This window comes from Rhododendron vialii, chromosome 4a, assembly GCF_030253575.1.
Source record: "Rhododendron vialii isolate Sample 1 chromosome 4a, ASM3025357v1".
Taxonomy (NCBI): Eukaryota; Viridiplantae; Streptophyta; class Magnoliopsida; order Ericales; family Ericaceae; genus Rhododendron; species Rhododendron vialii.
Genome location: NC_080560.1, coordinates 39,131,940 through 39,274,429, shown reverse-complemented (window position 1 = coordinate 39,274,429; position 142,490 = coordinate 39,131,940). Strand labels below are relative to the sequence as shown.

The 142,490-nt window shown below is 37.9% G+C and overlaps 12 protein-coding genes and 2 long non-coding RNA genes across 18 annotated transcripts in view; 3 read left to right on the top strand and 11 right to left on the bottom strand.

Moving 5' to 3' along the window:
• Window positions 1–4,490, top strand: part of LOC131321631 (probable ATP-dependent DNA helicase CHR12) — a 9,540-nt gene extending 5,050 nt beyond the window's left edge. Inside the window, exons 8-11 of one of the 2 annotated variants that reach the window (XM_058352514.1) lie at window positions 733–940; window positions 1,017–1,170; window positions 1,948–2,550; window positions 3,387–4,490. In XM_058352514.1, the coding sequence (XP_058208497.1) occupies window positions 733–940; window positions 1,017–1,170; window positions 1,948–2,550; window positions 3,387–4,036 (1,615 nt within the window). In that variant the 3' untranslated portion in view covers window positions 4,037–4,490. Of the gene's footprint in view, window positions 1–732; window positions 941–1,016; window positions 1,171–1,947; window positions 2,551–3,072 lie in introns of both variants that reach the window. The other variant, XM_058352515.1, reaches the window with a different exon arrangement.
• A 14,556-nt stretch (window positions 4,491–19,046) lies between these two features.
• On the top strand, window positions 19,047–20,269 carry LOC131321629 (protein FANTASTIC FOUR 3-like). The gene has a single exon (XM_058352513.1). The coding sequence runs from the start codon at window positions 19,339–19,341 to the stop codon at window positions 20,092–20,094; it is 756 nt and encodes a 251-aa protein (XP_058208496.1). The 5' UTR covers window positions 19,047–19,338; the 3' UTR covers window positions 20,095–20,269.
• An 18,696-nt stretch (window positions 20,270–38,965) lies between these two features.
• On the bottom strand, window positions 38,966–47,861 carry LOC131321628 (mitogen-activated protein kinase kinase kinase NPK1-like). Of its 4 annotated transcripts, XR_009198594.1 has the most exons (19): window positions 47,313–47,859; window positions 46,618–46,659; window positions 46,280–46,345; window positions 46,060–46,170; window positions 45,740–45,820; window positions 45,496–45,573; window positions 45,292–45,374; window positions 44,175–44,256; window positions 43,942–44,042; window positions 43,716–43,755; window positions 42,664–42,735; window positions 42,536–42,585; window positions 42,241–42,436; window positions 41,910–42,146; window positions 41,467–41,810; window positions 41,303–41,370; window positions 39,561–39,663; window positions 39,251–39,473; window positions 39,110–39,219 (listed from the first exon to the last, which is right to left on the bottom strand). XR_009198594.1 is itself a non-coding variant. In XM_058352512.1 (18 exons), the coding sequence occupies exons 1-17, from the start codon at window positions 47,646–47,648 to the stop codon at window positions 39,563–39,565; spliced, it is 2,070 nt and encodes a 689-aa protein (XP_058208495.1). In that variant the 5' UTR covers window positions 47,649–47,861; the 3' UTR covers window positions 38,966–39,473; window positions 39,561–39,562. The 4 variants fall into 4 exon arrangements, 3 of the variants coding, with proteins under 3 accessions (XP_058208495.1, XP_058208494.1, XP_058208493.1); XM_058352512.1 differs by having other exon boundaries at window positions 38,966–39,473; window positions 42,682–42,735; window positions 47,313–47,861; XM_058352511.1 differs by having other exon boundaries at window positions 38,966–39,481; window positions 47,313–47,860.
• A 1,504-nt stretch (window positions 47,862–49,365) lies between these two features.
• LOC131321627 (DEAD-box ATP-dependent RNA helicase 58, chloroplastic) lies at window positions 49,366–56,048 on the bottom strand. Its single transcript, XM_058352509.1, has 10 exons — window positions 55,734–56,048; window positions 54,550–54,643; window positions 53,778–53,891; window positions 53,533–53,649; window positions 52,660–52,764; window positions 52,119–52,277; window positions 51,950–52,018; window positions 51,735–51,824; window positions 51,335–51,475; window positions 49,366–50,065 (listed from the first exon to the last, which is right to left on the bottom strand). The coding sequence occupies exons 1-10, from the start codon at window positions 55,997–55,999 to the stop codon at window positions 49,802–49,804; spliced, it is 1,419 nt and encodes a 472-aa protein (XP_058208492.1). The 5' UTR covers window positions 56,000–56,048; the 3' UTR covers window positions 49,366–49,801.
• Window positions 56,049–57,379: 1,331 nt separating this feature from the next.
• LOC131321622 (E3 ubiquitin-protein ligase RHF1A-like) lies at window positions 57,380–63,269 on the top strand. Its single transcript, XM_058352507.1, has 8 exons — window positions 57,380–57,756; window positions 58,950–58,996; window positions 59,168–59,230; window positions 59,414–59,504; window positions 59,592–59,944; window positions 60,567–60,662; window positions 60,752–61,118; window positions 62,974–63,269. The coding sequence occupies exons 1-8, from the start codon at window positions 57,616–57,618 to the stop codon at window positions 62,983–62,985; spliced, it is 1,170 nt and encodes a 389-aa protein (XP_058208490.1). The 5' UTR covers window positions 57,380–57,615; the 3' UTR covers window positions 62,986–63,269.
• An 851-nt stretch (window positions 63,270–64,120) lies between these two features.
• Window positions 64,121–68,885, bottom strand: LOC131321625 (peroxiredoxin-2F, mitochondrial). Its single transcript, XM_058352508.1, has 5 exons — window positions 68,537–68,885; window positions 68,381–68,410; window positions 67,447–67,605; window positions 64,585–64,679; window positions 64,121–64,444 (listed from the first exon to the last, which is right to left on the bottom strand). The coding sequence occupies exons 1-5, from the start codon at window positions 68,738–68,740 to the stop codon at window positions 64,339–64,341; spliced, it is 594 nt and encodes a 197-aa protein (XP_058208491.1). The 5' UTR covers window positions 68,741–68,885; the 3' UTR covers window positions 64,121–64,338.
• LOC131321626 (uncharacterized) lies at window positions 65,704–67,438 on the bottom strand. Its single transcript, XR_009198592.1, has 2 exons — window positions 66,528–67,438; window positions 65,704–66,496 (listed from the first exon to the last, which is right to left on the bottom strand). It is a non-coding gene; the product is annotated as an uncharacterized LOC131321626 (long non-coding RNA).
• A 2,032-nt stretch (window positions 68,886–70,917) lies between the features above and the next one.
• LOC131321621 (3-dehydrosphinganine reductase TSC10A) lies at window positions 70,918–76,057 on the bottom strand. The gene is made up of 4 exons (XM_058352506.1): window positions 75,465–76,057; window positions 73,913–74,060; window positions 73,049–73,340; window positions 70,918–71,356 (listed from the first exon to the last, which is right to left on the bottom strand). Coding segments are annotated over exons 1-4 (981 nt in total). The 5' UTR covers window positions 76,005–76,057; the 3' UTR covers window positions 70,918–71,355.
• A 4,208-nt stretch (window positions 76,058–80,265) lies between these two features.
• On the bottom strand, window positions 80,266–81,832 carry LOC131321620 (uncharacterized). The gene is made up of 2 exons (XM_058352505.1): window positions 81,578–81,832; window positions 80,266–80,901 (listed from the first exon to the last, which is right to left on the bottom strand). Exons 1-2 carry the CDS (start codon window positions 81,698–81,700, stop codon window positions 80,638–80,640), a joined length of 387 nt encoding a protein of 128 aa, XP_058208488.1. The 5' UTR covers window positions 81,701–81,832; the 3' UTR covers window positions 80,266–80,637.
• A 3,648-nt stretch (window positions 81,833–85,480) lies between these two features.
• On the bottom strand, window positions 85,481–93,391 carry LOC131321619 (NEDD8-activating enzyme E1 catalytic subunit). The gene is made up of 9 exons (XM_058352504.1): window positions 93,178–93,391; window positions 92,870–93,033; window positions 90,277–90,479; window positions 89,019–89,251; window positions 88,865–88,927; window positions 88,728–88,784; window positions 88,007–88,128; window positions 87,672–87,789; window positions 85,481–85,983 (listed from the first exon to the last, which is right to left on the bottom strand). The coding sequence occupies exons 1-9, from the start codon at window positions 93,277–93,279 to the stop codon at window positions 85,696–85,698; spliced, it is 1,350 nt and encodes a 449-aa protein (XP_058208487.1). The 5' UTR covers window positions 93,280–93,391; the 3' UTR covers window positions 85,481–85,695.
• A 4,209-nt stretch (window positions 93,392–97,600) lies between these two features.
• Window positions 97,601–104,891, bottom strand: LOC131321617 (stem-specific protein TSJT1). Its single transcript, XM_058352503.1, has 5 exons — window positions 104,510–104,891; window positions 99,816–100,056; window positions 99,364–99,484; window positions 98,717–98,838; window positions 97,601–98,020 (listed from the first exon to the last, which is right to left on the bottom strand). The coding sequence occupies exons 1-5, from the start codon at window positions 104,710–104,712 to the stop codon at window positions 97,985–97,987; spliced, it is 723 nt and encodes a 240-aa protein (XP_058208486.1). The 5' UTR covers window positions 104,713–104,891; the 3' UTR covers window positions 97,601–97,984.
• Window positions 102,254–103,724, bottom strand: LOC131321618 (uncharacterized). Its single transcript, XR_009198591.1, has 2 exons — window positions 103,657–103,724; window positions 102,254–103,009 (listed from the first exon to the last, which is right to left on the bottom strand). It is a non-coding gene; the product is annotated as an uncharacterized LOC131321618 (long non-coding RNA).
• A 14,382-nt stretch (window positions 104,892–119,273) lies between the features above and the next one.
• LOC131321616 (uncharacterized) lies at window positions 119,274–121,589 on the bottom strand. Its single transcript, XM_058352502.1, has 2 exons — window positions 120,009–121,589; window positions 119,274–119,634 (listed from the first exon to the last, which is right to left on the bottom strand). The coding sequence occupies exon 1, from the start codon at window positions 120,941–120,943 to the stop codon at window positions 120,041–120,043; it is 903 nt and encodes a 300-aa protein (XP_058208485.1). The 5' UTR covers window positions 120,944–121,589; the 3' UTR covers window positions 119,274–119,634; window positions 120,009–120,040.
• An 11,072-nt stretch (window positions 121,590–132,661) lies between these two features.
• Window positions 132,662–138,435, bottom strand: LOC131321615 (uncharacterized). Its single transcript, XM_058352500.1, has 7 exons — window positions 138,167–138,435; window positions 137,699–137,816; window positions 137,070–137,158; window positions 136,923–136,969; window positions 136,432–136,520; window positions 135,022–135,155; window positions 132,662–133,820 (listed from the first exon to the last, which is right to left on the bottom strand). Exons 1-7 carry the CDS (start codon window positions 138,263–138,265, stop codon window positions 133,137–133,139), a joined length of 1,260 nt encoding a protein of 419 aa, XP_058208483.1. The 5' UTR covers window positions 138,266–138,435; the 3' UTR covers window positions 132,662–133,136.
• Between the last annotated feature and the right edge of the window lie 4,055 nt (window positions 138,436–142,490).

Sequence of the window (142,490 nt, the reverse complement as noted above, 5' to 3'; positions counted from 1 at the left end):
ACCTCTATGAACCAACAAGAGCCTCCTAGGTGTCCCCCAAATTAGGGACTCATTGAGATCGTGTAAACATGAGCTTGTAATATACCTACAACTACGCTTGGAACAGTTAGTGCAAGAACTAGAAATTATGGATCAATATCCCACATAAATGTAAAAGATCCTTCATAGCACCTCAAGCTCCGTTAGGTCAATAACATGACATTGAGACCCTCAGCTCCACTGTAGAATTTCCCTCTGTAATAATTGGCTGAATGATGTCGTAAGGGAACAAGGGACATGACCCAATTTTTTCAAATTCTGTTAAAAGCTGGTTCATTTTTATGGAATAAGCTGGTTATTTTTTTGTTCTTCTGGCCTCTTGTATTAGCTTTAGAAGAGTTGAATGGCAAGTTCTCTCTCTTGCACTCTGACCAAAACTAGAAAAAGTCTATATAAAAGATAAACAACTCCCTTGGGTTTTACTTACCTAGCAAGAAGTACTTGGAATAGAAGCCCCTTCCGGATGTACTTTTGTAATCCGTTTCCACTCCATGTCTACTTTAGCCAATATTTAGGTCAATAAGTGGAGCATTCTCTGAGTAAATCGTTGTTTCCAATCCTCATATATTATCAATTGTTCCTTTGTCCTGTTTATTCTTTCAAGTTAGTTTACTTTATCGTTTCTTTCTGTGTTTGATATGTTTCTAATGGATTTGTTTATGGTTGTCTAATAGTGTACTCATATGTATCCAGTTACCGGATTCGACGCCGACTCCTACTTACTGGTACCCCTATCCAGAATACTTTACAGGAGTTATGGTCCCTGCTCAACTTTCTCCTTCCAAACATATTTAACTCAGTTGAGAATTTCGAGGAGTGGTTTAATGCACCTTTTGCGGATCGAGGTGATGTTTCTCTGACAGATGAGGAAGAACTATTGATCATTCGCCGCCTGCACCATGTGGGTGATGGCTTCTAGTTTCTTTTCTGGTTATTTTTTCTGAATTTCTATTTTTTTATGCATTTTCTTTTCGTAGGTTATAAGGCCATTCATATTGAGGAGGAAAAAAAATGAGGTGGAGAAGTTTCTTCCTGGGAAAACACAGGTGATACTGAAATGTGACATGTCAGCATGGCAGAAAGTGTATTATCAGCAAGTGACAGATGTGGGGAGAGTTGGTCTTGGTACTGGTAAGTTGTTGCCTATTCAGGCATGTCTTTTCCGTCCTCACTTACTGCAAAACTTTCTCATTTGTAGTTGATCATATAAACTTGCACTATACTCCTTTAGTCCAACTTTGAGCTTAATTTGAAATTTCTCTGTGGGGTCTCTCTCTCTCTCGGGCGCATGCATGCACGCACACGCGCACGCACGCGCGCGCACACACAGAGAAACCTACAACTTACCCATATTATTTGGAGAATGTTACATATTACGTTTCCTTTTGGCATACTAGAATAAACCATGCACTGGTGACTTTCATTTGTTGTAAACTCGTTTGGTTTTGCATTGGTAAATTGCTTTAAGATAACTTCATAAAGTTCGTACTGTGAACTCATCGAATTTGTATCCATTTACCAAGTCAGTATCTACAAATGGTTTATTGGCGTCGTCGTTTTCCTTTTATGGTCAATGATAATTGGCTGTTGGAAGTTGCCTAAATCTCAAAGTTATGCAAAAGTACAGCAACGCTACGCTTTATCCTTTGAGCAGTTCTTTCAGAGAACAACAATTAGGACTTGTATCCAGTAGCCTGGATTTCTCCTATTTATGTAATAATCTATTGGCTCACTGCAATGCTCTTTCACCTTCTGTATACAATTTCCATTGCATACTTGCTTTTATGTCTATGAAATAACACTCTTTTTGTTGCATGCTGTGAATACTCACGTTTCTAATCAATTAATCGACAATTTTCTGAAACAGATAAACTTTCCTTTTCTTAACAAATATAAACTTATTGGCAGGATCTGGAAAATCGAAGAGTTTACAAAACCTAACAATGCAGCTCAGGAAGTGCTGCAACCACCCATACCTGTTTGTTGGCGAATATAATATCTGGCGAAGGGAAGAAATTTTTAGAGCATCTGGGAAATTTGAGCTACTTGACCGTTTACTCCCCAAGCTTCGCAGAGCAGGACATAGAGTCCTCCTTTTCTCACAAATGACTCGACTCATGGACATTCTTGAAGTTTATTTGCAACTTCATGATTTTAAATATCTCAGGCTTGACGGGTCAACAAAAACCGAGGAAAGAGGAACTTTGCTAAAGCAATTTAATGCTCCCGATTCTCCTTTCTTCATGTTTCTTCTGAGCACTCGCGCTGGGGGTCTTGGACTGAACTTACAAACAGCAGATACTGTGATAATGTTCGACAGTGACTGGAACCCGCAAATGGACCAACAGGCGGAGGATCGAGCGCATCGGATTGGGCAGAAGAAGGAAGTGAAGGTTTTTGTGTTGGTTAGTGTTGGGTCAATTGAGGAGGTGATTTTGGACCGTGCGAAACAGAAGATGGGTATAGATGCTAAGGTCATACAGGCAGGGCTGTTCAATACAACCTCAACAGGTTTGTCCTCGTTGATGTAATTCTTCGTATGACTTTGGAATTTTTGTTTTATGGGTGATTTCTATTCATCCCCGAGTAGTTGGGACGAATTCCTTTTAAGTTGAGTTATATTCTATGTTATCTGCAATGCAGATTGTTTTGCTATGAGGGCGGAGGCACACACATAGTTTTGGTATGAGGATTGGGAACACAATATGCTGGGCTTCTATAACTTAAATTAGTAAATTTTATTTCTTTCCAAGTGATATCTATGCAATAAAATAGCGTACTATTCTTCAAATTACCAGTGCAAAACACATTTCCAAGTTCTTACAGAAACGGAAAGGAAAAGTTTTGGGATTGCTCAATTTATCTTTTCTGGAATGGACGTATATGATGTTTCTAAACATGTTTTCCAATTTTTTTCGTTATATAAAAAACAATCATAATTCAGTAGGGTATTGGTATATTTCGGTCACATAGGTTGTATTTCGTGGTTGATTTCTGTCAAGTTTCTCTTGAGCAATGGAATTCATATTGTAGATGAAGCTGAAAGAATGCTGTCTCAAATATCTGTCATGATCCCACGCCTGTTTGGGACTTGTTGATGGATTGGCATCATCATATTGCATATGATTATATTTCTGTTTTCTTTGTTCCTTTCGCCAAAGATATTTCTTAGAGATGACAATATGGATGAGATTGCCCCAAAAGACACAGACATACAAACAAACGCAGTGCAACATAAAATGGGCGCAATGCAACCACACTCCTTTCCCTTCCTCTTCTTTTTCCTATTTGTACGGGATTTTGGACTAAATGAAGAGAACTGATGTAGTTCAACTTTTGTTATGCAGCTCAGGACAGAAGACAGATGTTGGAGGAGATTATGCGAAGAGGCACAAGGTCACTTGGGACAGACGTCCCAAGCGAGAGAGAAATCAACCGGCTTGCTGCGCGTTCGGACGAGGAGTTCTGGATGTTTGAGAAAATGGATGACGAGAGAAAGCTAAAGGAGAAATACAGATCTCGTCTCATGGAGGATCATGAGGTGCCAGATTGGGCATATAATGCACCAGAAAATAAGGATGGAAAGGGGAAAGGATTTGACTACGAAAGTCGCCACATCACCGGAAAGCGAAGAAGAAAAGATGTGGTATATGTGGATACACTCAGTGACTTACAATGGATGAAGGCAGTAGAAAATGGAGGAGATGTAGTAAAGCATTCTGCTCGAGGAAAGAGGATAGAGAATCTTCCTCCCGTTGGTAATGAGGTTATGACTAATGGTGTAGGGGAAGAAAAGAAACTAGTTGAAACAAAGAGCGAAACATTGTCACTGGCGAGTGAGGCGACAAGTGAAGACACAGCTAGTTTGGGCTTGAAAAGGTCCATGTCAGAGACCGAGTATATGCAGAAAACGGAAACTCAGGAGGGTGGAGAAAATGGTTGGGACGCTTTGAGTTGGAAGCCTCATAAAAAGAGGAGGTCAAGGTTAGTGTCCTGAGTTGTAATAGTTCTGCAGTTTCAATTCTAACAGTAGAGGAAACGGATAGATGTGATTGAAATGGTTCGGCGAAAACACTGGCAGAATTGCAAGGGTTTATGATTGACCCCTGTCGAGCCTTCTTGTTGTGACTTTAGTAGCTCATAGTTTAAGCATTGCACTTCTTCCTCATTTTGCGACCTTTTTTACTGGTGCGGTTGTGACCCATGTGTTCCCTGCATCGTTCCGCTTATTCTTGTAGTCTACAATTCTTTCTATCTATCTATAAGTGAACCAACACCATGTAATTCCATTCAATTTATATCAGGTGGAACTGTACATTTTTTCCCAATTTACGAGCTTGTGAGAGCTATTTGGGGGATTTGTGACGATTGTAATGTTGCAATTAGATAAAGAAATGATGTGACATTGTGAGAGGGTTTTATGAGAAGGGAAACGGAATTATTGTTAGCAATAACCCTTGGAGCTCAACTCCATCCTTTTTGATTGGTATTTTCATGTGATTGATGACCGTAAAGATGAAATGACAGTAATGACAAAATGATAGTTGTTTTCAAAGCTTTTCCGTCTTTAGTGAACTTTCTTTTGTTTTCGAGAGGAAGCGGGAGGCTTGGCGACGAATTGTTGGTGGCGGTACGGTTGTCGCTGGTGGTCGTTAATGGAAGGGGATGGATGTCGTTGTAGTTTGATTTACTGTTGGGCTGGTACAAGGCTTTGTAGGTAGACTTAAGTGGGCTTGTATGGAATGGGCTGGGTAGTAATGGGCCTGTAGAAATATAAATATGGGAAAATGACGGTCTCTAGGACGTGTTTTGATAATTAATACCTGCCAAGGACATTTTCAGTATTAACAAATGTTCTTAGTATATCCTTGACGGATATTAATTATCAAAACACGTCATTGGCCGTCATTTTCCCTTACTTTTAACTATTATGAGCATAGGGTAGATTCTTTGTATTCTAAACACTTGGGGCTTGTTCATTTGGATTGGTCTCAAAACTCTTGCGCATAGTTCCCAATAAATTTTCTCTATCTTTTCTTCTCCACTCATCACTCTTAAAAAACCTCTCTCAAAATATAAATTGAATAGGGTCTTGGTGATTAAGGCTTGAATCTTAAAAGTTGTCCTTTTTAAAATTTAATTTTAAAAAATTTCTCAGGTGCTATAAATTTTTATGGGGCAAGTCCATAAGAGGCTTTCTTTGGCTTCAATCGGACCCATTGCTAGTGGACGGTGGATTGTGTTGGGATAAAAATCTCCGATCCCACCTGCAAAGGAAGTGTAATGAAAAAATAAACACATACACATAACACACAATATTTACGTGGTTCAACTCCAACCTTCTTCCCATGAGAGAGATAGAGAGTTTCCATTATATGAAAAATAGTACTCCCCCTCCAGCTCCTAATTAACACATGGCTCCATACAATGTCTCTTTTTCCTCACATTTACTAATCTCCTCTCATCTCACGACCGGTGTATCCGGCAGCTGGAGCTATCCTCTCACTCAATGGCAGAGGGACATAGAGACAACGGGTAGCCGATGTCCCTACTGGCTGCCAAATTTTTATAGAGATATGTATAATTTTTACTCATTTGATCCCATTTTAAAATTTATTTTTGCCTCGGTCCATATAAGGGTTTTGTACTTAATTAAGGAAAAAATGAGTCAAAATATCTCTACCCACAAAATTTCCAAATGTAGCACTAATTTGTTCGTTCCTCAAAACAAATCAAGGGTTTTATTCCTGAATTACACATAGTTCAAATTTCGACTCCACTTATCGAAGATCCTGACTCCGCTGCTGCTATCACCCAACCCGTAAGCCACTTTTTCTTATGCTCTCTGCCACGCTAAACCCACATATATACAGGTATAGATGCCACTGCATGCTCGGAAAAATGGGAAGGGACTCTTGAAATGCCTGCAAAGAAGCTTCTGGATAGCAATAGAAAAGCCCATCCGGACTTTGTGAATACACAACTCCAATTCATTTATGGCTTCAAACTTCCCATGCATGCAAAATAATGCCATTAAATTTTTTCTCTTTTTCTTCTTCAAGAGCGTTATCACATTAGCAAAAAACCCAACAGATTGATCAGCCGAGATTAGTCAATGTGCGCAAAACTTGACCCAAATAGTTGAATTAAAAAAACACCATAATTTATAACGTTTGTTTTAGGTGCGCGACATGTGGCATGGGAGACTTTTTCTTGCGGGCGTTTGGAAAGTAAGAAAATGAGTATTAACAAAATGGAAAATTTGGACAGGAAAGGGGTATACCACTAACATTGTCAGCGAAAAGGTGCTTATGTAAGCCATGCATGAATTAGATTCTTTTGGCTTTAATGTGTTATAAAGTTGAAATAATTAAAAATTAAAAAAAAAAAAACTGAAAGTATATGAAATACCGAAAAGGCCAACTCAAAAAAAGGAGTTCACTCGAGGCCAAAGGGGACCTCCTGACGTATTCTCAGTTAAATATTCTCCATTTAATTACTAATTGTTTCTACTTCAACAAAATCATAAAAAATATTTCATTTGATTTGTCCACTAAACAATTAATTAAGAAAAACTCACATAGAGTCCGATGCAACATCGATTTGCTCTCTTTTTGCTAACTGAAATATGGCTATGTTTACTTGCAGCTATCAAAATCTATTTTTTTACGCTAATTTGATTGACGTACCGTCTTCAAAAACTTGCTATTTGATTCTTATTTGTTAAAAAGACTCGGAGAAAGCACTAAAAAATATCGTTTAACTTACATTTGCCAAAACAATTATTTCAAAAAATGGTGGATACGCAAGCAATGGACGCTTTTGTTTTTCAAGAATATTTTTCTGATCATTTTATTCAAAACTGATTTCAAAAGTACTTGATCTAATTGATAGGTTTGTGGAAGGTTGGAAAGGGTTGTGCATTTTTTTTTTGGGGGGTGCTTTGAATGATAAGTCTTCTTGTGTCCAACCTAACATTGGTTCTACAAATTAATACCAAAAAAGTATATCGAAAAATCTATTTTAGAATCACAAATGGTGCATGTAGGTTAATTAATTTGCTCCACTTTTTCGATACCCACAACATTTTTTCTTAAACTAAATTTGCATGATAGTAATTGATATGACTGCTAGGAAATTATATTCTAAAATTTGTTTCCATATAAAGATGAAACAACTAACGGATATAGTAACAAAAATTATTCTCTCTCTCTCTCTCTCTCTCTCTCTCTCTCTCTCTCTCTCTCTCTCTCTCTCTCTCTCTCTCTCTCTCTCTCTCTCTCTCTCTCTCTCTCAAAAAGTGGGATGACATAACAAAAAGTTTTTGTGCTTAATAAAAGGAATCAAAGATTGAAAAGCTTGTGCTCTTACAGAACCACCAAGGGTTAAGCATACTAATTTTATAGAGTTTACATATATGGTATGGGGGTTGTGTACTTTGGGAAATAGGACAACATGCATGCACTATGTGAGCTTTAACATAAAAAATAAAAAAAACATATAATCACCATAAATTACGAGGATGGTTGTGTTTAGGACTACAGTATATTAATAGCTCAGGTTGCCCAGTTTGTTTTCATCTAGCTAGCTAGTTTCGTCCAATAGACCCGGAGATCATGTAGTGAGCATTTTAGCCGTTTATCTTAGCAGTCAATGCTGCGGATTTAAATCAAACTCGATCTTTCAGGGAACAGTTATTCTCTTCTGTGGAAGAGTTTTTTCATACTCCAGACCGTTGACTGGGTCCCCGGACCCTCGTCCAGGGTGACTTTGCTCACTACAGGGTCGACCCCGGACCCTCGTCTAGTTGTGTAGACACACCATTGGCTCAACAATTAATAATCGGAACCATTTACTTTATAATCCTTGCTGAGAAGATCATCCTTGCCAAATATCTTTGGGGCCAAATTTGGTTTGAAACTAAAACCATCGATTGATATTGCATGAAAGCTGAGTTTTCATATACTAGCAAGCAAGTTCTTATTGAAGCATGAATTTTGTTATTAGTGATCTTCTTAGTGAGAGATAAAACTTGCACATGGTATCTGCAGAGCGGGGTTCATTCCTTCTTATATTTTCAAAAAATTCAATCCGAGTACGTACCCCACCCTACGATGACAGATCCAAGCAAAAAGGTTACACGACAATAGACCCAAAAAGAGGCTAGCTTCACTTGACATGCAGATCTCAAAAACTTGAGTCGCAACTGCACGCGAGAGGGATGTTAACGAATAGAATCCCACGATCCTTAAGAATAGAATGAGTGATCACTTAATATAATATCGGAATCTCTCCGCCTAACCTTACAGCTCAACCTTTTGGTTGGAAGTAAAGTTTCCACAAAGTCTACAAAAATGAAAAAATGACCATTTTCTTAAGACCTTCTAAAGTGCAGTCACAAGAAACTTGAACTAGACTGGATAATAAAATACTGTAGTACTGGACTAGAGCCCAAACCTAAGAATCAGATCATGGCATCTTTGCGTACGCCTAGACCTTTCACAATCGCTTTCTATTACGAGCATTTCTCTCTCATATTGCCTTTTCATATACTCCACTATGCAGCGGTCTGTTTGGATGCTCAAAGTAGACTTTTATTTGAATGTTCTTGGATTTTTTATTTCTATTTTTAGTTATCACCTTTAGCTTTTTGCTATTTTTTTTTACTAAAGGAATGAAAAGGGTTTGTTCTTGGATTTTTTATTTCTATTTTTAGTTATCGCCTTTAGCTTTTTGCTATTTTTTTTTACTAAAGGAATGAAAAGGGTTTTGAATAAAAAGGCTTAAATTGCAGAAAGGATCTTCTTTCCGGATTTAGAGGGGTTTTTTTTTTTTTTTTGTGAATGATAGTCCAAGCTTTTTCCATTTGTGATATTTGATCTGTTCAAAGACGAACTGGAAGAATAAAAATAGTTTACATGGTTCACTAATGAGGAAATGGTTATAGAAAAGATTGTGAAAAGGTGTCCTCAGGGAGGATAGGGTCTGCGCAGTGAGCAATTATCAGGTCGATTCGGTGATTTTCTTTGGTCGCATAGGTTGATTCGGTGATTTTCTTTGGTCGCATAGGTTACTTAAGTGATAATCCAGGATGATCGGACATCAGTAGCTAGCTGCGTGATCGTAGCACATTCTTGTATTTTGAAAAGAGCAGCTAGTTAAATGAGTGGTATGTCCAGCAACCGAAACTTGACGAAACAACTTTCAAGGACTCATTGCGTTTTGTGAATCAATTGAATCCTGATGTGTTTCCAGGCCAGCGAGTTAGACCGGTGAGCTATTACACTTTCTTCATTTACCTTACCATTTATTTTCAAAATCCTTTGAACTCTAACTTTTTTTCAGGACATACATGTTTTTTTTTTGGGTAGAAAAAAACGAAAAATATTATACTTAAACCCTAAATGTGTTCTGATCACATAGCTACTGATGTTTGATAAACCTTTTTTTTTTAATAAGAAACACCTCCTCGTCGAGACAAAAAAAAAAAAAAAATTGCGGGGGTACGGTGGAAGGCGGTGGCGTTGGTCTCCCGCCGTGATCTTCTGTTGAGCTTTCACGGTTTTCACTTAATAGCAATGGTTGCTTCAGCGGCAGAGGGTGGTTGGTGCCGGTCTTTCTTCTCTAGTGGTTGCCTGTGGTGGTGTTTGGAGGAGACTTTTCGACAGGTACGATGGTGGTTTTGTCTAGTTTCGGTGGTGAGGAGGTGGCCGACGGCAGATGGTGTGCAAGGAAGACTAGGGTTTGGCTTTGGGCTTCTCAAATTGGGCTTTATTGTATATCTGGGCTTTTGGCCATTTGGTCGGACTTTAATATTTTCTTTTAGGCCATAGGGCTTTTTGGGCTTTTTGCCCTTAGGTGTTTTGTCCAATTTTGTTTCGACTCTCCTCCCCTTTCCCCTTATCTTGTTGTACCCTTTAACAAGATTCTTCAATAATATTATTTTGCCGATTAAAAAAAAAAAAAACCCTTCAGATCAAATAAAATAACCACGACATACTCGATAATGGGTTCACAACATGCGTGCCGTGCCTATGGCCCTAGGGCACCTAGCCCTCCCCAAAAACAAGTATTTGTGCTTTAATTCTTCTATATTAAAGTGTATGACGATTGATCGTCGGTCATTATATATGCGCTTGTCATAATCAAGCTTGGATAAAAACTCTTTTTGTTGTGGGTTATTTGAGTAGAGTTTAATCCATTGAAGATTAACAGTTAATTAGTAACTCCAAATCACTTTCATGATCAATTAGTTGTTTTCTACTTAAGATTTTTTTTATTAGCTATAAGCTTGTCCATTAGTGCCTAATGACATACTGGAAGCCTCATTGATCTTGAAGATAACATCACTGGAAAAGATAATTAGGTCATAGAATCAACTCAAGCAGTCATAGGTCTGTATATACAATTTTATATGTGCTATGCATATATTACAGCAGACCTATTTTTCTAATGTTTTTCTTTTCTGATTTTCATTTTCATTACTCTCGTTGAAAAGAATAAAAAAGTCAAATGTTTAGATAAAATATTAAGCGAAAGCTCACTGATGAGAAAAACAATTCACTTACAAACATAAAATAAGTTCATTTAGGTCCCGTTTGATAACAGTAATAGATGGATGAGATTATGATTGGGATTGGTAACGAGAATGGATTGTTAATGAGAAGAGATTGATAATGAGTATGTTTGTTTGGGATGAGATTATATGATGAGATTATTAATATCATGTTTGTTTGAGATAAGATTATATTATGGGATTAGATTGATAAAAGAAATTGGTAATGAGAAGGGGTTGAGATTGGATTACGAATACCAAGTCCCAAGGGGTATTGCTAATATCCCCTATGGATTGGATTGTTCATCCCATGGAACTACCAATCCGGACCAATTTTGGAAACCAAACAAAGTATAACTAATACCATCACCTTAGTAATCAAATCCCAACCTCCAATCCGTTTATCAAACGGAGCCTTAGTTCAAACTCAAGCTTGTGATAATTAATTAATTTTTGGCTCAATCATAATACTTTGATATATGTGAATTGAGCAATTCTTCAATGGTGTTGCAATACTGCCATTTGGTGCCTTAACGTCCTCCACGCTCACACATTCGTGTGAGACATGTACATTTGGTTCTGAGCTCTATATATATACATGCATCTCTACTTGTGGAAATAGTTGGGTACTGTCACATGATGCCACATGAACATCAAACAAATTTTTTTTTTTGGACGGCAAATTTTTTTTATAATCTTTGAAATTTTTACAAAATTAAAGGAACATGGATAATGGCATCATATCCTATGCCCACCCGATACTCAAATCCAAAATTGGCAAGAAACCAATTAAGGAAGCACCCATTGGGACAAGCTCACTCCTAAAAGGCCTAAAATGCCGGATATAGACATACAACATCTAACAAATTTCTTATGTTAGTTTGGGGGTGTTGATTTTGTCTCTAGTCTGGGTTGATTCCTTGTCAATCTTTGGACTTGAATAGCATACGATTGTCACGGGGCAGGGGTGCCAACTTAGTTAGAATGTTACTCATGCGTTGTGATGCTATACTTTCTTGCCCTTATATGCTGTACTTCAATTTGATTATTAATAAAATTTCTTCTTTGCTGTTCAAAAAAAAAAAAAAAAAAAATTTCCTATGCGAAGTCGAATAACTTATATGTACGATATCATTGCTTTTACAAACATCTTTGGAAAATTTAAGGCGAGGGACAATTTAATCTTTGTGATCCTTAATGATAGTGATACATGGTACAACCTGTACCAAAAAGAATAAGGATATATGGTACAATCTAATAGTAAAGTAGTTATATAAAAAATATAGGGAGAAGAACATATGACAGATATATTACTAAAGCTATCAAATTAATCTTCCAGTGTTTGGCATCATGAGAATAGTACAAGAATATATTGTGATGTTCACTTGTGCCGGCCGCTTTGTTTCCATTTCTTTCCTCCTCTCGTACTACTCCATTTCTAGACTTGGAAATCAGTACTATGAGAAAGCATAAGAAAATCAAGAAAGGGTTAGAAGAATAATATGAGAAAGAGAGAGAGAGAGAGAGAGCCCACTAGATGGTAGGTACGAGAAACTATGATTGAGGGGAGTACTAATAATGCCATGTGCTTTCCTTTAGAGTCTTTTATAGGTACAAGACTTACGACATGAATGATTCGGATTACCGAAATATCTCACTCTGTTAGGTTGTGTGTTCGAAAGGCGTGTAAGTAGAATTACCCTTTTCTGTATCCCCTGACAGTGCTATACCTCATCTACTTTCTTACACAAGTATGCTGATAGGCTGCTCCATATGTACGTTAGGCAATATTGCCATCAACGCGATATAGTCATCTGCAAGAGGATCTCGCCGCACCTACGTCGAGTGCTTAAAATTATATTTAACTCTACCAAATGGCTACGAAGACTTGGACCCAGGCAACCGAGAAACTCTAGTATTTGCTCATTTGACCAAGTGGCCAATGTTGTTCAAAGCTGCAAATGAATCGAGCAGCTCGCGGGTTCAACTCGGTTCGTTTAGTAAACAAGCCAAGTTCAAGTTTAAGTTATTGGTTCGTTTGCAGCCCAGCTGTCCCTCCTTAAGTGGCATTAATGCTTGTCAAAATCATGCATGACTCAAAATGAACTGTATTGGTTATTTTGCACGTACAACGTCTGCTGATGCCAGTTAATTTATAGTATTAGTTTAATTCATAGATTGAACGAGGTTTTAAGTGACTCCAAGTCGTGTCGTTTTCACCACTTAGTTGTTGTCTGAGTTGATCATCATTAATCACTTATCTGTCCCCTAGTTGTATCCACTTCCTTCATTTGCTGGAAGCCTCAAAATACATGACGAAAACACAGGGAAAAGACATTATATATGACTTAAGAAATCATGCATACATGTGAAACCCAAGGGGATTGGTATGGTTGTCAAGGTTTGGAGTTTAGGGGCTTGCTCTCTTCTAAAATTTTATGGTCAAAATCTCGTAGGTTTTATGATCAACTCTTTTGTGGTTGGTCTATACTGGGTTTTGCTTCGGCTTTAATTGGAATCCTTGCTAGTGGACATAGAGATTGGTTATCTAGAATTAATCGAGGCGCGAGAAAGCTAGTTCGGACACTTGAGTTATCAAAATAGCTAGCGATCTCATGTGTGTCTGGGCGCGCACACATATATGCGATAGCTAATGAAATTATTCTGAATTTAGCATAACTTGATTCAAAATTAATGGTATCTTATCATTGCTTTCGCAACATCTTGAAAAATCTAAAGCAAGGGTCTATTCGACCCATGTGATCGATCCATGTCTTACTCATGAGAATGATAGCTAGCTAGTTTGAGAGGATAAAAGTCTTAAAACCCCTAGCTAGCCAGCTGACGTATACTATAGTATAATGCAAACAAATTAAACCAAAACAAAAAGTACCAAAAAGCAGAAGAATAAATTAATCCCAGATTATTAGCATTAAATAAAATTAATCTTTCATATGTATGCATCCTGTGAAATAGGTCTGTCAATGGACCGGATCCGATCCGGATTCGATCCGAAAAATCCGATCCGATCCGGATCCGAATCCGATAACATCGATCCGATAATCCGGATCCGGTAATTCAATACGGATCCGGATCCGATTCGGATCGGATCGGATTAAATCCGTTATCAATCCGAATCCGAATTTCATTTTTTTTAAAAATTTTAATTTTTTTTAAAAAAATAGTAAAATTTTTATTTTGAAAAAAAAAATGTTTAAGAAGTTGTATTTTTATTTTTATTTTATTTTTTAAATTTTTTAAATTTTTTTTTGGAAAATAATTTTTTTTTGAAAAAAAAAATTGTATTTTTTTGAAAAAAATATTTTTTTTTGCTAAAATTTTTGAAGTAAAAAAGGTTTCCGGATCGGATTCGGATTTTCGGATCGGATCCGGATTTTTCGGATTCGGATCCGGATTACCACTATCGGATTTGAGTCTTATCGGATCCGGATCGGATTGTGTCTTATCGGATCCGGATCCGGATCTGTCGGATCCGGATCGGATCCGGCCCATTGACAGGCCTACTGTGAAAGCTACTGTATAGTACAAGAACATATTGCACGATGTTCACTCATGTCATGCCCCCAACTTTTTTTTTTTTTTTTCATTGATCAAGTTTCAATGAATGTACCAAAAACAATACTACTATAATACATAAAGAATTAGTACTATGTGTGACCCTCAGAAAGTTATTTTACAGTTCTACTACTAAGCAAGAAAAGTACAAGTTTTTTTTTTAATTTAAGTACAAGTTTTTTTAAAAAAAATTTAAGTACAAGTTAGTAATTTAACAGTACAAGAATATGCTATGATGCAACCATTGCCATTGGAAATCACTACCACAACTCCTCAAGTGGCAACGGAATGTCTTGAATATGATTTTTCGCTTGACAAAAAAAAAGAAAAAGAAATGTCCTGAATACATAGCAACTTTGTTACACTTTATTAAACAAGACTCACAACCTTAGCATCTAAGCTTGTTGCGCACCGTGGACTTGGGTTCTTGCACTATAGGGGTTTAGTGCACGATACGAGCTATCCGTCTCAATAATCAATGATTCATATTTCATCTCGGTTTCTGCAAATCTGAGCCGTGCATTGCAAAGATGGAATCTAAATGATCCATTGCCGGAGTGGACGACTCAAAACTTTTGATTCTACAATATTTTGTTCATTAATCACTCCAATTTCTTTCATTTCCATGCACTACAGTACACCCCATACCCACTATTAAAGTTTAATCCTAATAATGAAGTGTTAAGTTCATTAATTCCAAGTGTATTAAGAGTCAAATCCCTTCTATTTTTATTCGATGTAGGACTATCACTCACACATGTCCCAACGATCTACCCTTTATATATATGTGTGTGTGTGTGAGTCATATTTTGAGCCTACCTCTCTCTGAGTTTCATCAGCACCTGTTATGGAATCGTGATCTAGCGTGTCCGTAGACACCACAACCCACTTTATCGAGAGCTGCCACCTCCACTTGACTTGGGTGAATCGTGTTGCATAAACGAGAGATTTCTACTTGCTCCATTCGAGAGTACAATAGTGTTTTTTTTTTGTTTACACACTTGAACCAATTCTTTGTAGTGTGGCCGGTAACATCGATCAATGCTCTTGAGAGTCCGTACATAGGCCGTCAGCCATCAAGTCAGAGTCTGAATTAAACCAATTGTTAGGAAGAGAAATCACTCCAAAGTGCTTCTCTGCAGCCATGTGAATTAACCAATTCTCTACCATCAGGGTGATAAGCCTAGTTGGTCATGGCTTACTCCCTTTGGGTTTGGGTGAGGTAGGAGGTATCAAGTTCGAGTTGTGCCAACAGCGGCCATCTCGAATTTGGTTCTTCTTTTTTGTTCGCCTTTGGCCTGCTAGCTTTTAGTGGGGCGGTAGTTTTTATAGCTCTTTGGTCCCTCTTAGGATTCGCCGTGGGTCTAGCTAGAGTCCCTATGATCACGCCCAAGGAAAAGTTGCTATGCCCGGTCACCCCTCCTCCACCCTTTTAGCTTAGCAAAAAAAATTAACCAATTCTCTGTTGGAGAGAAATTAACAGCAAAACCAATACCCATATCTTTGGAAGTACTTCACAATGTTCACATCCACTTTAAACTTTCAAACCTTATAAGTGGTGTCGGTGAGGATAAGTTTTTCAGTGCTGGGTGGGCACGGCCACGTGATGCCGAGCACAATCTCGGCCGTCCAAACGTGTTTTGGACGGTCAAGATCTGTTTGGGTAAATTTTTAGTGTAAAATAACCAAAACACTTCTTCAAGTTGAAACAGATCTGGACCGTTCAAAACACTTTTGGACTGCCGAGATGCATGCTTGGCACCATGTGGCCATGTCCGACCGGCACTGAAAAATTTCTCGTCGGTGAGACCGTTAGTTATTCGGATATACCGGGGAAAAAAGAAGGTGAGATCATCTAGTATATTTTCGGTGGAGAAAATTTTTATTACAGAGCTTTCTGCGAATAAACGTTTACGGAGCCAATTCAAGTGCGTCCAAAGTGTATTGGACGGTCCGGATTTTAAAAAAATTATTCACGCGAATTAAGAGTTAAACTCTTCCAGTGAATAGTTTTTTTCAAATCCAAACCGTCCAATACCGAAACGGTCGGCTGAGATCGTGTCGTTTTGCAAACGACTTATTCACGGCTCCTCTGTGAATAAGCCAACCTCTCTTTTTGGTGTCATCTCTCTCTTTTTCTTTTTTTCTATTTTTTTTATACGATACGAGATTATAATTCACGCATGTTCCTTTTCTTTTTCTTTTTTTCTTTAGGCTTCAATTAGTCCTTCCGGTTATTCCTATTGTACCCTTTCATGGTTTTGATTGAAATCTGTAGATGCCGTATGGCGTTTTTATGAATGACTTTCGAGCGGATCAAAAAAAAAAAAAAATGATGTCCATAGATTCAAGACGTACCTAGCCGACGAGAACTTTTTGGGTGCAAATCGGGTAATACATGGCAGTATTCAGCACCCATCCGAGCTGTCCAAACATGTTTTGGACGACTGAGATCTGAGCACCCTCTCTCCTACTCAGCCAACCTCTCTTTCTCTCTCCTTTTTCCTCCGTTCAGATCTGAACCGTCCAAAACATATTCGAAAGGCTCGGATGCTCTGCCGTGTACCACGTGTACAATAACCCTATTTGCATCCAAAAATTTCTCCTAGCCGACAAAAACCAAAGGGGCGGCTGGTGGAGAGTGATTTCATTTCCTTCCTTTTTAAAGTGGTTTCCGAAAGTGTTTTCTTTTGCAATCTGTGCAAGCTTTTTCCGTACAATCGTGCTTGGATTTCTGGATTAAGACTTGGGTAAATGGAAACCCACGCCAAGAACAGAATCACATCGTTTTGTTTATAACAACGTCCAGGGCTCATGCATCTCGGTAGAAGGTCAGTTGGCCACGACTCTTGCCTAGAATATTGAAAGCTCGAATCCCCTCACCGGTGTAATTTTCCTTTACTCTTGTTAAGATTATTTCTCGCTTAACGGAGGTATCAATTGAGTTGGGTTTTTTCTAGTAAATGCTTGTTTTCAGGTTGATGTAATTCAGATATTTATTTTTTTCCACCGCTTGTAGTATAAACAATAACTACCAAACAAGACCACTTTAAAAATAGATTAATTTCCAAAATATTCATGTATTGAATGAGTTTATAATATCTAGGAAGAGGGAAACAGAGAGGAAAGGCATGTTTAATTCTTAATTAATTCTTTTAATTTAGCCAGTCATTATTAGGTAAAGAAAGTCATTTGATGTAATGTTCCACGATACTTGCTCTATCAAATAAAAAATTCATAAACTTTTTTTGTGTCCTAATTTGCCCTTCTGCTTATTATTTGGATAACATCAGCCCTCTTACGTGTTGAAAAGTTACAGGTTCGAACCTCAGGGAATTAACAAATTGATAAGTGTTGGACCATTTATGATTATCGACTTATCGTAACAAAAGTTTAGGCAGAGCAGACAGTAAATCAAACAAAGCAAGTCCGGTCGATTCGTGCCTATCAAAGCTCTTTCGCAGTTCTGCTGCTGCCAATTTGATGCCTCCTACTATATCTTCCACTTTTTGCACTCATCAACTTTCACTATATATATTACTTTTTTTCAAAAAGTATTTTTATTGTATCTCTGTTTTAACTATGAAAAGGAGATGGTTAGTTTGGTCAATTCACAAGTGAGGATTGCATGAGTAGTATGCATTTAACCTCACTTCCTAGAAATTTCAAATTGTGTGGGCTGTGATGTGCCTTATCCTATTCCCTTCAAATGCAATCAACACAAGGTTTGACTCTCAAGGCATATGAATAAGACATGCAGAAGTTATGCATGGAAATTTTTTTCATAAAAAGTCAAAAAAAAAGAAAAAAAGAAGAAGAAAAAGAGGAGAGAATAGCAATCACTGTCAAGAAATATTTGAGAGAATCCCTTTGAATTCTGGCCTTTTGTTTGTTGGCTTTCTTTTTTTGAATTAAAAGAAGAAAGGAATACCAAAGGTTGGAATTTTGGAGGAATATTGAAAACACTTCTGTCCCCTTTTCTACTACATTTTACCACATCCCCTCACTCCCATTTTTCACCGCACTTAGGAATTTGAGAAAGTAATTTACTGATAATTGAAATCCTGGACCTGGATATTAACCGATATCATATAAAATTCCTCCGGCCTTTGGTCCGACGCCATCAGGAATACACTTAGGTGCCAGGACAAAGTAGGTTAGGAGTTCAACTCCTCTTCTAATCTGCGCGCTAATATAACTATTTTAACGATATTGACTTTCGCCGATAAAAAAAATTGTGAAATTCCTATGATATGGATTAGACATAGAGTTACTGAACACATGAAATGGTGTTTGTGATATAAAACAATTTTATTTTATGTTGTTGGAATTGTGATGTACACTTTTTATTTTATCCTTACGCAAACTTCATAAGGAAAAAATAAAAAGGTCAAAATAGTCACATCAATAAGTATTAGGTATAAGAAATATGTAATCTCTCTGAAATTTCAACATTTCAACATCAATAAGTATTAGGTGTAAGGAATATGTGATCTCTCTGAAATTTCAAAGCCTGTACCACAATGGAATATAGACTATGTCGGGACATGTAATCCCCTTTGAAACAACTACATCAAACGCAGCTCTATTGAGGCCACAATATTATATCTCCAATACCATTCTTGAATCCCCAAACAAACAAGCCTATGAGATTAACCCAACGTGCAGAATTTTTCTTCATAAACTTGAATCTAATTTTTACATCATCCCCTCTTCTTTATTCTCCTTTTGTAGTGTGTGGTAGATTGGTAATTGTATAATTCTAGTGGGTGTAAAAAGCGCTCTCTCTCTCTCTCTCTTTCTCTCTCTCTCTCTCTCACTCACTCACTTTTTGTGTCTATAAAGTTCACACCCTCATCCCTCACTTACCCCCATGCTTCAATCTCTTCTAACCTCTCTCTCTCTCTCTCTCTCACTTTTTGTGTCTATAAAGTTCACACCCTCATCCCTCACTGACCCCCATGCTTCAATCTCTTCTAACCTTCTCTCTCCCTCTCTCTCTCTAACCACAACCTTTTCATTTACAGTCCATAATCCCAAATCCTCTGTTTTCCCCTGTTTTCCTCTGTTTACAACATTGCCAGGGGATTGATTCCAAACTAGCTTTCTTGAATCGTCGATCCTCTTTCTTGAATCTTTGATCCTCTCTCTCTCTCTCTCTCTCCAATATGTCAACGGTTGTTTTTCAAGGTCATCAGTCTTGCTTTGAGCCACAGCTCCTAGAAACAAGGACTCTGAGGCTCAAACTGTCCACACCAAAACTATCTTTTTTCGAATCTATCGAATTGGCATTGGACAAAGAAGCCTCATATGTCCATCCGATGACCAAGAAACTCTCCCCCTCTCTTAGCTACAAAAGCCTCGAATTGTGCACCGAAAATCTAGGCTGCGAAACGGGTACTAACATGACCGAGACTCCCGATTTTTCTCTCTCCTCCCCGGCTCTCGAGGAGGGAGAAAACCCGGTAAAGTCCCGCTTAGTGGAACCCAGGAGGGCAAAAAATTCACAGAGTTCGAATTTTCCACCTCCGTTAACCACGATAAGCGGGTCGAGTTCGATGCAAGTCAGGGCCCACCGGGAAGGCGGCCGGCTTGTGATCAGAGCCGTTGAGGCCACGCCGGCACACAATTATTTTCAGGCCGAAAGAAGCAATGGGCGGCTCAGATTGAGCGTGTGGAAGGACTGTTCTGACCCTAGTGAAGCGAGTGAAGCAGAGGGAATTGAGAATGAAGCAAATGGTGAGGAAAACGAAGAAGAGTGTGAAGTAGAGGGAAATGAGGAAGGGGATATGAATGGAATTTGTTCGGAAGGTGGGGTTGAAATGGGAATGGGAAAGTTTCATCAGAGGCCAAGCAGGTGCAAAGAAGGCGGGCATGGGAATGAGGGTTTCTGTAATTGGGAGGCCTTTTGGGTGGCTACTTGAAATTCTTCAACTTTTTATTTTTCCTAATTATTTTCCCAGTTTTTATTTTTAGCTCTCTGGTTATTCAGGGTTTCCAGAGTTTGTCTTGGTTCTCCTTTTCACCTCTTTTTGTCCCCCATTTTCTCATTTTAAATGTGTTCATGGTTGGTAGTTATTATCGTTATATTTGGAACAAGGTCTCTCTCTCTCTCTCTCTCTCTCTCTCTCTCTCTCTCTCTCTCTCTCTCTCTCTCTCTCTCTCTCTCATACTTTCTCTCTCAAGACCAAAAGTGAGACAAATTAAAGATTGCAGAAACCATATTGTTACATATGGAAATCTCGAACAGCGATATTCCTACCCCGATTAGTCCATTTAGACGATAGGAAAACCAGCCTAAGTCGACTAATATATGAATTGCGGGTTATCAACTCGACTAATGTATAATAGTGCTAAGACAGGTCATTCTCTTCACATAAATCAAATAAAAATGCAATAGGCAAAAACTTGTCCAAACTCTAAAGTTTTGACGCTATAGGCAATTTTTTTAGAAAAAAAACTCACCCTTAGTGACCCTAAAATGGTTGGCCCAACCATCAAAGACATGAGATTTAAGGATTCGTTCCCTTAAAAATTTGAAGACGGAAACTTTCCAAGTGTTACCAATACTTGTGAGCTGTGACGTCAGTTGATCATACGGTGAGAATGACTATCTAAGAGTTAATCGAGTTATGATCCGAACACTCAGAGTTACCGCTATTAAAAGTCATGATCGAGTATGCTATTTATTTATGGAACGCGATGGATGTAAAATTATCTATCTTGAAAAGCCCAATGATAAAAACAGTGCATGTGATATGCCCCCAACGGTGTGGTCGGTACTAAAGATCATGTCATTGTCGGACGATAATTGGTCCCGGAATCTAGTCCAAACCTTTACAAATGTTGATTCCAAAGCATATTCATTTCCATGCATGTAAAAAATAAATAAATAAATAATAATAAATAAATAAAGAAAAAAGAGGAGAGAAGAAGAAAGAAATCCTGACTATGAATTGCAGATATGTCAATCACGAGTTCAGTTTAGTTCATTCTCACTGATCAGTATAATCAACGATCGATATAATTCTCATGCTTTAGAGGTATTTATTCCTTTATACTTTTTTGACTACAACTGCCTTTAGCGAACTTATTTCCAAATTAAAGGACCTATTGCGCCATATGTCCCCAAAATGCTAGCTTATTAGGCAGACACTTAGGTGTCTGCTTTGGTGGGGATGGAAGAACCTAAGGGGCCTTTTAAGGCTTGGTGGTTGTATAGGTAAAAGCCGAGCTTGGCCTTGACTTTGCTATACGGGACTGAAAGAGAGGATCTAGTGGCTTGTTGTCTTAAGAAGACAAGGGAACCCCGTAGCGGTCGGAGTTGGGCTTGCGAGACCATAACAATATTCGAGTATAGACCGCAGCCATCTCTACTCTTGCAAGCGCTCAAAGATTTTACTGAACCACTTGGTACCCGAGCAGTGACAGATCCAGAAATCTCATGTAGATGGATCACGTTTGAAGCACAACCTTAGTAAAAATACCTAAACAAAGGATAGTGAATAAAATTAATGGAATATTAGTGTTTGTGTATTTGTAGTTCATTATATATTACATTTTGTATAATGCATACGAAGGTACTTTTGATTTTCTCGTTCTACTACTAAGTATTTTTATTGGGCCTAGTTCAACTCCCATTATCTAAAATTTGGAAGATTTTTTTGTTTTAAAATCATTTAAACATCTCAACCAAAAGAGAGAGTAAAACGACACTGCAAGGACTCGAGAACACATCCCTCCTGCATGAAGGAGGACCAAGTACTTACCACTGCTACAAGCTGCAACCTTTGCTATATTTTGTGTAGTTTAAGTATATATTACTTACACTAGTTTTTCAAAAAGAAATGCTTTGTTTGGAGGATGGGGGGGGGGCTGCTGCCCATGAGGGATAGCAGCTTGCTGCTGTGTGGTAAAAACTACACCGTTTCATGTGTTAGTGGGTAGCAAATGGATATAGAGCATTCCATCAGTGAGCTGTCACAAAACCCCTCAATTCTGCACCTTTCTCTTTTTTTTTGGTAAGTCAATTTCGGGGACCTCAATTCTGCACCTTTTGAGTCCAAATAAATGATTTTTACGCTAAAAAGATGAAAAAAAAAATACCAAGCTACAAAAAGTAAGTTCAACAACCATCCACAAAATTACTCCAAATCCTTAAGAAAGAGAAAGATAAATCCCGTAAACTCCAAAAAAAATTGTACGAGTTTAGCGATAACAAAAAAAACTACACCGTACATTACATTAAGCCGAATAGGATGGTTGCGAATTGCAGAACAAATCAAGAAATTAAATTATCATCAAGGAACTCGGTCTCGCTTCCATTGTGACTCGCTTCATTCATGAAAGTGTGTCCCACTTGCTCAAATGCAATACCCTATAAAAAGTTGAAAATCGTATTAGAATAAAAAACGTTGGTTAACTTCATTCTAAAACTTTATGTACATCAAACACTTGAAAAAACAGGGGACTATAAGAAGCTTGGGAGGATGACGGCGCCATTTTTTTGTGGAATATTGCTTCGTCATGACAAAAGCTATTCAAAGAGGTTAAAAAATTACGATCGAAACTTTATTTTTTTGAATAAAGACAAAAATAAGCCAATTAATAAGCTGCTTATTTTCTTCTTTATTCAAAAAAATTTGGGTTTCGATACTAATTTTTTATTTTTAAGATTCCTCTATCATAATGAAGTAATAATCTACAAAAAAAATTGCCAAAAAAACAAACAAATTCCAAAAAAAAAAAATTGAATAAGGATAAAAAAAAAATAATCCAAATAGATTCTTTAGCCAAAAAAACCCTAAACCCATTCTCCTTAAATTTTTAGCATTTTGTAGTTTGGTATTTTTGTTCATCTTTTTCGTGTAAAAATCATTTATTTGGACTCAAAAGGTGCAGAATTAAGGGGTATTGACAGCTCACTGTTGAAATGCACTATATCTACTTGCTACCCACAAACACATGAAACGGTGTAGTTTTTAATCACAGCAGCCCCCCTGCATCCTTGTTTGGATTGGAGTTTGAAATTTTTTTTGAAAAATAGTAGGGATAATAAGTTGAGAGAGATAAAAAGAGAAATGTTGAAAGTAGGAAGAATCTAAAGAGAATTTTTTGACAAATTCTTTTTAAATTATGAAAAGAACAATACAAAAATATTTCGAAAATTGCAGGTGGGTCACGTGACCCAATCCATATGTTGATAGATTCGCCCATGTGCCCGAGTACTTGCGAGGTGGGTAGCATATAAGTTAAAGACAATATATTCCTTGCAAATTTCAAAGAAAGCACTAACATCTGTGGAGAGGGAGAGAGAGTAGTCTTTTGGAGAGAGGCAAACTACTCAAAACCCTACTCTAAGATTTGTGAGACCCAACAAAAAAAAAAAAACCCTACTCTAAGATTTGTGAGAGACATCACTCTATTGTCCGTTGTCTCCATCAATAATCTTAGGAATATTCTGTCGAAATGACCTTTCGTACGTACCCAGGCCAGAATAAACATGCACAGTACTTTATTAACTAGCTGGAGAAAGGAATAAGAATGAAAGGTTGTCGACTCCTCTACGCAAGCCCCAAGTCTACGAATATACATAACTCTCGATCATAACTGCGTCCGGACCTGTTTCACGTGTGTTAGTTGTGTCCGGACCCGTTCAATGCATGTGAATCAACGTGCATCGAACGACTTAGGATGCAGTTGTGTCCGGAATTGTGGGTCGAGAATTGTGTACGCAGCATTCCTCACAAGTGGACTGAAAAATAATGTCGACAGAATATCGATTAATTCGTTATCGCAACACATTTATCTTGAAATCTACCATATAATCCATTATCTTGACAAAACTTAAAAAAAAAAAAAATGGTTCTTATCACCTATCGATCAAAATGAGTTTGGAAAGAACCACAAAAATCTGAGTGCGAAATGTACGACAATGTAATTACTACTTTATTGAGCACGGTTTTGCTAATCTTCATCCACTAAGCGGAGGATAATATGCGCATAATTTCTAAATAAATTCGGATATCAATGTATATCACACAGATATTAATACATTTTTACAAACATCAATAAATTTTTTTCGAACATCAATACATTTTTTATCTATTATTTGACGTCCTTTGGATGGAAGTTAGAATAATCCTATTGCGCATCACACGGGACAGTACGCTTGTGAATACCGCGTGAACCTAAAGAAATACTCTGTCCTAGCTTAGCAAAAACCAAATACTACCCGGTAGGAAAAGTCCTTTTTTCAACGTACCTAAGAAATCTTTCTTTCATTTTAGTAGCATCACTTTTAAGAGATATGGGGAACAGTACATGTGATCGTGCCAACCATATCTAACAGCTAAGGATTTGTACCAGTGCCGTACACTAGTATGGGACCCGACTATTCATGACCCCTTTTCCGACTGTCGGTCGGATGTCCCGATCAGTTTATCCGCACCTCGGATGTCCCGATCAGTTTACGCGCACCTCAAAGTAATATCATTTTTCCAATTTGCTGGTCGAAAACATGCTATTCGTGTCGGGACGGGGGATTTACGAGAAATTTCTTTCTTGCAGCTTGACCCGAAGAATCGAACCCTGCCCAATTATATGAGTGAAGAGCAAACCTACCAACCGACCGGACCAACCTTCGGTCTCATTCTAGTACTCCCTTTTATCTTCACGTGTAGCAGTACCCCATTAAAACACAGAGGAGGAGATCACATATACATGGTATAGGATTGTGGTGCAGAGCAAGTTGGGGTTGGTGGCACATCATATAGCACATGAAGAATTTCCCAACCCACTGCTTTGTGAAGTTACTGTTCCACCCCCACTGCTTCTTCTAATGTCCATTGTTGTGTAATTCCACTTGAAATTAGACAATAAAGGTTTAGCAGTTTGCTAGTGCTACATCCCGTCAACCGACCCACATCGAAAAATTCGCCAAAAAAGTGATATTCTTGATTACATGGTGTGTTACTTTGGAGATAACCTACTTGATCGACTTACATTGGTAGTTATGTACGCAATTGCACCCATATGCATGTGTATGGATCGATATGAGACGAGGTGTAAGAGCTGAGGTCAGAAAAGCAGGTGATTGACTCGGAGAAATAGACATATGTGTGTCGAATGTTACACTCTGGCCTTAAACTTTCACTCGCTACTGAGATCGTTACGATGAGGGAGTGATTCGGGAATAATGAGCATTCTCGGGACAGGGGTGTGTGCTGTGCAGCTTCGTGCTGCACAGCGTGCTGCACGTCCTCCGGCGAGGTTTTTCCGGCATCGGTTCGACAATCGGAAACATTCACCGCGTAGAGCTCGTCGAGTTCTACATGAGTACCAAAAATCAGGTCAATAAAATATATTTAAGGGCCTCATCCGAACATATATAACTTGAAAAAAATGGATTTAGTGATTTTGATCCAGTGTTTTGTATCCATTAGGATTCATTTTTTTTCAAGTTATATATGTTCCGATGAGGCCCTTAACGATATTTGATTGAGTTGATTTTTGGTGCTTATGTAGAACTCGACGAGCTCTACGCGGTGAACGTCTTCGATCGTCGGACCAATATCGGAAAAGCCTTGCCGGAGGCCGTGCAGCACGCTGTGCAGCACGAAGCTGCACAGCACACTCCCTGTCCGCATTCTCGAGGGTGTTTTCGGAAATGAATGTCCAAAAATGGGTCACTATCCTCTTCCGTATAAGAGAGGAAGCCAAGGTCTGATCGTGGAATTGGGGCATCCATTCGTTACTGATTATGAGAATGAGGATTATTGGTGTGGGGCCCCACTACATCTCAACATCCATTTGATTCTGTCTCATGATATTTTTAAAAATCTATGAGGTTATTTTGTCAGACCATTTTCCAACTCAATTCTTCAATTTTTGAAAGATTCGAAATAATACATTTTAAAAAAAAATAAAAATATTTTAGAGCATATCATTAATTAAGCATAATTCAACAACAATTCTTTGTTTTTATCTGTACTTTTAAAAATTCACTCTCTTTTCTCATTTAAATTTTGTAATTTAGTTTTAGAAAGAATGTCTATTGGGCATTGATTGTTCTAAAGCACTGTGAAAACCTTCTCTTAACAGTAAAACTTGTGCTATTAATTATAAGTTACACATGTTAATTAAAGAGTAAAAAAAAAAAATGACTCCGCCGGATAAAGTTATCACATAAAGACACACTCCTGAAAAACAGTTGATCATAACTGACCGTTATATTTCAAGGAAATAATCGAATCGAAGGGACCACGGTCAATCAGATAATGATAGACCCTGAGTCCCCCGTTCTGGCAAATGCTCTTCATAGAGTCTCCAAATTTAGAGACTCAACCGATTCTTCATTTTGAAGAATTAAAGAATCGTTGGATTTGCACTTAAATTAAAGTTCAAATGTTGAGGAAAACCCTCCAACAAAAAAAAAAAAAAATCTATTGTTCAAAGTTAATTTGGCATTTTTTTCCCAGACTCCAGAACTTTATGTGATAAAGTTATCATATAAAGACATGCTCCTGAAAGACAATGATCAAAACTGACCGTTGTATTTCAAGGGAATAATCAAAGGAACTGCGGTCAATCAGATAATGAGAGGCCCTAGGTCTGCCGTTCTGGCGAATGCTCTTTGTAGAGTCTCCAAATTTAGAGACTCAAACCCGATTCTCCATTTTGAAGATTTAAAGGATCGTTGGATAAATTAAAGTTCAAATGCAATTGGTTTGATGATAGGGTTTTTACTGGAAGTCTGGAATTATTGTGAGGTTGGTTTCATACAATCAGTCCTCCATACGTACCTCATGTTGAACACATGCTTGAAATGAAGTTTGGCATAGTCTCAGAGTACACCAGAAAAAATTGTTTGGTGCCCAACCGTCCAACGCCCTTAAGAATCACACAATTTCGTCTGCTGCGTTTGGACCAGTGGCGGCTCCAAGAATTTTAAGTAGGGTGTTCAGGATTTATCTTAACTCTACCAGTTGATCTATTAACCAATGATACATGTATAAATAGTGCGGTAGAAAAACATAACCTCTATTCTAAAAAAATTAACTACCAAGCGAAATGAGAACTTAAAAATAGATAATATTTTTTTAACAAATATATTTTTTGAAAGTAGTTGTATTGCGTAGTAGACAGTGTTTTGAGAATAGATGGGGTAAAATTTTACAGTTGTTCTATATGAGTTAATATTTTGTGCCAACATTGAACCATTTTAATCTACTAAAAACCTTTTGAAAGAAATTATAGCGAGTATGTTGGGACTGACCTTCTCGAAATTGTCGTTCTTTATGATGACATGATGAGATTTTCTATCGCAGTCTTAAATTCGAAGAAGGGAAAGACTACAATGCACACCACTTATTTTGGTGTGTATCATATGCACCCCCCAAAATGTTACTCCGTATGAATTATAGAGAAAAAGTTACGAATCGTATTATTCAAGTTAACGGGGTTTGCAATGTAGTTGAATTTTTTTAAAAGCTTTGTTTGTAATTCTAAAAGCTAACTAGACAAAAAAAAAAAAAAACATAATACTTACACCTATAAATTCTTCATTTTCTCTTTCTTTTTTCAATGTTTTAATAATGATTAGAAGCTTTATTTGAGGTAATGTGTTATGTGTTCAAATTATCTAGATTAATGGGCTATAATTGAGTTGTGATTGAGTGTTCAATTAGTTTTGAGTTGGGTGTTCAATTTTTTTGGGTTAGATGTTCAAGACTATTAGAATTGGGTGTTCAATGATATTTAAGTTGGGTGTTCAAAAAAAAGTTAACATATAATTTTTACATATATTCTAAGCAAAAAAAATTGTTTGGGTGTCAATTGACCATGCAAGGCCCTACATAGAGCCGCCTCTGGTTTGGACCAGGTAGACTCCGTCTGATGATCGTACTGTTACGATAAACTCTTTCCAAAGAGCCACACACGAGTTATGTGGAGCATTAATTGTATGTAAGGATAGACCTCACATGACTGTGTGGTTGATCTATAAGACTGTTGGACAACGGAGAATACTAAAAAACGCCGCAAATAAACCACAACAATTGTTGGGAGGAATATGAATTTTCAATTTGGTAAAGTGCAACCTCATATGATTTGGTATGAAAATCGTTTTCCCATTCTTATTTTGCAAATTCTTAGTCTAATCTAATACATAAGTGATTGCGATCACGATCAAATGTTCATGATCACAAATAATTAAACTACAAAGATTGAAGTAGCGCGACCTAGTGTTCGGCCACGATTTGACTCAATTTGGTGAACCTCGCGTGTGGAGGTAAATCATGGTCGGTCGCGTAGTTCGACTTCGGTAAATATTCAGAATTCTTATATCGGTTTAAAACTATCATTAAAATCAATTCCTAATCTGTATATCATAACCCCACAAACAGTGAGCTCCTAACTATAATAGGGGTTCCTCTAAATCCAAATTGCTTGAGTTAATGAGGTCATCAAATTAACTAGATACATTCAACAGATAATAAGACTAAATGAAGATTTTACTAATCCATACTCCACAAATGATCAGTACTACCCCAAAAGGAATGCATTCTCATAATATTGATTCCATTGAATCCTTTTGGAAGAAGACATATTCTTGGCAATGAAGCAAAGGGTGATTTAAAAAGCCTTTTGTGAGTTCCATTTGTTTTTATTAATTTCTTATAGTGCAGGGTGTTCTCGGCTAGCTTGTGCGCATCTTGGATTAATTCCTACCGCCTTTTCACATGCTCACACGTGAGGGTGAGGCGCCCAAAGAATTGCTAGTAAGGATAATCGAATCTGAGACCTTAGATCGGAGAAAACCCCTAAACCTCAGGCCAAGAAAAGTTTAGGTGGGAGTTTATTTTTGTAGGTCCTCAAAATCTAATTCCACTTTCTTTGCCAAAAGAGAAGTTTAATACTTAACCCAATTACAATACAACACTTGCTATAGCACAAACATCTTCCCTTTTGCCTTTCTTGTCTTGTTTCTTGGAATAGTTAGTGGTCTGCTGTTACTGGATTTACTTTCCTTTAATGCCTATAATTTTTTGGTAAACACACATCCAGTAGCTTACCATAAGGAGAAAAAAGAAGAAGAAAAGAATCAAGTTGAATGCTTTGAAAAGCAGCTCAATATGTCAAATCCTGTTGAAGTTTGTCACATTCCTAGCTCAAACGTACTGCTAAATCCAAATTGCTAACAATAAATTAAACAATTGAGAATCATGCTTCATTTCATTCTTAGGCGCGAAGCAAACCTTGATTTTTTTTATTTTTTTGTTTTACCTAAAGCGGCTTCATTGTTTGACCATCCAATGTAGTTTGATCGTTTTATTTTTAGTTTAGCAGTAAGGGGTATCCGAACTCACTTACCACACTTAATTAAAGCCCTTCTTGATACGGTCATAGACAGACCATATACGACAGGACAAGAGAATTCACGAGAGAAACTCTTGCGGCCTGGTCGAAAAGAGTGTTTCGTGTGATCATTACTGAAACTTGTTCTGGCTTCTGTGATAGCTTAAAGAGAGAAAATGAAAATCTATGTTGCCATGCATATTTGAATGGATAAGTATGTGTTGTGCTTTTTAGTTTGGCATTGTTAGGCCATCCACAGTGGTATAATCAAAAATTGATAACCAAAAGTTAACACATCAGCTTTTGATTATTCACTTAAGAGATTGCTAAGCTTAACAATGTTGAGGTTCACAATGGTCACTTCTAGTCCATAACCAAAATAAGGAGTCCACTACAATTTCACACAATCTCTCTCTCCCCTTTTGTTTCCCACCATTCACTTCCCTTCATTACGTTTTTTTTTTTGGCAAAAATATATCGAATATATGGTGTTCTTCCTAGTGTTATCTATCAAAACAACACCGATTTTTTTTACTTCCTATTCCTATAGCCTATATCACAAATCCACTACTCTTTTAATCTTTCAAAAAAAAAAATCAGATGTGTTCTTAAATTTGGAAAAGAATGCAGGGTTCTTCCTTTTTTTTTTTTTTTTTTTTGCAAGGTTCTTTGTTTACTCAACCATGGGGGGAGGAACAAAAAAAATGAATAACCACTTTTTAGTCGAAAAAATCAATTTTTTTTTGCTAAAAAGTGATTATTTATCAAAATACTTGAATAAAAGTAAAAAAAAAAAAACTTTTCCCGATTCCTCTCGTTGAGACGAATCAATAACCTATAAAAGTTTGGCGCAAAACTAAAAAATGCGAAAAAAATTCAAATAAAGATAGTTTTCAGATTTAAGTTAAGTTTAAGTTAAATTCATAAGAATGCAGCCTAAAATAGAAACGTAAAAGAAGAGTAAAATACCTTAATCCAGCAACGATGAGTTAAATTATAGATGATCGAGAAATATGAGCTTCACTTTTGAAGGAAAAAAAAGAGAAACAGTTTGTGATTAAAGTGAAGAAGATATAGAGCAAGTGAAGAAGAGAAGAATAAAATAGTAGTTGAAATACATGTGTACATAAATTTTGGAATTAGTTAACTCATGTAGTGTGGGGTTCACAAATTTTGATTATTGAAAAAGGTTGCTAGTTTTGGTTATCCAAAGCCCAAAATTTGATTATTTCTAAGGATGTTGCTAAGTTTGATTATACTATTGTGAGCCATTTTTTGCACAAATATTGTTAACTTTAACAACAATTGTCTTTTGGTTATACCACTGTGGATGGCCTTAGTGCCAACTTCGTGAGGGAAGCAATTGACCTTTTTTCCTTTTACCTTTAATAATATAGGTAGTTTACTTTAGCCCTAACCATTGGTTTCTTTCAGGTGTTGTTATTATTAAAAAAATATATAAAATAAGCTCACGTAATCCTAATGTAACAAAAGGAAAATAGTTTATGCTAACAACAATTTTGTCATGCTTCTAGCATTTAATTGGGTATAAATGAAAACTTAGCATAACAAAAAAATCAGTGTTTTAAAAGCATTATGCGCTAGTCGGGAGGCGACCCACCGCCTAGCATCTAGGCGCCGCCTTGCAATTAAGTTTTTTTTTTTTTTTTGAGAGTCCAGACCCTAGGTGGCCGCCTAGGCCGCTAGCCACCTAGCCTTCCCGAGTACCTAAACAAACCGCTTAGGAGAAATCATGGCGACCGCCTTTAAGAACACTGATAAAACATCATACATAAAGGAAAACTTTTAAACCATTCTGATATTGACATCAATACGTCATAATGGCAATTGAACTAGGAATTAAAGGAAATAGAGGAAGGAAGACTATTTCTCGAGCCAAGTCATCCATCCTTTGATCACCCAAAAATAATTTTGCTATTTCTTGAGCCAAGTCATTTTCTTGAGCCAGGTCACGTCCGGAGGGCGCGCGTCTGGCACCAATGGATCTCACCCCACATAATTAAAAGCTAGAATTTTCAAAACAAAAGTGTGGCGTTAACAGTACTGCTGCCGACACATACATATTCAATGCCAACACTAAAATGTGGATGGGCCTAGCTAGCTAGCTTAGGTATGGCATTAATTCACTGCTGGACCAGTTTCACCAAAAAAAGAAGAAGAAAGTGACGTTAGTGAGTCAAAAAAAGAAAAATGCAAAAATGATACGCGCACAATTGTTGTTCAAAAACTCTTTACACAATCAATCTCTGACCGTCCATTGTTATAATTAATGGTCAGAATTCATTTAATTTATGACCAGTCATAGATTATCTATGACTGTTAATCGATTATTAAAAGCTAGATTATCTATGACTGTTGTGGATAACACCTCTCTCTCTCTCACACGTTCAAATATGTTCGGCCATGTCATTCGTTGATGATTATCCACAAAATTACAGTTTAATTCGTCTAAATTAATGTGGACCTTTCAAGTCTTGTGGTACTAAAATAGTGGCAATTATAGGGAAAAAAAATCATAAAGGGAAAGAAGAAAAACGTGATTACATAGAAGTCACTGAATTCTCCAAAAATCATAAAATTAAAAATTAGGAAAGGAAAAGGCACACATGAACCACAGTATAGTAATGGGCAGCTCAATATTGTTCACATCCTGATCAATCTCAATAGTGGTTGTTATCACCCTATTTGCTCCCTCTATGATGTGGGTGAAAATGTGCTAGCTAGCTAGCTTGCACTCCACATATGACCAATTGAACATCTCTCAACCTTCCATTAATGCTTTCATTAATTGATGCCAATCCTTGTCATATCCATTAGCATGGTAATGCCTTTTGCATTCCATATGTAACCCATCGTTGCAGCGGCGGAGTTAGGATTTGGACAGACGACTTTGTCTTGAGTTTTATTGTAACGATCTGTCCCAGCTGATCTGCTAACCCTTAGTCTATCTACCTGACTCAAAAGGTTAACCTCAGGTTAATAGAAGTTGGTGGGCATTGCCATATATATTGTAACGTCCCGATTTTTCGAAAGCAAAATAAAATGATTCTTTAGAAAATTTTTGCTAAATAAATAAAAATTTTCAAAATAAAGGTTTAGCTATTACAATCTCAAGATAAATTTACTGAATCAAAATACATTAACTTCAGAGCTGACTCTAGGCTTGACACGAATCCCAAGCATACTCGATCTCCGTTCCTGATATTCTTTCCGTGTCGAACTGCACCATCATTGGATCCCCTTCATTGAATCCTGCGTCCTCTGGCAAATTGATCGCCAAAGCAAACGATTTGCCAGGATACAGACGTATCCGTGAGTGATAAATCACCTAATAGAATAATCCAACCCAACCACCCCCCTTACTTTACAGATAGCAAACAACAGAATAATAGTAATGCGAAAAAGTAAAACAGAGATTTTTCCATATAAACCAGTTATTACTATCCATTAACCTAATTTGAAATCTAAGATCTCTCAACGAGATCTTTCCTCCCCCAATCGCTAGCCATGCTCGGTCTCATGAGATCACTTCCCTTTGCTGTCGCAGATACACCTCAGTTATGTACCGAGTGTGTACCCCAATAACTACAACAATGGGAAAGCTTATCATGTCTGAATCACAACTAGGGTTCGCCTATCTTATACACCACTTCACAAATCACTTCACAATCATCACTGGACACACGTCAGTCTATTAATTCATCACTAGACACTCGCCAGGTTTTATCATCAGAAAATATCACTGGATCACCGCCAGGTTTTATCATCAAAATCATCGTTGGACAACCGCCAGGTTTTATCATCAGAAAATATCACTAGATCACCGCCAAGTTTTATCATCACAAATATCGCTGGACCACTGTCAGGTTTTATCATCACAATCATCGCTGGACAACCGCCAGGTTTTATCATCAGAAAATATCACTGGATCACCGCCAGGTTTTATCATCACAAACATCGCTGGACCACCGCCAGGTTTTATCATCACAATCAGCGAGTTTTATCATCACAATCATCGCTGGACAACCGCCAGGTTTTATCATCAGAAAATATCACTGGACCACCGCCAGGTTTTATCATCACAAACATCGCTGGACCACCGCCAGGTTTTATCATCACTGGACTTACTTTGCCAGTTCTAAATCAAATTCATCACTGGGCTTACTTTGCCAGTTTCAAATTTCCACATCCAACTCATCACTTCTCAACATCACGCCTGCAGGCAATTTAAAAATAAAACTTTCCCATTCATCCCTTACCTAGTATCGTCTAGGTAAATTCTATTTCACATACCCCCCATGTCTCTAGGGTCCAATCTAGCATTCAAATCAAGTATCGGTGCAATATACAATTAAAACGAATAATAATTAAAACAAATAACAAGTAATTCAATCACACAACCTCTTATGAATGGGCCGTTGCCCTTAGTCTTGCATGATCAAGATGTCATTAATAAAGTAAGAACTGAAAAGAAAATTTTTAAAAATATTTATTTTAGGCTCTTATTAATTATTTCTAAGAAATTAGATTGATTAAGAACTAATTAAATACATTAATTATGTAAAAATATTAGAAAAATTATCTTGACCTTAGTAAGAGTCCTAACGGTCCTACGCAATATGCTCGAGTGTCAAAAGTTTGGTTCGGAGGTTCCCGGAATTAATTTAAATGAAGACGTTAAATAAAGTGGCCGAAAGTGAAGTAAATAGATAATAAATAATTTATAAATTAAAATATGTTAAGGTTAACAAAGTTTCATCTTTGGAATGTAAGGAGTCTAAATAAAATTACTCGGGCATTAATAATATAGTTTATAAGGTCGTAAAATAATTTTGATTGGAAACACTATAGAAATAACAATAAATATTAAATTAAATAAAAAAATATTTAATTTAACAAGATATCATCTTTGAGATGCAAGGAGTCCAAAAAAAATTAGTTTGGGTGTTAAAACATTGTTTGGAAGATCGCAAAGATTTTTCGTTTGTAAAACTTTGATAGATAACTAATAAATAATTTAATAAATAGGTAATTAAATAAAAAAATATGATCTTAACAAGTTATGATCTTTGAGGTGTGAAAACTCTAGAAAAAATAGTTCGAGTGACAGAAATGTGGTTTGGAAGGTCGCAAAAATATTTCGAAACATCTAAAATTAATAAATAGGAGTATTATTAATTTAAAAACTTTTATTAATCAACTCAATTTACCAGATAAATTAAAATAATATAATTAATACGTTTTATACTGAGATGATATTACATTGAAATAAAATAATATCATGTCAGTAGTTTTTCATAATTTTAATATCAGAAAGATATTAAAATAAATATCATAGAGGTCATCTTCTTCGTAAATAATTATAAATAAAATGTCAGACTCAAAAATAATATCAAATTGGTAAATACAACAGAAAATGCACAGTGAACTATATTTTTTTCGTTCGGGACATAGAGTTAAACATATAAACACTTAATATACTTGGAGAAGAGGTTCTAATGTATTATAATATCTTGAATTGGATCGGATTAATTTAAAAACGAATCTTGAATTTTGGAAAAGAAGGCTTTCGGGTTCTTTGATCGGGAGACCTTGGGATCGAATTGGATGATGTTTACGGATGTTTGGAGTTGTAGGAAGTGATTGGAATGGGGGAATTGGGTTTCGGTTGAACGTAGCTATGAAACCCACTTTTCTCGCTCTAACTTTCTCTCTTTAAAACTCCATTGATTGGAGCTTGGTTTTCTTTTGTTTTTCTCTTCTTTTCTGATCGGTGGAGTATGAGAAATATCGTGGTATTTTCGTGGGTCAATGGGGTGGGGTATTTATAAGTGAATTTTGGTGGAAGAGAATAATAGTGAATTTAATGGAGTTTGGTTCATGGGATTTGGAATGGATGAATTGGGCTTGGTTTTAGGGTCAGGGAGGAAGTAAAGACTATGTAGAAGAGGAAGAGATGGAAGGAGTTTGAGGTGAGGGAGGGGAAGGAGTGTGCATGCATAATTATATTTAAAAAAAAAAGAATTGCGTTAAGAAAAATAATTATAATAATATTATATTTAAAAAAAAAATTGGATCAAAAATTCGGGTCGTTACATTTATATATATTACACAATATTCCTACATCTTAGTGATGTGGAACTCCTTTCTTTTTGGGTTCTCACAATCTCTCCCAACTAGATTTGAGAGGTGGCCGACCCCCACCATATAAATCAAGATTGTGTTCTGATACCAACTATGATGACCCACCCCAACTAACTTCTAACCCTTAACCTAATCACGTGACTCAAAAAGTTAACTTGAAATTAATAGTAGCTGGTGGAAGTGGCCATATATACTATATAATATTCCCACCTCTAATTACCAATGTGGGACTCCTTTTGGGGGTTCTCACATTTATTTTTCTGTTACTCCACAAAAGTTTGATTCAACTATCTCATGGTATTTATATGAAAGTCATTGATGGAGATAATGAATTTTCATTTCTCTCTTTGTAGTTTCATTCAACCTTTTGTTGGATGTAATTTTTTTTTTCTTTCTTTTCTTTTATCCGGCCTTCCCTATGGTTCAAGTCCTTCCTTGTATCTAGAGTTGGCCTCCTCAATATACCCTTTGTTGAGTTTTGAATACATTTTGTTGCCGATAAAAAAAAGAAATTGACTTCTACACTCCATTTTTTATCACATACACTCCTTTTTTGTTTTATTCATGTGAATTTACCTTTTTACCCTTTCATAAGTTCACTTTTTTCACACATTAAAGGGCAATAGACTAAATTCATACCAAATAAAGACAAAAAAAAGAGTGTATGTGGTAAAAATGAGAGTGTAGAAGTCAATTTCCTAAAAAAAAACAGAATATGTTTTCATTTAGAGCAGTGGATTTTGTGACTCAAACTTGCATCATAGCCCACAAGATTGTGAATGAATGGCACGAGCCATCACGATTCACGGACGGTCACATTACCAATATTCCTTCTTTTTTTTGGTTGATGTTTTGAATTTTTTTAATTGAGATGCGTGTAAATTGATCAAAACACCTGAGGTATAAATTAAGAAAAAATTCAATTATGCCCTAGTTCATGTCTAAGGCAAATTAAGATATAGGTAGTGGAGGCTAGTTTTCCTTAATTGGTAATTAAAGAAATATCAAAAAAGGAAACAAAAGAAATAATTGAACGACTATGAGGCTTCGTATTGTTATTCAAATAAGGTCCACCTTATCGTTTTGGTGAGGCATTGCATGGTGGTGGTGGAGAGCGTGAAAGACATGGAACACTGGCTATTTAAGGCCACGTTTTCTTAATAACTCAAGCAACCGGACCAGTTTACACGCATCTTGACTAATATTGAGATGACTCGGCTCTCCTTCAGTTTCTTTCTCTCCAGTCTCCCGTCCAGTTTGCGTTTTGTGGGCTCATGAAAGGCCCACATCGATGATCGGAACTGTTGATCATGTAGATCTCGTCAAGACGAGTGACCATACCAAAAATCACGCTCATTGGATCTGTATTGATACTTGATCGAAACATCTATATTTGTTAAAAATGGTGTTGGGCACACTGGATAGGAACCCGTTGGTTGCAAGTTCATATGTTCTGATCAGGTAGCAATACAATTATACAAATTTGCTGAATGTGATTTTTGGTATGATCACTCGTATTGAGGAGTTCTACATGATGAACGGTTTTGATCATCAATGTGAACCCTATATGGGCCCACAAAATGCAAAATGGAGAAAGCCGAGTCCATACTAAGAGACCAATCCCACCTTTGTCCTTCAATGAAAAATAAAAGCAAACTCATACTTTATATTCTCTCCATCCCAATTTATTTGTCCAATTTCAACATACTGTCACTCATAAAATCGTCCATCAAACAATATTCGTATTGCATATAAAAAGATTTACTCCCTCCGTCCCATTTTATAATTCCAGTATTTCATTTTGAGCTGTCTCTTAATAAGTGTCCATTTTGTACAATTAGTGGGTAAAAGTTGGTACATTTTCCATTTTGCCCCTAAAAATAGATTCCATTTTGAAAAGTTAGTGAGTAAAAGTATAATGATGATGTCTCCATAGAGGGTAAATAGGAAAAGTAGAGGTAAAAGTTGATGTGAAAGGTGTAATGATAATATTTTCTTAATAAGTTGGAGTTACGAAGCAGGATATTTTAAAAGAAACAGAGGGAGTATTACTTAAAAATAGGGATAAAATTTTGAGATATCCGAAATAATACAAAAAGTGGACAAATAAATTGAAACGGAATGGATAGTATAGATGCAAAATCATGAGAAGCAGACATGGAATATTCTTCTGCTACTAAACTTTTTAGGTGTAGATATTTCTGTCTCTCCATGATTTCAACTGATTTTATGTATTGTTGTCCTTTCACCTTTCTTATTCACATAAATCTCCAATAATCCAGGCTTTTGCCATCAAAAGTCTTCTCTTTTAAGTAATTGCAAAAAAGAGGGGAAAAAAGACATACCCATCCAAACACCTCTCTCTTCATGCACTACTTTAGTCTCTTCCTATCATTTGCAAACACAGCCTCCATTCAAAATCCATGCCCTCACCAACACTCAAAAAAGCAAAAGAAAAAACATTGCCCTCTTCTTTTGACTTTCACCAACCCAACTTGATTGAATTTTGTTGGTGGGTTTTGTATTGCATCTCATAAGGAAAAACACAAATGGGATTTTCTTTTCTTTTCGGTATGTTGATGGGAAAACTTTGACTAGAGACAAGTTCCATCATGCATGTTAATCCATTAGGAAACATGAGGATCATCAAGAGGAGACTATGGGCAAGATCCAGGTGGCCTAAACGATTCCATGTTCCTTCATTAGCTGTTGCAATCATTCCTTCCCCCTAACTATAATGCTTCCTAATTTGACTTTGCCAAACTATACATAGGACCAAAACAGTTATCAGATATGCATCATTCTTTAATTTATTTTTAGAGAGCTGATTCTCGTTACTCAAACTTAGGCTAAGAGAAAATCAGACGCCGATGACAAACAGATTTCACATTTAGAAGTATGGAGTTTAGTACAATATCTAGCTACCACGGTAAGTGCGCAATATCATGGTGTTTCTTTTCTTATCCCATGTATCAATATCATCGTGTTAGGTTTCTTCTTCTTCTTTTATGTAAACTTATCAAGCTTTTCTAATAAAATTTCTTTTTGCCGATCAAAATAAAAACATGAGTGTGCATGTGTATGTTAAGCATCCGTAAACAAACAAATTTCAGCAAGATCCATACTTCGGCTCTTCGAATTACACGTAAGTTGTAAGTTACAATTTTTGCATGTGTATTTCGGCTGTGCATGTTGTGAATCATTGATTTGTGGACGGATTTACAAGAAGTTATAAATTGATAGAGAAAGCAAAGTAATTGATTTGGCAATAAATTTTCCCTTTCCAATACCCCTTCAAAAATTTATGATCCAGAAGTATACAGGATTCAGGCATGTACGATTCATGAAAATGCCAAAGCATACATGTCGCAGCTCACCACCACTTCAATCAACCATGTTACAAAGACCAGCCTCACTGTACCAAACTGAAAATTTCACTTCAGTCAGTGTTTCGTAATTCCAATACAACGCATATTACAAAATTTAGCTTACAGGAGGAATAATATTTCCTGGGTGAACCACAATGACTCGATACAATAGATTGGTGTCTTGACTCACTACGGCAATAATCCATCCGGAAATGCCTTGATAGCCACTCTCTCTATATCAGAATTTTCACAAATTGCAGAGCTAAAATACATGAATCTATATGGAAGCATGATTTTTTTGTTTTTTTGAAAGAAACCTGTATCAATATGAGCAGATCCATTTGTATGACTTGAATTGCAAATTCTAGCTCACTTCCTTCGATAAATCATTTGGAGATGTCCTCCTTTCCCTCCTACAAAACTGTCATTTTCTCATAAGGGCAACAAAGAAAAATAAGACGTCGAGTTGCAGTGATTTTGACTAGGCGTCAAGAACTTACATTCATTTCCCCGGAAAAGCAAACCTAGACCGATCTTTCTGTCGATTTACAATTCGGTCCTTTGGAGATGGTGTCTTCGCTACGCCTGCTTGACGCATCATCTCTGCAATAGCGAGTTCCAATGGTTATGCCTCAGAAAAAACTTCACTGTCAGTATGTGCAGTTGTGTACTAATTCAGAGTCAGCAACTTTCATGTACCCTCAACAAAGACAACAATCACACAATGTCAAGAAAACCTGAAGGGTGTGCTCCTATGAGCAAGTGGACTATTAGACCTAGTAAACCAGGTTCATTTCACAGATCAGAGCTTCTCTTTGCACTTCAGTAAACAGATCTCTTGTCAAGATTTCATGGGGAGGAACTCTTAAACCAAGTACAGGTATCTAAATAACTAAGTGAAGGAAAAAAATGGTGTCCTGAATCAGTTCACGCTCCACTACTGGCTTCGGAGATCTTTTTGAGTAAAAATTAACAAGCAGATGGTGCAAGACGATATGTGTTACTGTATATATGTATCTTAAGTGATCGCAGCACTATTTAAGGAGCACTACAGGTGGCAAAATTCAAGCAACAAGCAATTTCTCCAAGAAAGCTAACAAAGCTAATCAGAAAAACTCTCCCTGCAATATTCCCAATCACTTCGTTTACGAAATTAAACCCAAATGGAAATAGTATAACTGGTCAGTATGCATATAAGTTCCGAGAATCAGGATCAGTATTACTTTTCCGGATTCCAAAAGCATTGTTCTGATGGACCAACAATAATGAGACATGCAGCAAAGTCGTTAGATGATAAGATGATGCCCGGGTCAAGCCTAAAGCCTACAGAAAACGCAGAAAGAGGATGGAGGAGTTATCAAGAAAGTGCAAAAATATGGAGCAACATTTTACGTGAGGTCAATCAGCGAAAACCCTTGACTTGAGTTCAGAACGAGTCACAAACTTTTGGTCCACAGCTTAGAAGTTCGGGAGCTTTGATGATTTTCTGAGGACCAAGTGAAAGACTGAAGAGTCCTCCGGTTCAAATCCTTCAAATATCAAGCATGCGGCAGTAACACAAGATTTTGGTTTCAGACTTCCAGTTGTTCAATAAGCGATATGCAACAGGACTACCCGTTGCAATCAAACAAGTCAAAAGAGATTTAAACCTCTTAGAAACTTGTGTCCTACATTTCATACAAATTTCAAGCTACATTCCGTGGACTTTTCTGAATCTACTAAGTACCCTTGACAGACGCTAGACACTTGGCACAGGGTATGGGATTCGTGTCCGACACTTTTAGTTGGACATATACCTATCAAGCATATTTTGTAATTCAAACTTACCATGAAAGCATAAAATAATAAGAAATAGGAAATTTTGGCATGTCCCCCATGTTCTTTAGATGGAAACTCCAAGACATAGCGACCTGGACACACATCCATATCCGACACTGTGTCCAAGTCCATGGAACATAGATTTCAAGTACAAGGACTTGCTCTTCCCGCCAATAACAGGAGTGTTGTGCTAGAGTTGAGTCACATACAATGGCAGGAGTGTCCTAAGTAAACTAACTTTTCTCACTGATTTTTCTTTCTTTATCGGCAAAGATTTTCGATGGTTGATCCCCCAGAACCAAGAATCAGATAATGTCGAGAGAGAACAGACAGCGGAAGGTCCTTAAGACCAGCAAGCAGCAGGTCACAAGAAATACAATGGCACACAAGTATTTTTGTCAATAGCAGGGGACATTGCACTTGCCTCGTTTCCTTTCAAGCTCTTCATAAAGCTCCTCTTCCCATCTTCGTTGTCTCTCAGAGAAACTTGCACTGCCATTAAAACATTATTCACTCTCTAGTTATCGGAAACATGTCCACCACAAGGAACATAAACTAAAGCAAGCATCAGAACATCTACTAACAAACCTTGGGCTAATCAGCTCCGGCTGAGCATCAATCATACGCTCTTTCCATTCACTAGGCTTGGATTGCTGTACTTGCGGCAGAGTTTGATCAGCTTCAACACCAATATTTGATAAATGTTGGGACTGACTCCCAGAGCTAGCACTAGCAGTATAGGCAACATCAATAGCTGCAGAAAATCTTCTACTGGACACTCGTTTGGGTGACCTGCTTTTAGGAGGTAAGTATAAATTATTTGAAACGTTTTCTTTGTTTTCAGTCCCAAGAGCATTTGGCGAGCAGGATGCATTCAACGAATTATAGAACTCTTCATACAGAGGCGTTTGCAGCTTCTTCAGATCTATAGCCTATAGTTTTAGGAGTGAAAACAATGAGACATTGCGTAGTGAAAATTAATCGCATGATTTCAGATTACCATTAAGGAAAAAAAGTGGAAGCAATAATACCTTCTCCTCAAGGAATGCTATGATTTTCGTCTCAGTAACATCATCATCATCCTCAGCTACTGAGGGCTCACTTGGAAACGTGAAATCATTGTCCACATTACAATATGATACAGTACTGTCAGCAGCCTTATTAACTGTCTGACCAGAAAAAGAGTTGACTCCACTTTTATCTATCTCTGGACTTCCATCAAACTTACATGGCCAATCATCATTGGGCTCCGACATTGGATTAAAACTCTAGATTAACACAGAACAAGCCTATTAGTTGTCAAAAAGTTACGATTCTGGCAAATACCAGACCTTGTCTGGGGCATATAAAGGAAATATGCACCTTGTTGAAATCATCGGAAAGTAAAGGGGAGTCAAACTTTGTTGATGATCCAAAAACAAGATCATCATCCATCTGGCACATGTCATCATCACGATTGTTTGATGCCCAAAGGGTGCTGTTTCTTGAGAACTTGTCAGGATATATAGTCGAGCACCTCACACTATTATGAACATCATTCAACCGAGTGTAGGTTGTCCTGATACCAGGATCGATGTCAGAGAATAAATGCAACCTCAAGAATCATAATTACAGATATATCTGGTAGCTTTTCATTGAATTTGACACAAATACTTACGAGGTCTTAAACTCCATTTCAGGTGTTGCCATCCGTTTTCCAGAATTTTCCTGATGATTTTAGGATTCATAAGAATGCAAAGCAAGGTCAAGAAAAGTTGCATGGTGTCAAGTAGGAAGGCTACATACAGTTAAACCACCCATTACCGAAGCACGCGACACAGGATCAGTTTCCTGATATTGCCCCATAACAAATGGATGCTGCAGATGACGAGGCGAAAGCATACAAAATATAGTATATTAGTAAAACAGTTCCAACGAAAGAAAAAGAATCTATCAGTAAAACAGTTTCATGGGGATTATATGTAGCCTATAGGAATCAAAACATTCAGGAAATGGTAGGGCACTAGTTGAAGATAAGAGATAACCCATTAAGGTGGTTTGGTAAAATACAATGAAGATAGGTACAAGTGATAGCAACGGAGGGTGATAACATTATTGTTAATGGCAATGTTCGGGGGATGGGAAGACCTAAATGGAAGACCTATAGCCCACCCCAACTGAGTGGGGAACAAGGCTGCGCTTGGTTTATTAGGAAACGGTTACACCACTTTTACTATCTAACAATGATGCATACTATCAGAACAAGGAGTGTTCAATTGCAGTGTAACTGGTCTTTGCACGTACAAATATAACAGTGGCAGAGCGAGGAAATCGATCCAAGAGGGGCAAAAATAGTTTGAACCAAAGATCTAAACTCAATCATGAACCCATTATGGCACCAGATAGTGATGGTATCACAAAATTTGGTAAATTAAACATGGGCCACATACGACAGGCATAATACAATGGCCACAAATAGCAGGAAGCTACTAGAGCGGGGGCCACAATAGTGGTAAACAATGGTGCAAGAGAAGAAGCAGTAGAGAAAGAAAAGGAAGAGAGAATGATAGGACTAGAGATATGATATACAAAGCAGGTTGTTAGGCAAAATAAAACTTGAAAGAAGCAACTCGTTAATATTTATTGACAAACTAAAGGAAACAGGGCACATTGAAATTATAGAGAGGGAGAAATTGAGTACATGTTTTGATATTATAGTGAGAACTGTATTATTATAAAATTAGAAGGGACCAACATGCCCCTCTTGGTCTCTATGTGGCACCGCCACTTGTATGCCAGAGTTAGCCTTTCATGAATGTGAAAATAGAAAGATAAAATAACATAAACTGCAAAAGTACCTGCAACAGAACTGCTGCTGCAGCCCTAAAGTTTGGTTCCCTGCAACAACAAAAAAGAAAGATTAGAGAAAGAAACAAATTGGTGGTGAAACAGCCCTACAAATGAAACAACCCTACGTAAGTCATATTCTTAGAAACTTATTAGTATCATTTTCTGAAATTCAAGGGACAGTACAGTACGAACATAAGAAGACAGGAACAAAAGTAATAGGCATGACGAACATACTTCTGCAAACATTTTAGCAGAAAATCTTTTGCCTCAAGAGAAAGATGGTCTGGTATGGGTGGGTGAGATTTAGTAGTCCCAATATGAAATAAAGCAGCTACCTGAAAAGAGCAACAATTAGTGTTTCATTAAGAAATGAACTCACGCCTTAACTAAGTTTCAACGTCGTAATCAAACAAAATATATATTTGTACTGCAGCAGGAAAGTGAAAGCAGATGGAAGCTTTACGTACCTCCTGATACTGCTGGCTCCAAGGAGGTTTTCCTGTAGCCATCTCAATAACAGTACATCCAACACTCCATATATCGGCAGAGCTGAAAGATTTTGATAGAAACCAATGAGGTCAAACCACCACAAAATGAGGTGTAGGACCAAAGTGGTGCACATGCATGTGTGCAAAGCACCAAGAATCTATTATACCAATGAGGCAAAGCAGCTCCACACGCATTGAAGGTGCTGTTAGGTTCTATGGATTCTTTTTCTTCGTTTCTTTTTTGAAATTGTGGGAAGCATGAAAAGAGAAAGAGGAAAAGTCGACAATTGCAAGTAGAGCAAGTCTTGGACATGATACTACTAAATCATTCGTTAATTAAGTCTTAATATTGTGATATTTATTGTTCCATGATTTTGTTCAACAGCTTCGTATAGATATTATGGGGGCATGGATGTAATTGTGCTCCATAATTCATACATGTGTAATGCTATGAGTACTATACATTGTTTACTTTTGAGTATTGGCCTAGTAAAGTCCAATGTTTCTACTTTAATGAAGTTACATTGTGAGAATTTTTACAAGACTTCACAAAATAAATGTGATAAGTGACACTGCAAAAACAACAAGGAACTCGTCCAGAAATGGCTAACTAAGGATAGGATTTTGGTTCACTGCACCTACTCATACACCAAAGACCTCCCATGTGAACGTCTTATGTAAGAGTCAGGCCCCAGACACCATAGTTAACCCCTTTGGTCATTTCCAGTTACAATGACTCGTTCTTAAATAGTTCAGGACAATAGACGTCTAGCACCTCCGAGTCCACAGTGTGCGAGTCAGCTCTGATACCAAAACCACCAATCACGAATACAGTCCAAGAGCTATTGGGTAGTAAAGTTTATCCAGTCCCCCATACCCAAACTGGGAAGATTCCAGCGATTAATTCTTACATGATAGCTTATAGTAGATACTTGTGGAAACTGAAATAGAGGACAGAATGTTAGTACTTCATTCCATTAAGAAGATGTTCACAAAATGTGTACCATGTGCAGTGGAAATATATGATTACCACTTCAAGACCTCAAGACAGAAGTTAAAACTGATGAGCTATAACCATGGAAATGATTGTACTCACAAGCTATGCCCAGTTTGAAGGATAACTTCAGGAGCCATCCAATATGGAGTGCCCTTCATTGACTTCGCACCAGTCATGGTAGCCTGTAGCAACATAAATAGCTCAGGCATGTTTAGTGGGACAGGATACAACCTTGGAAAGGAAACTACAGAAAAATTTACAAAAGCAAATCAAAATAGAAAACCGATAAAATGGTGTTTATACCAGTTCAACAACTTTCTTTGATGCACCAAAGTCTGCAAGTTTTATGCACCCCTTATTATCGACAAGGATGTTGGCTCCCTGAAAGAAATCGTCCATTGTCAAATCATAAATAAATATATACATGTTTTGCGCAGATATATAAAGGTACATGTGAATCGAGAGAGAGAGAGAGAGAGAGAGAGAGAGAGAGAGAGAGAGAGAGAGAGAGAGAGAGAGAGAGAGAGAGAGGAGAGACAGTAGACACCTTGATGTCCCTGTGCATTATCCCATTCCTGTGAAGGTATTCCAATCCCAACAACAACTGTTTTGTGTACATTCTTATAACCTGCTCAGCGTACATATTTAGTGAGAAGTTTCACACAGCAAATGTGCAAGTTTCACAAATATTAAATAGTCTTACAACCTATTGGAAAACAGGTTCCAAGAGAACTTTCAATACCCTCCCACAAATTATTAAGTTCAATAAGCAGGTATTTGTCTGTGGACTGTGGTTGAGGGCTAATTCAAGTGAATATTTCAATCTCAAAACAGAAACTTCTAGAATTCAAGCGATGATCAACTTACAGACTCCGGGAATGAGCCAAACTTTCCGAGAAGTGATGAGATGGATCCACCCGGAACAAATTCTAACAGAATATTCAGAGATTCCTCCTCTCTAGCTGTTCCCAAGTATCTCTTGCGGAAAAAAGGAAGACAGGTACAGTCAGAACAACAGAACAAAATATAATACAAGTCAGACTAAAGGAAACTGATGCGTCAATCAGAGTGCAAATCCAATACTCACAACGATGTTCGGATGTGAAAGGTTTTTAAGAAGGTTCACTTCTTCCTCTAGCTCTCTAATGTGGGCCTAAAAAGCAAATTAAAATACAAAAATCAAGAAAATGAAAAGGCAATTCAGTCTAATTAGGATAACATAAATAATAAATAAATAAACCAATAACATAACTCTCTGATTGTAATAACCAATAACATAACAAACATACAAAAGTAACAAATTTGTTACCACAAATGCAATTCTTCAGACACCAATTGTAAGAACCAATGACATAAATCTCTGATTTAAGCTACAAAAGTAAAATAAAGCAATAAACTTGGACATCACAAACTCTGAACTCTAACCTGTGTTTTCTCTTTTGAAGCACTGTTGGCCGCAATTGAAACCTGCATACATAAAAAACAACTACATCAAAAATCAAAAAACAAACTAAAAATGAAACATCCAACTCAACATGAAGCCCATTACATAGTTGAGAGGTTATTACAGGGATTGGACGCCAAGTGACCTTGCCCCAGGACCACCCAATAATATTTTCGAAAAAAGAGAGGAATCAGCAAGTTGTGTCCTAAGGAGGTGTTTCTCCTAAATTAAAAGTAGTTCTTATTGTTAACACTTAGCGAGTCTTTTTCTTAAATTTTTGCTAAATATTTTGTGATTAATCATTCATCTCAACGAGAAGAGTTGACTATATCAAACGAAATAAAAAAAAAATGCAACAAATATGAACAATAAGACAATAAAATTTCCTTTTTTAAATAGTTTTCGCCCTTATTGAACTTTTCTCACATTTGGTCATAACTTTATACTTTTTAGATTGCTTGTAATTTTGGTGAAATAATCTCTAATACGTCACATGGAGCACGCGTTCGAAATCTCAAACTTACCAAAATCTGTGATTAATAGCGGAAGCGCAGAGCAAGGATTGACAGCAAAAGCGAAGAGTCTTACCGGAGAATTACGTGACCTAGGTCGTGCGGAAATCCTTCCAAACAATTCAAAAACTACACACACACACAAAAATAAAAATAAATTTAACCTGTTTGATGGCAAGGAGCTCTCCAGAATCGAGATTCATCCCCATGTAAACCCTCCCGAACGCGCCGCACCCGATCAACTCTCCCTTACGCCACCGGACCGGCGGCGAGGCGTCCTCTTTCTCCTTCCTCTTGGCTCTGACCATGTCGGACCTGGCAATCGGCGGTGGGAGCGCGGGGAGCGGCGGCTTCGAGAGGAGCCCGATCCTCGATTTTCGTATACTCGAACCGATCTTCTCCACGATGCCTCCGAATCCGCCCCCTCCGTCGTCGTCGGCGCCGCCGGCGGAGGGCTTGAAGACGAGAGATCGGCGGACTGAGCCGATGAAGTCTTGCATTGGCGTCGTGACTCTTGAGCGGAGTGATTTTGGTGTCGAGGCTATGGACAGATCGAAGGATTGGGTTGATGACGGGGAGAATCTAGGGCTCGGAGAGTTGCATTCCGTGTGAGCGAGAGTGATGAATGAGAGAGAGAGAGAGAGAGAGAGAGAGAGAGGGAGAGGGAAAGGCGATGGAGTGGTTTTTTGAAAATAAATAAATGGAGAAGTAGTCGTTGGATGTGTGTTTGACGTTGGCTATATTTTGAATTTCTGCACGTAAAATCCTCGCCGTGTTCTACTCTACTGATGGGTTGTAGGGGTAAAAACCATCGAACAGTTGAAAACAACTGTCCTCTGCGGTCTGAATTTTGTTCCATAAATCTATGTGTGGCCCCACACATGACATGAGCAGGTTTGTATGGTTGCGGAGTCGGCATTTCGCTACGAGATGACACTTTACAGATGAAGTCTATTGTTACGTGTTTTTGATAAAAGTACAAAGGAAAAATGTACCGTAAAATAAGACTTTGTCTTGAGTTTTTTGGTTAAAAAGAGCAAAAGCTTTTGGTTCAACAATATCGGTGTCGAAAGTCGCTGAGGTATTTTTTCATTGTTTATATGAGCCAAACCGGTTATTTTTTCAATTCCTAGTTTTTGATTGTTTGTGTAAAAAATTACAGTAATTTCTGAAGTTGTGTATCAAGACCATAAAATCAAGATCGTTTAAAGCCGCAATTTAATTTGCTGGGTGTAGTGGGCCGAAATAACCACGGTTCGGAAAGGTGAGAAGGGCCAAGGTCAAACCTAACCCGTGCTATGTACTTGTCATCCCTAAGATTGTCCAGCTGTCTCAGTTCGTCTGTAACATCATAACGAGTCACGAAAGGGGGTCTCCTCACCTTGCCAAGCGTATTTCGATCCCCAACAGCTCTTCCGAACGTTTCAACCTCTCCCTGTGCTTGCACTGTTTATACATTCGTCATGCCCTTGCTGCGTTCAGAGAAGTTGATTATTGTTCAATTTGTCAACTGTCGTTCGGGGAAGTATCTTCTTGGAGACGGTACTCGACCGTGGTTGTTGTGGAATGTTCTGAAAGCTTCCGTTGATAGGCGAAGTGACCTCTCTGATAAGTGAGACGACCACTCTGACATTGATGTGTACAGTCTGCAGGTCTGGGCAGACTGCGTTCATTTAATGATCCTAACACGTGACGTCATCCGAGCGTTGTAACACGCGTGGGAAACACAGCCGACTTGAGCAACACTTCAAGCCTTGCCTATAAATGTGAGACCACCCCTTCGGGTGCAAGGGTCTGGAAAATATCCAAAGAGCACTCTTCTCACTCACCATACTTACTCACCAAACTTTTCAATCTTCTTCTTCCTCCGCTTATTGACTTGTTCGTCGGAGCTTCTACCAGGAGGATCATCCCCCTCTGGTTTGCAGGTACACGGATCACCGCTCCATCCCTCCATCGTTCAACTGAAGGAAGAGAAAGGTTCAAGGTTGTTTCCGCCCCCACACTGGGATTCTCTCTTCCAAGTCGAGAGCGTAGTAGAAGAAGAAAGAAAGAAAGCTAGGATTCAACCAGTTGAATAGAACCATAACACGTCCGATCTAGAGGAGAGGCTCAATAGGAATGATCACCACCAAGCGTATGGGCCCCATTTCATAAATTATGATATATTCGCATAACAATACAGGATCGATCCATAGAGCTGTGACACGAAGCATCTGAAATATGATATTCAAGATCGCCATAGAACTGGTGAAAGAGATACATGCACTGGAAAGCAAAACCCGAAAATACCAAAACAATCCGCCTCTACTTGCTGAATGAGAACATGAGAAGGAACTGAGGCAACTAAAAACTAAGAAAAAAATAGCAGTGCTACAGACATAGATAACCGGACCAGATGTGGCTGGAGAGGTGAGGTCTAGGCACCATTGGGTTTGGAGCCGTTGATGCACATGAGCCCACACGATACCCTTGGAACTCGCACCCATCGGACGACTGCAAACACGTTTGTAGATGCGTCTGTGACTCTGTATATCATTGCCCTTGAGTATTTTCTAGAAAGAAAATTACATACACGCATGGACAATGAAGAAGAAAAGAAGGAAGCAAGGGGTGAAGATAACACACCATGAAATGGATACTACAACTGAATTTACAAAAACACCTCTGCACACTCAAACATCAATTCATTTTCAAATTTCTTCAACACAAATCTCTCTTCGGAGGTTAAAATGCTGGTAACAATACATTTCTTGTCTGAGAATGGTCTCCTACCGGCTCTCCCTGCTCGGTGAAGGTAATCCACCGCATTTTTTGGCAGAACAAAGTTGTAGATGTGGGTTGTCTCGGAAAGGTCAACGCCTCTGGCTGCCAAATCTGTCGACACGAGAAGATAACTTCCTCCTTGTCTCAATTCCTGTGCTCACATGAGGGATACATCACACAAGGTGGATATTTTAACACGGATGTTTTGCAGGATCATTGGAACATCAAGACCAAATTTAAAAGGACATTACAGGAGAAACTATTTGGCTACCGCTAAGGTTATGACTCAACTCAATGAAATTTTCTCGTCCAAAAATGGATGCAGTATAAGGCATATACGCTATGTGCTCTACATTTGCAGAAAAACTAAACCAGTCCTAAATCATATTTCCTTCAAGGGTTTGTATTGCTCCAACTAGTTCCAAACAGAACAACAACAACAACAGCAACAACAGAACCCATGTAGTCCCCAATCATTGGGAGTATGGGCAGGGAAAGATTGGAAACAATCCTAACCTTTGGCAATATGCACAAAGTGGCTGCTATCAGAATACCATTGAAACAGTGGCGTCCTATACTAGTTTTGCTGCGAAACCATACCCCCAAATCAAAGCCAAATGGCATCAGAGATGGCAGACCTAGAGACCCAATTCAACTAGTTCCAAACAGAAGAAGATAAATAAATAAAAAATTGGTTCCAAACTGTCTTCCTCCATCATGCAATGCAACTATTCTTGCATGTAATTGCATGCATCAAACCAAGCCATCTCAGTACAATGTGAAAACCTTGCAAGTCGCCATGGCAGCATCTGATTCTATAGGATACAAAAGACGACCTATGAAGCACAAGTAGTTAGAAAACAAACCCTAGCTACTTTGCAAAAACCGTATTGGGTATTGCTACTTTTCAAGGTACATCTGCATGCATACAGGGTATGGGAAACATGTATCTAATTTTTTCCCTTTAGTTTTTTAGTGTTTGCAAGATACCCAATACATAATCCAGCTGGAATAGTACTATCGTTCCCCCATATACAACGTTAGCTTGATGTAACTTTTACAGGCTAACTTTTCCATACTTCTCAAGTTATCATGCTTTCAGAATTAAGCTCTGGTTTGTAGGCTCCTTACTATGGACATTAAACCTTACTTCACATAGGTTGGATCCTTGATCAACCAGCAAATCTAAATACAGGAATAATATTGCAATGATGTACCCGAGCCATATTTATATTGTACTTTCTTTTCTTACCTATTGTCGAATCAACGTACTCGTATCATACCACTGTACTAGTACACATACACATGCTTCATAGAGCATGACTGAAGATGATCCAATTCAATGTTTTATCTGATAAGGACAGAAAAAAAAAAAAAAAGATTTGACAAATCTAGCACCCATGAGCTGAACAACACTTACGGAAAAAGAAGCTGCTCGCACATTGAAATTCATGTCTTCCTCTAAAAGAAGAATATCAGAACACCCAGTATACGAAGTCTTGAGAAACTCAATCAGAAGAGTCGTTGGAGGAGTGTGACCTGCCCTCTTCGACTTCTCAGACTGCGTTACACATTAGAAAGAAAAAATTAATCTGCAGTGTCAGCAATTCTTTGTTTTCAATAGCAAATGAGCATTCCAAACTAAATAAGTGAGATCAAAAAATAGATCCAAAGAAATCACACATAGAAAAGGTCAATCATAACGTAGAAATCGCATCGATCAAATTTAATCACCAGGTAAAGCCAACCCTATGTCATTGTGTAATTTGATGTCAGAAGTCCAAATAAGTTCATAGATTGAGAATGTTGGCGTAACAAACCTGCTCGCTGACAAAAATTATAGCAGACTGAGGCATGTCGCTTTTTAACAAGGATAGCAAGGCTTGATGCCTTTCATCTTTACCACAGATCTGTAGCCAACAAAGCATATAGAGGATTATAACCTATGGATAAGAAAACACAAGCCCTTTCGAAGATTCCACGAAACAAAAAAATTCTGTCAGAGTAGGAGCTGTCAGAGTTGAATTTCTTGTACCACAAATCTGTGATGCAGGCGTGATGGCATTGGCTCAACTGGGTTTACGTGAATGTGAACGGCATCAGCCTGTCAGACACATGTTCAAATATACAAGTCATGATATTATCTAGAGGTTGAGCTAAAGCTAAACAAAGAATAGATGGAAACAACAACTCCTTCAGCAGACCTTGGTCCATTTGTGTTGGATGCAGTCATACACGAACCGTCTGTGCTGGGGAATTGATGCACTAGCAAAAATAGTCTGACGTTTGCTGCATGACGAGTATGACAGCAAAAGCTTTCGGAGAGAACTGACTTGCTTTGAGGAATTGAACATGAAATCAACCTAAGATGCAAGAAATATATCATGTCAATCAATTATTCTACGAAGTTCTCGGATGAGAGCTCTCAATGTATGCACTCCGCACAACAAAAAGCCAAAGTATGCCTCATATATCCCACACAAAAGTCCATTTTGAGAATTCAACAATTTCAAAGAAGTTTCCTCTGGAAAATAATGCTGAATATATGTGCTCTCTCTCTCTCTCTCCCTCTAGACATACATACAAGGTTAGGAAAGAAGCAAAACTATCTCAGTTTGGATGATGCCCTGCATGCCATTTAAAATTGAACATTCGAATCCAGGGATTTAATACATAGCCATACCAATACTAGAAATCAAGTAAGAACCAAAAGAGTCAATTGTAAATTGAACACATTACAGTTACCTCGTCAATTACCAGCACCCGCATTGATTCTAGCTTAAGAATTTTCTTCTCAAGCATTTGGCACAAACTCCCCAAAGTTGCAACCACTATTGTAGGGGGCTCTGACTGAAAATACAAGCAACTTATAAAATGCCTCCATCAATATAGGAGTATTATTTTCACCAAAATTCTCTAATTCAAGAAATCAACTATCAAATTTTTTTTGAAACTGAGGATAGACTATCTACTCCAGCAAAGAAACAAAAGAAAACACAACAGACTGATGCATACTGGATGCTGCATCAGCAGTATGGGCAAGTGCAGGCTAAATATGCAGTACTTACATGAATATGACTGGACAATTAAGGTGGGCTAGTGCCCTTTGAGCATAACTGGGCTTGATTCATACAGAATCTCTCAGATCATACAGTTGACATTTTGAATGGATCTTTTGATTTTCTTTTCTTTATCAAGTTTCTTTTTTGCAATTCTTGAAATGAGAAATAAGAAAGCATAAAAAAGACACAGTAAACAGAAAAAATTAAATTAGAGAAAAAAGATCTGACTAACTGGCAGTGTTCTAAAACAAGGAATTAATCAGCGATTAATCACCGGCGGGGCCTATCTGATTAGGTCCGACTAACGATTAATCACAGATTACTAATTAATATGCACTGATTAATCGCTCGAAGGTGGCCGACCGCCCGACTAGCGCCTAACGACTTTTAGAACATTGCTAACTGGTCATTTTCAGTTTTGAAAATGAATCAGATTTACCAAATACTTTTGTTCCATGCACTTTCAAAACTTATCACCAGGCAATACAGCCACTTTTTGAATCTTCATACAGAAAAACAAAAAAGATTTGCTAAAAGTGTACGCCTGAATTGGTACCTTCAACCAGCTCTTCTGTCTTCCCAACATTCCTCCATCTAGAAGAGCCATAATGGAGCATGCCTCCATTCCAAGCTCAGCAGGTTTTGCAGCCAGCATACGAGCAACTTTTGTAACCTTGTTGATGAAAAGAGAAGAAGAAGACAACAGCAGAATAGCTCATCTTAGCCTAGTAAGATTCGTATCAGGCTCATTTTTCCACTTTATAGCAAAGAAGCGTTACAGAAGTCATCCGAAACTCTTACTTGGGTGCCAAGTTCCCTGGTGGGCACCACTATAAGTGCTTGCACTGCTGATCGTTTAGTGTTGACAACTGAAAAGATTGATAGGAGGTATGCCAGGGTCTTCCCAGAACCTGTCTAGAGGGCCAAATAAGAAAAAGAAAAAATTCAACTATACTAGCTTGTGACTGCTACAGAACAGAGAGTGAGTGAAGAAGACAACTTGATTTTCATAAAAGAAAACTACACAAACTAAAACACTAACCTAGGTTCCCTACCCAACATCCCAAAAAAGTCATCGTCTTTACCTTTTGTCTCCCTTATATATGTCATATGAGAATGAAAAACACTGTGCTAGAGTCGCTTCAGCATGGGTTGAAATTTAAATTTCAAAACAAATGAGTGACTTTCATGTCATCCTTCATAAATGAGTCCATCAGATTGTCATCCATGTGTAGCATTGTTGATTAATTCATTTTATCACCATGTTCACGATATTCCTTTCAGTGGAAGACCACTCATAGAAGACAAGTATGAAGAGTAACAGCCAACCATTATTGTGTAATGCGATCCCTTGTATCCAGAAAACGGTATCTACAGTATAACAACAAGCATGACGATAGTGCATCTATAAGTTGGTAATATACTAAGAGAAACAAGTTAGTGAAGTAACTCAAATTGGGTCTAGTGTGTGCAAATTACTTCACTACATCCACAGGATTTTCAAGAAATAAAGCCATAAACCTTGTAAGAGAAACTAACACAAGTAAAAAAATATCTAAAAGATCAAATTAACCTGAGCATGAAGTATACAATCACGCCCAGAAAACAGAAATGGCAAAGCTTGTCGTTGCACATCTGTAGGCACAGTAAATCCAACCTCTTCCACCCTGCAGCAAGTTAAACCAACTCTGATAGATATCCTTCACACAATCTTTGTGCAGCTCATTTGAAGTGCAAATTTCTAATTGAACATGGAATACCACAAACTTTTATTGCACACTTCAGCAATCCTAGTGAAAGGCACTCGTCACACACGCAACCAAGAAAATCTAAGACAAAAGTAATCCAGTTCACACACACACACACAAAAAATCAACTCCAAGCGCTCCAGTTATGTAAGTGGGGTTTTTTAACCAACCATTCTTCTATATATGAATTATGATCCATCATTTACTTCAATTTAATTAGTTCCAGGGGTAGAAAGTCTAACTAGAACAGCATTATTATAAGTTGCATTATTTGTGTTAGACTTGTCCCACATCGTTCATCTAAGCCACCCAAGCTTGGTTAATAAATTCTAGAGGCTACTCCGCCTATTTCCAATAGGTTTTAAGTTGGAACCCTCCAAGAAATCTAACATGGTATTAGAGCTAGGTCTTGGGTGGTCTCATCTCTCGTGGGAAAGTCTCTGTCATCTCTGTCGCCCGAGTCAGTCAGTCACCTCCACATGCATCCGGGCTGCACGTGAGGGAGAGTGTTAGACTTGTCCCACATCGCTCATCTAAGCCACCCAAGCTTGGTTAATAAATTCTAGAGGTTACTCCACCTATTGCCAATTGGTTTTAGGTTGGAAACCTCTGAGAAATCTAACAATTCGGACACAATAAGATACAGCAAACACTCTTAACAGTGTTTGATTAGCAAATACGGACAAGAACTCAGGACCTGTTTGATTGGTGGGATCATACACAAGATTCGCTTGCATTTGGATGCAACTGGTGATGAAGTGATTAAAAATCTGTTGGGCAAACAATACACTTGCTGGTGAATATGACATTTTCAATCCTAACTTTTAGTCCATTGGAATCCTAGGTAAAACCATCAGTCACAAACAAGAGTAAATACTCAAATAGCAGCTAAATATGAACTCCAAACAGACCCATGATAATTAGAAATTCCTCACTTTTCCTGTGGTTTCTCTAGAACCAAACAAACCCAATTAAATTCCAATTCGAGAACAATAAAAGAAAAACTCGCCTGCGCAGTATATGTTCTGGCACGTGACCATCACAGAGTTCTCGGATAGTCGGTGACTTCTCTGAGACATCCGTTGCGGTTGAAACACATGATGAAGACCCAACAGAAGCTCGTGAAGGCCTGTGAATTGAATTGGGTACATACCTAATTGTACGATTGCTATACTTAATGAACAAAAATGGCCTACAGTTAGGGTTTTGGGTTCTGGGTTTTGCGGAGAGCGTCCATGAGAGGGAGTAGAGCTGAGTTGCAGAGAGACAAGCCATTAACCGCTAACCGTGGAGATGTGAGAGAGGGGAGTTGAGACTTGGGAGTGATGGATATTATCAGCTGCGGATGAGCCAACCTTTACGAGATTGATTGTTTGATATCAACGGTTGAGAAGCTTTGTGAAAGATGAGGAGAAAGTGGGGTCCAACTGGAATAAAGGGCCGCACAAACGTCAGTCTGGGAGACTGGCTTTGGGTTTGGGTTTGTGGTCCAGACTTGACGCAACTAAGGCTGTGTTTGAAGGACCAAAAAAATCAATTTTCTTTTCCTTTTTGTCTTTCTATTTCAGGCCAAGAATTCATTTCAAAATTCTAGAAAAGAAAGAAAAGTTATTACTAATATACCCCAAACAACTGTAGGGGTGGTTTGGGGGAATGGGGATGCTTTAAAGCACCTCTTACAAAAGCAAGTGCGAAGTGATCGATTTGGCTGTTTATCTCGGGCAATCGACCGTTCGATTATCGAGATGAATGGCCGGATCAACCGCCGCTTTGCAGGGATGCCACTTGGCATAATCCTCTGTCCAAATTTTTTTTGGTAGTTTTTACTTTTTACAATCTTTTGTGGAGCTCTTCATCATAATTTTTTAGATTAATCATTCGTCTTGACGAGAAAAATCATGAAAGTATGGAAACGTGGACCGCTATTGAAAAAAGTCGATATAAGACGACACTTTAGACAAAAAAAATAGTTAGGGAAAATTTCAAAATGGTATCTGGACTTTCACTCTAATGTCACCGAAACACCTGAACTTCACTTTATTTCAATTAAACACCTAGACTTTCAAAGTTTCCAAATTGAGGCACCTGCCGTTAGCCTCCATCCATTTCCCTCACAAATCGACTGATGTGACTCATTTCTGGCTCATTCACACAATCACTTCTCTAACATCTCTAGTGGGGCCCTTTAACGCCAGAAATGAGCGACATCAGCCGATTTGTGAGGGAAATGGATGAAGGCTAACGGCAGGTGCCTCAATTTGGAAACTTTGAAAGTCCAGGTATTTAATTGAAATAAAGTAAAGTTTAGGTGTTTCGGTGACATTGAAGTGAAAATCCATGTGCCATTTTGAAAATTTTCTAAATAGTTATTTGATATTTTTTCAACTTCAGTGAATTATTTTTTCTACTTTTGATCATGATTTCTTACTTTTTAGACTCATCTCATCGAGATGGATAATTAGTCTAAAAAATATATGATACAAATCTGTCAAAAATTTTGAAAAAACGAACAAAACACAAAAAAACGAAAAAGAAAAAAAAAAGTTCACAAGAATGCAAAAATAGTAAATACAGCTACTGTAGTTTAAGACAGGTAATTTTTAGTATTTTCCTCATTGAAGTACGTAAAAAGGATGTCGTTGCTTTGGATACGAGAGTTTAGATTGATTCTTTCTACCAACCGTCTGACTCGCAAGACTTTCCTGCATTTTCTGCCCTCTCTCTCTCTCCCCTTCCCCATTATCCCTTTCCTTGCCTTGACCCCCCCCTCTCTCTCTCTCTCTCTCTCTCTCTCTCTTCTTCAGTTCTTCCTCTTCCATTCTCTTCTCCTTTCTTCTTTCAACTCTTTGAGCTATCTACGCGTCCCTTCGCTCTCCATCACTGCGTAAAACATGGAGGATTTCGTTTCGCCGCTCCAAACCCCTCCGATCGTCTCCTCCGCGTCGTCCTCCGGAGCCGTGATTGCCGATGATGATTTAGACGATGCATGCAGTATCTGTCTCGAGCCTTACAACTCCGACGATCCCCCCACTGTACGTATATATACCCTTCACGTATATCAGCATTTTTTTTCTGTGTATGTAAAACTCTGCATTGTTTGTGGCTATCTGTTGTTTAGCAGTGTGGGAGTTTAAAAGTAGAGTGTTTTGACGGTAAAATTGAGGGAATCAAATCCTATGTACCGAAATTCTCCGTACCGGTGCATTTTCGGTCATTGGATCGCATATAAATTTTAAAACATTAAAAAAGCCTCAAACAATCTAGACCCAAAAACATCTCGATATAGAGGTACACCAATTTTTCGGTGCAGAGGATCTTGGGTGAAAACGGAGATCCCAAGTTTCTCACTTAAAGCCCATTTGGCCTAAGTTATTGTTTTTGATATTTTGGTTCATTTGGGATTAATCATTCTTCTTGATTAGATGAGTCTAAAAAGTTGTTTTTTTAAATACAATTACGATAAAAAAGTTGGTCAAGGCGTACTCCCTTTGGGTTTGGGTGAGGTAGGAGGTACCAAGTTCCAGTTGTGCCAGCGGCGCCCCTCTTGAATTTGGTCCTTCTCCTCTGTCCGGCTTTGGCCTGCTAGCCCTTGGTGGGGCGGTAGTTGCTATGGCTCTTTGGTCCCTCCTAGGATCCGCCCCGGGTTGGAGTCCCTGTGGTCACGCCAAGGGAGGGTTGCTATGCCCGGTTGCCCCCTCCTCCACCCTTTTTGCCCAGCAAAAAAATAAATGCTGAAAAATCGATGATATCTTACAAGTCTTATTATATCTACAACATTTATGTCCTCCCTGGCTACATCATTTCCCCTGTTGACGATTGCGATTCTTCCTCTTTGCGTGATATGTTCCGTTGACACCTCTCAAATTGTGTTGTACCCATCTTGGCACATAATGATTGGGGAGGGTACGGCATGTTTTCTTGTTTGACATATTTGGCGTGCACCCAACAAGTATGAGTCTGTATGACAAGCCATTCAAAAGAATCCTTTTCGAGTGCAGCATACATTATGATAGTATGTAAACATAATTCTAACCTAAAGAGTCAAGTGCCATTTACGAAACTTGAAATCTACTCGAGTCCTAGTGTTCTTAGACATAAGAATTAGATGAATCTGGCACCTCTACACGCACGTGCTCCTTTAATTTCAAGGACTATTACATTTAAGATAGTTTTATCTTGATTCAAGCAAGTTCTAATCTTTCAAATTCATTTTTCCCTTTCACAGGTCACTAATTGCAAACACGAGTATCATCTTCAGTGTATTCTTGAATGGTAGGCATATTTGCTGCGTTATTTAGTGTGTCTTTGATGTGTCTGGAACTTCAATATGAATTAGTGCTGCCGACCCGCCCCCATGCTCTCAACGCTGAAGTAAATGCTCTCTAGTCGTTGAATAACTTGAGTGTTTGATAATTGATATTATTGGGCCTTGTCTCTTTCCAGGTCACAGAGAAGCAAAGAATGCCCTATATGCTGGCAGCTTCTTGTCCTGAAGGACCCAGCCAGGTAGATAATATCTCTTTGGAAATAAACACATATACGAACACCCATAGCTTATAAGTTATAACAAAAAAGGATGTGTTCTTTAACTCTTGGATTTTGGTGTTACGGTGATGAGATTGAGCTCAAGAGGTACTTTCTAATTATTTCTTGCTATACGTCTTACTGAAATATTGATATTTCCGTTAGCCAAGAGCTTTTAGATGCAGTGGAGGTTGAGAGGAAATTGAGGTCAAGTCGCCATGCTCGGCATACCTATGAGGACAACATAATTAACCATGTGAGTTTTATAGTGGACATAAAAACTACATATTCTTGAAATTCGTTTTGTTGAATGGCTTTCTAAAAATGAGTTTTTTCTCTTCAGGATAATTCTTATGCAGAGGATTCGGATTTTGATGAGCATATTATGCGGCATTTTGCTGCTGCAGCACGCAGAGCTCGTTATGTTAACAGAAGGGGGAGGGAGAGATCTTCCAGTACTGGTCCTTCAGAGTTTTTGATCTCTGTTCAAACCGAAGGTCTACCTCAAGATGTGCAGCATATGCACACATCACCGGAAGAGCACCAAAGTTCCAGGTTTGAGTTTTCTGTGGGTGATTCGCCAAATTCTGGCATGCTAACTGGCATTAATGCTCAAAGGCCACCATCTATGGTTCAAGGCAATATGAATATGAACCTCAACTCTGTTGATGACAGGGATGGCTTGATTAAGCCCAGGTACATACTAGAACTGTTGTTCAATATCTTTAATTCTGTTCATTTATCAGTCTCAAGCAAGAAGAAGTTGATATGCCTTCCCAGTCTTAACACTCCAGACCAGCGTTGCCTGAAAGCACTCTTGATCCTAAGTAATATCAATCTTTTTCTATTTATTTCAATCCCAATCTTTAATTCTGTTCCTTCACGGACAACATATATATGCATCTGAACAAAAAGATAAAAGCACTGGAGTTTTGGCAGGACAAAATGTTGAAGAAGAAGAAGAGCCATAATGTTCCTAGATATGTGACGTTACATGTATATTTGAATAGTTTTAATAGCTATTTCATTGGATATCAGATTCTACTATTTGTGATTTGTACAAGTCCCTATGGTATTTAGAGCATGCAGTGTACAATGTTCCTCTTCTCTTGAATGATATAGATTCCAGGTAAAATAATGATTGACTTGCTTCTTATAATCAAATGAAGTAGTTGCTGAATGCTATATGTGAGCAAGTGTTTTTCTGTTGTTGAACCTTGTTGGCACATTGTATCACTTGTGCTTTTCTGAAATTTCTTTCTACACCTAATTCAGTATGTTAGAACATGGTTGATAAACTCTTTGGAATTGTTCGCAGCCAGATGTTGCCCGAAAGTCCACAAAGATCGAGCTCAACTGAATTTCGTGCTTTTTCGGAGTCTATCAAGTCTAAATTTTCTTCTGCATCTGCCCGGTAGATTTTTCTACTTGGGTTTTACTTGGGAATGAATATTCACTTGTTCCATCTCTTTGACGTTCATATGTGGGGTTCTCTTTGAACAGATATAAAGAATCATTCTCAAAAAGTACTCAAGGACTGAAGGAGAAGCTACTTGCACGCAATATCTCAGTTACAGAATTGGGGAAAGGAGTTCAGCGTGAGATGAATGCAGGAATTACTGGTGTTGCACGAATGTTCGAGCGGCTTGATGTTGCTGCTAAAAGGACTGGAGTGTCTGTCCCGTTATCCAATTCCCCTGGATGGACCTCAAACTTCTCTGACAAGGGAAAAGACATGCGAGAGAGTGATATTACTCAATCTCCTAATGTAAGTACAGGGGAAACTGCAAATAATCGGAGTTCAGCTACACCTCCTTATGCTCACAGTGACAGTGCAACCCCAGGCCAGCTTGAAGTTTCCGTTGCTCAGGTTTGTTAATTTTCCTACAATCGTTCTTCCGAATTTGAGTTCTGTTACTGAGCTGTAGTCTTAGTTGGGTGCCGATTCCTTCATTCTTTCCCCATTTTTCCTCTCTTCTTTATTAGCTCAAATATTTTAGTTGGGTACAACCAGTGGGAAATCCTTCATGTTGTAGGAAAGACGTGGCTGCCATAGATTGTACGCATCCACCATGTGTATAAGTCTCTTCCTTGCTCTTGCCCCTTATGCTGTCAGCGATAGATTCGTCTGCGTGGCTTAAGTTTGGTTATTAAGATGATACCGATATTTGGATTATACCTTCATTTAAGAACTTTTGGGCGATAAAGGATAATGGATTGACTGGCTTGGTATGGGATGATGCATGTTGAGAAGTTTTCTTTCTCTTTGATTGTGTGCTGGGTGTTTGGGGTTTGATTATGGCTGGCCAAAATAGTGTGGTGATTAGAGGGGCTGTGTTGCTGAGAAACAGCAAAGCAGCTTCCAAGAAGTGAAGTAAGAAACTAGTGAGGAAGGCTTTGACATGCTCTCAAACCAGAATTAATGGGTTCTTATATACACATATTCACAAATGCGAAAAGGTGATGGCTGGTTTGGATAGGTTTTTGACATTCTGAGGGAGGAGTCTGATGAGTTGCAGAAGGTTTTTTTAGAAGGCTAGGAAGTTACTGGAGTTAGGCAACTTAGATCGACTCATTGCTTGGTGAATATGATGGGTCATCTGAAGAGGAGTTCTTTAGTGGGGAAAAGTAAAGATACTAGCTTGAAGTTGGGGAGTTGGGTTTTCCCCCTGTTATGGTGTCTTTCTGTTTCTTCTTTGCCTTGATTCCCTCTCAGTTCTTACAATACCTTTTGTTGCTTGTCAAACAAAGAAAGGGGCTTACATTGGATATTAGTCCAACACAACACATACGGCACTAAGCATACCTTCATCCTCTAGTCTAGAAAATAAGATTCTTCTCCATTCCTCTAACCTCTTTCTAACTTCCCTTGCACTGGAGTCCGGAAAGACTCCGCTCTAGGATTATCTCCCCATGGAAGCACCAAATGCTTAATTGCCTCTTTCAATGAGATTGCGCAAAAGCTTAATTTAGATTTTCCAAGCAAATTGGGTTGCAACAATCATAAACAAAGAGGAAGTTTGAGTGTTGGTGGGCAACTTTCAGGGGGAAGGAGGTTATCAGATTGGTATTTGGATGAAATAGATGCAGGTACCTATTTGCAAGTTCCGACTGAGGTAGTAGATCCATCATATCCATCCTATGCCACACTATCAAGGCAGAAAAGTCACCAACTGATTAAATGATTGAAAAAGTAGTTAGAACGATTGATGATGTCTGTGAAAACCTTTTAGTTGTATTTTGGAGTACCGCTCGTGTCGAGAAAACACATCATAAAGAGAGTTCAGGACTTACACGTCTAAAGAATGCATGCAATTGTGTGCATGCTTATCATGAGAGGAGTGAGAAAGAGAGAACTCAAGTTGAGCTAAAATATAGTCCAGTTCTGAGATTTATGGAATCTGTTTTCTTCCTTCTAAGACCTGAAATTTATTTTATTTGTTGAGACGGTATCATCCCTGGTTGTGCATGGATGATGCATGCTGGAACTTGTCCCAATGCATTTCATTGATAACAATATGATGGACAAACGAAATGGGGAGACTTTGAACAAAGTGATTCCTCAACAGGAATATAAAACAGAATTGGGATTCAGTTTCAGTTTTGTATCTGAGCACCATATTCAGCTTCCTTCATACTTACTAGTTCCCAATTTCTTCAATTATAGTTCGAGATAGGTGATTCGCATTTACTGTTGGCTAATCTTTCGACTGGTTCCCTTTCAGAGTGGAAATTGATGCTGTGAAGATGGGAAATCGGGCATGTACCTGTTGCTTATGCTGTCTACTCTTCCAACAAAGGCAATTATGCACGAGACGAACATCTAGGAATCAATCCACTGTAGTTTAAAAAAGTTGATTGGTTCGCGTCCTGCAATAAGTCTATATGCATATTTGACAATGAGTTTACTAGTTGTGATTCAACGTGGTAATATGAGTCTGTCGGATACTTGCATGTAAGCTTATGGAATTCGTGTAGCTGGTTTATAAAAAGGGATCCAGTGCCTAAAAAGTTGGGTTGAGAATCTTTCTCCTTGAGAAAAACCCTTTATTCATCTACCATTCTCGTTCTTGTTTTTTTTTTAGTAAATTTAGGTGACCTAACGTGAAGTTTGATCATATTAAGAAGTTGGGTTGAGAATCTTTCTCCTAAGTTGGCTTTTTTTTTTGTTTCGTCTTTATTCAATTTTTTTCCCATGTTAGTTTTGCGCCTCACTTTATTAAAATGTTGGGTTAAGGAGATGAGAATCTTTCTTGTAGAGAAAATCCCTTTATTCATCTACCATTTTCGTTCTTGTTTTTTTTTTATGTAGTAAATTTAGGTGACCTAACGTGAAGTTGATCATATTATAAATCGCAATATAGAAGTAAAGTGCACGTTCAGCACAAACATGGTGAGTAAATCATTAAGGAGAGTTTTGCCAGAACTCTTTTTAATACCATGTTAGTGTATATGATTCATAATTAATCAGTAGAGGCCAATGATCGATGTGAGACAAGTTCCAACAAAATAGATCCTGTCAAAAAGGAGGAATTTTCATCTTCTTGCAAAATTTGTTATCAAGAGAACACACAAAATTAAATAAATTTATTTTTCCGTACTTCACCCCATTTTAATTTTCCAGCCTTATCGATCTGAATTTTTTAAGAGTGGCTAATAAAAACACGCCAACTGAAATAACGTCGAAGTGAGTTCCGATATGAGTCTAGACAAAGATAATATCCATGAAGTAGGTGAACAAAGTTGTACTCTTTCTTTAAGCATCATGCACAAGTAAATGCAAATAAATCTTCCTTGAGAAATACTACTACTGCTAATGAAGAACCAAAAACAAGAGGAAATATCCCCACAATGGAGCTCCAAATACCGAAATAATCCGGAAAATAGAACATCTCCTCGGCCATTTAAAGAAAGTGGTGAACTCAATTTATTCTCAAAGAACAGAAATCAATCTACCTCTAACATTAACCTATGATACTTCAATAATTTGCATAATTAACTAGGGAATCACTATCATATGGATAGAAACACAACTCTGTATAGAAAATGTAGAAATTCCTGTTTCAACTGTGAAGAAACTGATAACACCTTCATATCTGGCCCAAGATAACCTCCCCGCCAGAAACCTTGAACTCGGATGGTGCTTTCTCCACGTTCAGAACCTTAACGTTTCCGTCAACCACATATGCTGACCACCTATAAGAAACGGAAGTATTATCAGGAAAACAATTAGGACCATCTACCTTCAATTCACATCTCACCAAACAAATGTTTTTTTTTTACATAATGACGAAAAAAGACGAGTACTGGTTTGAGAACATCAGTTAGTGACATACCGGTGAGAGCGATGTCCAAGCAAAGCAGCAGAGAGATCTATTCCCAAGTCCAAGCTCTTGTGGAAGCTCCCATCAAGGTCACCATAGAATTCAATCTAGGAAAGCATGGATAAGAAGTTCTGATGTTTTAGCAAATCAGATAAGTTCAATTCCATCAGATTGCCCAACCCAACCAAAATTGCACCACATGCAAATCAAATCCATTGCACGCAGCTTACCACTTTCAGAATCCGTCACTTATAATGCGTGTGAATAACCAAAAAAATGGCAGACAAAAGTACTTCTTTACTCCCATAGCCATCTTTTCTTTGAATGCCAGATCTCTAAGATGATTTGGAGGCAACTTTTAGCTAGAAATGGGATTACTAGGCCGGTTCTGGCTTTGGCCCAGGAATTGGAGTGGGCAGTCCATTAAAGAAAAGGGAAAAGCTTGAGTGATTCTCTGTATAAGCTGTCTTTGACAGCCTTCATTTATGTTCTTTGGGGGGAACGGAACTTGAGAATTTTCCAAGGCAAATCCAGAGGTGTTGATGGCATTATGGGTGAGGTCTTCAACTCTGTGAGAGCTAAGGTCAGCTCTAGGTCATCTGCCAAATTCTCCATTCAGAACAGGAGGATTTGCGATGACTGGCTCCTAGATTCTAGGATTTTTTCGATAAACAATTGTTCATAGTTTCCTCGTGACTTGTTTTTGGTCGTTTCTTGGACCTTTTGATGCATAGGTGGCCAGGGGGATGCCCCTGTTGATTCCTTGTAGCTTCTTCCAAGTTTTTTGGTTATATAAATTTTCACTTACCCAAAAAAAAAAAAGTACTTCATTACTTTGCAATCAAAACCAAATTCTACTCTGTGTTGTCAATTCCGTGTTCTCATAGGAGAGCATACAAACTTATGCCTCTCCCCCTTGATCTCGAGTTTCACACATGCTACAAGGACAGAACAGCTACACGAGTTTGAAAAGACGACAGGCCTAGATCATGCAGCCTCACTTTTCAAGGAAAAAAAAAATCATATGTTCCAGTAGCAGGTTGTGTAGGAAAGCTGTCAAACCCATGGTGAGTAAAGTTTTTAAGCAAAAGATTAAGGCTCAGTTTGAATAGATGTTGATAAATGATGGGATTTTTCTTGTTAATTTCAGCAGAAATAAAAGAAGTTTAGCTACAGGTGGCTTGTTGAATAGAACAATAGATGGATTACTCATAGAAGGTACATATTTTTAAGGGATCTCTACCTAAACACTAAGATAGCAAACCAATCATCTGTTGTTGATGGCGGATGCCATCAAGGAGATAGATACCAATAGCATGTTACGAGTTTGATGGATGCAGGATCATGTCAACAAGCACCCGCCCAATGAAAGTCTTGGGATGAAGGAGGTCACCACAGTTAAGTTGAGTGACTTGGTGATTGTGATGCGACGGATATGGTTCTGGACATGATTGCAGTCGTTTCGCTTTCTATAAATTTTGTTCTTGGTCCATTTTCTCGTAAGCGGTAGTGAGTCTAATGAAGGTGGATGTGGAGGTGGAGCGGTTACTACCCAGATGGGGAGTTTCATTGGTCTTGGACAGGTGGTTGGTGATGAAGAAGGGCAGAGGGAGTGGTAATTCTGGCTGGCCTCATTAATAGTGGGTTTAATCAATCGAGGAAGGTGATAGACGATGGCTTTGTTTTGATTTACCATGTTATTCAGACAACTCTTTCCCAAAAAAGTCACTGCATTTGGATGGTGTTAGAATATAGTGAGGGGTAGTTAGGTCTTTGTACCATGTCTCTCTCTCTAATCAACAAATGGTTTCAAATATTAAGAACCGGGTTCATATCCTTTTCAGATTGATGGGTCAGGGTAAAAAAAAAAAATTAGTTACAAACTTACAATAACATCAATTTGCATAGATAATGGGTTCAAAACCTGGGGCCTGCACTTACCTAAAAAAAAAAACCTGGGGCCTGCTAGCCAACCGCAGATTACAACTCAGCTAACATACCAATTAAAATGTTTCAAATTAATGGTAGCTATTACTGCATGATTAAATACTGATAGCTAGATCGTTTTCACTTTTCTGGACACCTTCCCTGGTGATAAATTTTATTATATGTAATTCCAACGACGCATGGTATTCATTTTTGGATGCAGATCTGAAATGCATACACAGTGAACGTCGAACAATACAGTTAATTCCTATCATGGAGACAAGTTATACAGCATCTTTATATCAGTTGGTAAGGTACCTGTAGAAGGCTCCTAAAATATCCCTGATTTAAAAAAAAATTATAAAAAAAAGTTGGTCACTTGGTCATGCTTCTTCAAGCCTATTAGGCCGTTGGCAACTCCAACTATGTCTATGTTTCCTCCCATATTAATAAAGGAAAAGAAGGGCAGCTAAATTAGGTACACATGGTATACGATTGAAGACTCACACCTCCTAAATTATTTGTAAAAGCAAGAATAATCACTAAGACTGTGTTCGTTTTAGGGTCTCTAAACCCAACCTCTCTCTGCGCACGGTTTCCAATAGGTTTTCTCTCCAATTATTACTCTCATTTTCTTTATCTATCTCTGTGCACTCATGCCAGATTAGCCTTCGGACTTTCCAAGCTCATTCGGTTATGGAATGCATTAAGGGCTCTTAAGGGGGAGAGATAGGGGCTAAACCCACCATCCCTAGCTGGAAAGTCTCATTAAGTTCCCAACTCGGCCTACAAACCCCAAAATCAAAACCCTAACCAAACAGAGTCTAAGTGACCCCATTGAGACCTCCTTACCTTTTTTACCCCTTCTGCATATGCATACAAAAAATGCACATGAGATAAGCAATAAACACACTTAAATGTGCAAAAGATGACTAAGGAGTAACTTACAGCATTTTTAGCCTCAAGCTTCTCTGCCCAACCATTCAAAACGTAAGGATCGTTGACAGCTACGCACACCACATGATCGACCCCCTTGGCCTTGAACTTGTCAATGTTATTCTTGTAACTAGGCACGTGCTGGGCTGAACAAACTCCCGTGTAAGCACCCTGAAATATAGTCAAACACATTGCCGATCAAAAAAAAAAATGTAGTCAAAAGCACTAACCATAGTTTCGTTGGATAAGGATACAAAAGGCTGCCTCACTCATTAAAACGATTTTATGGTTACCCCCAATAAGGATTCGGGTGCAGGGCATACAATGTTTCACATTGATACCGTAGAATGTAGATATGTAAAGAATATCCTGGCATCAATATTTTGTTTTCTGCTCTTTCACTAGTTTGATGCCTGTATACCTTTCTGCTTCACTCTATTACTAATTTTCTACATTTTCTGAACTAAAAGAAGTACGTCTAAACCACTTGGCAATTCCTTATAAAAGACAACAATAACTGCATGTATCATTTGACTTGGCGCTTTAGATGGACCAATATGTCACATGTGCCATGTGGAGCCCATCACATGATATGGTTAGCGCCACATATTGCCACGAGATCACATGGTATCCAAACGGGTTTTGTTTGCATTACTCATTCCCAAAAAAAAGTATCCTTTTTCCATCTGCCTCACACATCAATTAACCCAAAAACTGAATAACTTCCTATGTTAAAGGCAGCATTTTTGGCTCGCACCAGCGCAATGGTAATAGACATTGCCAACAGACCAGTACCATATAATTAATTATTCAACAAATAGTAAATCAGATCTAAAGTGGGAAATTCGCAATTTCTTTCTTCCATTCCATGTCTATAAAAATTAAGGGCCTGAATTTACAATTCAGAGCTACTCTTTCAACAAGTAATTAAGAAGTAGAATCTTACGGGAAGCCCAAAGATGACGACTTTTTTGTCCTGCAAAACAAATCAAACAAACCCAAAGTTAAAAAAAAATGCAGAAATTAATCAACCCAGATGAAAACAAATCCCTAAACCCAATTCCAAACAACAAAAAATTTGATTTTTCATACTAGGGTAAACCTTGAACAAGTCTTTGAGGGGTGTGGTGGAGAACTTGGACTCAACGCCTTCGTCCCAGCTTCGAGCCTTCTGGAGGGAGACATCCGGTGCGGCCGAGACCAGATCGGTCCCGACCGAGACGGAAGCGAAGGTTCGCGATCGGAGATTTCCGGCCACTGATTTCATCATCGTCGCCGTCGATCGCTTCATCATCGCACAGGCCATGGCGAGAAATGATGAGTCACTCACGGCTCGGGGGTTTGTTTTCTCAGCGGCTGGCTGCTTCTGTGGACTGTGGAGTGTAGTTTTTTTTTTTTGTAATTTTTATTGTGGTTATTTTCACTATTATCCCTCAACTATCCCAAATGTATTTTATATGGTTTCCGAACTTGGAAATGAGGGGTTTGAGCCTCTCCAATGTCCATGCTTGATCCATTTTTTAATTTAGGCAAAATTCACAAAAAAACTACTGGTACTTTTCAATCTTTCATCCAAACCTTTATTCATTTCTTTGCCCAAATTTAGAACAACCCAAGCCTCTCTATTTTTCCCCCCAATATTCCAATGGCTCTTTCTCCTTTTCAATTGCCTTTTCTTTTGGTAATAAAATCCTTTTCATGCCATTCTGAGAGCAGAGAACCATAAATCGAAGGACAAGAATGAGGTGAGCCAGGGCGATTGATGATGCTGCTCTTCTCATTTCTCTCTCCCTCTCAACGAACGTACAGTTGTGGGTTTCTAAAATTTGATCAATGGATGAGTATGAAATTTTAGAGGATTCTATCAGTTTGGAACAAACTCGTGGAGCAAAAGGGGAAAAATGGGAGGGAACTAAAAAGGAGTTGTTGTTGGGAAAAAAAATAGAGGGAAGCAAAAATAGAGGGAAATACTCTTGAAAGCATAAAAAAATACTCCGTAATATATTTGGGTAATGGATTATTTAGCCATTGAAGTGAGCCTGACCCAAATTTTTACCCAAATTTGGGTCAGGTTCACTCTTTGCACTTTTAGAAAAAAGTGCATGTTTTATCCTTATTCAAAGTTTTGTTACATGTGATAGTTTTACGCTAAATTTTTGTAGATTATCGATTCATCTCACAAGACAAATTGGAAAAGTAAAATAGTTTTTCTTATACCCAAATATTTTGACTTTTTTTGCTTAAAAGTAGTTATTTTTCAAAATATTTGGAAAAAAGTAAAAAAAAATTTACTTTTCCGTTAAGACAAATCAATAATCCACATAAGTTTAACGCAAAATTAATAAACGAGAAAAAAACTTGAATAAGAATAAAATGTGCACTTTTTTTAAAAGTACAAAAAGTGTTAGTAGAACACCACCTAAGTGTGAGGGGCTTAATGACATATTTTACCATTTAATTGTGCTCGCGATGCACTTTGAAATTTCAAAAGTTGCACATTTCACCCATTTCTGGTATTCTTTTGCTTTATATTCTTTTTTTTGATCCGCTTTGGCTTTATATTCTTGAGAACTTATTTTGGCTATTATTCTGGTTCATTGAGACATATTTATTTCGCTCAAAGTTTCCCAGATAAAATACGTTCGACACCTAGAAAATGAAGGGAGATGTTATTTACTTGATAAATACATCAGAATAACTTCTTTATGGAACTTTACATAAACTCTCTGTTTACGAAGGGCCAATCACGCGCGTCCAAAGTGTTTTTGGACGGTTCGAATTGAAAACCAACTTTGAGTCAAAATTTAAAAGCAATCTCAACCATTGATTGCACAAATGGACGGGCGAAATTGTGCAAAGCCGTGAAGAACTTATTCACGCCACTTTCAGGAATAATTTTCTCTCTAAATACATATGCTAGCTTCTTCGGTTACTCTAACATACATTTAAGTGGATTGGTACGTCAATTCATGTCAAGAATTGAAGGTCGTTGTAGAAATCTTGGCGCCCTTATCTATTTCAAGGGGATCTTTGTATTGAGGATTCCACTAGGAACAAGAAGAGAGTGGCCTAGCCTTCGTAAATTATTTGTTTCTGATCCACTGCGAGACTTGGCATAATGGCATTGGAAGTTTGTGTCGTTGAACTTTCTTACATAGTACTTGCCTAGTTTCCTGTAAGTCTCAAAATCCTGTAAATAATCTCCCATCAATTGGAAAATGAATATTCCACAACATTGTGTGTCGTTCTCCAGGATTTTTCGAGCGGAAAGATCATTCCAATTCTATTAAAACGAAAAAAAATTAACTCGCTCAAGTAGCGAGGACAAGCCCCTTTTCCTCCTGAGGGCGGGTTCTTACGCGTTACTCACCCGTTTGCCACTAGAAAACACCACTCCCCGTCCGACTCTCATGTGTCAAGCATGCCGCCACCAGCGTTCTACACATCTATCAAGAAGTGGGGATGAATAATTCACAGAGCAAATATGGTGGAATGGACCCACGCAATCAAGCATGTATGATATACCTCTTGCCATTCCAACTGTTTCAGAAATACGAAAAACAACCTACACAATTAAGAACTGACAAAGTCCCTGAAAAATAAATGGGATTTAATGGACAACTATGAAACTTCAAAATTTACCCAAAAAAGGGAGGGGGGGAAACTACTATGAAACTGCAAAATATTGTGTTTCCTTTGTTGGTTTCCGTATAATTTAACGAACATAAAGCCGTGCGCATCGTAGAGAAGGCAGCTTGCAATCCCTCGACCCATACCGAGGAATTGTGAAAAATGAAAATTCCAACTTCAGTTTCTACCACCTCTTGAAGACCTTAAAAGCCATCAAAACATAATAGCTGATAGCTCCAGAATAGAAAATTTCCCCCTTGCCAAACACCCCACCCGAATGTGGTCCACAGTTCTGAAATCAAAGAACAGAAGGAAAATATGGATCATCAACTGTCCAACGAACTCCTAGTTGAGCACAATTTACGGTGCTCATAAGATCGTACTCACGAATGTGAATTGCCAGTTAACTTCAAAGATATAATTCCGAATTTCAAAACTCAGATAATGGAACATAAGGATACTTCAATTCATGGCAAACAAGTAAGCCCAAAATAATTACGGTTACAAATATGAATTAATTCTTGGGAATGCTATACTCAACTGTTACTAGGTACCTTGTACCAACAACTTGCAGTGGCGGAGCCAAGAATTTTGCCTAGTGGGGACAATTTTTTACCTCTAACCAAATAAAATACCTTTTTCTCGTTCAGCAAGTCAAAAAACTAAACAGAAGTGCAAATATATTTTGCAAGAGGAGGAAAGTTCGATGGCTGTGAGATTAGAGACAAGAGAGATGAATTTGCTGGAGGGAGATTTTGAGACAAAAAAGTTAGTGAGGTAGATGAGAAATTAGGGCAGTACAAATTGGGGATTTAATGGTGGAATGAATATCAATAGGAGGGTGGAATTTCTAAATCTAAATCCATAAGAGAAATTTGCATTTACTCTCATATATCAAGGGGCAACTTTAGAAAGCTCCGAAAATGCTGTGGCTCAAGTGTTTTTCCCAAAAGTAAGCGGGCCAATTGCCCCAACTCGCCCCTTAATACTTCCGTCCTGGATTACTTAGATGTGGGCTTTCCAAATGACATGCTTGTAGTGAGGACTGAGGAAGCTAAACAAAATTTCTAGCCATGTATGAGATCTTAATGTTACTCTAAGAGGTGTACCAAAACCAAAAATGTTGCTCTAAGAGAATTGCTCCTTCCCAAACGCATTGTTTCATTAGCATGCTTTCTAAATCCCTCGGTACACCATGTAATATCAGACATACAAGTCAGCACACAACACATTCAACTGCATGCCTTTAAGGAAAAAGTGGGGAACCTGCAACTGCTACTAATAAATCTTTTTCTTTTGCTCTCGTACAAGAACTCAAATCTACCAGACTACTTCAATTAGTGTCCTTCAAGAATCTAACAGAACTTCAAAGAAGTTCTACATTGAGGATTACAATGTGTGAAACAGTTTCTAAGTTCAAAAGACAAACAAAGCTTCCAGAACTATTTTGGGAAGCACAAGAGAAAAATCTGAGGTCAGTTTGAAGACTGTAACAAAAAGGCATGTATAAAAATACCATAATGTTTGGACAATGTTCCCCTTGAACTCTGGATGAAGAAGGGATCGAGCTATATTGCTACTGTTATCGGAAACTCGGGTGTACCTTGATGAGTTCACAATTGACACAATCACATAGCCGGTGAGCTTTTGCTTGCACTAGTATCAACACTAAAATAAATAGCAGTGACTTAGGAGATCACTACATCTTTCTGCCTAACTTGGGTGTGGTGCTTATGAGTTCAAATGTGGAGGTTCCTTACACACATAATAACCAATAAAAAAGGAATGGCACATAATATAAAGCTAATTTAGTAGTATATCATTATCATCCCTTTTAGAAAGTTCCCAACTAAACTTCTTTTGTTTGTTTTTTTCACAAGTACTTGAATGAAACTAATAATAATGGAGGAAATTCAGAGAATGAATGAAGCTATTGGGGAATGTGTATCTTCCAAGCGAGAGAGCAACTTTAAAAAGTACTTACTATTTCCTATGTGCATGCCACTTTTCTATGCTTCCATACCAACTCCATTGGAAGCATAGAGCTGCAATACGTGTGATCCCAGCAGCAATCACCTCAACAAACGCCATCCACAATGATCTCTGAGGGGATAGACCAGCAGTTGCAACGGCCAGTAGGATTCCCTCAAAGTTGCATGGCACAAAAAAACTACCAGACTTGATTCCATCCAAAGCTTTCTTAGCAACTTCATCGGCTTTCATGGCACCCGAGGAAGCAGCTATGATACTAGTCAACTGTGGTCTTTTCTTCTCCTCTGCAATAATTGGAATCTTTTAAAGAGGAGGCAAAAGTTGTACACATAAAAGACATCAATACGACAAAACTTCTGCAACTTAATTCAATGAAGGCGAGATATAATGCAACATTGTCCATGCAGAAATTACTAATGTGATTGAGACTATCCCCATGTTCCATCAACTAAGGATATTGAAAAAAGAAATCTTTTCATAGATTCTTTGATCTTCTATGTATACTAAACGACTGCCATACCAGAATTTGATTAACTAAACCTCAGAATATCAGAAAATGCACAATGTCTTAGCACATACAATCTGAACAGTATAGAAGGCAGATATACTGCAGAGACTTCGCAAGCATTGTCTCTCTTTTCAGTCTTAGACTTGGCCATCAAATGGACAATTAGTGACCATCAAAATGTTTGAGTGAATCAAGAACCAAAATTTTAAATAAAATGTTTAAACAGAGGAGCAGGATCTGTATACTTGTAAACAATATATTAGAGGTTTGTGTTGCATCGCAACCTAACAACAAATTACATTTGCAAAATCTATGCTGCTACTAATAAAACAGGATCAAATCCCAAACCTTCTGCCAAACCAGGGGTTTCAGTGTCTGGGGGAAATATTAGGGAGACGTGAATATTATCTGCAATAACTTCCTGTTGCAATGATTCTGCCATGCCCCTGAGGCCAAATTTACTAGCTGAATAAGCAGTGTAGCCATATATGCCAACCTGTAAATGAAACCAATTTTAAATAATGAGATAAACGGTACAAGTAAAGAGTTATATTCGTGTAACAATTGATACCCCGCAATGTCCAACGTAATGCTTAAAAGTATCTAACATGCTGGTTACTTGGTACCAACATTACTAGAACAATAGGAAGGATATATTCATGTTTCAACAACATTCCAAACTAAAAGACAGGAAAAGCAATAAAGCTATTAAGGAGGAGGAGCCTGAAAGCATGTTTCAAAACCTTCCAAAACTATTGAAGACCGGGAAAGCAATAAAGCTAGTAAAAAATGACCCTACTGATGGTAGAGCAGTTTGTAAGCCTCCCTTGCGAGTGGGACTTACTTGCATCTATGTCAAGAGGAGTACAAACTTTCCAAGTCAATACCTATAACATAAACACGACAACAGGAGCAGCAAAACTCGACCAATAGCTGAAAAGAATAAAAGGCAAAAGCTACTAGTAAGGCCCTGTTCTTGCTAAATTATTGTTTTAGTATTTCAGTTTGTCCTTTCTGAATTTTTATTAGATTCGCCATCGATTATTTTTATTTTTGCCTCAACAAGGGTAGTCTAAATTTTCTTATAAAAAGCCTCATGAAAAAAGAAAAAAGATTGAAACAACCATCTTTTTTGTCCTTAGTGCTAAAACTTTATGACGAAAAATAAAACAAAAGATCACTCAGAAGTGTAGATGATAACAACTGTAATTAAGAAAAAATAAATAGGCATAAGTGTTGCAAGTGTTGCCCAATCAAGAAGTTAATGTTGCATATATTTGAAGCCTACCCTCCAAATAATAAAGCACTCAAAATCAATCTCCAAGTCCTCATCAAATAACTACAGTTAAACCAAACAGATCCTAACAGTAAAACAAAAGAATGCATCAGTCCTTTCCCCGGCCGGCCTGCAACGAAAGAACTTAAACTCATCAGGCCAGACAAGATGAACGGTTCATACTATAATAATAAACCCACGATGGGGCGTGGAGACAGAAAGAATTTAAACTCGTTTTTGAAACATGCTTTTAGGCTCGCGATCCCGTTTTTACTCACAGACACGTACTTTATAAACGCATGGTGGGGCCCACAATAAGTATTTTATAAACGCATGGTGGAGACACAATGAGGGTGTCGGAAAAACCATCGTTTACCTTGCCGGCAAAAAGAATTTAAACTCGTTTTCGAAAACATGCTTTTAGGCTTGCACTCCCGCTTTTACTCACGACCGCATGTTTTATGACTCAGCAAGCTACCAAATCTTTACATTGGAGCTATCCTCATTGCAGAACAATGTCAAATCTATTGATCTAAAATTCATAAACATCCAGATCCCAACAGTAAATAAAAAGAATGCATCCCAGTATAAAAGACAATGCATCCCAGTCTGAGTCTTTTATACCTGGCCGGCCTGCGACGACATAAACGCAATCGAACCCGGTCCACGCTCCCTCCGGTTCTTCTTCATCCCATCCAGAGCCGCCTTGACCAAATGAAACGTTCCGATCAAATTCACGTCGATCATAAACTTCACCTCCTCCATCTCCTGCTTCTCCAGCTCCGACGGCACGAAGACCCCCTGGTTGCACACCAGCACGTCGATCGGCCCGGCCTCCTCGACCGCAGCCTTGACGGCCTCGAAGTCGCGCGCGTCGGCGCTGAAGACGGCGACGTCGATGCCGGTGGCGAGGCGGATCGCGCGCTGGGCCTCCTCGAGCTTGTCGCGTCCGCGGGCGAGGATGGAGACTCGGGCTCCCTGGGAGGCGGCCTGGTGGGCCATGGCGAGGCCGATGCCACTCGATCCGCCGGTGATGAAGACGTGGCGGTCCTTGATGAGGATCTTGACGGGGCGGGGGCGGAGGATGAGGTGGAGGAGGAGGAGGAGGAGAGAGGGGGGAAAGAGGAGGAGGAGGAGGAGAGAGAGGAGGGAGAGAGTTGCCATTGGTGAGAGAGAGAGTGAGCTTCGATTCAGGTCTCTGAGACGACGACAACCGTTAGCACACACTCCGCATGTGCACATGGAAATGCATGTAAAAATATTTGGGCAGCTGAGTGCGGGTGGATAGTTTTTTTTTTTTTTTTGCGGGTGGATAGTTTTTTTTTTTTTTTTTTGAAATTGGGGTGGGTGATTGAGTTTTAGTAATTTTACTATTTTGTCCTAACAAATTAATCATGTTAAAGTAAAATCGGATGTAAAATTTGGGTTTTGATTAGGATAAAAGTGAAAATCACTTATATGACACAATTTCAAAAACAGGTCACAGTAACACCAAAAGTTCATCCTATGTTTATGATCGATATGAAAAATACGGTCTTTTAGTGTCATTTTATAGAAAAAAATTATATTTTTTAAAATTTTCTCTTCAAAGCAAATAATGTGATGCAAAAATTATGACAAGAAGCTAAAAAAATGTAACTGAAAAGTATATATTCTTTAACAAAAATTCACCTAAAGCGAATTTCACTTTTCTATAAGCGAATTTCACTTTTTGATAGAAAAAGGAGTTTGACGAAGTTTTCATGGAGAACAAAACACTGGCATCTTAAGTAAAATGGAAAATTCTTGAACACTATTGTTTTCTATAATTTATTCTCGATTACGTGACGCATTGGAAGATATTTAATATTATCTTTCGTGTAAGCTCTATTTTCTTTGCATTTTTACCAATTTGCCCCTTCCTCGAGCTTGTTGGAGGTTGCGAGCGAGGTCGGAAACGCGATCGCCATGCGATACGGCCTAATGGGCCGTCATTGATTGGGATCTTGATTTTGCCAGGGAGAAAGATGAGTATGGGGAACGCCAAGTTTGCGTCCGTCATATTAGTGAATGAGAGTATCATTCAGAGTCTCTGAAAACAACAAACGTAAACTATACGAGTTTGACTTTTTGAGCCAATGAGTTTGATCTTGTGCTTTGGTTTGGAGTTTTCACGAAGGACAAAACGCCGGCGTTGTAAAAGATGCGACCTCCGCGGCTCCGCCCAATCTCCTGTGAGTAAGCCCATCTAATACTTGGGCTTGGGCTTTACATAAGCTTGTAATGCTTAGGACCAACCCGAGAATTTTATGAGGCTTTTTGGGATTGTTGGGCTTGCGATGCTTAGGCCCAAACCAAGAGTTTTCGCAGATGGTTGGGCTTTTTCTCCTTGACCTAAACAGCCTCTCGGCAATGGGGCTTTCCAGACTGCACTGAGCTATCCAGGAGCCCACCTCCAGTCCTGCTTGAATTTATTCGAGTAGTATACTTTTTAAGGCTCAGTATGTCACGAAAAGTCACTTTGATTAGATGATTTTGAGCTAGAGGTGAGAATTCCGGACACGATTCTGGTTTCACGACTCGAACTCAACACGGAATTATTGGGTTTGTGTTGACTGTTCTTTGACACAAATACGGATGCGACACTACTCGACAACACGAAATTAAATTACACGAATGTATAGTGGACTCACGTAACTCGAAAAATGCACGGATAACTGTTGAACTTTTCGTGTCTACCTTTTAATCTGAAATGACATGACTCAAAGGCAACATGTCCCGATGCGGAGAACATCTTTTGAAAGAACTTGTGCATGCCACTTCTTTCGAAAGAACATGCTTCTTTTTTTTTCATCTTTTGGACATGCGGAGTCCATGGGTGAGTTTTGTCATACTGAGGATTACATCCGCAAGATTTATGTAGAAAAAAATGGAACAATCCTACGACATTACACAACAAGACCTGAACAGAGCGCGGATGTCAGCAAAGGAAGCCCGACGTTATGGAATTATTGATCGTATTATGATGGTGAATAATATTTTCCTACTAAAAGAATTTCAAATGAAGAGGCAGCAGTTTCAACCCGAGAAAGACACGATTTTAAACAAGTCAAATTAGTCTCAATATAGGTTTAAGTTAGCAAATACAAAATGACAAAACTCAAACACGACACGCATGATATCCACCCATATTTTAAACACTTGATCCAATTACATTTATCTTGAAAAAATGGAAGGTAATGATTTCCTTAAAACCATCAACTCCATCTTACACGCCAGTCGTTTTATGCTTTTAGGGAACTACCACTTGACCTGTAACAAGTTATCAATTGCATTTGGTCGCTGGACTGTTTGTCCGATCGTTAAATTTTGAAGATCCTAAATTAGTCGAGGTGTTGTTTGTTCGGTCGTTAACTTTTGAAGATCTCGAATTAGTTGAGGTGTGCGCACAAACTGACCCAGACAACTTTTGTACATGTGATGGAAAGGGATGGAGCTTTATCTGTCTTTTGTTTCTGTAAAGCTCAATTGGCGCACCAATTAATTCCTTTATTCTTTTGAGACTCGGTCTTTGCTGTTTCCTACTGTCACTTCCAACTTTCTGAAAGCAGTCTCTCCTCTGGCTCCAAGTGGGGAGCTGTGATTCTGATATCAACAAAGTGGGGAACTCAGTCACATGCTCTTTGTTTCCTTCTCCTTATCTACTTTCTTACATAGAAAATCTAAGCAAGTACAGTAGTATTCCATAGTGCTAGTAGTATTATCTACTCTCTCTCTTTGGCTTTTTGTACTTCAATTCAAAAGCTCGATTACCTATTAGGCCTATTATAGTAACTTTTCGGAACATGTCGCACTCGATCGATCACCTCTAAAACTTGTATATGAGTCCTATCGAAATGCCTCCTTGGTCGAAAGGTCCTTGCTAGTAAATCTTAATCTTGATGTTTTTACATAGTATCAGAGCTAAATTTGGGTCGAAAGGTCCTTGCTAGTAAGTCTTAATCTTGATGTTTTTACATAGTATCAGAGCTAAATTTGTGAAGAATTTGGCAAGACTTTGTATGTAAAAAATTTGGGCAAGATATCCTGAATTGTTAGTGAGTGATTCCTCCTTGTTTGTGCTAAAAAAAAGAACTTTATTTGATCGCGTGATATGAGGGAAATGGATCTATTATTTACTTCTTCACATGTGAGTCCATCGTAACAGACTAACCGGCGGGAAGGAGTATTAGGCCGGGTTTGTTCAATTGACAGTGATGCACATTGCTAGTAGTATTAATACCCGCAATTGGCCAGCTTATACACGACGTTGCTATGTCCTTTAATTGGGCACCCTCCTAATGGACGGTCAAATTGATCTCTCAGATTACTCGGTTTCTGGATGAAATCCAGAATTAAAATGAAAAAAAAACTCAATGTATATAAGCCTAAAGAGTGTCCGCGGTTAGACCACTTGGAAAGTAGTAATCTGGCAAAACGCTACCAGACAACACGGTTATAAAAGTCGTTTTAAGCATTCGGTCACCGGTCAAAGAGATGTGATGTTATTGGACCGAGCTCCCGTTTAGTCTAGTCCAGTTTTGGCATTTTTGGGCCTTTCATGAGTTCATAACAATAATTCGAATAGTTCACATTTTAAAGTTCATTGAGAATATCGGTCACGTCAAAAATTACGTTGATCGTATATTGTTTGATGGGATTTTTAAATGCATTAAGCTTATGATAAATGAGTTAAATGGGTTACAATCCAGTGTTGCACATATTTTTTTACAAGATTAATTTATTTCGAAATTATATCAAACGTTATCCGATCAACGTGATTTTTTCGACGCGGCTAATGTTCTCGGCAACGTTTAAATAATAAACGGTTGCGATCATTGTTGTAGGCCCAGAAAAAACCCACAAATGGTCAAAACTTGACCAAACTAAATGGTACCAAGACTGGACGGGAGCTCGGTCCGATGTTACTGGCCATTAATTACTGCAATTGCCACCAGACTTTATAGAATCCAATACATGAACAGAGCATCTTTCTTCAATCCTTTTTCTTTTAGGCTGGCTTGCAAAATACTAAAGCCAGCATATGTGATCTGTTTTTTCTTTATTCTTGAGATAGTGCAAAACAATGAGTAATTTTGTCCTCCAAATTTGACTTCTACAAGTCAAAGATGAAGGGACACTGCAATGACACTATTTGACACGGTGGATACAAAGGCATAATTCCTCCTGTTTAGCAGGGTGCTTTAGGAGATTCTGATACTAATTTCTATATTCTCTCGTTGTAGGTCATGTTTTGTTATCACGAGGTTAATGCGGTAATTGACTTGTAAGCCAAGCACAAGTCACAAGACATTTATATCACAAGTTTATTTCCTCAACAAAATAACCAATCACATACATTATTAGGATTAGATGAACGGTAGACAAGCTTATCTTAAGCAAGACATTAACAATCCTTCAATGATTTATTACAAGGAGGCATAAGCCTCTTGGCGAAACCCCATAACAAATGGCCTTTCCAAAAACACAGTGGTAGTCACCTTACAACCAGGAAACTCAATAAAGTCTTTGACTTGGAGTTTGATTTTCATCTACATGCTATCAATTCCTATATCAAGCCGTTTAAGACAGAACGCCCACACTTTATCGGATCCTGGTAATTGAACGGCGAGATTGGTGCCCGAATTAGTCACCAAGATATAAATGAAAAACAAATGGCCTTTCTCCAAATCTTTACCTCACAACACTACTTGTAAAGACACAAGGTAGCCAGTAGAAATTATTAAGCTAGCTATTTATACAATTTTCTCACATCTACTCAACACTTCTTGGGGTTAAAAGAATTATTAGATGCAGGAGTTGGAAGCCCTGCTGCTCTTGAGTAGCTATTTTCAGCAGAGTGCCTGTACTGGAGCTTTGAATTGTTCAGTTTTCCTTGTCTGCTATTTTTCCTTCTGGGATGGGATTGTTGGGGGATGAACACACCAGTTCCTTTGCTTTGATCTCTTCTGCAATTATTTTGCTGAATATTGTGGGAATATGTTGCCTGTGTAGGTGGAAATTGGACTGCTCTAGAGAATACCTAAAAAGGAAACAGATTTTATTTTAGCTGGCAGCCACAACAAAACACAAATTCTAACAGTTTCTGCCAAAAATCGAACCAGACCAAACCAATTGCCTCTAGAAACCAAACCGAATCACCGGTTTGGTCCAATTTCGGTTCGATTTCGCCCCTAGTTTCTAGTGTCATTTCTATTCTTATTTTCAACTTGAATTTATAAAAAAAAGAAGGGAAAACTTTGTCAGAAAACTGTTCCTGACAAAGTAAAATGGTCTAAAATTTCTTGGAGGCATCTCAACCCAATTCAAAAAAAGATGAAAATAGTCACCCCATTATATTAACCAAGTTCGAGTGATTTAGATGAGCGGTGTGGGAGATGTTTAGAACTCCCCTCACATGTTGCCGTTAGCACAGATCAGGAGGAGAGGGAATTGAATCAGGCAAAGACTTTTCTCATGTGAGATGACACCATCAAAGGCCTAGTTCCATTACTGTTTGAGCTTTTCAAGAAACTTACGGCCTAAAACTAATTGACAATAGGCAAAGTAACTGATAAATTCTAGTATTAATCAAATCTGAGTGAGTTAAAGTAGCGATGCGGAACAAAATCTAACTACGGAAAACGAGAAACAATACCAGAATGATCAGACCTTTTTTTCTAGTTAAACTGAGAAAAGGGGAGGAGGTGGTGAAGAACCTGGAGAGAAGCTGAAGGACAGTGGGCATTTGTGTCTTCATCATCATCCATGATTAGAAGGGAAATCTGCCTGTTCAAGTCTGCAAAAAACACATCATCTTCCATTTCCATGCCTACTTCCATCTATCTCTCCTTTGCTTAGTTAGTGTAGTGACTAGAACAGGACCAAAGAGGAAAGAGAAAAGAGTTTCCTTTGCTTTCTAAATCTTTCCTTTTCCCCCCCTCTTGAGTTGGATGGGCTAAGTGTGTTGGTAATAAATAGGGAAAGGAAAGGGATGGGAGAGTTAAATAGTTATATAATTTGAAGTTCAAATCCTATGTAGCCAAAGCCTTTGTACCCCTATTCCGGTTCGTTTTTCAGCCATTGACTTAAAATGCACCAACGGCTAAGGATGCACCGAGACAAGGGTTACAAACGATCAAACACGGAATCAATCCTTTATATATGTGGATCAGGTACACCTTTTTTATCTTTCAAAATTCTTACATGATCCAACGACCAAAAATACTGTACTGGTACATGGGTACACGAGAATTTGGATACAGAGGATCTGAGGGATGGATTTGGAGGTGGTATTGCATGTGGGGGTGGTGGGACATAAAGGGCAGTTGGCCAATCTGTCTGATAAGCCCCACAAGAATAGTGGATATATTGTGTCTGTCTTTGGATAAACCCCACAAGATGAGGAGCAACCCACACCCAGATATCTGATCCAATAGATGGCCTTATATATTCCTGTATCATAAATACTTGGTTGTGAATGTGCTACTCTCTCTCTCTCTCTCTCTCTCTCTCTCTCTCAGGGACAGGTAATGCTTGACACTCAGTTGACACATAGGTGCATGAGCATGGATGGGTGTAGTAGGGTCACAAAAGTACTGCACGATCTTTGAGATACTGTGGAAGCTTAAATGATTAGTTTAATATCAGACGAGTCGATGTCAAACTAGTTAACTTTTGAACACGGAGTAGTTTAGTTTTTGAATAATATATGCTTATCGATCTGAAATTCTGAATAGTATGTTATTCAAACTTAATTGACATGACAACTTAATTAAAAAAGTTTTAAGTAGTATTTTAGTTTTGATTGTTTATGTAGCGAGCCAATTTTAAACACTGGCGAGAATTCTGATATTGTATGGCATAATTTTGTTTATTTGGTTTGTATCCATGATCTAATGCAAAACTATATAATCTTGATCTTGTGCATGCAGTATCATTATATCATAGCTAAGCAATTTTGTCCAAAACCAATCAAGGAAGTTTATGACACATTGCCATGCCAAAGTTTTAGTTCTTTTCCCATGAGTCCGAGTACCAACGCTAATACCAGAAATTTGGGGTCTATTTGGAACTTACATAAAAGAAAGTAAAAAAAAAAAAAAAAGGAAAAGAAAGTATGAGGAAAATGCACTATGCTTAAAACTTTGTTTCCCATTTTCTTCTCACTTTCTTTCCAAACCAATTAAGGGGTGGGAAGTCGGAGATTGACGATAGTGACAATCCTTGAACGTGATCACAGGGACTTTAGACATGCGGCAGCTCCCATGAGAAACCATATCACCTATAGATACCTACCGCTCCACTGAGGGCTAAGGGTTCACAAACGGGCTAGCAGGGTCGCAAGGCACGAGGAAGCGTCGTATGCACGCCCTGAACTTGCAACTCAATAAACTCAAATCACGTGGGAGTGAGCTGTTTACGGGTCCGCATCGCGAAATGGGGAGTTGGGGTGTGCCTAAGAACATTGAATGATTTTCTCATGAGATGGGGAGGGAGAGGCCTAGGAAATGAGGGACTAGAATTGAATGAAAAGTGGGCACTGTATTGGGTCCATTAGCCATACATACATTTAAACTGATGGGTCATGCTTCTAACATACACTTGTTGAATTGACTTGTTCATTACAGAATCCATAGCTGAGCTTCATTTACTTTGCTCTTCTTTGTGAAGCAAGTAGTCATGAATTATGGGTGTCAATAGGGCCACACACCACACTGTTTGCTGGCTGGCCAATGAACCCCACAAGCATGCAGTAGTGTTTGTACCTAAGCCAGATAATTCGCATGCGCGAGCGCGAGCGTGCAAGCGCGCGAAAATTGAGAGCGGAAGCACGGAACATTTCGAAGGATTATGTGACTAAGGTTTGTACTACGGATTCCAGGAGAGATTTATAGGCAAATAAATATATGAGAAGAATAAGAAGATGATGAAGTGAATAAGCTAAGCTAAATTGCTTTTTTCATATTTCTGGTTACTTCCTCTCTTCCAACTTCCAAGGGTCTGTTTAATAACGTACCCAGTTAAAAAACAAGAATTAAGTTTTCAAATTTTTGTTGAAAAAGGAAAAAGGAAACAAAAATTCGTATCTGGTGCACAGGTTTTCAAAAGCTTGTTTGGTAACACACCCTTGGTTAATGGATTTTCTTGCTCTCTTTTCACTTCCCATGCTAAGATGTCGATTCCCCCTGCCGGACATAGTTCGACGCCCGAACTTGAACTTGGGGCTATGATCAAACAACAATGTGGATTCTCGGTGTTAAGACTTTATCACATATCACTCACCTAAGTCACCCAAGCTTGGTTAATATAATTTAAAGGCTATTCTACCTAATGCCAATTAATTTTAGGTTGGAACCCTCCAAGAAATCTAACACCCAGAATGAAACTTTTCCATTGAGTTATTGCAGCCTTGCCAAATGAGAGAAAGAAAGAGAGTTCCTGGATTATCAACTCCAAAGTCCAATCCTTGCTTCATGTTTCAGCCTTACAACATAAGAGTACCATACCTACCTTCATATTCCAGGGAGAGCTCCACATGAACTGAGCCGTTAGTGGGACAATATACGGCTCGGTAAGGCTCGCGAATACATAACACTCGAATATGTATGTATTGTATAACTGGTACATGTAACTTTTATGGGTACTATAAACTTATATATGTACATGTTTTCATAGTTGTACATTTGTATGAACTTGTTTTTGTATATAACCTGTATTGTATTTTTGGCTCATCAAGGCTCGAATATGTATATATTGTATAACTTTTACAGGTACTACAAACTTATATATGTACATGTTTTCTTAGTCGTACATATTTCTATGAACTTGTTTTTGTATATAAAAAACCCTATTTGCAACTTTAGACCTGCATTAGAGCTTAAATACCTTAAAATTTCAGAAAACCTATGAGTACCGACCATGGGGGAGGGAAAACGTACCGACGGCCGCCAGCGGGCCGTCTCCGGCCACCGGACGGCCGATCCGAGCCGTCCAAAAATTCTAAAAAAAAAAATCGATGGGGCCTACGCGGGAATCAATGGCATCCGAGGTGTGTAGGGTGCTTGATCCGAGCACCCATTTTTCGTGTATATATGTATATACGTGTATATACACGAAAAATGGGTGCCCGGATCAAGCACCCTACACACCTCGGATGCCGTTGATTCCCGCGTGAAGCCCATCGGTTTTTTTTAAAAAAAATTTTGGACGGTTCGGATCGGCCGTCCGGTGGCCGGAGACGGCCCGCCGGCGGCCGTCGGTACATTTTCCCTCCCCCATGGTCGGTACATATAGCAATACTCTTAAAATTTTGGCTCATCAAGGCTCATGAACAAGTTCAAGTTCGAATCAAACCTAAGCAAACTCGACTTGAGCTCAGCTTGTTAAACTTTCATTGAGTTCGAGCTCAACTTTGCCAAAAACCTTAACAAACGAATCACAACATACAAGAACTCGACTCGATTCGGCTCGTTTGCGGCCCTAATTCCAGGTTAATGTTGTTTCTCATATGCAATTTGAGCACAAGAAAATGTAGAACATCTAAATCCCCATCATCTAGTTCTAAACTTCAAGCCTTTTGATCAACACAAATTTCCAACTAAAATTGTATAGGAATTCCATGAAGTAAAGTCTCTAATGCTTCATTTAACTTTGGTGACCAATTCACAGCTTTCCAAGTGCTCTTTCCAAATTACACCACCAGAAAAGTATTACAAAGAAGGCATCCAAACTACCTCGCCAAATCCTGCATCTCTATGCTGTCGAATATATAGGGGGGAGGAAAGAAGGAAACGAAAAAACCCTCCATGGAGTAAAAATGGGATCAGCACAGAAACTACGCACCACCAGCCGTGTCCATATCGGCAACCCCATCAACGCCCTTGAAAACAAGGCGTAGTTTCATCGACAATGATGTCTTCTTGTCACTCTTGCTCGTGGTGCCGGTCACATGGACAATGTCTTTTGGAGTCTTATCCATCAGCACAAAAAGAGTAAGATCGAGGTTGGATCTTGTCATCTCTTCGAGAACTGGAGGTGCCTGCATGTACAGATTCTTCCCACGATGCGTAACACTTGCTCTGGATAGGAGTAGCTTAGGGTGCTCTTCAAGTAGACCAATGAACTGGTGTAAAGTAAAGTAAATCAATAGGAGCATAAATATAAGACAAACAGGAAGTACAAGCAGAATGCTAAAAATCAGAGTCTACGCAGTCCACAAGTACACAACTATCCATCCGTTTCGAAAGAACAAGGAGTCAGAGAGTGCAAATCCAAATAAGACGCAGCACATTGTTTTGGGGGTATTGGGGTAATATGGCGTGCTACCATGTTAAGAGCGTTAGACGAATGCACATTATGATATCGAAAGAGCTGCACTCACTGCTGATAAAGATTAACATTCTCCTCTCACTTTAAAATCAATAGGTTTGATCCACACAATGCCAAGTTAACGTGCATAGAAGTTGCACAGAACCATTCCCATGCCTAATCATCTAACAGGGCATACTTTTAAAGTGAAGAGAAAACTCGATTCATGAACAAAAGCCACACTATTGCCTATGGAAATCTCGCTATTCCCACTGCGGTGGTACTTTGCATTGATGTATGCGAACCTAAAAATTGATCTGCCAGAGAGAATTATTATCAGATTTGCTCAAAGTAAACTGAGTATGCCATTTAATCAAATGTGTTAGAACTATTAGCCTGTTTAGAATAAGTTTCGAAGCTATTTCATAGTTGGATAAATTCCAATGGCTGAACAAATAGTATTGAGCTCTATTTGTATGAATCGATGGAGTTCTTTTCTTCGGCCCACATAAGGGGCTTCTAACGTAGTTGGATGGTTCTTACTTCTGCTGAAAATCAACACAGCTAAAATTTTGCAGTCATTAAACAGTAAACGCGCACAACATATGTTAGGGTGCTAGTCGGATTCCTCAAAGTAAGTTTTAATCACCTAGGAGGAAGGGTGAAAGAAGAAATGCCAATGAGGAATTCATGAGCTTGTATCTAGCTTAAGTAACCATTTTCAACTTTCTTTCTTTGGGGAGGAACTATATTACTGAATATACATGAATTAACTTAACCAAGAGATTCTTATTGTTCTCTTCCCATTAGAATGACTGTTTCTTCCACCTAACTCAAGCTATTTTGTTGCTGATAAAAACAAAACAAAAAACAAAAACTCAAGCTATTTTGTCACAAGTACGACAAAAAGCAGCTGTCTCAAAAGTCAGAAAACTAGGAGAAATTTTGTTGTGAGGATGTCCAACCACAGAGAAGCCATTACTTTCACAATAGCATGATAGACTACAAGTATCAACAACAGAGCACAGATCTTGCTCAATCATCCAATCTTCCAATGTTTTGACTTTAGTTTGGTCAGCCTAAAGGAGTTGCCAAGAAGTTGTATATAAATGATTCAATAGGTTGCTAGTTTGGGTCATTTTTCAGCTACCTTAAAATTTTCCAGTTATTTCTGTCACTTCTGAGGGTCAGCAACCCAGTCACACATGAAGAGAACTTCTTAGAATTAATGGATTAGTCCGCTTGCCAAGTTAATTCAACCCAGGTATCATCCTAACAACTGAACGAAAGAAGAGATCAAAAAGATTACTGCAACTGAACAAATTCTTGGTCAGGTCTTAATTGTAAACCTAAACCATCCACGAACAATTCACATCCTAGTCTTAATTAGTTGTTTTGGGAAAATGCATCCTACGCAAAAGTCCTAACTAATTCACAAAAACCAACCTGGAAAGAACATATGATTCATGAAAGATAACTAGGGCCAGGAGGAGGAATTAAAACCTTTCGTAAAGTAACTGAAGTCTCTAGCTCAATGAGAACACCAGGACCACATACAAGGCAGTCTTTGTCCTTCACAAACTCGGTCACTTTAGTGTGGAGTCCTTCAACACCATTATATCTGCAAAACATTCAAATGGGTAACCACATCAATACAAATAATTGATGCAAGAAAATTACGCAGGAGATAGCACAATAAGAGATTCAACTACGGAAATTCTTAGGGAATCAGCTTAGGAAACTCTTAACCTTTGTTACTACTAATGACATCATAGAATATTGAATTCAAATAAGCATAACATTTAAAGTTCATGCTATGTAAAAGACTCAGGACTCACGTCAAATAGTTGGACAATGTTTTGCTGCATCCAGAGACAATCTTCAAGGTTTCGAGGGCGCATGCAGCTGAAATAATTGCATTGGTGGAAGCTATAGCAGGTATAATATTTTTTACAACACCCTGCAAACAAAAGATAAATGTCTGATCCTGTTATCGTGGAGAAGAAAATACTGAGGAGGTTATGATATCAAAGAGCTGAAGCCACTGTAACATTCATGCAGAAACACTTTCTTTCGCAAACGGTTATGAACAGGACAACATAATATAAACAAATTTATGTCATGACCTCTAGAAAAAAAGAGCAGAATTAAAGTCGACTTCGGACAATGATATTGCCGCCGATGGAGATAATGATAAGATCTACAGATAAAATGACAGATATTAACACCCAACAGATACAAAGTGGGTCTGATTGCAGGCTTTCAGCTTAAACTTATGTTGAAGTTGATTACTCACAAGCATAAGTGAAAAAAAGAAAAAAAAAAGAGAGAGGCACCAACACAAAATCAACATTTTCAGTTTGTTGAAGTTATTTTGGCCAGAAATCCGAAATGATAATCTGTGCCAAAAGGGCTAAGAGAATTTAGTTTAAAACCAGAAATACTTTGCAGTTCTTGATGACTACCATAAATGGACAACAGAACCTATCTGCATAGCTATCAAACAATCAATTGAAAGGAAAAACTTTTCAGAAAAGAGAAAACACTGAGTATGTTCACCTGAGTTAGAGAATATGTAACTCCTGGAATGCCGAATAGCTCCGCTCTCTTGACAGCCTGCGGGATATGGGTAGCATAAGTAGAGAAGAAAAAGAAAGCAAAAAAGAAATAAAAGAACAAATGGAACTTTTATTAACTTCTGAATAAACCCACTGCATATGTTCAGGTTCATCTGGATCAAAAGTTTTCCCACTATGAACCTGTAGAAAAAAAGTGAAACATCGTGATGACAAAATTGTCCACAAAGCACCATTTCAGAAGCGAAAGGGAAAAAATTGAAACTCTGGCTACCTCATCCCATTTTATTAGATGGGCATACTCAATGCAGTGAGCAGCAGTTCTAGGAGTTTCTGCAAGAGTGCACAATGGGAACTTCACTTGAGGTGGGAAAAGCCAAATGGTACACTCAAAGCATGGGGTGAGCCCAGGAACAATAACCCTAGCATGGCCCTTGAAGCCTTCAGTTCCACCATCTACCATGGGCTTGACTGTTTCTTCTCGTGGGTTGTCATCAGAATCATACTCTAAGTTTCAACAAACCCATAGGAGAAATAAAATAAGCTACAACTGAATCAGTCAAACACTAAAAATTTTGACACCCTCACATGTTATACACACTAAGGAGTGAGACATGAACTAAAGTTGCATTAATTAAAAAGAATGGTGAAGAAATTCAATCATTGTGTAAAAAATCAATTCAAATGTAGAACATAAGTTAAATTCAAAAGGTATGTCAAGATAAAAGTCCAGATATGCTGGTAGTCAAAGCCGATGCCTATGACATTCCACGATAGTTGCTCTCATGCCAAAAACTGAATCGAGGAATCTGTTGTGACTAAAACAGCAATGCAAGCTTCAAGAAACCTCCAGTCACATGCATACATTGCCCTAAAGCTTGCCCTGTTGCCATAAGTCCACAATGTATGCCTTAAAAGTTAAAACAAATATTATTATTAACTACAAACATACATGGTTTGCACTTTTTTTTTCATTTTTTCCCCAATCAGATATAGCAACCTTCAAAATTCAATTGTGTAATAGCTAATCAACATTTTTGTCAAACCAACAGATGCTTATAAGTATAAAAGAGAATTTTCCATAAATATAATTCTCATATTGTAATGGTAAACAAATGGCAGAAACACACCGTGCAATGACTAAGTTTTACTCTTAAACTTTTGCTAATTTTTAGATATGGGTGTGTGTTTTTGTTTCCCTGCCAGAAAGATATCAAATACTCCGTAACAGTTTGACATGGCATCAGGCATTAAAGTTATTGGAGCATGATAATCAACGGAGGAGGCTGGGGCTAATCTATTGGAGCAACATTGACTGGAAAAAGAAATATCCACACCAAACAAGGCCCAAATGAGGGAGGAATTTGCAACTGGGCAACCACAGCAAACAAGTAAAGACCCGAAATGAGGGAGGAAATTGAGACTCAAAAGTCTACTGAAATCAAACCATGTCGTGTATCAAAAAATATATATAAATAACTGTTCATAGAAATATTTTTAGACCTCCCCATTAGAAGATAAGCATAACACACCTAAAAACCCACAGGCCACAGAATTTATGTAGCTCCGAGCCTCGATAGAATCAAGCCCAAGTACAATAATGTTGAAATCATTGTAAAAGTCAAGTTCTTTGTCCTCAATACGGCAAAAATGTGGTACAATATTGACACCAGCAACTCTTTCCATGACACGCTTTGCTGCCACCTCAGCCTTAGGCTTTCCAACATCTTGAAGCCTACAATGGCAAGATCATAAATAAGAGACTGTTTCTTAAAAGATGCTAATTACATAATGAAAATAATTCATCTTGATAGAAAAGTAAGAATGTTTGATCCCTTGCACTTAGTATTCTTAAATTTAATTGTATCCACAACAGCAATGTCATGTGAGGTAAAACCCTGTACCATGCTATAGACATGTCAGGTTGATTACTTGGTGATCAGCATCTTCCAAGCATTCAAGGGGGGAGAAAAAGAGAAGGCCAATTATTGATCAAACAGAAGCCAGAATGCTGCCGACCATCCCAAAATGTCATCGCAATGGAAATTCTGATATGAGATCAATTCAACAAGACATTGTCTCAAACATATGCCGATGCCTGTAACCTTGCATTACAAGTTAACTAACCAGATGTGTTTACCCACTCCACATGTTCATTGATGGCAATAATTGCCGCAACTTCTCTAAAGGTCGAACGCTGATTCCTGAATACTGTTGCTTTGGGCTATGCCGTCACGGCTCTAAAATGCACATGACTGAGAAGAGAAATGACCTACCAAGCAGAACGAGACGGTCGAATAGTTCTCTTCCAACCCGCCCTCCCCCTCTTCCATCCCCAATCACAAAGGGAAACAAACGATCAAGACAAAACGGCCTTGTGTGTCATACGATGGAACACTTAGATCAGCATAGCACTTTGCTCTCACTTCCAGGACTCAAGAAGTGACTTCCACCATGTGCATGGCCCACATCTCAAAAGGCAGGTCTCACTCTGATATGGATCATAAGGTCCCAATTCCAAAACCATACTGATTTGTCCACTTTGGCAAGATCCATACGGCTCACTTACATAGCCTACCTAGTCGATATGGCCTGGGTGCTATAGTTTAACTTAGCATTACATCTATTTCTTCCTTTTTCCAAACAAACCGCACACGTGGAAAAGAAATAGATGTAATGCATCCTCCAGAGTGCTAGCAATCACAAGGTCAATTCCCCTTAACAGCTCCGTACATACACCAATGACCAATTCCAGCATTCCAAGTGTATGCCAAATGGATTAAACAACATGCCCTAAGGATCAATTGCAACATACTGGCCCCAGCCATCAAAAGAACATAATTTACGATTTCTTCTGAGCTCTTATGCAGACAAAACCTGTTGGAAACAGGAAATCATTTTGTGTCATGCCCCAAATTATCTCTACGCACCTCCAATCGCGAGGAATGTCTTTCTCAAGAAAGCCTAATTCTCTGCACCACATAATGTGTGGCATATTATCTACCTCAAATCTTTCAATCTTACTTGCAGAAGGACCAGAACCCTCACCAATGCTATGCTTAAGTCAATAAGCATCAGATTTGACATAGGACATGGTTGCATTGCTTTTACCTTTCTGGCCCAAAAGGATACAATTAGATTTAGCACAAATATCTAGAGGCGGAGTACGGAGGGAAGACCTGGCACAGCTGTAAAGCTGCCCCATTGAGGCCTGAAGGGCACGGGTTTGACTCTCAGAAACAACCTCTTTGCTTGCTAACGTAAGGCTGTGTATTTCAACAATTCCCCAGACCCCGCATTTGCAGAAGCTTTGTGCACTGGGTATGCCCTTTTGTTCAGGTAAAGGCGGGGTACACTACCACAGGAACCATAACCCCAGGCATATAAATCACTAGATTCTTTTGTTTTCTCAATTTATTAAGTTAATTTGGGTCCCTCATTATCCCTAATACTTCATCAACTTTACTATCAGACACACAGCCTTATAAGAGCCACGCAAAACTAATAATTTGCCAATCTGACCGCCACAGAGATAACTTTCAATCTATTCGAACAACTTAGTTTTGAGAAATAGGTCCATCCCTGTGGTTAAACAAATCTTCAACCTTTTCACCACAAACATACCCATTCCACGCTGATTACTTCATGGGCATTCAATAAAATCCAACACTTTATATACACAATCATAAACCAATTATTAAATGTGGGTTGGCAAATAAAATTAAACATGTTCCATCATCTTCAGGGGGGCGCATTACTAGTTAGAAGTTAGAACTACTAACAAGGCATCTGATCAACAAGAAAACATAGCCCCAAGGGTTAGTCCGGTTGGTTGGTGTGGGTTTGCTCCCACACTTGACCAGGGTTCGATTCATGGGGTCAAGCCGCAAGAAAGTAGTTTCTTGTGAATTCCCTCCCGGCATGGATGCGCCTTTGACCAGAAGGGAGAGGGGATTAGTCGGGATGTGCGTAAGCTGGCCCGGACGGGACAACCCCTGACCGTCAAACCAAAAAGAGAAAAAGGAACAAGAAAACATGACTATGGGTATATACAGTATGTCCGTAAGTAAATTAGATATACAGAAACTACCACGGAATCACCAATCAGTAGAAATCAAATAGGACCTGAAGAGAAACTGGCGATTGAGATTGGAGACCTCGATTCGGTCCATATCTATGACTTCTAGGTTCCGAAACCCCGATAAGGCCAAATCCTTCAATAGCTCACAGCCCAAACCTCCCGCTCCAACCACCAAAATCTTCACATATTCTTGAATGTCGTCCCTCAACTACGCAAAAAACCAAAAAATAAAAAATCAGCGCGAAAAGACGCCTTGTAAGTGTTTGTCAATATGCTAGAGATTGAGAAGTATCAGAGAGAGAGAGAGAGAGAGAGAGAGAGAGAGAGAGAGAGAGGGAGAGGGAGGGAGTACTTCGGTGCCTGGGTCGAAGGTGGGGCCGACGAGATGACCGGGCCTGAGGAGGAGCTTGTCGAGGTCTCTCGATCTGCTAACGTGCACCGTCGAGTGTGCCATTGAAAGACTCACTTGTTCGAACGCAAGCTGCAGCCAAGTAGCTTACCCTGTAAGCTGGAGGTGTTTATGTCAAAACCTGCGCACTCCTCCTCGGGGTTTTTGTTTGGGCGTCTACTTGTTTGGGCTTTCTATTTTTTTTTTTTTTTGATCCGCGTTTGGGCTTTCTATTTGCAAACACTTTTTTAACTCAACGCCCCGAGACGTGAAATGGGTCGTGTCGTGTCTAATGTGAAACCATTTATTTTCGTGTGAATTGTGTTTAGTTTGATCAATCCTAATTAATCGTATTGTATCGTGCGGTGCATTGTTACAATACCCTAGGCATAATCAGTCCATGGGCTTGCAACAAACCGTGTCCTACGATCTCCACGATGTCGTGTTTATTTTCGTGTTCGTGTGGTGACATGCCCTTGCCTAATTGCGCCCTGTAATAAAGGCAAAAAAGTTAACAGTGTAAACGAAGATCATCAATAGTATTCTCGAGAGTTATAATGAAACATCATCAAATAACTACAGTTAAAATAACGTCATAAATACGAAATATACAAGGTTTAATAGATAGTACTATTTCTAGTTTTACGTTTTTCAAAATATTTTTATATTGAGTCCAAGTTAATCAATTGATTTATTAGCACAAATCTCTATTGAAATTAATTTAATAGCTCAATTGTATTTATACATAATAGATATCATAAACATGAGCTCATTATGCTAGTAATTTTATCGTGCCTGTGTTTTGTGACCCAAAATAATGGCATTGCCCGACCCATTCTAGTTTTTCTGTGTCGCACTATGCCATGTTGCGCCAACTTTTTTACAAATTGAGCTCGTACTAACCTGAAGGAGCTATCAATTTCTTTTGTGCCAATTTAGTGGCATTGCCCGACCCAATCTAGTTTTTTGTGTCGCACTATGTCATGTTGTGTCAACTACCAACTTTTTAAAAGTATTGTGCTCGTACTGGCCCGGCCCAACTTATACTCCTAAACGAGCTATCAATTTCTTTTGGAATAGTAACTAGAAAATACCTTTTAGATGACTTAACTTACATGATCAAAAAACTTAATTTTTCGTTCCAAAATTGAAGCGACCAGAATTGATCCTTTTGATCAAGTACTTGCCGAGATCTAATTGACGTAAATTTTTCCTTTGTTTCCTAACTAATCAATTCGTATGAAAATAATTGATTCTGCTCATCAAAACAGAACTCATGACATACATCATCAAATGTGAATGAAGTTACACCCACAAAAATAAGTGTGAATGAAATTGCTTTCATCCCCTAACCGTCAAAACTTATCCACCGACACGGGGGCAGAAAATAGAAATCGCATTTTCATGGGCATATTAAACTCGTGAGCCACCCCCCTATTTATATTCAGTTGATTTGTGATTGTGTGAAAGACACAAGGCACATGAAGATCTTTAGTTCTAATCAATTACCCTCGGGCATTTTTTTTTTCTCTCTTTCTAACATCTTTCCTATTTTCTTATGACATTTTTGCAAACAAATTCCAGGAAAGGTCACAAACATGCAAATCCTGAAGTATTGGAGGAAATTAAATAGGAAAAAATTCAAAATACCCCCAAACTATACGCTCAATTTCAATTAGACTCTCAAACTTTTTTAAAAAAATCAATTTTACTCCTAAAATAATCTTCCGTTAATCAAAATTCCCTCTTCTGTCCCAATCCATCAAATTGGTAACAGTTTTGCGGATGTGGACAGTTAATCTCCGTTAGATCATAGGTAAAATGGCATTTTAGATATTTTGGCTCCATAAGTGCACCCCCACCTCTTATTATAATTATCCACCCCCTCCACCTCTTCCACAGCCACCGCATCCTGTCTCTCCGCCTCATTTCCCACCACACCCAAAACAAAACTCTCCTTAAAGACCTCCTCCTTCGCCTTCCCTTGCCCTCGCCCCCCGATTCTCTCTATCCTCTTCCCCTTCTCGCTACTTCTTTCACTTGCTCGTGGCTAAACAAAAACACCTCAAACTCCTCTACCGCTTTGTGTATCAGTTCCTTGTTAGGTTAGGAGTCCCAACAAACCAGTAGCTCGTGTAGCAGTCGAAACACTCGCAATAAAAAACAGGTGCCTTGTAATACTACTACCCAGGAGTTTCTTACTGTTATTTCTTTGTTAAATTTTGCTGCTGCAATTTCGTAGCATTTTGGGCCCCAGTCCACTAAATCACAAGACTTATATGTACATGAAATCTAAATTGTTCTTGCTTTTCTTCATGCTTGTGGCCCAAAATCTTTTGAAGCACAACCGAAAAATTCTGAATGACCAAAACTTTCTGAATGGACCAAATCACACCAAACCGATTCCGATCCCCAATCGAATGGACAGAAGATCTTTAGTTCTAAATTCTAATCAATTACCCTCGGGTACTTTTTTTCCCCTCTTTCTTTACGACATTTTTGATTTTTTGCAAACAAATTACAGGAAAGTTCACAATGATGCAAATCCTGAAGTATTGGAGGAAATTAAATAGCTATGGACAGATATCATTTTGTAAGCCTTGTCCATGAAATAGGAACTTATCCACCAAGCGAATACTAGGAGCATAAATATATACTACCATAATTTTGATAGTTTTTTGATGTTTTTTGAAAAGTGCGGCTCACACACGATCAAGCGGAAATAAAAGGGAGGGACAAAGGGATCCTTACCCGTTTGGAATAGAATTTGCAATCGGATGCTTCTATCAATCAAAGAGGTATAAGAGTCGGTCAAGAAAGAAAACCACAGAAAATAATGCCTACCAATATACAAAGTCATTCGATCTTTTGACCTATTTTTTCAAAAACAATTGTTGGGTCATCTGCCTTACACACGAATGATTAGATTGCCTGAATCACGAGTCTTATATATATTGTGTTACGATCACCTCATATTCATAAAGGGTCCATAGAACAATTTAGTGAAAATTGAAAGAAAAGCTACTAGTCATGAAAATAGAAACGAATGAATTGTGCAATAAAAAAATTGCAAATTTGTAGAGATGTGTAATACAAGGAGAAAGTTAGAAAGAAGACCGCAAATGTAAAAAGAAAATTAACAAAAAATATTGTACGAGGTGCCGCAAAAAAGTGTGTATGCATTTTTTAAAAATAATCCTGGTGTAAACTTTGTTTTACTGTAGAATAATATAACGTTCCTCGCTGACTCTGTATGTGCATAACTTAATTAATTATGGCAACTGATTTTGCTACTCTCTTTTTATTTTTATTAGGATGAATTTACTAAAATATCCTTACATTTGGAAAGTGAGAAAAAATTAGCATAATCAAGTGTAAGGGTGTTTTAGTAAATTTACCATAATAAAAACAAATAGGGTAGTGACAAAATCATTAGCCTTAATTATAATAGCTATTGAGACATTTGTTACCAAAACTTTACACGGGATTCCAGTTACTAATTTCGCATCTGAAAATATTAGGAAATAAATCTTAAATAAGTGATTTGTAACAAATGTTAAAATAACATTTAAATTGTCACAATAGACCTGTTTTTTTCTGTCAGAGATGTGAGTTACATTACTAAGACAGTAAGACAGACCAAGTTCGCTCCATTGACTTGAACATGAGATCCCACCCCACGCACTAACACCTAAGTCCACTTACGATCACTTGAGCTACAGCTTTGGATTTTCCGTAGCGATTAAAGCTTATGAAAGTTAAAAGTTATGTATTAGTTCCAGACCATCGACCACAATCTCTACATCACCCCTTAGTGTGAAATTATTCTGTAATCTAAGAGCATTGCCACATGGTGCTCCGAACCACTCCATAACCACACATTCTCGTAGTGTGAAATTATTCTGTAATCCAAGAGCATTGCCACATGGTGCTCCGAACCACTCCATAACCACACATTCTCGTGGAATCCACGACTAAATGTATGAATAACACATAAATATGTGGTTCTGAGATGGTTTGGAGCACCACGTGGCAGTGTTCCCGGACTACTAAAAAATTACTCCCCCCAAACCATTACAGGATCACAAATGATCATAGCTAAGCCCTTTCCGATCGACTACAATTACGACCATAGGATCACAAATGATCATAGAATGGCTAGAACTCCCTTATCCATCCAACTGCAATTCCTTCTATGTCGTCATTCAGGTGAAATTACAATACAATCCTTCCCGTATTTTCTTTAACGTACTAGGATAATATTACAATTTCTCACATGAATAAAAAACATAAAACGAGCGTAAAGGAGAGCGCAAAAACTGAATTTTCCAAATAATACGTATCGCGTTTTCGCAATGCAGAAAGAAAAGAACAGTTCTAAAGAGGGTTCTAAAAAGTGATCCAGACAACTTTATTAGACCAAGATATAGTAGCTGTACAATAACTGAAGCAACACAAAGATCTTGCCCAAAGTGCAAGCTACCCAAGAAGGAAAACCACCAACTCATTGCATTCTAACCGAAGGCACAACCACGTAGACAGGAAAATCCTACCTCTTCCCTCTTGTCCATTCCCCCAACAGCCACAAACAAACTCTCATTTCACTTATTTACATGACCCAACTCATTGCCTTTCATTCCCCATTTTGGCCCCCATGGAGGCATTAATAGGGTAGGGGCGAGGTACAGAGACGCGAGATAAACCCCATTTTGCCCCCCATGGAGGCATTAATAGGGTAGGGGCGGGTACAGAGACGCGAGATAATCTTCTCCTACTTTGTGGCTGCAATAACTGTTGGCCCTTCCACCTGAAATGTCATCCAAAAATCCACATTGTGGCTGTGTTAGAAATAAAGGATACGTGGTTCCAAGTGTATTTCTTTTAAGTGAGTTGAGTTGGGGACACAATTATGCCACATGAGGTTTACAAACAAGTTAAAACGAAATCAACACTGCAACGCGACGTTATATATAAAGAACTCTAAAGGGGGGAAATCATCACTATATTCACAAGACAACTGTTATTCGGAATATATGTGACTTCCATCCAGACAAAAAGGGCTATTGACCGGAAAAACTCATTAGCAATTTGATAGATGAAGCTAGTCGGGCGTGTATCGTCTTGATTTTAGTTTACCAATACCTGATAGTTTTTCATCCCTGAAATAACTTGAATGCATTTCCTATTACAGCCTTTGCTATAAAAATACGTCAATCTTCTTGTGATTCAGACGGAAGACATATAGCCTAAGAGTTGCAACAAGTCATTGACACTAATCTTCATTCAGCAATGACATTGACCTAGGGTTGGGGTTTGACATTATATGATGCATCAATTTAGGCAGTTGTACATGAATTAAAATGTTTTCAAGTAGTTGTCCCCAACATTAACTAGCACCCATGTAAATTGCAAACATGAATTGTCTCCAACATTAACTAGCACCCATGTAAATTGCAAACATGAATCTAATCTATTTCTACTTAAAGTTAAGCAATCATTTTACCATGAATTTTGCACCCCAAATTTCTTCCTCTCTAGCCGGAACAGCAGTAATCTTGTTCTTAGGATTCTCATAGCTTCTCAGTTCTCCAACTGTTTCTCCAACTGCCGTGGAGTAAAAACATCCTGTAAAATGCAATGGCATTGTTTTCAAACAAGAGAATAAAGGGAAAATCCGACTAACTAACAACATGAGTAGTTTCATGTAGTTCTCATGTTTTGTTTGCCAAAAGGTTTTTTGGAATTTCATTTGTGATCCTTGGAATTTATGTAACGCCAAAATAGAGTAAAAAGTTATACACCTAAAGGGCAATGTTTTTTTTTTTTCTTTTTTTGACGACATAAAAAGAATTTCATTAATCTTTGATAAGAGAAACCTAAAGGCCATAGGTCATTTCTAGGTCTGTTCTAAAGTGGAGCAAAATGCCAAAATAGAGTCTTGGGACACTAGTCACATGTTTCCAAATACCTTCACATTTTCGAAACCACTTTTAAGACATTTTCAAGCACATTTCTCGCGCCCATCAGGGCTAAATTGTGCATAATGACCACTGCTGCATTGTCATTATTCTTTTAAGTTTATTAGTCCATTTCATCCTATAAAGTTGGTCATAAATGAACTAAACCACAAAGATGATTACGCTAACCCACCTTGAGGGAAAGAAGCCAGCGACTTGCCACAAGCACCTTTGAGCAAATCAGCATCATTAGCAAAAGCTACATACCCATCAGCAGTAATTCCCCAATACAGAGGAACCTTACCAAATTGATCCTGTCACACCATACACCAACCCAATTGTGTTAAAGTCAAAGCAATAACATCTTTAACAAGGCCGAGTTTGGTAGGGGGAGAAGTGAAACACTTTTCATGAGAAAACACGTTTGATTGATGGATTTCAATGTTTTTGTTTGCAGGAAGCTTGTGGGGAGAAATCCATTTCGAAGAAAAAGCACACGCGCGTGCGCGCACACACAAATGCTTTTCAACCAAAAAAAAAAAAACATTTCCCTTGAAAAGTATATATGAACACGAAGAGTGTTTGTTTTCTCAAATGCAATTTTCTAAAAGAAGTTCTGAAACACTAATGGAAGAGGGCACTCACAGTAGCCACAAACAAGGTGGAGGTAGACTTGTCAAAGACAACGAAGGCAAAGTTGCCTTCAAGGTGACCCACAACATGGTTAGGTGGATAAGGTGCCCTGTCACGAAGTGCCTTGTAAGCTTCAATGACCAAAACCACCTCATTTGCAGACTTGCCCAATCCATACTGCTGTTTCAGACTCCCCAAGTTGTCAAGTGCTCCTTCAAACAAGCAGAATATCTCATCTTTCACTGCGAACGATCTGTGATTCCCATCATTCAAATGGTTGTTAGTTCGAGTCCAAAAAATTTAGAGTTGATAAAAGACGGGTAAAGCAACACCTAGAGTTAGTTTTTTCAGATCATAACTTCAAACTGTTCTGCATCATCACACAAGTGAATTTGGAACTCCATGATAACATATGAGGGTGTAAAATAAAAACATGAAAAGAAGGGGTGTTTTTTCCCATTAATGTTTGTTTCACAAATCATTTGTAATATTCCAAAAACTAGGTTGCACTATATGAGACATCCGAAGTCGATCACTAATTATTTTCTTTTATCACCAGTATAGGAGAGGGAAAGATGCATGGAAACGTTGTTTTGAGATATAGGATTGGGATTCTACCCTTTTGTTTCCCTTCCATGTTGGTGTAGGTTTACCGTTTATGATTGTGAGATAACAAAACGAAAGAGTATTTACAAATGAAAAAACCTCTACTATTACCTAGTTAAAATATGTGAATACATATGGCCTATTTTCATGTCTCAAAAGGCAAAGAGTGACACAGCTCTTGTTGAGTTAGAATTCACAAACAAAAGTGTTTAGCTTATTTCTAGCCTACCATGTGATGGAGTGCCCACAATAATGACACATGACAATCTAGAAGAACACGCAATCAGTCATGGGTTTAGTGATTAAAGGAAGGGTACAACCATTTGTTTTGTAGTCCAACCCATGAAATCTCCCCAAACAGACCACTAAAAAGTCTAAACTCATTATTATGCTCTCTTTTTTTTTCAAATAACCGGATGTCCGGACCAGTTTGCGCACACATTGACTAATTCCCGGGCCACAAAGTTAACGACCAAGCATAACCCCCAGTGGCCCCAGGATTTGAAATGTTTGGCTTCTATAGGAATGAAACCTGTAACCTCATAGAGGAGCACTAAACTCATTATGCTTTTACCCAATGCTATATCATAAATCAGACAGACAATTATGTGAACTTGAAGATTTTCCACTAACATTGACAAAAAAAATTATTGTCCCCAACGCAGTATTTATTTCAGTTTTCATAATTAGTGGAAAGTTCAACCAGGTCGGACCCATGGAATCACCATCAAAGGTAGAAAAGAGGTGTGACTATGGAGTATTTCTGGACCAAAGTGATATATAACCCCCACTTTGACACGGACAGTGAGTAGGTTAATTCACCAACCTCGTGATCCAGAAAATTCCACAATCACAAAACAAATCGCTTTCCAAAATATCTTTTTTGGAGCGTTTATTGCTTTATTATTTTTGAGGCAGCCATGGCCTCTGGCCTCGAAAACCGGCATGTTCACTGAATTCTAACAAAAAAGCTAGGCTTACAACGAAGAAAAAAGAGAGGAAAGAATGGAAAGGGCTCAATGGCTCATGGAGGAATCGTGACACCACATGCATGGCCCAAGCGATCTTTTTATCTGAATTAGAACATCTCCACTTCTTACTCAATTTTTTTACCGAAGGTTAAATAAAAATTTGGGTAAAAACTTGATTTGGTATGACGCAATCCAATGGGCAAATACAAATCTAGGCATAAATTTGAGTAAAGGTTTCATTAATAGCATAGTTGTAAATTTGAAGGGGAGAAAATAGCCTTCAAAATTTGAGTAAAGATTCGGTTCGAACCAAATTTGGGAAAAAATCCGAGTAAAACTCAAATTTAGTATGAGTTTAAGTAAGGATTGGAGTGGTGTTTTGGATAATTTTTACTCGAATTTAAGTTTGAGTTCAAATTTGAGTAAGGAGGGGAGATGATCTTACAATACGAGCACGAAACTCAGGGGTGTGAATTTGAGCTAAAGCAGACAGAGAGTAGAACAAGAGCATCTTTTGAAATTTGGCAACTCTTGGGTCTGCCGCGAGAGGGAAAATCTCTCGTAAATCCTCAAATACCGGTGTAGATGACCTACTTTTGAACAGACCAAAAAGGAGAATAATTGAGGTGCATGTAAGCTAGACTGAACACCCCTAATCGTCAAACAAGAGAACCACTTCTAGTGAAGTTGGTTGCTCATCTACCTCTCCCAAGTGGTGACCAGGGTTCGAGTTCTAGGGGGCGGAGCTTCGGAGGTGAGGACTATGGATAGTTTTTGGACTCCATGTGCTAACTCTAATACACCTACTAATCCCTGCTCATATATTAACCCCCAAAAAAAAAAAAAAATTCATCGAACAAAAAAAGTACTCCAGCTGGGAGAGTATATAGTATAAGATTCGCGACAACGAGCAGAAAAGCGTGAAAGAAAAGTTGAAATCCAGCTCGGAGAGTATATATATAATACTCCTTCCGTCCCACTTTGTTGTGTCTGTTTCTTGTTTGCGCCTTACAAAAAATTATTTATATCTTCCAATCTATAATATCTTTTATCATTTCAAAATTTTGTTTAAAAAAATTAATTAAAATTTATCAAACGATATCCATATTAAATATATAAAATATTATAAATTAAAAAATATAGATAATTTTTTAAGACGTCCTAAAAAAATATGCCCAACAAACAAACAAATCAACACCGCAATATAGTCGAATCTGCACCGAATAAAACTGTAACCAAGTCAACTAATTTGTGACAGGAGATAGGCTTGTCCGGTGGGCCCAAGTGATGGTCCATGCCATACGATTTCTACCATGGACCAGCTTGATTAACTACAGAGTACGATCCGAAGTTACTCCACTACACAACAAATCATTATCTACGGAAAAATTCAATGCTAAAGCAAAAAAAATAGAAAGGAAAAGTAAAATTGCGGTATACGACGGGATTATAATACTACAAACTTCTAATCAAACAGTAGAATTACGTGGATAGATCAACGTAGACGCAATCGGTATTTTCCTCCATTTTCTGAGTAGCCAAACAGTTTTCAGACCGTCGGATCAGAATAATTGAGTATGAATTTAACAGAATTCAGCAGTTTTTTAATCCAGTATTTTCCTCCATTTCCTAGGCAACCAAACGGTTCAAACCGTTGGGTCACCGGACCGTCGACTAAGTGAACAAAAAAATCAAAACCAAACTGACGCCCGTTCCAGAAACCTTCTTAAAAAATAAATAGTTTATTTCATATTTTTAAACTCAAAAATAAAGTAAATGAAAAATAACTTTTTAATTTTTTTTTTGCATCGTATAAATGATCTTATCGAGATTTTCCAAACAAATAATTTAGTATGAATTTAACAGAATTCAGCAGTTTTCTTTTTTTTTTTGAAACTGTCAATTTCATTTCAGAGCTCGAAGGCAATACAGATTTCATTAAAAGGTACCGGAAAGAACCAAAACTACCAAGATTTCGACACAGGCACCCCCTGTAAGCAGGACCGACAAAACGCCTAGATTAGGAACCAATCTAGGTCCAAGTAGTAGAGAATCCTAACGGACCCCTAGCTCAAACCCTCAGAAAACAAAGCACAACTGAAATCTGAAAAAGCAACAACAACTAAAAAACAACAAAAGAGAAAAACAGCTCTCCTGCCGGAGCGAACCAACAGTTGATTCACCCATAACGCGTGAAGATCTGCACGCTCCTCTATCGGATCAAGTCGCATTCAGCAGTTTTCTAATCCAGTATTTTCCTCCATTTCCTAGGCAACCAAACGGTTCAAACCGTTGGGTCACCAGACCGTCGACTAAGTGAACAGCAAAACCAAAACCAACTGAGGCCCGTTTCAGAAACCTTCTTCAAAAATAAGCAGCTTATTTCACATTTTCAAACTCAAAAATAAAGTAAATGAAAAATAATTTTCAATTTTTTTTGCATCGTATAAATGATCTCATCAAGATCTTCCAAACAAGATCTATATTGCATATTTTTAGATTTCAATAAACCTATAATTTTTTAGCTTGAAATTATCTTCTTAAAAAATAAGAATTTATTTTTTGTTCCGGAACGGAGCCTGAGTCTTATGTCCCAATCACTTGGGGTCAGCTGACTAAGTGAACAGCAATATTGTAAAATAATTGAGCAAAATTCTTTTTTATTCTTATTTGATTTTATTTGTATTTATTAATTTTGTGTCAAAAAAAATTAGATTATTGACTGGTACGAAAAAGTAAATAATTAGGAACAAAACTACTGTATTTTAATAAAGACAAATATAATTCAAAAAGTTTGTTTGTTGTTTTAGATTGTATTTGTCTGTAGTGAATTTTTTTTAAGACTTTGATCATAATTTTATACTATTAGATTCTTTTTCTCGAAACGAATCGATAATTCACAAAAAAAAAATTAACACAAAACTAAACAATGCGAAGAAATTTTGAATAAGGAAAAAAAAAATCTGATTCAATTATTTAGCTAAAACATTCCTCAATACGCGCGCCAATTCAGCAATCGTCCGTTTGGACTAAAATCATACTCCGAAATAGTCATCCGATGGTTTCCTTGACTTTATATCGTTCTACGATTGATCTAATTCATTTTTGTGGTCGTTGACGTTAATATACCTGGGCTGTATAGGGGACTGGTTGTGATGAGTGAAGGCCAACTGAGCATGGTCTCCGATCTGTAGGGACACGGCTGAAGGGTTAGTCTCAAGGAACCGGTTCACCAGCGCCCCTGCCTTAGTCTTCGGCGACGGAGTCCGGCTGCCGGCCGCTACCAGTTCGTCCGGTGGCGACACGATCGAGCTGCTGAATACTCCCAACATGGCTCCCTCTCTTCACCACACAGACGCGCGCACACACTCTCTCTCTCTCTGGAATTATAGAGACACAAGAAGGAAGAAATGTATCTTCAGTGCCTTTTGTTCTCTCTCTCTCTCTCTCTCTCTCTCTCTCTCTCTCTCTCTCTCTCGTTATAATTGAGCAGAGATGGGCTAAAACATAGGAGGTGAATTGGTGATGGGCTTGGCCATATATAGCCTAGGAGACGACCGTGGGTATTATCGTCATTTTCGTTTACTATAATTTTTCCATTTTGTTTTTTTTTTTATTTTCCATTTTGTTATCTGTACCATTTTAACATTTTTTACACGTAGTGTTTTTAAAAAGGCATGGTTATCCAATGAAGGGAAAGGTCTATGTTTTGGGACCCACCGTGAGAGGAGATGATTCCTGAGTGTCGTTTAGTGGCAGCGTGGGCCCCATATCCATCTACTCCGCTGAGGGAGCGAAGGGGCTACTGTCATCAAATTACAGCAGAGTGGAGCACCGCTTCGATTTCACTGTTCGAATATAATTTGAATGGTTGAAATTTTAAAAGAATTCTTTTAGGGAAGAAATTAATAATTCAGAACCTATTGCTGAAATTAATAATTCTTATTGGTAAGGGTCAATAAATTTTTTTGAGAAAATATGAACCATTAGTTATACCAACGTTGATTCAGATTTAAATTATCTTATCTAATTCAAAATCTGAACTGTAGACATGATAGACTGTCGAGAAATTTGATTTTTTTGGATAATTTTTGTCTTTATTTAAAAATAAATTTGGATCATAGTTTTTAACTTTTTCAATAATCTCTCTCGTTCAGACGAATCAATAATTTACAAAAATTTGACGCGAAACTCAACCAACAAATGAGAATTTTGTTTTTTTAATAAAAGCAAAAATATAAGCCAAATAACTTATTTAACCAAAACACCCATAATTTCACAAGTTTGTACATTATTTTCTCATTGTTTCGTAGTCCTAAATTAATTAAAAGATGGGTCCAATCTTCTTTTATTGCACCTATGAAACTGTGGATGGAGCCAAGTTATCTGTGTGTGTGTGTTTTATTTTATTTTATTTGATTAACAAGTTATCTGTGTTCTGATAACAACTAAAACCAATTAAAAACAAAAATCTATAATAAAATTATCGGTAGAATTTTTTTCTCCTTCTTTTACTTGGTCCTCAACAGGTGGAACTTTTCCCATTTATTTAAATCTAAAAACAAGTTGGCTACCCATATATACTTTGCATCTCTCTAACTAACAAAATCAGGGGGGCTGGATATATTTTGTCTGAAACCGTGTTCTCCCACTCATGCCATTCAGTTCTATCCCAATTAACACCTCTCTCTCTCCCGATCAATCAAACTCTCTGTATCGGCTTTTCTCTGTACCTTTGTTCCCGTTATAGTTTTAAGATCCCGTTCTAGAAACGAAATAAGAACTTATTTTTTATATAATAAGAAGGTTTGTTCCTGAAAATAAGAAGGCTGCTACTTATTTTGGAAGAATTTATATAGGTACCGACCGGCCGGGAAGGGAAATCGTACCGGCAGCCGCGCCGGGCCGTCTCCGACCGTCCAAAAATTCTATAAAAAAAAACGAAGGGGCCCGCGTGGGAATCAGCGGCATCCGAGGTGTGTAGAGTGCTTGATCCTAGCACCCTACACACCTCGGATGCCGTTGATTCTCACGGAGGCCCCCTCTTCTTTTTTTTAGAATTTTTGGACGGCTCGGATCGGCCGTCCGGTGGCCGGATATAGCCCGACGTGGCCGCCGGTACGATTTCCCTCCGCCGGTACCCATTATCATAGCAACAGTCTTATTTTTTGTATAAGGCAACTTCAAACTCAAAAATTATGTGTTTACACAAATAATTTTCCTACCACTATGGATCTTGTTTGATAGATCTCATTGAGATCTTTAATACGGTGCAAAAAAAAATTGAACTTTTTTTTTTATTTGCATTATTTTTGAGTTTGAAAATGTGAAAGAAATTTTTTATTTGAATTTTGTGGAATGAACCTTCTTATTTTTGAATGAGAAGTAGCAAAATAAATACTTATTTTTTAAGAAAATTTTCGGAACGGAGCTTAAGTAACCTTTAGAATTCACGACAGTTGATTTTTAAGCACTGAAATTTTAAAATACTACGACTTTAACGGCTCAGAACACAGGGGTACACGGGGAACTCGGTAGAGATGATTGAACGGGTAGTCATGAAGAAATGATTGTGTGGATCTGTAGTCGGGCTGTCTTGTCCAAGTGGCAAAGAAACAGAATTGAGACCCAATCATATTTTTGGGAAAATGATGGCACATGACGTGTTTTGATAATTAATAGAACCCTCCAAGGACATGCTAAGAACAATTGTTAATGCTGAAAATGCCCTTGACGGATATTAATTATCAAAACATGTCATTGGCTGTCATTTCCCATCATTTTACCACCACACCCAATTACAAACCCAATCACACATCCACATTCACAATAAATGTAGAGCCCGCACACAATACACACTCAATGTGTGTGGGCCCCATCCTTATTGTAAGTGTGGATGTGTATTTGAGTGTGTAATTGGGTGTGGTGTTAGAATTATTGATCGAGACCAAGTCTTACCCACAAATTAGTAATGATTATTTTAAAATCCGCCGAAATAGGTAGGATAATAGGTAAAAAAAATGTATTGATATCTGAAAAAAGAAAGTGTATTGATATTTATGAGAGTGTATTAATATCCGTAAAATATGCGTTAATATTCAAATTTATTTGAAAATATGTGTATATTACTTCACTTAGTGGACGGAGGTTAGCAAAACCGAATTTGTAAAAAAAAAAGAAAAATACTTATCACATGGTATATGTATGGATAGAAAAGAAAATATTGATGTGATGTGATGTGATGTAATTGTTGAATATATATGGTACACATATAAGTTGGTGCATGCGAAGGTGAGGGACGCCCACAGAATTCCTAGTGGCCCACGGTTTGGGCAAATCTTTCTGCTCCATCCTGGCGGCCGAATGATAGAATATCAAGTCGGCCGTCTTGACAATCGTCTTTCGTGTTTTTATTAGTTTTGTAACTTCTTTTTCTTTTTTTCTTTTTTTTAAATCTGGATTTACTGTCTTTTGTGTAATCCTATTTAAAATTTTGTACACAATTTTAAATTTTTACGGCTTATTTTATCGAGACAAATGATTGCTCTTAAAGAAATTGATTGAAAAACTAAACACATGATCTCAAAAAGTTAATTATATTTTTTGTCGTTAAGAAAAAATAATTTAGATCATTCGTAAGTCAAATCAGTGTGTAAATTTTTCACTAGCGTTAGAAGAATTTGAGCATGATGCACTTGGTGTGGATTTAACATTATACACGGCGGCCGAAAGATAGAATATCAATTCGGCCGCCTTGACAATTGTCTTTTGTGTTTTTATTAGTTTTGTAAAGCATGACTCTCTTTTTTTTAAATAAAAGGCTGGATTAATTTATTGTCTTTTGTGTTATCCTGTTTAAAATTTTGTACACAATTTTGAATTTTTACGACTCATTTTATCGAGACAAATGGTTGCTCTTAAAGAAATTGACTGAAAAACTGAACACATGATCTTAAAAAGTTAATTATACTGTCTGTCGTTAAGAAAAAATAATTTAGGTCATTCACCAATTAAATCGGTGTGTAAATTTTTCACTCGCGTTAGAAGAATCTGAGCATGATGCACTTGGTGCGGATTTGATATTACACATACATTTGCACCAAAAAAAAGAAGAAGATGCTGTGTACTGCATGAAATTAAGGGACTCATACCAACGGGATGGGGATTTTTATGTGGTTTTCTACTATGTATCAATTCAAGAAAGAGTACAAATTCATTTAAGATGCTCCGTATAGCGTGAAGTATCCTATCATTTGACAGATAAAAAAGAAGAAGATGCTGTGTACTGCATGAATTTACTAGGTCGAACTTTGACACATCAACGAAATAGTTGGTGAGAGATGTCGGTATGTGTGAGTTGGGTTATGCGAGATGCAGTAGTTGGTGTGTCATGTGTGATGTTGAATTGATGCTCTTCTTATTTGCGCGTATGGGGTTTGGCGGTGTGGGATCGGCTATTTTCTCCCTTGGAAAGAATATGTCCCATATTGTAAACTCTTCATTATCAATAGAAAATCCTAAAGTTTTGATAATAAATAATAATAATAATTTGACATATCAACGAAATACCGAGCGAAGACTGAAAATAGTATATTTACAAATCCAACAACACTTGAAAAATTGTATGGAGTATTAATTTATGTATGTGGACATAACGAACCCAAAATGATACTCCCCTGTGTATTTAATTAGTGAAGAACAGATTCATTAAATTAACCGTGTGACATCGGGGTATAGCAGTGGAAAAATCTGTTCTTGCTAATCAGGAGCCTGGATTTCGATCCGAGGCGGCCGGACGATGAGACAAATTTTCATGCGACAGAATATTCTCTTTACATTTCCATATTTGTTGTGTTCTAGTAGTATTATGCACTCAGGGTGTAACAGTGGAAAAATCTCGATCACCTTGCTAATTAAGACCCTGGATTTCGATCTTAGGCGGCCGGACGATGAGACAAATTTTCATTCAACGGAATATACTCTTTATATTCCCATATTTTTTTTGTTCTTGAGTTATACATTATATATTTCGATAATTTTGGCCCAAGTCATCAAATAAGTACGTGGATTTTTATTATAAATTTTATTCTGTCACTAAAACACACATGCAAGTAATATGATTTAAATTTAACCTAGAGATTTAATCGTAGATTAAAAGATACTGATATATAAATCTATACACAAAAAATTAAACTCATACCTATTAATATTGAATTTAAAAAATGGATGGGTCTAGAAGGGTCCGGCCTCACTATAGTTCCGTCCCTGATCACAAGCCACTTGTAATCTCCGACAAGAATAAAATATGAACTCGGCAAATACCAATTGACTGGCTTTTTAAATTTTCGGATACACTTGGAATGATAAGGATTAACCGGATTTTATCTAGAACTTTCTTTTTTTCAAACGATATGAGCCGATAATTCTATTCAAAAATTACAACACGTTTGGTAAAACTCGAAACTTTCATACCCGATGAACTCTTACACATATTTGCACGAAAAATAAATTAAACAAGGACTCATAGAAACGAAAAAAAATAAAAATAAATAATTCATGGTTTTCTACTTTGAATCGATTGAAGAAAGTGTACGTATTACATAAAATGTTGCGCACCACATGAATGTACTGGAATGAGTTCGACATATCATTGATATCAAGGAAATAGCATAATCGGGATTTACAAACCCGACAACACTTGGAAAACTCGTATTCGTTGTGTGAGATCGGGATACAACAGGGGAAAAAAACTCTGTCCTCGCTAATCACAAGCCGTTTGTGATCTCCGACAAGAATAGAATAATGAACTCGACGTACAAATACCAGTTGACTGGCCTTTTAAATTTTCGGATACGCTTTGATGATCAAGATTATTCGGTTTTTATCTAGAACTTTCTTTTTTCATTAATCGATACGAGGCGGTGATTGATCAATTCTATTACTAAAAAATTACAACACGATTGGTAAAAAAACTCTTGAAGTACTTCAATACCAGATGACGTCGTCTTACTATCTAGTCCACCCAAGGGGTTTGACCAAGTGTTTGTTCTCCGGTTGCATCTTCGAATCTCACGGAGGCCAAATATACGATATATACCGACCTGTAGGGCTAGTGGCGGAGCTGCATTGGGCTAAGGGGGTGACACTTTTCAATGAAAGTCCACTTTGAATAGTACTTGAAAATTTGAATTTGAAATTTGGTGCCCAAAAGAAAAGGGTAACATAGGAAATTTACCATATTTTGCTTTTGACTTTTCAAAATGGACAAATAATATGGGACAATAAAAAGCATGAAAGTGCCAAATATTTAGGGACGGAGGGAGTATTTTTTTTGTTAAAAAGAACAAAAAGCTTTTGGTTCAACTATCTCATGATCTTTAAATGAAAGTCATTGTTATATTATTCATATAATCCAAATTATTTATTATTTCAATTGATGTTTTTCATTGTTCGTGTAAAAAATTAAGTTGTTCGAGTCCCGATAAGTACCAAATCGCCTTCCATTAGTTTTTTTTTTTTTTTTTTTTGTTGACGCAGCAGATTTTTTTTTCTCTTTCCTTTTTTTCTTCCTATAGTGGATAGTCGCACATAATGACATATCACGACCACATTAGTAAAAGTTTGGGGTAAGAATGGATTTCGTTCAAGTGCCAAATCGCCTTCCATTAGTATAATATATTTTTTTGTTACCGCAGCAGATTAATTTTTCTCTCTTTCCTTTTTTTCTTCCTATAGTGGATATATAGTCGCACATAACGACATATCACGACCACATTAGTAAAAGTTTGGGGTAAGAATGGATTTCGTTCAAGTGCTCGAAAATACCAAATTGCCTTCCATTAGTATAAATTTTTTTTTTTTTGGTTGCCGCAGTAGATTTTTATCTCCCTTTCCTTTTTCTTTTTTTTTTTTCTTTCTTCCTATAGTGGATAGTTGCACATAATGACATATCACAACCACATTAGTAAAAGTTCGGGGAAGAATAGATTTTTGTTCATGTGCTTGAAAATAATATTCCAAAGCTTTCGTACGTATGTTCTCCGTTACTTGTGTGGATAAGGCAGAGTTCTTTTTAAAAAGATAAACTGATAATCTCTCAAACAAAATATCTTTTGTCTGTACTTCTTTCTTTTTTTACACCCTCCATATACCTCCGCCTCTGTTTGAGGCAATCGGAGGCTTTGTCCAACCCTTTACTTTAAGGACCCGGCATTAATTAATGTGCAAGCAAACTGGCCTTTGGACATGCGGTTATCAGAGAAATCAGAGAAAATATATTTCAGCTTTTGATTTTGTCGAAATTTTGGGCAGATGGCAAAATCTTGAGAACAGATGCAATCAAGAACAGGTGTTGATTTGCGTACAAGAACATGAATGGTCCAGTTTTGTTCTTGGAGAGAATCTCCAAATCCTACGTGGAGCTCCACATGTCAAAATTGACGTTATAGCCTTCTCCAACCTTACTTTCAAATGAAAATCGAATCCTACATTGGTTTGAAGGCAACCAATTTGTATCAAAAGTGGAATCAACAGTAAAATGTAAAAGTGACCTTTTGGATTACCAAAAAATATTAGTAATTTGAATTTTTTTTTTTTATAGATCACGAGAGAAAATTTGACAACATAATTGGAGGAACCGTATTATGAATATCAAATCTGAAGGAGTCAAATTGATATATCAGCCTTCAAAAAAATTGACATCTTTGAATCTGAACCGAAGGTTGAAAGATGCTCAAAAAATGGTTATTAATTTTCATTTCTTACCAAGTCTATAGGATAGAGAAGGGAAAGAAAAACTACATTTGATTCAAATTCGAAGCCATTCCTTGTAAGCAGTAGAGAAGTCTAATTAAAGAGAACCCGATCCTGTCATATCAAAATGATAAAAGTCTACAAACACAAATTAAAAATAAAGCTCCGGAACCATCAAATGGATACGTGTGTGTGTGTGAATCAGACGATTCCAGACACAATTGTATCAAGATCTTTATTTTAAATCTGTGTTCTTATCATCGTTCTATAAAATAAAAAAAAATTACTAATTTATCTTTACGATAGGAATAGGAATAGGAATAGAATAACTTTGTGGAAGCAGTTTGTAACTTTGTATAGCAGTAGTCAATCTAGTATTCTCTCGATATATAATAGTGTAGAACCTCAGGATCGAATTGACAATATTTGGTTCTTATCCTTCAAATTTACATTGTATCGGATGCCACTTTATATCCGGAGAAGTTTCGAAGTACTCCGTCCTTCGAATATTGTGTTCTTATCCTTCAAATTTACATTGTACGTATAATATTTTTTATATACAATATAAATCTTGTTCGATAGATCTCATTCATTCATTAATCGGCAACATACATCCACCTTTCTACATAAATTATAGTTCCAGCACCCATCCATTTTTCTCCATTATTTGAATTCTCTGTGGATTACATACGACATACAAAACATTGGTAACCCAGACTGGGGATGCTGCATCCATGCATAGCAGTGTCAAACGGATGATCTAGCCGTTTATTTCGGTACGGACGTTTCGAACTGAATCTGAGCGCATACAAATCTGAACCTTAGATTGCCGAAATAAACGACCGGATCAGCCGTTCTGCACCTACTCAGCAAGGATGCTCGGCAGCATCCCCTTCCTGGTAACCCCACCTTAAAAAGTCACCAACTTCAAGAATCAGGAATAAATACATGATGTGAGACTTTACCCCAAGCACTGCTATCAGTACCGAAAGCTTTGCAGGGAAAATGTACCGACCGGCCGTGCTGGGCCGTCTCCGGCCACCGGACGGCCGATCCGAGCCGTCCAAAAATTCTAAAAAAAAAACCGAGGGGGTTTACGTGAGAATCAACGACATCTAATGTGTGTAAGGTATTTGATCTAAACACCATATTTTTCGTGCTTGATCTATACACGAAAAATATGGTGTTTAGATCAAGCACCTTACACACATCGGATGCCATTGATTCCCGTGCAGCTCCCCCTCAGTTTATTTTTTAGAATTTTTGAACGGCTCGAATCGGCCGTCTGGTGACCGGAGACGGCCTAGCGCGGCCAGTCGGTACATTTTCCCTACAAAGCTATCGGTACCTATATCATTTCCCCTTTACCCCTCGGCACCACACCACCCTGATTTAAGACCAATAGCAGGAAGGAAGGATAAAGGGCAAATTCGTCCAAATGAGCAACTTTAATTGCCACAGGTTAGCCTAGTTTGGCGTATGTGATCCATTGGAATGGTGGTTGGGGTTCTCTGGAGGGGTCCAGAAGTAACAAATGAGATGCAGGGAATCCAGACAAAGGAAAGTTGGATAAGATGTAAGAGGGAGAAGAGGCCAAGAATAATACCAAGACTTGTCGAAAACCCTAAATAAAGTGACAACCACATCTTCTTTGAATTATGGGCACCCTCCCAAACTGAAAGCAACTTTCGTGAATGGCAAGTTCTTTCTGTGGATATCTTCACTCATACAATTGGCCTATTGTTGTAGCCCCACAATTGATGATTGTTAGTACAACTAGTCTGTTTGGTTCAGCTATATCACTGAGTGCTTTTGATGGTTCGATTTGGATTTTAACGGAGGTTTTCGGAGTAATAAGTAGCGGAGGACATAGATAGAGAAATAAAATTATTAATTTGAGAGAAAACTTATTAGGGAATGTGTTGAAAAAGAAGGGGTTCTGAAAATCTTAAATGGTTGCAAACTACGCACCTTTGATAGTCACATTATTTGGCGAGGTACCACTCAATTCCGGATTAGTAATCCTAGGATTGTTAGCCCATGTACTACACGACAAACCGGTTAGGAGTTCGAATCTTCCTATTTGCATGTTGATGTTCTTCCTTTGGACGGGCTTTTCCTTCTTTCTTTGTTTCTTTCCTATGATGGACTTATTTCTGGTATTAATTGAGTTGCTGGGTTTAATTATCACGTGAACTCTCACAATTAATCTAAGATCTCGAACTTATACTATGTACTTCAATACATAATGTAAATAATCTCTTCTATTTGTTGAAAAAAAAAGAAGAAGAAAAGAATCCAATCCAGTTTTTATTTACAATATTATGTAGTTTTTAAATGAGAATTTCTATATTTTTTTTCCCCCTAATACCTCTGTCTAAGTTTTGGAGGTGTTGCCCCTGATCCCTTGGGAGTTGGGTCCAAATCTTGGGACCTAGTTGGCCAAGTCGGCCTCCAAATACTCGCCAATGTACAAACCAAACTGAACAAGACTTCATAAACCCAACATCTAGAGCTATTCGATTCGCGTTGGTCACACAAACCAAATGACACTTGCCGCATTTGTATCCAGATCGGTGTCCCTAGATCTGTCGTTCAATGAATTGATTGGGACACAAACTTATTACTCCACTTGGATGTGTTTTGGTAGTTGATTTATGGATTGACGTGCAAAACACAAATACCCCTCTGGATTCCGAACCCATTGCTTTCAGACAGCAACACTGGAATCTCAAGGATGCAAAATTCTTTATTTAGATGAGCTAATTAATCTGATTTTTCATCATGAAGCTGACAAGAAACAAGGGGTCCCATACTTAATTTTTTTTTTTATAACCAAAGTATCCACTAGCTTATTCGCACCTCAATTAATTCTGGGAGACCATAAATCCACCGTCTACTATCGGGAGCCAAACTTAAAGCCGGAGCAAATGCTCCATAAGGATGGGCCCTAAAGAAGTTTCAAACCTAGGACTTTAGAATGGAGCAAATCTCTAAGTCTCGGGTCTTGATCACCAAGCCAACCCGTTACTTAATTTTGTTAACTGAAGTTAAAGGAATTTACTGAAAAGGAAAACGAAGATGAATAAATGAATATACCCAGTTTCTTCACATAATTTTGTTTCCATAACTTTTTATCTGGTCAACCAGACAAATAAGTTTCAATAACTGGTAGAGAGGAAAACAACTTCTCACGCTTGGCCTCGTTTGTCAATTATATTAGGTACAAAAGATAATATTTATTATTGAGAAATCGAAGGGAGTGGGATCAAGTAATTTAACTTCTCTTTTCTTTTTCTTTTTTTCCTAAGCAATTTCACTTGTCTCTTACCGCTCGTAGAGGGTGGGGGGGGGGGGGGGGGGGGGGGGGGGGATTTCAACCCACACCAACTATGAGGGCATAGGATCTCGTAGAGGGTGGGGTGGGGGGTGGGATTTCAACCCACACCAATTCTGAGGGCATAGGATCTCGTAGAGGGTGGGGGGTGGGATTTCAACCCGCACCAACGCTGAGGGCATAGGATTCCTACAAGGTCATCGGTCACGATCTGTTGGGCTTCTTTCTATTGATCCCACATTTATGCTATTTTTTCTCGTTCCATTGCCCGCCTGGATCAAATTTTCCAAAGTTTTGAGACAATTAGCTAAACAAAAAAGAACTCGACGTATCCTCCTGGAATAGGTGCATGACGGACCATCGACAGGAATGGTGATTTTAACAAGAATGACTTCGTAAAATCTGGATTGTAGAAATCTGTTGTGCTACCTTTCCTCACCCTTAGAGGTCATGTCCAACGCTTAGACTCGTTACGTACGTACCTTATTTATGGGACAAGAAAATTGCATGAAGTCGTAAATTAGTTAGGAGTTAGGACAAAGTTTCAGACACCCTCATCAGAAAGGGGAAAAAAAGGAAAAAGAAAAGATCGTAACGAGAACGAAATAAAAGGCTACCCTTTTTAACTAAGGGCGTAACTCATGCTTCATTTTTCATACAAGTTTGAGGACAAAAGTTTCGGACACCCTCATCAGAAAGAGAAAAAAAAAAAAGGGATCATAATGAGAACTGATTCACACCCCAGCCCATTTAACTAAGAGCACTTATACGGGCACTGGATTGGGCCCAGTCTTGGTATAACTGAAAATAGGTGCTAAAGCTGCTTGTGTTAAGTAGATTTTACCTGAGGCTCCAAATGGCTAAGTTGTCGACTTGTCGTCGCCTCGGCTCTAATCAGCAAACGGTCCTCCAGCCCATTTCTCAGACCTAAGACAGCTTGACCCATACATGGTGCTTACTACTTACTGAAGGCTCCTCGAATTTGTGCAAAAACATTGCCGATAAGATGGACGGACCCTGACACCAATGGTAACCAATTGGGTTCCCCACCAGATAACGCCATTGGCTTCGAGCTGAGCTGAATCCTTGCATCTGATGAATTAAATTCTTTTCATTTCTTCCAGCCAAAAAGGGAAAAAATACTAAAAGTTTCTTTCACTCCATTATTTTCTTACCTTTTCATTTCATGCTCAATTTTGATATGCAGATCCAAGATCCAGCACATCACGAGTCATGCCACACACCATGTCGGAAGAATGTGATATCGGTCGAGTTCATCTAATATTCTAATGTCATTTCAAGGTCATACTAAGGGAGTTTTGCAGGGAGTTCAAGGGTAAACTCGAATTAAAAGTATGCTTACTAGGTGAGTGTTAAAATCGGATGAATATCTCATGTGGTCTTCAACTAAAATTAGGGCATAAAAAGAAGTCAATTCCCATGATATCAAGGGGTACTCTCTCGAATGAATAAGACGGCAAGGGAGGGCGCAATCAGCAAGTTACAAACCTTAGCCTGGAGAAAACAAGTTTTTAAGTTATTTGACATACCCTGATGTGTTGTATACCCCTTCAAGGCCGTACCCCTGAGAAACAAAGCTCACATGACACACCTAAAGAAAAAGAATGGCAAGACACACCACACCAGCAAAGCCAAGATATTCCAAGCCAACCATATCAGCCAAATTCTATGGGAATTTTCTACGGTAAACCAAAACCAAATTGTATCAGTTACACCCTTCTTTAAGTATTACAAAGCGTATCTTCACGATGGCAAGCCTTATTGCAGAAAATTTGTACAAAATTCGTGCATTTCTCTCCGTCAAAATATGATATACAGAAGCAAAAGCCAACTCGTACACATTATAGTCAAAAGATTATGCTTTGTCGGGTTCTGCACAGTCCATTCCAACTCAACTGTCCAAGGCTGAGGAGACCTTCCGCAGTGTAATCTATCCAGAGTCAGCGAAAGAGGCTTAGTAGGTGACTAGGTGCAATAATAGAAGTGGAGTCAGAGGAGGACCAATCCAAACTCCTCTACAATAGGCGCTACAATAAACATGTGATCATGTCACTCTTTTGCTTGATTTCAGAGGACACAACTGGGATCAATCTGCATCCCCCGTTCCAAGAACCTATCTCTAGTAGGCAAGCCTGAAAACACCTCTTCCCCACCAGCAGAGCCAACAACCTCATAATCTTGAAGAATATTAAGGTTGAAGGTTACAAGAGTATGATGATTGATAGATAATATGCTGAATTAATCTAGACTTTTCTCTACGCGACTTTCACTCATTGTTAAGTATAATGGAAGAAACCTTAGCGTGCAGTTAACTCCCCAGATTCCTCACAACTTTTCTCACCAAAAGTCCTCTACATATGTTCATTAGGTAACCAATTATCATGCCATAACAAAGTGTGCTCACCATCCCTAACTCCCTGATTTTCAAAACTTAACTCACAGTGCATGAAGAGTCCCGACTCCTGAGGCAATAACTTGTATCATGTTATAAAACTTCTACTCGGACAAGAGAGACTGAATCCATTCTCTATATGCAGAATTTCTTTCGATATAGTGTTTGTCAACCATTTTTGGCACATCCGCCAACGCCTATGGGAGGCTGACACGTGGCGTGTGGGCCCAGCATTTGTGCAGTTCAAATCTAAGGGCCAATATTCATTTGGGATAGTGGGGTATAAACCAGAGTTGGGATCCCCTGTAATTCGGTAACCATTCGCTATTTTATAGGACGGTTACAGTTCCTATGGACAGATGGTTGAGTGACAAGGAATTAAGGAGGGCAGTAATCCATTATTTCTTGTATTGCACCAGTTATATGGAGCAAAGATAAGCCATCTGAAGAGCTGGGATTGTTCGTGCTGGAGCAAGGATAGGAGGTGATCCCTTGAAGATAGGAACCACATTGGTTCAAAAAGGTCACGTGTCAGCTATCAGGGGAGGTGGTTTCAAGATCAAAGAGTGTAGACATTTTGGGGTTTTCTGAATAAACGGAAGTGGATCAGCTATATTTGGAACGTGACACATTTTAAGGGCCTAATTGGACTGATTTTCAGGGAGGAACGGTCATAAATAGGGGAAGTCAGGGCAGGCAAAAGGCTCCGCCACCTCAAGATTCTAACGTCACTTATGCTTATGAGCTTATGCTTATCAGCTTGCAAACCATTTTCCAGTTCCAGCAACTTGTTTTCTTTCACTTTAAGCTACTAATTTTAGGATTAGTTAGCTTTTTGTTTAGTTTTCGCCTCCGGCTACATTGTTATTTTGTTCCAGACACTGCTGCTACTTTATTTCATTGATGCAAGTGGCAATTGTGTTTACTTTTGATGCTTGGCTCTCCCTTGGTCATTGCAAGTTTTCACTATATTCATCCTTAACATGGAAGGCAACCTCCAACCATCTTTGCAATCCTCCCAAAGGGTTGTAGAACAAATTTTCCAGTTTATAAGTCAGGAGTTGGGCCCTATGGTCTAATTCATGCGTGGACCACATCACGGTCTTGGCACGACATAGCATCCATCCTACTTACAACTTCTTGTCAGGAGTTGAACTCCCCTTGGAACTTTAAGGAGGGAACGTATAGCTTTCTGAAGTCAAATTGAACCCATCCTTTTGGCAGAAAAACTAGTAACAGTCCAAAGTCAAATTACATATAGCAAGATTAATGTGATGCTAAATGCTACATTCTTAAAAGACATACTCTAAACACGTCGCCGTAGAACCCGTGCAAGAAAAAAACCAGAAAATGCTCTACTGGGCCTGACACATAAAATGGGAAGTATGTTCCTGCAACTCACACGGATGACGGATTGTAAAGGGTGTGAGTAATGCTGCCATCTCTTTTCCACCTCAATTACAATGTTAAATCTCAGTATTCTAATTTCCAACAGAAATGGTAAACTTCACCGTCATTGTTTTGCAGTGACTTCTACAAGATTTAAGCTTCATAGATTTCAAGAACAAATATGCAACTCCTAACTATGTATAAGGATTAGCCACTCTACTAAAAAAATAACAGCTGCATACCGAAATCATGGAAGGCTTTTCAGGTATCCGTCACAACAGTATGACTCACTGATAGCATGAGAACCACCTTCGAAGCTTTTTGATGCTTGCTTATTCGTTCGAGCAATCTGGGCAAAAGAACCTTAAAAACAAAACCACACCAATTGAATCATCTTTTCTTTTGTCTTTTTGGAAAAAACCAGTTGAATTATCTAGAACAACAAATCAAATTCTTTTCAATCCATTTTATACGGTGTTAGTTTAATTTGAATGAATCTAGAATGGGATGCTCATGTACATAATTTACAAGTATAATTATCATTCACCAATTGAGGCTAAGGAATTAAAATCCTTCCTAAACTCACTGAAGGGAACCAAACACTACCATACTTTGAGTAAACAAAAGGAGGAATGGAGCAAAAGCTAAAGCTGCAATACTCATTTACGCACAATAGCAGATATAATTCAATTCAGTCATTCATTCACGTACTCTGCAATACAATTCAATAAATATACCTGTTTGCAATCATTTGGGGAAGAACACACATCTACTCATTCTTCCAAGCACACAAAATAAATGAGAATCCAAGACCACCTGGTAAACTAGACTCCTTAAAACTCTGAGCTAAAGGCCAAGGCGGTATAGAGGAATCAGGAAATGTTTGGCTTGCCCACAACTTCTCAGCCGACAAACAAGTTTGGAACATGAAAACTGCATTCCCAAAAGTGTTACCAAACAGCCAGTTATAGACATCCCAGAAAACCTCTACTGGGAGACCATCAATCAGAACTGTTTGATTTCCCCTAAACTTCCAACGGAGTCGCTTCACCTGCATCACAGTCTTACTGTCTACACGAATCACAAGAGACGGATCGTTATCACCAACAGTATCACACTCTATTGTGAGACCATGAACAGGCCCATTATCACAGAACTGGGCCTTGGTACCAAAAACCCTCTTCCCAAAAATGTGTTCCCTCTTTGAAATGAGCATTGCATTGGACAGTGAAGGGTTTGCATTAGTCTTCTTGAATGCTTCTTTTTTGAGATCCCCCACAAGGAGAACCATCTCCCCTTTACAAACCACTGCTAAGTAGTACCCATCCAAGGGCTCCGGCCCAGATCCGAAACTGGCCGAAGAAATGTCCCAATACATTTCAATTTTACAAGACTTGACCTCCACACACTTGGACCCTTTTCTTTTTGAGAACAAAGAAGGCTTTAGATCAACCTTACAGAGACATCGATTCAACAAATCTTGAATTTCAACACTCAGGCATTGACCCATCAAGTTCTTGCCCCATGTAATGGTAACCAAGCACGATTGACCAAACAATTTACACTTATACAGGCACGTAAGTACATTCTGTGAGGCTTTGCTCACACTTGAACTTGAAGCATCAGCTACTTGAACACCATTTTCACCAAAACAAGAAGGGAAGTCCCTCATTTTCGCCCAAGATTTGCTCAGTCTCTTTTTTTTTGCTCGGCAAAAGAAATTTATTAATCTTTGAAAGGAAATGAAGATTAAACGGATCAATGGCACAATGGCAAACACCACCCGAGACCCAAGATTTGCTCAGTCTCTCCTTATAATACTCTTGGACAACAATTGGGTTTAACGGTGATGCAATTGAGCAACAAGAACTGATGAGTGAGAGATGAAATCAAAAACCCATTTGCCAAAATTGCCCTGAAATCTGTTTGGTGCGAATGAGCAAGAAAAGGAGGACAAGATTGTCATACCAGAAATGATCTTTGAGAGACGAAACTAGAAACCCATTTGCGGAACTTGCTCTCAAATCTGGTTGGCGCTGCTGCTCAAGGATTGGATCTTTGTGATGGTTTACAGTTTTTGTTTTTGGTTGGTACGGGCCACCAAATAACCAATAATCATCGCTGGAACCGACTGTTTGCGAGGAGAGGACAAAAGACGTTGGAAATTACTGGAGTTTTTGCGGAAAATAGGGTATGCCATGACGAAAGTAAAGCTACCTAAACAGAGCAAATGAACAAATAAGAATGCTGAAGTTCAAAAAAAAAAAACAAGTACAGAGACCACAGTGGTAAAGAAAAATACAGAGAGAATTGAAAAAGCTGTTTTTAGGAGTGGAGTATCTTGTTTGGAGGTTTCATTTCAATTTTCAGGGCTCTTCTTTTATTCAGGGGGTTTTCCGCTAATCAAAAAATTGTAGACTACATCTTTCAATTCTTGGGTTTCATTTTTATTTGGATTTTTATTTAAATTTTTGCGTATTTGTTAGTTTTGTGTTAAATTTTCATGTATTAGTTTGTTTCAACAAGATGAATCGAAAAAGAAAAATTATGACTTTAACAAATAAATGTGTCAACAAATACCAATAATGTGTATGCAGTTGACAGCAGTAATTTAAATTTAAATTTTCTGTGAGAAATTCAATTCGAATTACAATAGTCCGAATTGAATTTCACCCGAAGCACACAATTTAACATTAATCCTTTCATCTTTCTTTTCTTTTTCTTTTTACTTTTCCGTTAGATATAAGAATTGGTATAAAACTATAACATTTGATTTGAATATAGATGTTTTGAACAAGAAAGAATAATTTGTGGAAAATCCGGTATAGTGGGTTTTCTAAGTGTCACACTCTGGAAGATTTATTTAAATCTTAAGGGCAGTTGACATTTAGTTTTCCAGCTATACAGTTGAGAGTTGACCCCTCAATTTCAGTATTCTACCTTGATGGCGTTCATGGACTCCTATATAGAGTTGATAAACGAGCGAAGCATGTAGCTAATCAAGTTTAGTTCTATAACTTAATGTAATGAGCTTCAAAAATATGTTTAATCTTAGTTTATTTGTGACACGAGCCGATCTCAAATGAGCTTTAATCAAGCCACACACGAGCCGATCTCAAGTAGCTTAATTTTTTTTATACATAATAAGCCGAACGAGCCACTTATTCAAGCTTGGTTTGAAATCTTAACAAGTTTCAAAAACATGTTCAAGCTGGATTTGCCGATCTTAAACAAGCTTTTAACGAACAAACACGAATTTAGATTCGAATAGCTTAGTTCGTTTAGCAACCCTACTCCTATATAGTACTGGTACCTAATTACCTTCTCAAAAAATTTATTCAAAAGTTTATAAGAATAAGATAGTGTTCCAAATAAGTAGTAAACAAATATTTTGCACGCAAAAGAGGGAAGGCGTTTTATTAAATAAACGTATATTTGGTCAAACAAACAGGCCTTCAAATATTCGTCAAACATAAATTAAAATATGTCACACTTGCTACTAGGTAGTACCGGGAAGAAGAGCAGAGGAAACAAGCAAAACGTTATTGTTAATATTTTTTAAATGCCTCATCCGCAAATAAAATAAGCTCTCTGACTGTTTGTTAAACATGAATAAAAAAATTGCTTAATCTGACAATTTATTCAAATGAATTTGATTAAATTTACAGGAGACTAAAAATTTCCGAAAAATGATACGTTTGGTTTCAGTTTTCATATAAATTTTGCACTAACCTCTTCAGAATTTAATTACGTTATCCAGAACTTTCATCGTTTTCATGTTGATTCACATGAAAACGGCTTAATCTGACGATTTATTCAAATGAATTTGATTAAATTTATAGGAGACTAAAAATTCCTGAAAAATGATACGTTTGGTTCCAGTTTTCATATAAATTTCGCACAAACCTCTTCAGAATTTAATTATGTCATCCAAAACATTCATCGTTTTTGCGTTGATTCACATGCAAAAAAAAGGAGAAAATTGAATAATGTTTTCCAATGTTTTGTGAAAAAAATGATTTCTTTTCCGGAAAAAATTCCCAGAAAGTAACTTCTGAAAAATTAACCAAACCAATTAGTGTTTTAGGGGAAAATAAAAAGTCTAAAGCTTTTTTATGAGTGTCTACGGACCGCAACGTGATAATTTGAAATGAATTTCCAAACGACTTTTGCAAAAATTAGAAGGCCCCACTCAATGATTCAGTTTTAGAAAGGTTTGAGCAAATTTCAGTAAATGGATTGACCTTTGCCAGTATAGAGAAATATTGCAGCTGTTTTGTTCTTTTTTCTTCCAATTTAGGGACATGAGTGAATTTTGCACCATTATTCACACATCATCAAAAAGGGTACCAATTAAATTTTACTAAGAGCATCTTCATTGTAATAAAGCAAACAGGTGTAGATAAATAAATTTAACAACAATGCTCAAAAAATACCTCATATTGTAATAAGCAAAGTTACAAGTCTTTTAGAAAATAATCAAGTCACACTCATTCTATAACCAAACTTAAAAACTTTTACTAATAATCAAACTCAAAACTCAATTACTCAAAACCACCCCGCATTAGAATCGTTTCATCGAGACGAATAATTTGATGTAGCCTGGTACGTGATTGAAACTCGTTTGAAATTAGACAAATGTGTATTGTATATTATGGGTTTCTCTATGTTTTTCGCTAGGGAGGATCGGGTGAGGGAGGGATGAGTGCCATGTACGAAAGAGAATGGGTTTTTTTGAATTCTGGCTTCGTGCCTAATGGAGAATAAAAAATAGTAAATAAAAAAACTTCGTCCCTAATGGTAGTGATGACAACGTGGTTAACCTTGGCCAAAAATTCAAACAAGACCTCCAAATGTCAAAAAGGTGGTTGCGTATGAGACTGAGGCGGTGTTTGGATACCTCCTTTTCACATTTTCATTATCTCATTTTTCAATTTTGGTTGTTTGGCTCCTTGTTCCAAAATTCCGAGTTCAATTTTGTTCACCTTGTTTTAAGGAAGGTGAACATTACCCTCTCTTTCATTAATTGAAATGGTGTGGATTCCACTACAAAGTGATGTTATGCTTACCATGCAATACACTTTTTGATAAGCATGACATCACTTTATGGTGAGGTCCACATCATTTCAAACAATAGGAAAAATGGTAATGTTCACCCTCTCAAGTGGAGGGCGAACAAAACTCAACCCATTCCAAAACTCATCCCTAGAAAACACATTCACCGATTTTGCGTTTAGAGGCAAGAAGTCCTTTTTGCATTTTGGGCTTTTCCCATTTTCTATTCAATTACCAAAATACCTTGATTGAAATTGGGGTAATTACATACAATCCTTTTCCTCTATTGCAGATCTGTTCTTTCCCACCACACACGACGTTGAAGATAGAGAGAGCAAACAAAAGCTGAAGAAGAGAGAAGCCGATCTAACCTCGTGGGAAATCCTCACCCATCTTTAACCTCATCGAACACCCTTTGTAGTAACTGTGAGTTTGATTTCCAGAAAAATAAGTGGATTTCTCTCAAATTTGAGTTTCAAATAACTACCTCCAGAGATTTGTGGTTTCATCTTCTCTCTCATCAATCTCTATCTCTATTATTATTATAAAACAGAAGGGCGTGGGGACAAGTTATTGGAACGACTTAGATTCATTTGATCCAAAGGTTGTAGTGCATCCTCCCACTTTCCGATAAAATACCCATGGTTTTCACCTAAATCACACAACTGCCATCCCTTTTAACCGAGATGCGTAGTGCCGTAGGCTCAGGCTAGCACTAGTGGTATACTATAGCTTTCTTGGCCAATCAAGAGAAATACTCCTTCTACTCTGTTTTCTTGATCAGTCATGCTACTTGCACATACATTTTTATGGGGCCCATCTCGGGTTCCATCAATATGATCCGAATCGCTCATTATTTTTAAAATAATGTTTTAAAAGTTTCTGTAAAAAATCAACTCGATAGAATAATGTTTTAAAATAATGTTTTACAGAAATTCTTAAAACATTATTTTAAAAATAATGAACGGTTCGGATCATATTAATGGGACCCGAAATGGATCCCAAAAAAATGTACGTGCAAGATATGTGTAAAAAAGTATTGTCCTGAGATTTATTGTTTCTCGATAAACATGTCGGTTCATTGGTACCTTTGCTGTATTGGTAGACACTTATCTCCTAAGACGATTGGGCGATCCAACGGTCTACATGCTGCGTGCATAAAAAAAATAAAATCAAAGGTCTACGATTCTCGTTAATTATTAAACAAATTAAAAAATTGACTAAACAATTATTTATACACATTTCCATAAAAAATAATCAAGGGCAATATGGTAAAAAATCAACTCATAATTTATTTTCATCACAGATCTCACAAACACTACTCCTATTGCAAATTGTATTCTGCACGTATTATCTAAACACTCTATCATATTCAAAATACACGTTGGTCATAATTCAAAAAGTCAAAAAGCCAAAAATTTAAAAATAAAAAGCCAAAATGTAAGCTCTCAAACGCCCCCAGAGCATGTCCAGGGGAAATGGAATTCGTTCATTAGTTTACTATTTATATATTGTAGATAGAATAATTAGCTTAGTAAGGCTCTGTTCCGCTAAGGTTTAAATTAAAGTGATGTAATGTGAAAAAATAACATATCTCGTAAAACAAAAAATAAGTACTTTAAAAATATGAACTTTAGTGAAACGGGGTCTTAGCCCTTGTTTGTTGCAGCTTGTAGCTTTTTATTTTTTATTCATTAAAAAGATATTATTTCTAATGCTTGAGAAGCTCTTCTTTGATTTTTTTTTTCCCTTGCCTTAATGCTGTATTCAGACCCGACCCAGGCCTAAAGCAAGAGGCGCAATCGCTTTCGGCTCCAAATTTCAACTAAAATTTTAGGGCCCCAACTTCCATCAAGTAATGCCATGAATTAGGCTTCGAATTGTGGTAAAAATGATGATAAAGAATTGTGGAAAAAATTAAACTTTCAAAGCAAACCTAGTTTACCAGCATCAGTTACTGTTATAAGAAGTTTAGCAGCAACAACAGTTGCAACCACTCCTAACATCCACCCCACTTGATTTTTCCTTTTAAATTTGACTTTAATTTGTAACAGCCACCTACTTGATTTGTTTTTAATGTGTAACAATATAAGCTATCCCCCCTCCTAAACAGAAGAAGTTAATTTTGAAAAGGAATGGGATCCTCTACGGACTAGATGGTCCTATTCTGCGCATTTGTGCCCCTTTCTCCGGCTCGACCATTTCGATAATCGGAAACGTTTTATGTTTTAGAGCTCATTGAGAGCACCAATCACACCGAAAATCATGTTTCGTGAATATCCATTTCTGGGATTTCCGAACATACTTATGTTAAAAAGGCAACGACTTGATTTTTTAATACTTGATTAGAACCTACTTAAATTGAGATACACATGTTGCAAAATCATGCGTTTAATGATTTTTGATGAACATGATTTCTGGTCATGTGCTTCATATTCACAACAAAGTTCTGCAAAATGAACAATTTAGAATTAGGTCGGAAAGGACTCGCAAATGAGCCGACCAGATCGAACCCCTCTCAAAAAGAATCTTCTTCTTCTTTTTCTTTTTTTTATCAACCAGAGCATAAAGTGTTTTATTGCAACTATGATTGTGTCTTTTCATTTCACCACCAAAAATTTCTGTTTCTGTTTGTATTTAAATCCACCACCAATTGCAAATCATGAACATGAAGAAAACATTCTGTTGGGTAATCATGCCTCTTTTTTCCTCATAAAAGAAAACAGAGGGAAATGATCAACTGCAAGCTTTAATTCTCTGTCCCTCTTTCAAACAACAAAAATCACCATATCTAGTTCACATTAACTAGCCCCCACATGAGATGCCCCAGGGCCCATACTCATGGTGAACCAACATGGCATGTCCCATATAATGAGTGTAATTTTTTACAGCATTAATTTCGATCTAGCTAGGTTTCAAATTTGAAGATGCCATTTTTTAATAAAAAGCTGATAGGGTAATTTGACATCTCAAAACTTGACACACATACTATTGTTTTCTAATCTCTTTTTTTTTTTACTTGATAGATGTCTAGCCTACGCGTAAGGGAGATGGGAAAGGAGAACCGCTAAGTGGCATACAGGTGGGGCAAGTCCCGTATTGGGCTCGTGATTGAATTACAAGAATTGGGCTCGTGACTGATTAGTTAGCAGGTTAAGACAATATGTGCTGGAAAAGATCTCAAGAGTACCACATGGTTGCACTCAAGAACAAGAACTACTAAATAATCACTCAAATTCCAGGCACAATCGGACTGAGACACATACGGCCGGTCTTGAGCTTCGACCTACAAGGCTGCCAACAAGGGCTCCCAAAATGTAGACCAAATATTCGGGGGCCCATTGATTTTTTGACATTAGGTTATTTTAAAAATAAACTACCCGAGTAGTTGTTTTATTGAAATCTAAAGAAAATTTCCGAAATTACATTTTAGGACCCTATCTCATTAAGAAAAAGTAAGAAAGGAAAAAAAAAAGAAAAGATGATAAATTTTAAAAACTCCAAGAACTAGTCATCCATGCAAGGATCATATTTATTTTTTAAAAAAGGGATAAAATTTTAAAAATTCCAAGAAGTAGTCATCCACGCAAGGATCATATTTATTTATCGTGTGTAAATCCTATCTTCAGACTTCGTCTTACGTCACCAAATACTCATACCATCTTTGAAGACGCATCGTTTTATTCAATTGGTTTTTTTTCTAAGAAGTCATCATATATCCATACAGGGATATAGTATATTTATTTATCGTCTATAAAAGTATACTCCTATTATCTTTGGAGTTTGTTTTAGTGAACACTTCTCACCTGTCATAGTTTTTGCTTGTGTTTCTTATCTGTCTTCACAACAATAATATATAACCAATAAAGTAAGGAAAAAACAAGATCGATTTTTAAAAATTCTAAGTCGTCGTTCGTGCATGGATCATATTTACTTCTTGTCTGTAAAAATCTTATCTTGAGACTCATCTTACGTCACCAAACGCTCATATACCATCTTTGGAGACAAGACATCGTTGCGTTCAATTAGTTGTGTGTCTAAGAAGTAGTCATCCATGCAAGGATATAGTATTTATTTGTCGTCTATAAAATTACCATCTTTAGAGTTCGTCTTAGTGAACACTTCTCACCAGTTGATCACTGTTTTTGCTAGTGTTTCTTATCCATCTTCACAACAACAATCAATAGAGAAAAGAAAAAAAAAAAGGTCAAATTTGAAAAAATCCAAGAACTCGTCATCCATGTCATATTTATTTCTCGTTTGTAACATCCTACCTTGAGACTTCGTTTTACGTCACCAAAGACCACGCGGCCATGCCATATCTGGAGACAAGGCAACTTTTTTACTCCATTACTCTTTTATTTGCGAAGTCGTCATCCCTACATGGATATATTAGTATTTATCTTTCGTCTATAAACTCCCTATCTTTAGAGTTCGTCTTCATGTCCTAAGTACTCGGACCATATTTGGAGACAACTTTTTATCCTCTGATTTTAGTTGTTTTATGTAAGAGATTTAATAATTTAAACTTGTCTTCAAGGTTTTATTCCCTTTTTTTTTTTACCTTGTTCGTTTTGGGTTACTCTCAAGACCCCTAGACATGATCTTCAATAATTTTTTTTTTCTTTCTCTATCTATCTTCACTCATTACTCTTTAAACCTCGCTCAAAGCCTAAACCGAACATGGCTGGCAAGCTGTACATTGAAATAAAAGGTGGGCTAGTGTTTTGGAAACCCAGAAAAATTGGGCTGGACTTTGTTGTGACCAAATTACCAAACACCATCAGTTGGGTCCATCAAGGGTACAATCCCCGTATTGTTTTAAGGGCCCATTATGGTCATTGGGTTTGAACTGGTTGTCCTAATCTCTCATTCACCATTGTTTTCATATATATATATATATATATATATATATATATATATACACACACACACACTCGAATATAGAGGACATAATGGCTGGTTATTTTTATTAGCGGCTTTAGCTATAACTCAGTACGACTTATATGTAAAATTCTTATTCGAATGGATTTATGAAAAGAAGTCTTAATTATATGGTTTAACTCACTCGTTTTTCGGTTTCATTCAGATATGTCAGACTTGGCACTCTCGTTATAGCAAAGATATGTTCATTCCATCTCTAAGTCCACTTACGTATGTGCTCATTTCTAAGTGCAATATTTTCTTACAAGTATAAGCATATTTTATCTCCTGAATATAGTCAGTTCATTGAGCCGACTACCGAATTATTAATTGGAAAAATTACTCCTATTTAGGTGGGGCTGTAAATGAACTGAGCAGCTCACAAGCTCAACTCGTCTTGTTAACGCTCGGCTCGACCCGACTCGTTTCATAAACGAGCCAAGCTCGAGCTCGAGCTCGAGTTTTCGACTTCGTTTAGTAAACGAGGCAAGTGGAGCTCGGCTCGCTTGAAAAAAGTTCTGCTCATTAAGGGAGGCTTGGCTAGTTTAAAGAGGCTTGTCTAGTAAATGAATAAGCCCAGCTCGTTAAGAGTTCATGCTCAAGTTTTTAGCTCGTTTAGTAAACAAACTGAGCTCGAGCTTGACAAATCGGCTAGTTTACCGCCCTATTCAGTGTAGGTAGCCTTTACCTCATCCTCTGACTAACCATAAAAAGTCCACTTCTTCATCACACCCATGAAAACAAACAAAGAATAAAATCCAAACACCCCATTTGTCCACACCAAAATACAACACAAGCTCCAAAACAAAACCAATATCAGTGACAAGCACACTCACTCCCTCACTTTGCATCACATCCTCAGATCATGAATGATCCTTCTCTCTCCTCAAGAAACTAATCACACCATAAACAAACAAAGAGTAAACTCCACAGCTTAAAGTATTGGGAGTGAAAAAAAATGCAAAGTTCTTCTCTTTGTCCACATTGAACTTTAAAGCAGAGAAGAAAACAGAACAAAAATCAGAAGGAAGTTAAATGACACATGGTCCGGACAAGAGGTTTATGATTATTTTTTTTGAACGGCGAAAAGAGGTTTATGATTTTTACTAATAAACTGAGGGTTTTTTGTCTGCCCTTTTAAGGCCCACTTTGATAATTGAAATCTTTCACTCTAAATCTATCAAAAATATCAACCATATCAAAAATTATGTCACTCGGATATCAAAAAAATATAATTATAAAACATATCTTGGAAAAATAGAAATGGCATACTGAAGTTGTATTTGTTTTCTCAAGATTAGTCGCTAACGATCTTATTCTTGATATCCAGGTAACATGATTTTTGACACGATTGATGTTCTTCATAAGCTTATAAAATATGAATCAATAAGCTTTGTCCAGCTGGTTGTCCAATTCAAGAATCTACTACTCATGTGTTGCGTGATTGTGACTTGGTGCAACAGTTGTGGTGCGGCGTTGAGGTTCATTATTCTGTTAGAAGTTCTTTCCTCCTTTCCTTTGAATGTTGGGTCCATGTGAATTGCATTTCGAAAAAATTTCATCCTTGTGGTGCTCCATGGCATGTTCTTGTCCCTATAAAACCTTCATTCTATTTGGCTTTCTAGGAATCGTCGTGTTTTTTGATAACTCAAATCATGACATATCGGTTACGATCAGAAATATTACCAATCTAGCCCTTGAGAATGGGCTCTTGCTTGTGAGCATGATCGGGTAAACCGTGGCAAACGAACTGTACTTGTGGGATGGAACCCCAACCCTTCCCCAACTGGTTGCTTCAAACTAAATTGTGATGGAGCTTTCAATCTGAGTCTGAAATCTGGTGTGGCAGGCGGTCTCATACGAGACAGCCATGGTAATTGGGTTGTGGGTTTTCAAAGGAAAATTGTTGCAGCTTCTTCTAGTACTACAGTGGAGTGTTGGGCAGTATGCAATTTGCTTTAGAGCGAAATTTGCTGGGTATTTTGGTGGAAACAGATTCTATGACTTTGGTGCATCTCCTCAAAGGAAAAGAGCTGGGAAACCATGAGTTAAGTCGCTGATTGTATGGTGTTGCTGGATTGGCTTAAGGCATAAGTACGTCATATTTTTCGGGAGGCCAATTGAAATGCATATGCAATTGCGAAGGCTTATTTTAATAGTATTGATGGCGGTCTTGTTGTTATTCAAACTATTCCAGATTGTATTAATCAGGTTATCCTAGATGATGTGAGGGGAGGGGAGTTAAGCTCTCCAGAACTATGTATTAATTTCTTTTATCTATGCTAGTTTGATAAAAAAAAAAATTGCGAATCAAATTTTTTTTTTTAAAAAGGGTCAAAAAGAGAGAGTAAAGATTGGAGTCGTTGAAGAGGACCGGAGAGAATCCACACCCACATCTTGAAGGCAAAGATGTCTCTTCGGGGACATCCGATAAAATTGAAATGCGGGCAATTCTAAAACAAAACTGGGATCGGCTCCGAGAAGCTCCACTTTGACTTTTCTCAAACAAAAATATTCCAATACTCATATTTCCTACCAACTCTGCAAAAGAACAAGCATACACAAACAAAAACAAAAACAAAAAATTCAAACTTTAGTCAAATATTTTATATGAACACAACGAAGTCCAGCCATTGAGGGTCCAAGATTCCATCAACCCCCACCTAATTAACAAAACCCTAATCTTCACACAAGTATATCTAAGAAATCCTATCCTACTAATACAAAAACCGGCTACAAAATCGACAGCAACAATGGCATCTGAACAACAAAATCCAAACATTCCAAATCTAGCTTTTGGAGGTTTGTTTGGTCATTAACTTTAAAGCTCCAGAATTAATTGAGATGCACGCGAGCAAATTAACTGACATGGACATCTGATTATTAAAAAAAAGATCTTTTGACAACCGTAAACCATTCACACTATTTCCGTAAACCTTAGATACTATGGTCGTTTTCTTCGTATCTAGCATTACTCTTTTTGCATTGGTAAATTCATACTCCAACAACAGTTGAATTGGAACAAAGGATTCTCCAAAAGCTTTTGGCCTTGTTGGAAGATTTCTCTTGTGGCACATTTGATGATTCCCAAAGCAAATTAAATGGTCCACCGGCTCGACCACGCTTACTTCTTTCTATGCCTTGCCATTACCATTACATACCCCAAAACCCAAACATTCATACATTTAAAGCACTTTAATTCACACCCCAATTAGCACGCAGTCGATCTCTTTCTTTTTAGCATTGGAAATCAAAACCAAAACCCAAATGAACCTCATCCCAGACCCCAAAGAGTGATTTTCAAGTTGTTCATTAAGTTCGGCTTGTTGAGTTTATCATGTTAAGTGTAAACAAAAAAATTAAAGCAATCAAAAAAAAATTGGGAGCAACATAGTCGGAACGCTTTCGATCATTTTGGGAAAAATCATAAGCTAGTAGGAGTATGAATTTGAGCCAAAACTTCATGGCAAACGCGTCAAATCACATCACCACGGACGTGTTTTCAGTGTGATTTTCAGATACACGACAGACTTAACGAGCCAAATAAAATAATCAACCCCAATCACTTTTTTGGCAAAATTGAGCTCAGATTTACAACATTAGAAAGACTATCCCCACCACTCAATATCTCATCATCTGTCTCGACAATTAATGGTTTGGATTTTAAGAAAACTCTTGCAGGAAAGAAGAGTTACTCTTCCCTGAAAGAGGTTTTCTTAAAATCTGAACCGTCCAAAAAATTTTTGAACGGTAATTGAAAGCAGTAGAAAAAACGGTGAATATTGAGCTGTGGTCATCCCCGTAACAACAAACATGGCCGGTTGTGTCCCAACGACAACCGCCCCCCACTCCCAGTTTGTATGTACTACTCTTCATCAGTGCCACGATCAGAACCGTTGCGAGACCGACACGTGGCGACGCCTGACCAGATGCGGAGAAACAATGGAGATCAGCCCGCCCAGCGGGGGCCTCATCTTTGACCTGTAAGTCATCTCATCGTAGGGCCGTCGATACAGCTTCAAAAACGGCAGGAACGAATCCCGCGATCTCTCCGACTTGCCGACGTGGCACTCCTTCCGGAAGAACGTTGCCGGCGATTGGAGAAACGACGACGACGACGATGGCTTCGGAGTCATCGGACGATTGACGCTTACGGCGGCGTCCGCCATTTGTGTCTTCTGTGGCAGCGGTGTCAGCGGGTAGAATCCCCCGCCACGTGGCGTCCTGGCAACGGGCGATGCGAAGGAGAAGGACCGGGCGTTGAGGGTGGAGATCAGAGCCGGGCCCAGGGGATTAGAACCCGAGGTGGGGTTCGTTGTGGGGCCCGACTTCAACGATGACGTGTCGGTCAGCGAGAGGTGCCAGGGCTTGAGGGAGTCGAGGCTATGGGAGACGGAAAAGGAGAAGCGAGTGGAGGAGCAAGGGCCGATCTTGGCCGTCGATGAGGGGTCGAATCGGAGGGACGAGGATCGCGGGCAGGAGTAGAAGTCGTTGAACTCCATTGACTCTTCGAAGTCGAGTGAGGAAACGACGTTAATTAACGGTGATAGCTCAACGAAGGGCCGGACCCCCTGGAAAATTAACCAAACCCCTCATTAGATTAACGAATAAAAGCAGAATATTAAATAAATTAAAGGGCATCGAGTTCAACTGGAAAAAAAATTGTCTGACCTAGATACATTAACAAGTAAAGGTGATTTATTAATTATCCATGTTTTCGTAATTAATAAATTGTATGAGAAGCTCCGAGGAATCCCATCCAATTTTTTTTTAGTAGAAGAGCAAGAAATGCATTAATAAGAATAAGAATAGCACAACTGTGCTGTCGTTTAAAGTTTCTCAACAAGAAGAAATAGAAATAGAAGTTTACTCAAAAATCTGTATGGGAAAAGAAAAAAAAAAACTAGATATTGGTATAACAGGAAGTGTCATAAGTTTTACAAAATTTGCCTAAATATTTGATGAAATTCAAGAAGTGTCCCTCTTCTTTGGTAGTATTTTTTAACATGAGTTGCTGATATAATCGATTACTGCATAATATAAAAAAATTACGCAACACATTTAATTGGATGGTAAAATGTTGATGCAATGATAAGAATTTAAACGGAGAGAAAAGACCACCCCTAGAATAAATAAGAGCTATGTATTTATTGATCTCCATCTCCGTCTAGTATTATTGATTTGTGTGAAATAGTATAATTCTCAATAAAATGGAAAAGCAATTCAAAAGAAAAATAGTACTCCGTAGTAAGAAATAGAAAAAGTCAATGTAGCCATGTAGGAACTAGGAATGGTGAAGATTCCGTGAGTCACGGGCCCTGCGCATAACAGGGATAGAAACCTTGCAGTGGGCCATATTAGAAATGACTACTTATACTGCCACTAGTACAAGAACAAAATCATGCTTTGGTTTTATGGTCATTGTGGACACTGCTATCGGACCATTGATCAAAACAAGTTTATCCGAAATCATTTGATGTACGTTGACATGACTGCAAATAAATTGAACTACTCGTCGACAACTCCAAGCTCAACTAGTTATAGGGCACGCTCGACTCGTTAGTAAACAAGCCAAGCACGAGTTCGACTTCGAAGCTTGTTTAGCACATGACTCAAACTTGAGTTAGTTGTAACTCATCTTGTTTATAGAAAGTTGCTTATAATTAGTCCGAGTTCAAAAACCTTGATGCTAAACGAGTTGAGGTTGAGCTCGATTTTTCGGACTCGAGCTCAAGCTACCAAAGCTTGAACACTTCAAAACTGGGGCCATACCTTCCAGAGATAAGAGAACAGAGAGGGAGCATCAATCACGAAACACTTGTATAGACGTCCAGGGTAATAATCTGCTACGATCTTGAGCGTTGCCAATAGCATGTTCATGAACGCCGATGCTGATCTGTAAAAGCCTGCAAAATTTTTCTATCCACGTGTGAGAGATGAGTGATCGGTAAAAGTATTTCTAAATTTATTGCACATCGATTCCCCTTCAATTTATTAGTCAACAAAAAACACTCACTAGTCTTCTGACACGGGGAAAAAGGTGGAATTATGTGGACTTTTGGACAAGATTCGAGAATGGGAAAATGATGACACCACGAGGGCACTCCGGGAAAATTTTAAACCCATTTATACTTTGTGAAAAAGGACACATTTATTTTGAAAATAAGCTAGCGTCTTGTCCATGCACGGGGACGAAAAAATTATCAGTGAGAATTTTTTTTTTTTTGTCCGGTACATTAGTGGATATTTTTTTTCTAAAAGATGCAAAAATTTCATGCAGGAGAGGGAGTTGAGAAGAAAGCTTCGTTTTATTTTAGATAACTATATTCTTATAATATATAATATAAATAGATATGTTTTGAGAGATATTAGTCAATTTTAAATAAACACTACTCCTTCCGCCCAATTTTATTTGCTTATCTTTTTCGTTTTGGGTCTTCTCAAGATATTTGCTTCATTTCAAAAAATAATAACTAAACAAAGCCAACCTTTCAATTTTACCCATAAAATAGTTTCGTAAGACATAAAGCGCACGAGATTGTATTTTTTTATGAAGGATAATTATGAAAAATCTCAACAATTTCAAGAGAATTCATGAAAAGTTGAAATTCCCTTAAAAGAGCAAACAAAATAGGAGGAATAGAGTATTTACATGGGATCCGGAGAGATACTGTTCAAATTGGAAAAAGGTTGCATGCCCACAAATACCCCTACAGAGCCCGACCGGCGACCACTGTTACTATCTCGACCGTGACTTGGCAAGGGCACTCCGGGCAATTTCTGACATGGGTTGTGATTTTCATGCATGTGGCACATATAATATTTGTGTATATATAGCAGCACAATCACTATCAAAAGTTGAGAAACGAATCACCATCAAAAGTTTGTTCTCTGTTTTATTTCCCACTTTTCCGCGATTAATTGCTCATTGATTACAGTGATTAGGCGTGACTTGGGAAAAATATGAGAGAGAGAGAGAGAGAGAGAGAGAGAGAGTGACTTTAAGGCTGTGAAGGCCTGCAATGGAATGTACATTATAGACTTTAGTATGCAGGCATGCTGATGACCAATGAACTGAGAGAATGACTGTGATCAGATTTGAAGAGAGAGAGAGAGAGAGAGAGTTTAAATTACTGATATGCCCTTTAGTTTCAATGTAGTCATTTGATGTAGTAGACTTACTCGCATCAAAGAGTAGTACAAATTGATCAGCATTTCTGGGCATGGATTGAACAGCAACCTCCAGTGTAAACACCAGCAACCTAGTAAACCTGTTAACTTCGAAATTATCACCAGAATATATGGATACGTGAGGAAAAAAAAATTTACTTTCAGACTGGCCCGGTTCGTTTCAGGTTTTAAGGGAGGTTTTTGAAAGTTTTCTGTTCGTTTTGGGTTTTGAGGGAGGTTTTCAAAAATAATAAGTGTAGAGAGATAGATAGAAAAAATTTATTGGAGACCGTACCAAGAAATTTTGAGGTACATAAAAACGAAAGAGATAATTTATCTTATTTTTATTCAAATGAATATATAATACTCCTCTTTTGTTGGCTCGATTTTTTCTTCTGTAAAATTATGATACTGTAAAGTCACATGAAGCGAATGGTACTAACAAGTCACAACTTATTGTATACTGCAAATATAATATTGAAAAACTAAACTAAACTACTCACAATTTCTGCGAGTGGAGCTTCTGGTAGTCTTGTTTAATCCGGAAAATCTGCGGGAAAGATACAGTGAGACCGCATATTCGACTCTTACTTTTCCAGGAAAAAATGGAAAAAGGTTATAAAAAAAAAAAGGGGAGACATTGAAATTACCATAACGGGTCTGGATTCGTCGTCATGACCGGACACGTAAGCTATGCCTTCGGCGAGCTCGGACGAGAACTCGTCAGCTATCAAATGGTCTGCACTCGAACGCAAAAAAAAAAAAAAATGTCAGGGACAAGCTTTTAGGGTATTGTTTTTTTTTGAGGAATCAATTTTATAGTACTTTACAAGCTGAATACTTTAAGGGAAAAATTCAAAAATAAAAGAAGAAAAACAAAAAAACGAAAAAGCAAGATTCTGGAGAAACGAAACCAAAAAAAGTGTAGGAAACCCAGATTTAAAAAATGTGGGCATCCCAAAGTGTAAGAAGTATATACAAATGGAGTATATCCTAACAGAACTTCTTTTTATTTGAAAAATGTGATCAAATAAATAAATCTAGTGCTCCGGTCTCCTGCCGTCCCGCCGTTCGTACTTGTAGGTTTCTTTAAATCGTGAGATATTTTTTGAATTCACAAATAAATATCTAAATTTTATTTAAAAAAGTAATGAGGTATAATTTCAAAAAAAATGGACTAAATTTATAGGAGGAAGGGATAACTAATAATTGGGTATAGTTTTTTTGTGTAAGTGATTTTTTTTTAAAAAGAAAGAAAAATGAAGAGTAAAATTAGTACCAGTGCCGATAGATTCTCTCCAAGAGAGGCAAGCCCGCAGTTGCTTCGAAGCTTTCTTAACATTATCACCTTTGGATTTCAAAAACCTTTCAACACAAGCGTTGTTGCAGAACTTCTCCTGCAAATCGAGACACCGTAGTCAAATTATATAGTTGAAGGGCACGTGAGCTGACCCGTAAACCAGAGTTGTTTAAAAAACAAAAAACAGAAAAAACTAAACAGAATAATGCGGATGGATTTTGAACGCTGTGAAAAATCTACTTGATACACACAGTAGGTGCGGAGGATCCTGCGCGCATAAACACAGTCGAGTGGAAACTCCACACCTCCTGTGTAATATGACGTAGATTTTTTCGGTACCCGTAACATTTCTCTTTTCTGACCTGTTCGTTTCACAAACGAGCAGGTCTTCTGCAATTTTCTAAAATATAAGCAGCTCTAAGTGACTAGAGGTATACATAAACATACCTGTTTGAGGGTGAGGGGAGATTGTTTACGGAGGAGGGAAAGGACTGATTCAACTCTCTCTCTGTGTTTCTGATGGGTCTGGTCTGAGTTCTTTCCCATTTTTCTCTAATAAGAGAATTCCGACAGAGTAATACTACCGTGTGTTTGGTAACGAGTGCAATGAGTGACAGAGATACCGAGCTTCTGTTTTACGCAACTTTTCGCTTGCACTTGTAGAAGCAGGAGAGTGAGAGAGAGAGAGAGAGAGAGAGAGGTGTTTTTTGAAATGCGAGAGAGAGAGGGAGTTCGTAAGTGTATTTATAGCGGTGACGGAAGCCGTTATGTTGGTGGTGGCATTGGCCTACAGTCAGTTCTCATGATTACGAATAAATCATGACGGTCCTAAAGTGAGCCGTAACGGAAAAGGTCGGGTGGTGAAAAATCTCAGTTATTTTTTTTTGTAACTTATTAACCTTTTCTGCCCTTGACCTTCCTCATTGGGTGAACCTAAATCACGTAATGTGCGTGCAGATGCGGGAGCGTGACAGTTTCTTTCAAAATTCTACTAAATAATTAGAATTCGTAAGTGCGAAGATCAAGAGCGCGAGTGCAGAATCAGAATTGAGTGCAGAAGAGAGGACCATTTAGAAAGATTATGTGGCTAAGGAGCGTGCGATAATTTCCACTTTCTGCCTTATGAAATGGGAAGAATAACACCAAATGTGATCCAAGTGAGATTTGGAGTCCTAGTAAATTATCACACTATAGAGTTGTAGTACACTTTAAGGTCCTTGGAGATATTATCATTATGATCTGAATATTTTATTCATTTTATAGAGTTTGTCGAACACTTTATTTGTATAGAATAACAACTTGATCGTATGACGCTAATCACATGATCGGATACCTTGTGTTTTTAAAGATGAATTGTTTGTTAGCATGATTTAGAAAATGAATTGTAAGACAACCTCTCTCAACGATCACATGGTTATAAACATCTGATTAACGTGATCTTTCTTCAAATAAGTGCTCAATAAACTCTATGAAGCTGCCGATTCAAAGCGCCACCACTAGACACACTAAAACCCTGTACTACGCTTGGTACTCTACAATGACCCTTTGTCCATCTATGGAATGTTTTGAAGCAAATTATTTTAAAGATTATAAATTTGAATTGTAGATTAGACATTTTTTACTGTCAAAAGAAATTTTATTTATACTCAGAAGAGTTTGAAGGTGTGAATAATATGTGCACAACATAATACTATATGTAGAATAGTAGTATTTGCAAGTATAATTTGAAAAATAATTTTTGGATGTATGTATGAGGATAGGAGAGGTAGTTAAGTATAATTTGGTTGGGTATATTCATACCTGTACAACTTAATGAACCAATAATCTCTATTTTTGAATGCATTAATTTTTTAATACATTTCGGTATAATTGATTGTCCAATATGCGAACCAAAAAAAAGACACAATGTGGGTGTTTGCAAAAAAAAATTATTTTGACATATTTTTAAATTCTAATTTTTAAAAATCACTTTTTAATGTTTGTAAAAAATTCTACATAACTGATTATTAGAATTTACATATTCTGAGAACCTGAAAAATGAAAAAAAAAATCTCAAAATTTTAAAGTTGGGTTTGGGTAGCTTTCGGGATTCTGCAACACAAATTCTAAAAAAATAAATGAAAATTTCATAATCTCGCAGCTGCAACAAACAAGTTTTCTCAAGTTTTACTAAAATTTGAAATCTATAATCTGCAGCAAAATCTGAAATTAAAATCTAAAACTTATATCACAGCCATCGCAAACACGTCCGATGCGAAATGAAAAAATTAATCGGTGGCACAAACATCCTCGTAAGAGGATTACTCGAGTCTTGACCTACTCTTGGAACATCCCTTTGTCATGCATTGGTGAAAATACTAGTTCCTTTGTACTACCTTCTGAAATTCTTGTGTTTCTAAAGTCTTACCTTGTCTCTTTAATTTAGAAAACCTCACCTACAAATACTAAATTTGACTTTGAAACAAGCTCATAGCGAGCCAAGTCATTTGATTTTTTTACAATATAATAACATCACACAATTCCATACAAATAATTAAGTCAAAACCTTGATACTCGGTCGGTGTACGTAATTATCGGAAATGTTGGGGACACCTCTCGGCCACCCCTCTTTCAAAAGCAGTGGGCTCCACATATCTGCGGGCTCCACAGCTTGTGAGTGATGCGTGTCTGGGGAGTGGCCGAGAGGCGCGTCTGTAGCATAATTGGTGTAATTATTCAATGCTCTCAGACAATGACGGACTCAGGATTTGTCTCACATGAGGGCACATTATACTAATAATCTTAAGCAAAAATCGAAATTAAGCGCAAAGGCACAAACTATGGAAAAATTGAATTGTAAATTTCATTAATTGTAAAAACCAAGTAAAGAAATGAAGGCCTAATTTTCCAAACAATCAAGATATATATTATGAACCTTAAAAGAAAAGAATAAAAAGTCCTAAATTATGTAGCATCAAATTAAAAGTCCTTTAAATAAAATATTACTTTTGCCGTGTAGCCCCAAATTTAATTGAGGGAAATTGACTGTCAAGGACGTGTTTTGATAATTAATATCCGTTAAGGACATTTTGATGAGAAAAATGCTGAGGTGACGGCCGACGACCACAGAGACGAGCGACTGACAACGACAAAGTAAATCAAGCATCGAGCGAGTTCTCCCCGTCGAGTTTTTTGTGTGGGTTTCTCGTTCTCCCACTCATTTTTGCCAAAAAAAAAAAACACTCATTTTTACATAAAAATAAACTATAATTTAAAAAAAAAAAGAAAAAGAAACTGGGGGATGGGGTGGGTCACGTGCCCCATACTCAGTCCGCCCCTGCTCCCAAAACACAACCACGTGGTGTCCCGGAATTCTCAAGCACCCAACATTCTTTTGGTACACACAACTAACTGTACGAATTCCACGTGAACGTGTCAAATTTGAGTGATTTGAAGCACCATGTGACGTACTCCGAGACTACTAAATAATTACTCGTCGGCCATCGGCCCCTCGTCCAAAAAAAGCTCACAGTTTACGTCCGTCCTTGTTACGGCGGAGACCACCTGAACACCTAGGCAAGGGCATAGCCGCATAGGTACCGTTAGGTTTTACAAAAGGAAAAAAACAAAAGGTAAAGGAAAAACAATTGAATCAGTTTCTAGAATCCCATTAAACTTTCATCATTTTGTTTTATAGTATTATTTCGTGATTAGGTAAAATAATAGTTGGTCATTTCGAACCAAGTAGCCGCTTAGTCTATGTTTAAAAGCTAAAGTCTAGAATCCCAAAACTAGCTATTTGTTTCAGTTAATGACTTTTTATAGCTCAAGAAACAGTGATTAGTCGGCACTCGGCAGTCAGTGTGATTGGAGGTCTCACGTGGTATCAGCTGACGCACTTTGCAATCAAACATTCATGTGGAGTGTATTCATATTCATGTGTCCTATTTGAATGCATATTGAGGCTAAGTTCCGCTAAAGGATTTTTAAAATCATAGGATTTTTTGGGCTTTATCTTGGATATTTCAAAAAATATTTGGATAAAATTCATAATTTTTTACTTCAATAATCCAAAAATTTAGGCACAAAGAAAATAATAAAAAATCCAAAATTTTTAGTTAAACTTAGTCCGATTGCCAAAGAGAGCGGTGCCCAAGAACATTAATAAAAAGTTTTCATTTGGTAGAGTTCTGTCGTCCAGTTTTCCTTATGAGGATAAAACAAATGAATAAGTTTAAAGTTAAATTATATTTTGAGAAGTTTCATTTTAAATTTTTAATACCTTGAAGCTTTTATACTTTTTAATAATAAGCTTCTAAGATAATTGCAACAAGTACAAAGCACCAAAAACATTGGATTGGGTGCATCAGTACAACTATATTTATAATAAGTATAGTAGAACGAACGAAGAACGAACTCTAGTGAAAGATTTGATCCGTTTGTCCTCATTCAAATGTCTGCTAGATTCTTTAATTCTCTCCCTCTCTCTCTCTCTCTCTCTCTCTTCAAACTTGGATTCTCTCTCTATATAACTATATGAAAACGCATTTCATATTTGCAATATCCATTAGCTCTGCAGGTTGGCTAGTTGACCAAAAATGGCCGACGTCTTTGAGATATGATTTTCTTGAGTACTATATATATGCGTGTTCTTGTATGACCGAGTTTTTGAGCCAACTTATATTTATTTTGACTTATTTTGAAAATTCAAAATAAAAAACCATGCAAACTTTATTGCCTCCGTGAGTTTTTTTTTTAAATGACAGTGAGAATCGAACCAGCAAACTTGAAG

Coding starts and splice junctions, on each gene's coding strand:
- LOC131321620 (XM_058352505.1), bottom strand. CDS start 81,700: ATGGAAGTAGGCATGGAAATGGAAGATGATGTGTTTTTTGCAGACTTG. Junction 80,902..81,577: donor GTCCTTCAGCTTCTCTCCAG/GTTCTTCACCAC, acceptor TTTCCTTTTTAG/GTATTCTCTAGAGCAGTCCA.
- LOC131321628 (XM_058352511.1), bottom strand. CDS start 47,648: ATGCAAGACTTCATCGGCTCAGTCCGCCGATCTCTCGTCTTCAAGCCC. Junction 46,660..47,312: donor AGCTCCTTGCCATCAAACAG/GTTAAATTTATT, acceptor TTATGTATGCAG/GTTTCAATTGCGGCCAACAG. Junction 45,821..46,059: donor TTGGCTCATTCCCGGAGTCT/GTAAGTTGATCA, acceptor TACGCTGAGCAG/GTTATAAGAATGTACACAAA.
- LOC131321617 (XM_058352503.1), bottom strand. CDS start 104,712: ATGTTGGGAGTATTCAGCAGCTCGATCGTGTCGCCACCGGACGAACTG. Junction 100,057..104,509: donor CAGTCCCCTATACAGCCCAG/GTATATTAACGT, acceptor TGGGAATCACAG/ATCGTTCGCAGTGAAAGATG. Junction 98,839..99,363: donor GCTGGCTTCTTTCCCTCAAG/GTGGGTTAGCGT, acceptor TGCATTTTACAG/GATGTTTTTACTCCACGGCA.
- LOC131321621 (XM_058352506.1), bottom strand. CDS start 76,004: ATGGCAACTCTCTCCCTCCTCTCTCTCCTCCTCCTCCTCCTCTTTCCC. Junction 74,061..75,464: donor TGTCGTCGCAGGCCGGCCAG/GTATAAAAGACT, acceptor TTTCATTTACAG/GTTGGCATATATGGCTACAC. Junction 73,341..73,912: donor AACCCCTGGTTTGGCAGAAG/GTTTGGGATTTG, acceptor CAATTATTGCAG/AGGAGAAGAAAAGACCACAG.
- LOC131321615 (XM_058352500.1), bottom strand. CDS start 138,265: ATGGGAAAGAACTCAGACCAGACCCATCAGAAACACAGAGAGAGAGTT. Junction 137,817..138,166: donor CTCCCCTCACCCTCAAACAG/GTATGTTTATGT, acceptor CTCGATTTGCAG/GAGAAGTTCTGCAACAACGC. Junction 137,159..137,698: donor GAGAGAATCTATCGGCACTG/GTACTAATTTTA, acceptor GTTCGAGTGCAG/ACCATTTGATAGCTGACGAG.
- LOC131321619 (XM_058352504.1), bottom strand. CDS start 93,279: ATGGCACACTCGACGGTGCACGTTAGCAGATCGAGAGACCTCGACAAG. Junction 93,034..93,177: donor CCTTCGACCCAGGCACCGAA/GTACTCCCTCCC, acceptor TTTTTTGCGTAG/TTGAGGGACGACATTCAAGA. Junction 89,252..90,276: donor TGTGGCCTGTGGGTTTTTAG/GTGTGTTATGCT, acceptor GTTGAAACTTAG/AGTATGATTCTGATGACAAC.
- LOC131321627 (XM_058352509.1), bottom strand. CDS start 55,999: ATGGCTTGTCTCTCTGCAACTCAGCTCTACTCCCTCTCATGGACGCTC. Junction 54,644..55,733: donor CCAGAACATATACTGCGCAG/GCGAGTTTTTCT, acceptor AACTTGCTGCAG/GGTGGAAGAGGTTGGATTTA. Junction 52,019..52,118: donor TCCAACACAAATGGACCAAG/GTCTGCTGAAGG, acceptor TGTGTCTGACAG/GCTGATGCCGTTCACATTCA.
- LOC131321622 (XM_058352507.1), top strand. CDS start 57,616: ATGGAGGATTTCGTTTCGCCGCTCCAAACCCCTCCGATCGTCTCCTCC. Junction 59,231..59,413: donor GTCCTGAAGGACCCAGCCAG/GTAGATAATATC, acceptor TATTTCCGTTAG/CCAAGAGCTTTTAGATGCAG. Junction 59,505..59,591: donor AGGACAACATAATTAACCAT/GTGAGTTTTATA, acceptor TTTTCTCTTCAG/GATAATTCTTATGCAGAGGA.
- LOC131321625 (XM_058352508.1), bottom strand. CDS start 68,740: ATGGCCTGTGCGATGATGAAGCGATCGACGGCGACGATGATGAAATCA. Junction 68,411..68,536: donor CCCTCAAAGACTTGTTCAAG/GTTTACCCTAGT, acceptor TTTGTTTTGCAG/GACAAAAAAGTCGTCATCTT. Junction 64,680..67,446: donor AGCTTGAGGCTAAAAATGCT/GTAAGTTACTCC, acceptor ATGCTTTCCTAG/ATTGAATTCTATGGTGACCT.
- LOC131321616 (XM_058352502.1), bottom strand. CDS start 120,943: ATGAGGGACTTCCCTTCTTGTTTTGGTGAAAATGGTGTTCAAGTAGCT.
- LOC131321629 (XM_058352513.1), top strand. CDS start 19,339: ATGTCAACGGTTGTTTTTCAAGGTCATCAGTCTTGCTTTGAGCCACAG.